Below are 144,179 nucleotides of genomic sequence, written 5' to 3' on the forward strand. Positions count from 1 at the left end.
ATGTCCAGTCTTTGGGGACACAAAGAAACATTGTTATATCCAAAGTGTCTTTGATTTTCTAATATATCTTTTTTATATCTAAAGCCCTGTTTAAACATAATTTCATGATTCTATAGAAAAAGAACTATTAATTTTTGTGTTTATATAAAGTTAGGCTTGCAACACTTGATTAATTTTATGCCTCTAAAATATGAATAACATCCTTTGGCTTGTTAGATATTAGATATATTTTAGTAATAAATCTTTCAAGTCCATTCATAAATGAGAGAAAGAAATGTGAGTAAACATTTGTTCTATTTTGGTTTTTGTTTAAGATAGGATAATTTAATTCAGCCAGCCAAAAAGAAGTTAAATTTGAAATCTAATTCTTGTCAAGAAGTTTTGCATGCAGACATTCAATCTATTGTTTTAGAATTGCTGTGTTAAGAAAGTAGAACATCATTTGGCAAATGTAGTGGTTGGTAGACTGGAGAATAGAAATAAAACTCTTCAGTAAGTAATAGGAATGCCTGTGCTTTCTGAATGTAGCTACCAAATACCTCTAAGGCAACATATAAATCAGAAAACTGGAGCAAAAAGTACTCAGAAGTTTAGTTGTCAGTGATATGAAGATGATGATTTATTGAGAATTGATGAAAAATAAAGGAAATGCTTTCTGCACAAAGCTAAGAAAATAGCAGCTTTTAAGATCCCCAAATCTACCAGGCATTATGGCACACACCTATAATGCTAGCAACTCTGGAGGCTGAGGCAGGAGGATGGATGGTGAGTTCAAAGTCAGCCTCAGCAACTTAGAGAAGCCCCAAGCAACTCAGGGAGACCCTGTCTCTAAAAAAGGACTGGGGTGTGGCTTAGTGTTTAAGTGCCCCAGAGTTCATTTCCCAGTACCCCAAAACAAAAACAAAAACAAAAACACAAAAACCAAATTCCTAACCAATCTTAAAATAGAAAATTTATTTGTTTATTTACTTAACAAATTTTATTGTATTTCAGGTTTACAACATTATGTTATGGAATACAGGGTAGATAGTAAAGTGGTTAATACAGTGAAGCAGATTAACATATTTAATCAACCCACATAGTTACATTTTTTTGTGATAAGAGCAACTAAAATGTACTTATTTAATAAAATTCCCTAATGCAATTTTATTAACTTTAGTCCTAATGTTTTGTGCCTGCTGTTCTGTATCATTTGACTTATAATCTCTCCATCTTCTCTCCCCTTCCAGTGTGGTAGCTACCATTTCATTCTCTATCTCTGTGTATCTAAACTCTTTTTTTTATTCCTCATATAAGCAAGACTGCAATATTTTTCTTTCAGTTTGGCTTATTTCACATAGTATAATATCCTCCAAATCCATCACAGTGTGGTCAATAGCAGAATCTCTTATTTAAGAGGTTGAATTGTACTCATATAACACATTTTCTTTATTCTTGCATCTGTTGATAGCATTTAGTTTGTTTCCATATCTTGGCTATTGTGAACAATGCTACAATGAACATGGGAATGCAGATATCTTTAGGAGGTGGTGATTTCTTCTCCTTCGGGCATATACCCAGAAGAGGGATTGCTGGGTCATATGATAGTTCTATTTTTAATTCTTTAGAGACTCTATATTGTTTTCCCTAATAGCTCTATTAATCTACATTCCCACCAGTAGTGTTCTAGGGTTCCCTTTTCTCCACATCCTTTCCAACATTTATTATCCCTTTGTCTTTTTAAAAATAATTCCTATCCTGATGGATGTAGGGTGATATCTCATTGTGATTTTCATCTACATTTTGCTTATGATAAGTGGAGCTGAACATCTTTTCATATACTTGCTGGTTGTTTCTATGTTGTCTTTGGAGAAATATCTCTTCAGATCCTTTGTTCACTTTTCAATTGGGTTACAAGAAAGAGATTGAAGAAGAAATAATTTTTAAAAAATTCCTATAAAGAAAAGCCCAGGACCAGATGTTTTCACAACTGAATTCTACCAAACACTCAAAGGATAATTATTACCAGTACTTTTTAAAGTCTTCCACAATATAGAGCTAGGGATAACATTTCTATACCTATTGTATAAGACCAGCCTCACCTTGATACCTAAGCTAGACAAAGATGCTATATGAAAAGAAAACTTCAGGACAATGTCTCTGGTGAATATCAATGCAAAAATCTGAATACAATATTAGCACACTGAATTAAACAACATATCAAAAGATTACACATCAAGACCAAGTAAGATTTACCTAGGCATGCAAGGCTGGCTTAATATTTGCAAATCAATCATTGTGATACACCACATTTATAGAAAGAAAGATAAGAACTACATGACATTTTGACACAGAAAGAGCACTTGAAAAAAGTTTAGCATTCTTTCTTTTTAATGTTCTTATTGGTACATTGTCATTATACATGATAGTAGGGTTCATTGTGACACAATCATATTATTTCATTTCTCAGTTCCTGCCTCTTCTCCTTCCCACTGATCCACTTTTTCTACTCTACTAGTCTCTCTACTATTTATATATCTATATATATATATTTAGTTGGTACATGATAATTATTCATAACAGTAAAATTCATTGTGATATATTAATGGATGAATATAGCAAAATTTGGTCAATTTTGTTTCCTAGTATCATGTTTTTCCATCCTCTCTTCTCTCCCTCTCAATCTCCTTCCTCTATTCAACCGGACTCCCCTCTGTTTTTGTGAGATCCTCCCTTTTAAAATTCATTTTTCTCTCTAGCTTTTGCATATAAGGGAAAACATTTGACCCTTGACTTTCTGAATCTGGCCTATTTCACTTAGCATAATGCTCTCCAGTTCCTCCATTTACCAGCAAATGACACAATTGCATTATACTTTATGGCTAAGTAGAATTATGTTGTGTACAAATACCTCATTTTTTTATCCCTTCATTTGCTGATGGACCCCTAAGCTGGTTTCATAACATGGCTATTGTGAATTGTGCTGCTATAAACTGTGTAATACATTTATCATTATTGTATATTGGTTTCCATTCTTTTGGCTAAATATCAGTGGATGGGATAGCTGGGTCATATGGTGGTTCCATTCCTAGTCTTTTGAGGAATCTCCATACTGATTTCCAAAGTGATTGCTTTGATTTGCAGTCCCTCCAACAATAAATAAGCATTTCTTTATCCCCACATCCTCACCAGCATTTATTATTATTTATATTCTTGAAGATTGTCATTCATCTCAGTGTAGTTTTGTTTTGCATTTCTGTGATTGCTAATGATGTTAAAATTTTTTGATATATTTGTTGGTCATTTTCAGCATCCTTTTTTGATAAAAAATCTTAATAGTTTATGTGTAGAAGGAAAGTTTTCAACATATAAAAAAGGTTTAAAAAACCCACTGCTAACATCATGATCAGTGGGAAACAACTAAAAAATTTTCACTAAGATTCAATATAAGCCAGAGGTGCCCACTGTCACCATTTCTATTCAAAATAGTATTGGAAATATAAGAGTCAGATAATGGGGGGAAAGCCATCCAATTTAGATAGGAAGAAGTAACATTTTTTCCATTGCAGATAATATGCTCCTAAATGTAGAAAACTCTATAAAGATTCCACAAAAATTATTAGGCTAATAAATGAATTTAGAAAAGTTTCAGGATACAAAGTCAATATACAAAAATTAGCACTTTTATATGTAAATAATAATATAGCTGAAAAAGAAATTAATAAATAATCCCATTTGTGATAGTATCAAAAGGAAAATGTGGTATAAATTTAACCAAGGCAATAAAAGATTTGTACACTGAAAATTATAAAACTTTGATAAAAGAAATTGAAGAATACACAAATAATGGAAAGATATCCCATATTCATGGATGAGCAGAATTAATATTGTTAAAAATATCTATGTTACTCAAAGCAATATATAGATTTACCATAATCCCTGCAAGAATTCCAATGGCATTCCTCACAGAAATAGAAAATCAGTACCAAAATTCTTTTTTTTAGTTGTAGATGGATAAAATACCTTAATTTTATTCATTTATTTTTATGTGGGGCTGAGGATTGAACCCAGTACCTCAAACATGCTAGGCAAGTGCTCTACCACTGAGCCACAATCCCAGCCCAGTACTAAAATTATTAAGCAACTACAAAAACCCCAAATAATCAAAACAATACTACAATAGAAAAGAAGATTCAGAAACATCATATTCTGATTTTTTTAAAAGATTATATTACAAAGTGCCCAGCATGTGCAAAGTCCTTGGGTTCAATCCTCAACACTGCAAACAAACAAAATAAAACAAAAAAATACTACTGGTATAAAAAAAAACAGACATCAGACAAGTGGAATAGAATAGAAGGCTCAGAAATAAATTTAAACAAATATGGTCAACTAATTTTTGACAAATGTAGCAAAAGGACACAATGGTGAATGGATAGTATCTTTAATAAAGGTTGTTGAGAAAAATGGGATTTCTACTTGCCAATGGATGATTACACTATTATACCATACACAAAAATCTGTTCAAAAGAAACAAAAGATCTATAGGATTTAAAACCATAAAACTTGTAGAAGAGAACACAAGTGAAAAATTCTTTGACATCAGCCTTGACAATGATTTTTTAAAAATACTACATCAAAAGGCTAAAAAACAAAAACAAACAGGATTATATCAAACTATGAAGCTTCTACACAACAAAGGAAAGAATCAACAGAATGTAAAAGAATGTAAAGGAAACATACAGACTAGGAAAAATAATTGCAAACTACATATCTGAGAAATAGTTAAGTTGCCTTATAACTTAGTAGTAAAAAAATGGGAAATTTAATATTTAACAGTTCTGGTAAAAAGTTTGTGAATATTATATGTATATATATCTGCACACATATTTTGTGAATTATATAATTTTTTTAAACTTGAAGAACATGAAAATCATGCTTTTAGAAGTACTGTTTATAGTGAAGAAACTCAGCTACAGTCTAAATAAACCTTTTTATTGTGAATGCTTCTTACAGTTTCTTATAAAAAGTATCATAAAATCAGTATTCTAAATACATACATCTGACATGGACTTTTCTACACCTGTAGAAAGAAAGCACTATTTTTGCTAAATGTAAAGGCTGTTATTTGCAGATCTGTTCTACTGCTCTAAGTCATTGATGGTTACAGGCTTTATATTTAACCTGAAATACAAAGCATTTTCTTCTAGGCTTGAAGTTAAATCATTTCACAAAGTGTATACAGGTAAATTCTGAGTTACCTTTGTCTTGCTACACGTACTTGAAAAACAAGGTTAAGTGTTTGTCCAGGTATGCATTGTGTATGGCATCGGGTATATTCTTTTCTTCTTCTGCCTGTCTGGAGGTGCTTTCTATGCACCTATCCTCAAGCTCGCCATTATGAATTTTAACAACAACAGAATAATTTTTTCCTGCTACTTTGATGAAAGGTCATGCTTAGTGGGCTGACTTGTCTATTACTTATATCCAATTATCTTGGAACACACTGTATACATTACGTAGGGTAAATACAAATAGAACATTTAGGACTTTTGCATTTATGCATAAATGAGATTGGCTAGAAGGACCTCTCCCCTTCTGGGGAACACTGCCATAATCAAACTCAATGAAATGAATTAGGTGGCTTTGCATTGCTGAAAATTTATGTGGGAATCATCTCTTCTCTAAAGGAGGGAAAGAACTCTTTTATAAAATTTCCTGAGTGAAATGATAAGTGCTATAAAGAAAAATAAAGTAAGGTAAGGGGATTGAGTGAGCAGGCCTTCTTTTTTAGATGAGGTGGATAGGAAAGGCCTCTCAAATAAGCAGAAACCATAAGAAAGCAATAGAGCAGGCAAATATTTAAGAGAAGAGCATCCTAGGCAGAGCAAAAAGAAAGCCAAAAGACTTCATTTTTATTATTTCTGTTCATCTTAAATTCCCTCTCACCATTTGACCCAATTATCCCACTCCTTGGTATATACGCAAAGGATTTAAAATCAGCCAATAATGACTCAGCTGCATCAATATTTACAGCAGCTCAATTCACAGTAGCTAAGCTATGGAACAAACCTATATGCCCTTCAACAGTTAAATGGATAAAGAAAATGTGATATATAATAGAATATTACTCAGCCATAAAGAAGAATGAAATTATGGCATTTACTGGTAAATGATGGAACTGGAGACTATCATGCTAATAGAAATAAGCCAATTCCCCCAAACTAAAGGCTGGATGTTCTCTCTGATACGTGGATGCCAACACACAACAAGGGGTGGCAGGACAATAGCATTTCATTGGATTAGACAAAGGGGAATGAAGGGAAGGCAGAGGGATAGGATGAATTGGTCATAACTTTCCTATGTTCATATATGAATATACCACCAGTGAAATTCCATATCATATACAACCATAAGAATGGTATCCTAATTAGTATAAGTCATACTCCATGTATGTATAATGTCAAAATACACTCTACTCTCATGTATATCTAAAAAGAATAATTTTTAAAAAAAATTTTGTTTTTAAGTAAGCTTCTAGGCCATAAGTCACAAAACTATCCCTAATCTACAAGAGAGGTCAGAAAATATATGATGTTAATGAGCACACTGTTTGCTGCCATAAATGGAATCAGGATTCCGTTAGCAAGGAAGGATGAGAGAATAAATATTGGATAATCTGCTAGCAATATCTTTCATAAATCCTTTGGACCTGGCAAATATTTCTGTAGATTCCCATACTATGTGGATTGCTATCAAGCATTAAAAAATGGAAAGGTATCCAATTTATTTCATGAAAGTAGCCAGCAGCCCATATTAAAACCTGATGAAGATGGCTGAAAAGGAAAATTGTAGACCAGGTTAACTTATGTATAAAGCTGCCAAAATGCAAACATGCCAGTTTTTTAGTACTTTTAAAAGAATCATCCATCATGATCACGTAAGGTTCATATTATAAATGCAAGAACACTTTAATATTAGAAAATATTTTAATGTAATATGACATATAACAAGATCCAATAAGAAAAAAATATGATAAAGTAGATAAGGATTTGATAAAAGTCAGCGTTCATTTCTGATTAAAAAACTAGGCTTAGACAACTAAGACTAGAAATAGATTTTTTCCTTTCTCCTCCTTCCCTCCCCCCTTTTTTTCTTTCTTTGTGTCTTTTCTTTTTTGGGGGGAGGGTATCAGGGATTAGACCCAGGGGCACTTAACCACTGAGCCACATCCCCAGTTTTTTTTAATTTTTATTTTGAGACAGGGTCTTGCTGAGTTGCTTAGGGCTTTGCTAAGTTTCTGAGGCTGGCTGGAACTTGTGATCCTTCTGTCTCAGCCTCCCGAGCTGCTCGGATTGCAGGTGTGCACCACTGCAACTGGCTAGAAATATATTTCTTTAATGAAATAAAAATATTTATCTTCCTATTCTGGCCAAGCTTATTCCATTTCAAAGGACAACAGTGTATTTTACATATCTCAAAACTTTTGATTCTGTGACTTCAAAATACACATTTAAAGAGTATCTGAAATAGTCTGACATAAAACCATAATAATGTATTTCTAGGTACTTTTGGAAACTTGTTATAAGATTCTCTTATATATACTACTAGCACATTCCTCCTTTCCTCTGCAGGTCAGATCTTTTTAACTTTCTTTTTAACATATATTAGTCAATGAACCTAGTTTGGTAGGATTCTGAATATACCTATTTTAGATTCATGGAAAAATAACACCCACTCATTCCTGTTTTTTTCCATGTTCGTGTAAAAATGTGGTTACTGGTAATATTTTCTTTGAACTTTTAGAATTGAGTAGTTTTTAAAAATAAAATTATCTATTCCTTTGTGAAATGCATAAGAATTTGCTCTGATAATAAATAGATAAAGCTTTAAATTTTGAAAACACTGATATATGTTTTATACCAATATTTTTAGATCTTATTTTTTTTTGCCATAACCCACATTAAGGAATATTTACACCTTGACCAAGTATGCACACAATGTACACACATTCTATAACATATTTGTATAATTAAATATTTCACAGAACTTACTGAGGATCTATGCAAATTCTGATATTATCAGTTCTATTCTACTTCATTTACAAAAATTGGTATCAATCCACCAAAATGATTTTATAACCCATCACTATAATTTGATAAAACACTGTTTTATTTATTTTTTTCCGTTTTTTTAAAAAAATTTTTTATTGTTGGTTGTTCAAAACATTACATAGTTCTTGATATATCATATTTCACACTTTGATTCAAGTGGGTTATGAACTCCCATTTTTACCCCGTATACAAATTGCAGAATCACATCAGTTACACATCCATTGATTTACATATTGCCATACTAGTGACTGTTGTATTCTGCTGCCTTTCCTATCCTCTACTATCCCCCCTCCCCTCCCCTCCCCTCTTCTCTCTCTACCCCCTCTACTGTCATTCATTTCTCCCCCTTGTATTATTTTCCCCTTTCCCCTCACTTCCTCTTGTATGAAATTTTGTATAACCCTGAGGGTCTCCTTCCATTTCGATGCAATTTCCCTTCTCTCTCCCTTTCCCTCCCACCTCTCATCCCAGTTTAATGTTAATCTTGTTCTCATGCTCTTCGTCCCTACTCTGTTCTTAGTTACACTCCTTATATCAAAGAAGACATTTGGCATTTGTTTTTTAGGGATTGGCTAACTTCACTTAGCATAATCTGCTCTAATGCCATCCATTTCCCTGCAAATTCTATGATTAAAACACTGTTTTAGAACATGTTTTTCAGCATCCTTGTAGTCCAATTTTGTTGTTGACATTAACTTTTCCTGTGGTAAGAGATGCTTTTGGTGCTAGTTTTTCTATAATCTCTAGGAGGATTGTGGGATAGGAATTTCCTAAATGATTTTTTTTCTTTCTGCAGATCTCATGTGTGAATATAAATCTAGTACATCATTAACCTAAGGACCTTACCAATTGGAAATTGCAGTTTTCACCTTCAACCTACCATATCCTTTTTGATTATTCTCTTCCTAAAAAAGTGTAAACATCTTTCAAGTTATTTTTGTTGCAGAGCTAAACAAATGGCTGATAGTGACTTGAATAAAATATCTAGACAATGCCCCCACTGTTCATCTACCCTGCAGAATAATGGACTTAGATTATGTTCTTGCGCATCAAACTATTCTCCAGTTTTGGTGGTAGAAATGTCACAGACATCAAGCATTGCCAGTTCAGAAATCGTAGTTTCAGCAGAGAGAAAAAAAGAAAAAAGTATCAGCAGAGAACCTTCTGGGAAAGATTTGGTAAATATCAAGGATTCTACATCTTATTATAAGTTAACATCCCATTATTTAATCCCTTTCTTAATTCCCTCTCATGAGCCCTTGTCAGGTAATTAATTTCCTTCTTAACCATAAAAGAAACATTTCTGGGCTGGGATTGTAGCTCAGTGGTAGAGCACTTGCCTAGCATATGTGAGGCATTAGGTTCGATTCTCAGCACCTCATATAAATAAATAAAGATAAAGGTCCAACTAAAATATTTTAAAAAGAAACATTTCTTACAGAAGAGGTGAGCAAAGTTGGTTAATTGTATGTTTTATGATATTTCCAACTAATACCCAAATTAATTATTTTTCAGGATCCACAACAATTAGCAATGTCTTTCCAGCCCTTTAAACAAATGGGTTATAAGGATTGATTTTTCAAATTGAATCAAATCTGAATTTTTGAGCATTTTCTTCCACTGATGCAGAATGAGACTTATGTCTATGTTTAAATAAAGTGTGATTATGGTTTATTATTTAAGGAAATTTCTGGTTTTCTAACTGGAATTTCAAATATACTTTACAAAAATCAGTTTGCATTAGTTACAAACAATCTATAGATACCCAGTTGAACTGATTTGTCTATATTTATCCACATAAAGAAGAGGCAGTATAGAAGAGTATAGTTGATACAGTACAATTTTTGAGACAGAAAGCAGTTAAATTTAAGAAAAGTCATGTTCTCACTCCCCCAAATTGAACCTGTTTCACATTTTCCCCATCAACTACTATTTACTACTTGAATTATATAGTTATGGCCATGTAGGTGTCTCTGAGTGAGTTATTACTATGTTATCTTAATTCAGAGAATATTGGATTATTTAAATTAGAGTTTGTTATCAACAAGAATATTGTATCTTAAAGTTATTTTTCAAAATTCCTTTTTGGTTCTAGACCTCCAGAACCTCAAATGTAGAAAGAAAACCATGTCAACAACAGTGGAGTCGGTGCAACATTTCAGAAGGAAAAGTTCCTCACATAAGGATGGAGGATGGATCTTCTATTGAGGTATACAGGAAACAAGCGGAAGCTTCTAGGGACTTGCAGGTTGCTTCTAAGTCAGTGGTTAGTGGCAAAAAAAAAAAGATTTCAAAATCAGCTTTTAAGGAAAATAAGTAAAGTAAGGAGGAAAATTTCCATTTTCAAGTATGTCAAAGTTTTTCAAGGAAAAAAACAAACAAGGGAAACAAAAAAAAGCAAGGGAAAGAATTAAATTACAACAGATGGGGTAGAGAGAGAAGATGGGAGGGGAGGGGAGGGGGGATAGTAGAGGATAGGAAAGGTAGCAGAATACAACAGTTACTAATATGGCATTATGTAAAAATGTGGATGTGTAATCGATGTGATTCTGCAATCTGTATTTGGGGTAAAAATGGGAGTTCATAACCCACTTGAATCGAATGTATGAAATATGATATGTCAAGAGTTTTGTAATGTTTTGAATAACCAATAAAAAAATTAAAAAATTTTAAAAAAGTTTTTCAAGGATTAAACTCAGGGGCACTTAACTACTGAGCCACATCCCCAGCCCTATTTTGTATTTTATTTAGAGATAGGGTCTCACTGAGTTGCTTAGCATCTTGCCATTGCTGAGGCTGGCTTTGAATTCGCAATCCTCCTTCCTCAGCCTTCTGAGCTGCTGGGATCACAGGTGTGTACCACTGTAACCCACTCAAAAGTGTTTACTCAAGAAAGTGCAGGCTAAATTTCTTGCTCATAGAGGATGAAATGGACTTCAGTAAAGAAGAGGGCATTTTTATTAGAAAAAAGGAGAACATTTTGGTGTAATGTTGGCTGTCCCTCAAAGTACAGTGCATATGTGGACTCCTTGAAGATGTAGAAGCCACATGACTTTTGATACTTTAGCTGTTCATCTCCTTGGTGATTGATAGGGAGGCCACAGTTTCCCTTGTAATCTTTCTGTCTTTTCCATATTGGATCAATACCAGTATTATTCTTCAAGGATTTTGATTATTATATAAGAATATGAATTAAATATTAGAGCCATTAAAAATTAAATTCTGTCCCTTTAATACGAGATTGAAGAAACTATAATAAAAATAATTACAAGAAGAATTTTCATTCATGTTAAGTAGTTTTTTAAATTGTGTTAGGAGATACTTGGCAATTTATCTGGAGTGATCAGGAAAACTTCCTAGGAAACTTTGACATGAAAAGTTTAAACATTCTTCCTTTAAATAAAAGTTCTGCACTTTACAAAGTCCACAAATTTAGCTATAAGAACTTTTCAAAAAGCAAAATGTGTTCACTGTGAAAGATCATGAACATGCAGATAAAAAGTGAAGAAAATAAAAATCATCACACAGTTTTAGCCAATCTAATTTATTATCTTCAGCTTTTTTCTATTTATGTACCAGTTATACTCTATTTTTCTTCAAAAAGTCTGTTTTAAATTAAGAAATATTTCAAGTATATGTACATTTTAAAGAAATAATCTGAATTTGTATAGTTGAAATTCAAACTTCTTTCCCCCATAGCATGGACAAACTCACTATAAATATTTTTATCATTTCAAAGAGTATAAAGAATGAAGTTACAATCATCTGCAAGTCTACTACCTATAACCACTCTTAATATTTAGATGACATCTGTCCACACACCAATGTAAGTGCCTTATCATACCCACGTGTTGTAAAGGGATTGTAAGTACATGGTTTTCACACTCTGCTATATCATCAACTTCCTCTGTGTCAATAAAAATAGATTTAAATTATCATTTTAACAGCATCCTCTTAAAATTATTAGAGACAAGAAATCATTTTCTCCTTATTTTAACTAGTATATAACACTATCAGAGCAGTTAGTTGAAGAAAACTATAAGTTATAAAACACTGTGCACTCCTCATTTTTAAAAAATCCAACTTAATCAGTACTAAAATACTGTATTTAGAATGTGGTTCCATATATTTAAAGAGGACAATTAAGGTTGGTTTTGTTTTAAAGGACAAGACAAATTTGGGACATAGTTATGAAGAGATTATTCTGTGGGAAAAAAGGGTAAATGACTATATTAATTGAGATTTAATTCACTTTACATACTATATATGTGGGAGTTATATGTAAATATAATAAAAAATAAAATTATACTTTGTCCTATTTTCTGATTAATCATCTGAGTTTTCTGACTTTGATTCTCACTACTACACTATTATGTGGTATTGGGGAAGAGGGAGGAACTAGGTCTTTTAATGGATACAACAGAAACAGCTCTTTAAGGAGCTTCTATTCTGTCTTGGAATAAAACAAAAGCCAAAACAAGCATGATAGTAATAATAGTTTTTGAAGACTAATATAAACATGCTGAAGGGAGTATAAATAAAGTAACAGTCATCGTTGTGCAGAGTTAGGAAGGAAAGCTCTCTGAGAAGGGATTAAGTCATTGGGCATTTCTTGTAGAAAACTAAGAAAGGAGTGTAAGCAGTGAGGAATAGGAGCAGTTGATTTAGCTGTTAAATGATAAGCAGAAAGAGTCTTGGTCTGGATGGTGGAATTGTGGATGTGTTCATTTTCTTCTCAGTGCTAATTTTTTAAATTTTATTTTTTAACTACATGACAGTGGAATGCATTACAATTCTTATTACACATATAGAGCACAATTTTTCATATCTCTGTTTGTATATAAAGTATGTTCACACCAATGATGTCCACCACATTCCACTATCATTGCTAACCCTCTGCCTCCTCCTTTCCCCTCCCACACCTCTTCCCTATCTAGAGTTTGTCTATTCCTCCCATGCCCCCCTCCCTACCCCACTATAAGTCAGAGTCCTTATATCAGAGAAAACATTTGGCATTTGTTGTTTGGGGATTGGCTAACTTCACTTAGTATTTATTATCTTCTCCATCTCCATCCATTAACCTGCAAATGCCATGATTTTATTCTCTGTTATTGCTGAGTAATATTTTATTGTGTATGTATGCCACATTTTAAAATTCATTCATCTACTGAAGGGCATCTAGGTTGGTTCCACAGTTTATCTATTGTGAATTGTGTGGGGGAAAAGGCACACTTGTACATTGCTGGTGGGACTGCAAATTGGTGCAGCCAATATGGAAAGCAGTATGGAGATTCCTTGGAAAACTGGGAATGGAACCACCATTTGACCCAGCTATTCCTCTCCTCAGTGCTAATTTTTATTCAAATTTCTGTCACATATTGCTTTTTCTAAAACAAAATGAGAAAAAAATAAGAGTAATAACTAATAGAGATAATGAAAAAGAGAAAACATTAATTGTAAACAATAAAGCAATTGTTCAATGGGTGTATATATTGATTTTGTAGTATAACTCCGAGTTTTGGGATAATTTTTTTGGTGACTGAATAAATTGTATTTATATATATATATGCAAATGTGTGTGTATATTACCATTCCATTTCTTTTTTCTTCTGAAGATATTTTATTAATATTTATAAAGATATTTCATTAATATTATAGTTTGAAAGTGACTCATTTTACACTTTTGAGTTTTTCCGTATTTCACCATTTGGAATTTTATAGTTTCCCTCCAAAGGGGATAGTTAATAAAATTCATCAAAACTTATTTTTTGTTAATTAAGATTTTTTATGAATACTGAAGCAAATAAGTAGCGTCATCTCTTTGATTTTATCCTGTAACAGAATCTCTCTTCCCTTGAGCGGATACCTGTCAGTATTATGTGCTCATTTTTAATACCCGATGAATGGCAGAGAAAGACAAAAGAACTCTTATTTTGTCTCCAGGATTTCTATACCTTTGGAAGAATATTGGGACAAGGGAGCTTTGGACTGGTTGTTGAAGCTACAGACAAGGAAACAGAAACTAAGTGGGCAATTAAAACAGTGAATAAAGAAAAGGTAGGGCTTGTTAGCAGAATCCCATTGAGGACACAGTGTGGTGTGGGTTGATGTGGGCAGTGCAATTTTTCACACTAATACAAGCTGTGTCTGAGCCTGAGGGCCAGGGCCTGACAGTGGAGAAGTGTGGGCATTGCTCTTGCTTCCTGGGAAGGGACTGATACTTGAGCTCAAGTAGACAAGTGCTATTTGGAAAAAGCAAATGAAAGGATAACACAATCAATATAACCAAATAGGTAAATTTTTACCAGAATGAGTTGAAGGTAAGGGCTGGTGTTCATTAGGATAGGCACAGGGCTGTGGGCTGGAGACATCTTAGCTATAAGTAAGTCCTGATTGTCCCCTGTGGGGTTTTGTTATACTTTTCACCTATCCTTCCATTTGATTCCTCATTGTTAGCTAAAGAATTTTGTTTATTCATCCTATCTGCTCTTTCAGTTTGAACCACTTTGTCTCACAATTGTCTAATACATTGTCACTTGTATTCATTATATTTCTCATTACATTCACTCTTGGAGTGAACAAACGGGCTTCTCTTTGAAGTGGAGTCTAATATACTTTATACCAGAGCATTTTTATCAACTGTAAAAAATTTCTATGCCTGGAAAAAAATCACAACATTATAGTGTTTTCTCCTTGAATCTGTAATGATAAATATTACTTTTGTAAAATTAAACAGTAAGTTTTGAATATATTCTTTAAAAATAAACTGTAGCAAATTTCTCCCTAATGTTCAATAAGGTAACAGATCAATCTTTTTGGGGGGGCACAGGGGATTGAATTCAGGGGCACTCAACCACTGAGCTACATCCCCAGCCCTATTTTATATTTTATTTAGAGACAGGGTCTCACTGAGTTGCTTAGCACTTTGCCATTGCTGAGGCTGTCTTTGAACCAGCAATCCTCCTGCCTCTGCCTTTGGAGCCACTGGGATTACAGATGTGTGCCACCGCACCTGGCACATTTCAAATCTTAATAAGATTAATAAAGCAATTAAGAGTCTTTCTAGAAATCTTTAGAATTCTTTAAGGTTCTAGGAAGCAACCCACAATGCTACCCAGGGTATCCTTTCCACCTTTATTTTGGTTTCAGGTAGGTTAGGGGTCCAGTTTTAGGGCTATATAGACAAGATACTTACTTGCAACTTTAGGAATTACTCTTTCACATACATATTGATGTTGAGAGTTTATGGGAAACTATGATATTACAATAAGATTATATAGGTTAAAGTTACAATATATAATTGAACAAAATTATTGCATTATGAACAGGTCAAGATATTTGGGTTGAGAGAAAGGAACAGAACTAAGATGGCTATTAGGAGAAATTATGTTAACTTTCCATATCTAGTCTAGACAAGAATTCACTCCTTATAGTCACTATTTTTCTTGATCTTCTAGGTTAATCTTAAAATGTGTTTTCATCCTATATGGGTGGGTTATACATGGTAGGGGAAGTGTCAGTATCCTAGACATCCCAAGATGGTATAGATTGAAAAATGAAGTTGAGTGGAAGCAGGAATAACTTTAGATAAAATTTTAACTGGATGATGTGAGCTTTGTGATAAGTCACTTTCCTTTCAGAATTATTTATGTACCTTTCCAAAGTGGGGTTGGGTGGTAAGTGAAGGAGTAAGTCCTTTATTATCCCTGTCAAGGACATTTTAAAATTTGTCCTTTCAAAGACATTTTTATGTGGAACTAGGACTCATAAAGGAAGATAGTGCTTATCCTCAAATAATGGAAATTATCAGTAGGGTTGATGATTTGGGGTGGGGTGGTGGTGGTGAGGGTAGAGAAAACTTCTCTAGAGTTTCTTAGATGACATTGTACATAGTTACCTACATGCTAAATGAAGTCCTTGTGCTCCCTGGAGTGTTCCTGCCTTTACCTTTGCTACCAGGCATGGTAAATGTTAGCTGTTAGGAGTTAAAGTAGGGATTAGGTTGATCTGAAAGCAAGGTAGTCTCTGCCTCTTTAGGTTAATCAGGGGATCAGGAAGAAACATAATCCAGGGTTGAATGCAGAATCTCACTGCCTATGTATTTTTTCTTTTTTTTTGGGGGGGGGTACTAGGGATTGGTTCTAGAGGTGTTCTACCACTGAACTATACCCCCAGCCCACTTTATTTTTTAAATTTTGAGACAGGGTCTCACTAAGATGCCCAAACTGGTCTCAAACTTGCAATCCTCCTGCCTCAGCCTCCCTAGTAGGTGGGATACCAGGTGGGATTCCAGGAAATGTATGTATTTCCTTTGATATACATAAGTTAAATAAAAACAAAACAGCAACAAAAGAAAAACATTTTGTTATAAAAACATCTCCAATTTGTGTCCCTAGAAAATTTTGTTTTTATTATGTTAACATCAAAAGGTCAATATGATTTTGAGGGAAATATCAAAAAGCATACTAAAAATTAGAATAATTTTGTGAGGGGACAGATGCCATCTTGTAGCTAATTTACAGAAACAGTTTAAGAGATAGATGTAGTTTGAGGCCAAACTAAATATAATTTGAAATTGCATGAAGGAAAGAAGAGCATAATTTAGTCTGATCATGGGATAAACTAAATGATATCATTTAAAAAGGAAATTTCTCAGGTAATATAGATAAAAGCAAAAAGCAATTTTATATCGAGGAATGTGAGAGTGACATTCAAATGTGAAATCTATGTTTTTTCATTGATTAAGGCTGGAAGCTCTGCTGTGAAGTTACTTGAACGGGAGGTGAATATCCTAAAAAGCGTAAATCATAAACACATCATACATTTGGAACAAGTATTTGAGACACCTAAGGTAAAGTTCTATCGGATACTATGTTTTGAAAGTTGTTACTATTGCAAAATGAATATAATTTCATTCTGCAGTAATTCCTTTGGGGCACAGTTGTTCATGTCCTTGGCATGAGTCTGACATTGGAGATTGATGAGAATATTCTGGAGGACTTTTATTATTGATTGTATAATTAGGTGTCTGATGATTGATTGATGTCTTTAGTAATATGTTCTGGGTGGCATGGTGGAAACAAATGTTTAAAATTACAACTTCATACTCAACCAGTTAGTGATTAGAGCTTCCTTAGAGATGGCATTCCTTTAGCTTTGGTTCTTAGTCTCTCCATTAGAATTTCTTGGAATACTGTCATAATTTTGAAAAATTAGCTTTATAATCAGCTTGGCATAGTATATTTGGTATTATGTATAAAACATTTCATCATCTGTATCATTCCAATGTGTTTTTTTCTTTCCTAAATGTTATCATTTTTCTATTTAAATGCCTGTAATTTTCACTTAGAGTTGTTTAGAAGCCTGGCTTATTTTCAATTTTGCCTCTAGATTTTTTAGTGCTTGTGGACTTGGGTGTTTCTCGGCTTGGAAGTACTATGATATAGTGGTTAGTTATGTAGATTCCAAGATCAGATTTCCTGTGCATTTGAATCCTGATTCTACCACTTACTAGCCATAAGACCATGACCAAGGCATTCAATTTCTCTATTCCTCATTTGCTCATCTGTAAAATGGATTTAATAATAGTGTTGATTTCATTTGTACATTGAAGGATTAAATGGGAAAATGGATATGAAGTATCTGTTTCATTAAATGTTAGTTATTGATTTTCATTTTCTTTGACAGTTTTTAAGGGTCCTCTGTTCATTTTTTCCAACATTTTTTCTTTCCATATTTTATTTTGTATAATTTATATTGATGTGTCTTCATGTTCAGTAATCTCTTCTTCTATAATGTTAAGTGTGCTATTAATCTCTTCCAGTGGAAATTTTATTTATGTATGTGTGTGCATGTATGTGTATGTGTGTGTGTATGTATGTGTATATATGTACATTCCATGTGTCTACTTAACATACCTAATCTTTCTTCCTTCTTGAAGTCATAATAACTATTTTAATGTCCTTTTGCTGCTAATTTTACATTGTATCATTTCTAGAACAGTTTCAACTGATTGATATTTTTCTCCCTTTATTATGGGTTATATTTTCAGACTTTGTACACCTATTAATTTTTGGTTGGATACCAGGCATTCTGAATTTTACCTTTTTGGATACTTCACATTTTTATATTCTTTTTTTTTCAAATTCTTATTGCTTTTATTTTCTTTTCTCTTTTTAAATTAATGTGTTACAATTATACACAATAGTGGACTTTATTATGCCCCATTCATACATGCACATAGCATAATTTAATTAATCTCATTCCCCAGTATCTTCCCTTTTCCTCCCCCGATCTGCTTGCTCTACACTTCTAATCTCCCTTCCATTCTTATTATTATTTCAATTAGTACATTATATATATATATATATATATATACACATATACATATATATATGAATACATATATGTAGAGAATACATACATACATAGAATACATATATAGAAAGTATATATATTACATATATACAAAATCCACTGGGGTTTATTCATACATGGACATAGTATAATTGGGTAGATTTTGTTACCCTTTATTTTCCCATGTTCTCCCCTCCTCCCTCTCTCTCTGGATACCCTTCCTCTACTCTGTTGGACTCCCTTTTGTTTTCATGCAATCACCCCTTTTTTCTCTGTCTCTCTACATTTGCATATGAGAAAAAATTTTCTATCATTGACTTTCTAAGTCCTGCTTATTTCATTTAGCATGATGTTCTCCAGTTCCATACATTTACCAGAAAATGACTAAATTTCATAATTTATGAAAAGCTTCGTTGAGTATATATACCACATTTTCTTTATCCATTTGTATGTTGAGGGGAACCTAGAGAAGTTCTATAACTTGGCTATTGTGAACTGCACTGCTATAAGCACTGATGTACATGTATCACTATAGTATGTTGATTTTAGTTCTTTTGGATAAATCACAAGGAATGGGATAGCTGGGTCATATGGTGGTTTCATTTCTAGTCTTTTTGAGGAATCTCCATAGTGATTTCCAAAGTGGTTGTACTAATTTGCCATCCTACCAAATATATATAAGTGTACCTTTCCCCATTATTTTCACCGTGTATTATTATTTGTATTCTTTTTTATTGGTTCTTTTTAGTTATGCATGACAATAGGATTCATTTTGACATAATTATAAAAGCATAGGATGTAATTTGTTCTAATTCAATCCTCAGTACTACCCCTTTCTCTCCCCCTGTTACCTTCCCTCTACTCTACCGATCTTTCTGCTATTTACTTATACGTTTTTTTTATTAGTGTATTTTAGATGTACATGATGAGATTCACTGAGGCATATTTATATATGTACACAGAAAAGTTAGGTCAGATTCATTCCACTGTCTTTCCCTATCCCATCTCACCTCCCTTCCCTTCATTCCCCTTTGTATTCTTTGTATTCTTGATGGCTGCCATTCTAACTGGAGTCAGATGAAACCTCAAGTGTAGTTTTAATTTGCATTTCCCTTATTGATAGGGATGTTGAATATTTTTTCATATATTTATTGGCCATCTATATTTCTTTTTTAGAGAAATGTGTTGATAATATTTGTCCATTTATTGATTGGGTTATTTGGGTTTTTTGAAGTTAAGTTATTTTGAATTCTTTATATATTCTGAATATTAATCCTCAGTTGGAAGAGTAACTAGAAAAAATTTTCTCCCATTCTGTATGCTCTCTTTTCATGCTCTTGTTACCTTTGCTTTGTAGAAGCTTTTTAATTTGATGCCATTCCACTTATTGATTCTTGGTTTTATCTCTTGAGCTTCAGAAGTCTTATTAAGAAATTGGTACCTGTACCAGATATTTTTATATTCTTAAAACTGTTCTTGACCTTTAATCTAGCATATAGTTAAGTCACTTGGAAATAGTTTGATACTTTTGAATCTTGCTTTAATCTTTGTTAGGTGGCACCAGAGCAGCCCTTAGTCCAGGACTCATTTTCCCTACTACCAAGGTTCAAGCCTTCTGAGTATACACACTCTATTCAATGTCCCATGAATTATGATATTTTTCTTTTCTTTTTATTTATACATGACAGCAGAATGCATTACAATTCTTACTACACATATATAGCATGATTTTTCATATCTCTGATTGTATACAAAGTATATTCATACCAATTTTTGTCTTCATACACATACTTTGGATAATAATGACCATCACATTCCTCCATCATTTCTAAACCCATGCTGCCTTTCTTCCCTTCAAACCCCTCTGCTCTATCTAATAGTTAATGGGAACACAAACTGTTCCTGGCCATGTGTAAGCTCAAGTGATTGTTCCCTCAGCTCCTTTTGCATGTTTATTTTCCCAGTTTTGGGAATGAATCATGTGCTGATTAGTACTCTAATCATATGCTGAAGAATTGAGGAGGCAAATCTCTGGAGCTTTCTGTCTGTATAGCTTTATCCTTCTGTTATACTTTTCCTATGAACTCCCAGCTCCACCTCTTTGACCCATGGAGGCTGCTGGCCCCTGCTTGATTTCTCTCTCCCTGCCTGTAGTCTGGAAATTCTCCAGTCAGGAAGCAAGGATAATCATGGGGCTTGCCTCTTGTGTTTCCTTTCTCCAAGAGATTTCTTCTTTATGCTGCCTGGTATCACATTTTTGTTTGTTTTTAGGTCAAATCTGCCTCTCCCTAACTTGTAAACACTCACAAATGTTTAGACTTTCCACTGAAGGCGTTTTAAAGAAATGGTTCCCATTTCTTTACTAGTGATCATCCAGTCTGCATATGCTAGTTTATCATGACTCTAAACATTCTCTAGATCTACCCAATTGTTTCTAATGATTATAAAAAGAATTTGTTTTTATAAATGTTACTGATATAATTTTGATCAAATTGCATTTAAAATTGACATCAGTTAATATTGTAACCCCTACTAATGCAACTTTCCCTCTGTGTACCAGTGATCCTGTCAATGAAGAAAGTATGGCCCAGTTCAAAAGCTTATTTATGTGTCAGACTTTGCAGATAACTTTTGATATTCTAAAGCAGTGTGAAGTTCAGTGAATCAGAATTGTGTCTGTAAGAAGAAAGGATGTTAACCTTCTCTTCCTGCTTTAATGTTTATGGATTGAACACTGAAGTTGTATTAGCAGTGGTTATAAGAGCAGAATCAGACCCCCAAATCTTTTTTAAAAGTTTTTTTAGTTGTAGATGGACAATGCCTTTATTTTATTTATTTTTATGTGGTGCTGAGGATTGAACCCAGTGCCTGATATTTGCCAGGTAAGTGCTCTACCACTGAGCTACAACCCCAGCCCCAGACCCCCAAATCTTAAGAACAACAGAAATCTAGCAGCAGAGGTTAGAATGGAGATGCAGAGAGTAGTCTCTATCCATAGCAATGCATGTGAAAAAGACTTGCATTTTGGTTGATTGTGAATCATTTTGACTCAATAGATGACTTAACTATTGGAATATCTAAAGAGATATTAATATGCCTTAAAAGAAACAGCAGGGCTAGGGATGTGGCTCAAGCAGTAGCGTGCTTGCCTGGCATGTGCAGGGCGCTGGGTTCGATCCTCAGCACCACATAAAAATAAAATAAAGATGTTATGTCCACCAAAAACTAAAAAATAAATATTAACAAATTCTCTCTCCCTCTCTCCCTCTCCCTCTCCCTCTCTCCCTCTCTCTCTCAAAAAGAAAGAAAGAAAGAAACAGCAAATATGCAAGAGGCCTTTCATCTGTATCTTCTTACTGCTCCACCCAATTAGTCATTGAGCCCCACTGTTTCTTCCTCCTAGGTATTTTTCAAATCTTTTTTTCCTCCTCCTTCTTGTTTGTATTCTGTTCCTCATACCTGCCCACTATCAACAGAAGTCAGCACTGGTCTGCTGCCCATTTTCTTATGGCCTATAAACTAAGTTGTCTCCGTTTTCAAATTATTGAAAAAAATGCAAAAGAATAATATCTTATGACTTGTGAAAATTATATGAAACTCAAATTTCCAAGTCCATAAATAGAGTGTTTTTGTATTGTTTATGGCTGCTTTCATACTACAGCAGCAGAGCCAGGTAGTTATGAAAGAGACTGGCTTGCAAAGCCTGTAATATTTACTCCTGGGTTTGGCCTGTATAGAAAATTTTTGCTGAGCCCTGATGTTACACTGCTGCTAGAGTGTTCATTTGGAAATGCAAAATTGATAATATCATACAACATTCCCCCTTCCAAACACTATCTTAAAATATTCAGTGGCTTATTGCATGTGGGAAAAAAAAATCTATACTCTTGAGGATGATATCCAAGACTTTATACCAACTGGCACCAACCTGTTCTTTCTAGCTTCTTCCCCACCACTTCTTTCCTCCTCACCCTATCAAGCTTCTAATGTTATTAATGCTGAGATATTTGTTGTCCTTTTAATAGCTGATGTTGTTTCAAATTTATACCGTGTACTCTGCCTGATCTTCCCCTACATTTTCTACCCACAAATCCCTGTTCAAACACCTAGATCTGGCTTTAATGTCTCTCCTGTGAGCATTCTTTTTTTTTTTTTTTTTGTAGTTGTAGTTGGATGGCATGCCTTTATTTTATTTGGTTTTTGTTTGTTTGGTTTTTGTGGTTCTCAGGACTGAACCCAGTGTCTCACACATGCCAGGCAAGTACTCTGCCACTGAGCTACAGCCCCAGCCCTCCTGTGAGCGTTCTTTAGGCAGAGAAGAACTGCCCCTCCCCCATAACCCTATCACATTTTGGGCCATTAGCACTTACCAATGATTCTGTAATTGTAACTAAATTGGGAACTTGTTGGGAGTAAAGACTATGTCTTATGTTCTTCTAGTATCCAGTTCAGTATCCTGTACATAATAGATAAAATTATTTTTGAATGAATTAATGATGATTAAGATTGTGATCATGTAATACAATATATAACATTTTAAGGATACACAGCTATATAATTTGCTCTCTCTTGCTCTCTCTCTTTTAAATATATAATGTCAGAAAATGTACCTTGTGATGGAGCTTTGTGAGGATGGAGAACTCAAAGCAGTTCTGGATAGGAAAGGGCATTTCTCAGAGAATGAGACAAGGTGGATCATTCAAAGTCTTGCATCAGCTATAGCATACCTTCATACTAAGGGTAAGAAGAGGATCATCCAACTCATTGAGTCCATAATGCAGATATCACTTTTGTTTAAGGGTAATTGTATTCACAGTCATATAAATAACACTTGGTAATATAGAAGACTTGTTTGCTATTTTGTAGTTTTCCCTTTATGTATAGATACATTTTAATTAGAAACAAACAGATTCACAATTACATTTTACATAGACAAAGAAGCAGTTATGAACATTGCTTTTTTTTTTTTTTTTTTTTGATAGTGCTGGGGATTAAACACAGACCTTTGCATGTGCTAAGCAAGCACTCTACCACTGAGCTGCACCTTGAGTCCTATGAACATTTCTGTTTAGTGATTTAAAAAGCAGACAATATATCCAAAGTAGAAAAAACAATATTAAAGGTGAAATTTCCTAAAAATTTATATATTAATAACATTAAAAATGTGTATGTTCTAGGCTTTCTTTTTTGTACTTTCAAATTTATTGTTAGAGTGCTAAGTTCACACCAAAATTGAGCAAAAGGTTCAGCAATATCCCTTAAACTCCCTGCACTCACATATATAAGGCATTTTCCACTATCAAAATCCCATACCAGAGTGTTCCAGTTATTAAAATTGATGAACCCACATTAACACATCACTATCACCCAAAGTACATAGTTTACATTAGGATTCATTGTTGGTGTTGTACATTCTGTGGGTTTTGACAAATGCATAATGATATTTATCTACTATTAAGGCATCATGTAGAGTAGTTTCACAGTACTTTAAAAACGACATTTAACGATTATTGTAATTATTCTTTGACTTTTCTGTTCTTTGATGTTACTGCTGCTGCTTTGCCTCATGCATCTTTTTTTTTTTTTCTTCAAGGTTAGTTTGGCTTACCATATGACTTTAGAACTGTCTCATCTTTCAGATGAGAAAAAACTTTGTTCCCAAAAGGTTCAGTGACATGTTTGGTGGGGCAGAGCTGGTACTAGATCTCAGGTTCCTTTAGCAGATTTTTCCTGAGCGCCTATTGTACTGTTACTGATCTTAGAGTTACACAGATTAAAAGATAAGGCATCTTCCCTCAAGGAACTCAAGCTAGTGAGAGATTGAGCGTAAAAAACATTTGTAATCAAATATGAAAATTTCTCTGGTGGAGAACCCTGTGAAGTTCAAGAAACACAGGAGTGTTAATATATCATTTGATTTTGAATGTCAGAAAAGAATTCAGAGGAAACAATATTCAATCTAGGAATACAAACTTAGACAAAAAAGGGAGGGCATTCCAGACAGAGGGGAAACTGTTTTTGCAAAGGCTTAATATTATGCTCATGCCAATCCTCCCATATTAAGCTATAACTTCAGTATAATTCCAAACCAAATTTTTATAGCATTTTCCTAAAACTTGATTAGATTATTCTAAAACAGGTGAGAATAGATAGTACAACAATGAACAGCAATGAGGGAGCAGGGAGACTTGCCCTGCCAGGGATCAAAATACACCATAAGGATATATTAATTAAAACTGTGTGGTATTTATGTAAGAAAAGACAAGCAGAGGAACAGAACAATACAGATTCCAAAAACAAAACCTGTAAATTGTGTAAGGAAAATATAAATGACTAGATATAATTACCACTGCAGGGCTCATTCAACTCCATTTTTCCAGCAATTAAACCCTTAACTTTTAAATCTAGAGAAATGATTGCTATGGATATGAATTGAATTAATTATTTGCAAAGGAAGAATTTTTACATGATTATTTGCAGGTATACAAAAATACTACTTAAACTCTAACATGTTCAACTAAAGATTTTATGTCTCAAGGATTTTTTTATTTTAACATACCAAGAGTATGAAATGTATGCTGATGTTATAGAAAAATATACTGAAATAAATATAGTTTATATACATATAGCCAAATTAAAGTGTGTTAAAATTCTTATATTGACAGTAGCACATATTTAGAAGTAAAGAATTAATCTCTTCTTTTGAAGTTCTAAGGATATGGGCAACATTACTGTACTTCTAACACCATCTCCCTCCTCCTCGGAAGGTCACCTTGGCCAGGATCATCCTCCACACTTAACCAGGCCACACATCATGAAGAGCAACCAGTTGGGGCAACAAGGGAATGGGTAGAGATGAGGGAGACAAAAAAAAAAAAAAAAAGGCTTCATAGGGTTAGAAATGTAGGGAAGATGGTTTGTAAGATTTATACCCTGCCCCCCACCATTCCATTTTCAGCAGTGGATTGTAATTTGTTAAATACATTTATTCGTCTTATTGATGTACCCTTTATTTTTCTGTTATACATTTCATTTGACTTGTTTGTTTTCTTGATAGATATAGTACATAGAGATCTAAAACTGGAAAACATATTGGTAAAAAGCAGCTTTGTTGATGCTAACAATGAAATGAACTTAAATATAAAGGTAAGATATTAAAAATGATGATAAATATTTCCCTATAAATAGTTTATTAGCAAAGTGGCAGAGTACAACTTTTAGATATATATCAATTGCTTTTAAGCAGCCAGAAAATAAGTTACTTGTGCTAAAAAATAAAAAATTCACAAAAGAGGTTGTAACTGACAAGAATAATTTTACAAGTGGTGTTTTTTAAAGTACATACTCATTTGGATGTTCTAAATCATTAGTTAATAGCAAGCAAACAGATGCTCTGAATTCTAATTAATTTCAGAATTATGCCTGGTAATTTGATGTAAATGTGTTACAGATTTAGAGAAAAACACACCTTGGCTGTGCTTTTGATGCTAAATTAATGCTACAGTCTGTATTTCTCATTGAAAATTTTCCTGGGTGTTAATATTTATGTCTTAAGTGCAATTACTGTGCCAAGTGTTTATTCTTGAAGATTTTATTCCTTAATGTCAAATAAATGATAGGATATATTATTTATTACTCAGCACTTTAATAGTGGCTGCTTTCAAAATACATACATGTTTTTATCTCGGAATAAAATGTTGTCTGTGAGTAACTTGCTGTTGCTGAAGCTAAGTCCTTAGAAAAAGTTCAACGCAGTACTTTTGGTTTACTGAAGTAAATGTTCCTAAATAGTTCCATTGTAAACTCCATGAAGTCAGGAATTGTGTATGTCTTATGCTCTGTTGGAACCTTGATTAGTCCCTGAGACATAGAATGTACTCAACTAATCTTTGGCAAATGAAGAAATTGATGCTCTCCAAGAACTAAATTGGATTGTGAAGGCTTTGGTCTACTTGATGTCTGTACAGGTTTTCTGTAGAGAAAGATGTATCATAATGCTCAAAGTAGGTATTTGTGAAAATGCCTGGAAAAATTGATTCATATTTTAGAAAAATAGTGATATCACATGTTAACTAGGAACATTTTCTTACTCCATAAGGTACTAAAAGCTTTGCATTTAGTGAGTACCAAGAGGCTGTATTTGGTTGTATGATGAATAGATTTGTCTGTTTTTCTGCTTTTGGCTCAAGAGTCTTCTACCATGGGAGACAAGACCAAGGGTACACACTCAATATTTAATAACCAAATGTTTAGTTACTAAGATTTAGAATGGAGCAGAAAGACTGCAGCTGCAAGCAGTAGGCCTCTAGAGTATTCTTAGTTACACTGCATTATTATAAGCTTTTTTCTTGTTAATTTGATTCTCATAGTTTTTAATAGGATAGTAATTGTTTTAATTAGTATACTCTAGAATCAAAAGGAAATCATAGTAAAGAAAAGGTAGTATTTACCAATTATAAATAACTATAAAAAGGGTATTTCAGTGAATGCCCATAAGGGTAATGATTTGATTTATAACAGTGCTTTAAACTGGAACATATCTTGAGTATCAGGAAAATAGATGATACACTAAGGCTAGAATGTATTTTGCAATGAAAAAAGTTAGATCCCTTCTTTCAAGATACAACTCCTATTTTGAACTGGTGAATTTAATCAGAGGCATGAACAAGTTCTCTCAAGATCTGAGAAACCAGATTGTGGTTTCTTCCCCACACACAGAGAGGTGGGTGGGGAGATAAAAGTCTTTTTAGTTAATACAAGTCTTTTTAGTTAATAAAAGTCTTTTTAGTTAATAAAGTTCCCACCCATAGGAATAGCTAAGTAAATGCAATTACGATGTGGTGAAAGTCCTATCTTCAGAATGAGTGAAGTCTGGAATAGGAAAATGGGTGACTATGCCTGCTTTTTTTCTTCTAGGTGACTGATTTTGGCTTGGCAGTAAAGAAACATGGTAGGGCTGAAGCCATGATGCAGGCCACATGTGGAACTCCTATCTATATGGGTAAGTTAGTAGACTTAAAAGAATTTTTTTTTCCTCTGTAAAAAGTAGAACAATTAGTGTAGAGTGCAATTTAAATGATTTGATTTTGCCATCATGACTTAATGGCCCTTGATCAAGCAACATTTTCTTTCGTAGGTTAAATAATTTCAATTGTTCTAGCATTTTTCTCATAATTCTTACTTTCAGTGATTGTTGAAATTTTTGTTGTTTCTCTGGGATCTTCTTAAAGTTATTTTTATCTCTTAGGTAATCATACCTCAAACTTACTGTTTTTGTTAAATCACACTAAAATCACATGTATGTTTTGCTTCTTTGCATTTTTGTTCAATTTTATTGCCATCAATTTTTCATAAAGATTGGTTGATTAAATGTATTTTTTAAACCAACACATTTCCTTTTTCTAAATGTAATTTTAAACAGCTTATTAAGGTTTAATTAAATACCATAAATAGGTACAATTCATTGATTTTTCATATATTCACAGAGTCATACAGCCATCATCACAATTCAGTTTTAAAACAACATATTCACAGAGTATACAGCCATTATCACAATTCTATTTCAAAAGTTCCCTCATGCCCGTTTGTACTCAATCTCATTTTTATCCTACCCTCAAGTAGCCACTGATTATTCTAGACTTCCCTCTTTTTTTCCCCCTCTCTCTAGAAATTTCTTTTCTGGATATGTCATACAAAAAGAATCATATGATAATGTGATCTTTTATACTATGATGACTTTTATGCCTTACCATAATATTTTTGAGCTACATCTATGTTGTAGAATTTGTCTCTAGTTTGTTCCTTTATATTCCTAAATAGTTATATAGCATGGGTATGCCACACTAGCTGATGCACTCGTGGTTGTTTCTAGTGTGAAGTTATTACAAATAATGCTGTTATGAACATTCATGCTGAAGTCTTTGTGAGGACATGTCGTTTCATTTTCCTTGGGTATTTACCTAAGAGTGAAATTGCTGAGTCATATGTTAAGTGTATGTTTAACTTTTTAAGAAATTGACAAACTTGTTTTCCATGGTGGCTGTTACCATTCCACCAGTAGTGTTTTAGGATTTCAATTTTTTCTCATCCTTGCCAACTCTCCAACTCTTCCCCCCACCCCACCCCACCCTGAACCCCCCTCCCACCAGTACTGGGGATAGAGCCCAGGGTCTGCTACATTCCTAGCCTTTAAAACATTTTTTATTTTGAAACAGGGTCTCACTGAGGTTGTTAAGGCTGAACTTGAACTTCCTATCTTCCTGCTTTAGCCTACGGAGAAGCTGGGATTAAAGGCATGTGCCACTGCCCTTCGCTACTTACCAACTTTTGATATTAACTATCTTTTAAATTGTAGCATTGTAGTGGGTATAAAGTGTTATATCATTGTGGTTTTTAATTTGCATTTCCTAATGGTTAATATTGTTGAGTGTCTTATTCATAATATCCTCTCTGTTGAAATGTCTTTAATATATGTGTGTGTGTGTATGTAGTTTCATTAATAGATTATAAAATGTTGAACCACTCTTGCATATTTGTAAGGTTGCTTTAATATATTGCTCTATTCAATTTGCTACCACTTTATGTAGGAACTTTGACTGTTGCTTTCTTCTTTTTGTGCTAGGGTATGCTGGCACCATTTAAAAATTAAAAACAATGTTCACTTTTTATATGCCCATGAACATTTTACATAATAGATGTTATATATTAATAGTTTGAAATTTCCCTTTAAAGGTTTTTGGTCCTGTTATCCTTTGCAAATATTGTTTCTGTTATATTTTTCATTTATACTGCATTATTTCAGTTTTCACTTCTTGAATAATTTTGATAATATTGACTGTTTTCTAGAAATTGTTATTTCATTGGCATAAATGTGCATATTGCATATATATATATATATATATATATATATATATATATAGTGTTAAAGAGAAGTGCTGAGGACAAAAAATTAAACAGGGAGGAGGAGGATGATAGTATCTTTTTTTATCAAGTTAAAATGAGAATTAAATGAGAAAATAGGAGTAAAGAGCTTAAAACAGTGCTTGGCACTTAGAGCTCAATTTTTGCTCCTGTACTAACACAAATTTTTATTTTTTTTTTTTGTTCAAATTTGTTAATAGTTAGAGCAGTTTCTTGGGCTTTTTAAGAACTAGCTCATATCTTACAGTATTTGGATGGCTTTTTCATAAATTTCTACTTTTATCTTTCTGAGTTCATTCTCTTTTTCTTTTGGTCTGCACATGCCTTTAATCCCAGTTTCTCTGGAGGCTAAAGCAGGAAGATAAGAAGTTCAAGGCCAGCCTCAACAACCTCAGTGAGACCCTGTTTCAAAATAAAAAAAAATTTAAAGTCTAGGAATGTAGCATGCATGAGGCCCTGTGCTCCATCCCCAGTACTCGGGGGTGGGGGGTGGAGTTAGCAAGGATGTGAAAAAATTGAAATCCTAAAATCCTAAAAAATGGAAATCCTCAGTTGAATGCTTGTTTATTATCAGTCTTCTTGTTTTCTAATAAGTACATGTAAAGCTATGAATTTTTCTTCTCTTTTGGCATACAGTGTTCTAATTGTGATTCATCTCTTACTACACTATAATTTTAGATTTAGTCTTCTTTAAGCCAACAATTATTTAGAGGTGTGTTTAGAATTTTCCAGGTGACTGGGATGTGTTTAATGTTCATGTAAATGTGAGTTTATTTTCATGACCTTTTGGATCATCTGTCTAGTTTTCTTATTGTATCTTTATGATTGTATCTTGAAGATTTTCAATTTCCCTTGATCTCTGAAAGTTATTAAAATCACCCACCAAGATAGGGTTTTAACTAGTTCTTTTTGTAGTTATAGTAGATTTTTTTAAAAAAATTCACTTTGTAGAAATAAAATTTATATACAGTAAAATACACACATTTTAAATGTAAAGTTGAATGAGTTTTAAAAACTTCATATACTCATGTAATCACCACCTCAATGAAGATTTAGAACATGTCTATCATCCTATAAAGTTCCTCTGTGTCCATTTCAGTCAACCTCCTATCTAGGTCCCAGAAACCACTGATGATTTCTATCACCACAATCAGTTTTGCTTGACTAGACATTTTATGTAAATTTAATTATATAGTATATATTCTTTTGTGCCTATCTTCTTTGGTTCCATATGATTTTGAGATTTTTTTGCATGTTGTTATATCAGTATTCATTTTTATTGCTTTTTTGCCTGCTTGATACTAAAGTTTTTAAATTGTTTTATCTTATTTTGGAAAAGGCTACTTTAGATTCTGTTCATATCTTCCCGTTGGCAAAAGACAGCTGGTCTGTAGTTACATGGGGAAAATATATCTAAGCACCCTGAGTTTTATGCCTGCTTATTAGTTGTCTACACTATAACAAGTGAGAGAACTAGAGAGAAGACAGATGGTTTGTGGAGCTTTGCTGACTTTCTAAATGGCTCCTTGGCACAGTTACTCTGGCTTCTGCCTCCCTGAGGGCTGGGATGACAGTGTAAGTAGAAATGCCCCTGATAATTAAGAACATTCTGAAAAAGTGATGCCTCGGAATTCCTAGCCCCTGCTGTATGATGCATCAATATGGTGAGCCTTCATTGTCTCCAGTCACAGGATTTACCCTTGTGATAGACACGATCATAGAACAACTTGCACTATAATGATGCAATATTTAAAGATTTTAAGTAATATTAAAGAATACAAGTACAGTAGTTGCTTAAAGGAAATTATTACTAAATTTTTAATCATTTGAAGGAAAATTAGTAAGTTTATTAATTATCTATAGTATAGCCTTTTCTCATTCTTCTCTTTCGACTTGTGTTGCTTTTTCATTCCTTTAAAGTAAAAGGCAGAGTAAAAAAGTAGAAAGGAAATTCTGTTTGCTTTCAGTAGTTATTATAAAGGTGTGTGTGTGTGTGTATGTGTGTGTGTTTCAGTGTGTAAGTGTGGGAGATTCAAACTGTTTTCTAAAAAGTTGTTTACATGCCTTTTCTGTGGGATGTGCTCTGTAGCTGTGTGGCTTTAGAGAAGTTGCTTAATATACTTCAACCTTATTTTCTTTAAATATTTTTTTCTATTTACTTTTTAGGTGTTGATGGACACAACACAATGCCTTTATTTTTATGTGGTGCTGAGGATCAAACCTGGGTCCTGCCCGTGCTAGGCGAGCGCTCTACCACTGAGCCAAAATCCCAGCCCCAACCTTATTTTTTTATTGATTAAAAGGAGTCAAATGCCTACATACCCATCTCACAGGATTCTTAACACAGTTTATTAAAAATTTTTATGCAAAAATGCTTTGTAAATTTCAAAGTTCTGTTAAGATAGATAGATAGATAATAGATAGATAGATATAATTTTAGAACTGTTTTTTTCATTAAAGATATCTGATCTATTGCTATAGAAGTGAAATGAACATATTTCTGCAATATCATATGCACCTTTTAAAAAGCCAGTTATTGCAAAAATAAAATCCAGTTTTTTTAAAAATGTACTCCCTTAAAATGGAAAGAATGATGTTATTTTGAGAAAGTTGTTTTAAGGAATCAGTTGTTTTTTGAACATCTTTGTAAAGCAAGGATCACAGAATTGGGGAGTCATGAATACCTGAATATCCTGTGACTGACTGACTGGTTTTTTTGAAGTTTCACAAAACCTCTAACTAGCTTTTTGATCCAGTCTTGTAGGAGCTTTCTCTCTTTGTTTTGGTTTTCTCACTTATAAAATGTGGGAAATAATTTATATTCTGTCATAGGAGTACTGTGATGTTATTATTGTTATTCTTTCACTAAAGTTATTTATAACCATTTCTCTTAGTTTTTCTGTGAATTCAGATTTCTACACATTGGACTTGCTTAAATTACTTCCATTTAAGGCATGTTTTCAATTCTATTTGGGGGAAAGGGATGAGATCTTGTTGTTTTTTACTGTAACTACACAATCTTGCAAAATCATTTCCTAACATTTTCCCAGGAATAAAGAGTAGTACATTTGGTTATACAGTTCCATCATTCCATTAGAAGCTAAATGATAAGCATGAGAATACAGTGACATCAATTGTTAAGGCCTGTACATTATTCATTTAACATCTGCTGTTGTTTTTTTTTTTTTTGTTCCCAGTGGGGGAATTAATTACAACACATCAGCACATTTTTTCATGCTTTGTATTAAGCATTTAAAAGTCATTTATTGTATTATTAATACTATTTTATTTCTGCTTGTTTGGCAGCACCTGAAGTTATCAATGCCCACGACTATAGCCAGCAGTGTGACATTTGGGGCATAGGTGTCATAATGTATTATTTGTAAGTAGCCTGCTTATTGTACAGGGTAAAATAAATGGATAGACTCTGATGGTAGAATGACAATGATTTTAAATTAGAACTGAGCGATATATTTTTTAAAAAGTGATTTAAAAACCAAATGGAGAGTCATTCTAAAAAGTTCTCTTATTAGTTATCAGGTTCATCCCTTAGGTATTTTTTAATATTATAAATTTATAACTTTCAGCTTTGCTTTTCATTGATCTATAATTGCAACAATACACTATATAATCTGAGCAAAGTGAAAAACTGTCCTAAACACTTTCCTGATCCCTTTTTACAAATCAAGAACTTCTTTGTATTTTTTCATAATCTTAGTCCATCAGGTATAGGAAGGTACTGCAGCTTGGCCGTAGAGCTACCCATGTTGGCAGGACATATGTGGGGAGTGGCACTAACTAGGTAGAAATTTGTTCAGGGTCTAGGGAGTGCTCTGCATTTCCTAGTTCTTTTAATGTTACTGGAGACTACAGTGATTCTTCTTCCTCACTCTAGATTCAGTCAAACCCAAAGTCTTGTGATTTTTTTTCCTTTGAAGTATCCTTAACTATTTGATTTCTCTTCACCTTTATCATTTCTCTTTATAATCCCTTTTCTATAACATTACAGTGTCTTGTCTTTCTGTCTGTTCTTCCTGCTCTGGTCACCCTCCACAGTTAATCTTGCTGCTATTAAGGTTGTCTTTCTTTCTCTCTTTTTTAATATTTACTTTTAAGTTTTAGGTGGACACAATATCTTTATTTTATATTTTATGTGGTGCTGAGGATTGAACCCAGTGCCTCATGCAGGCTAGGCGAGCACTCTACCACTGAGCCACAACTCCAGCCCTTAAGGTTGTCTTTCTAAATATAAATTTGATCATACTATTTCTTGATTTAAAAACCTCTGATAATTACTCCTTGCTATAGAAAAGTATCAGAGCAAACTGGCATGGCATAGCTTAGCAAATCTTTCATGACCTGTCTCCAGCATGCCTTTCCTATTTTGGCCTAGGTGTATGTTCCTATGTACCTACCCTATTTTGTGGCCACTCTAGATTACTCAAACACACCCTGCGCTGCTTGCCTTTGGATGTGTGTGCATGTGTGCACCCATGCATACATGTATTCTTTTCTACAAACCTCTCTCCTGAGTGGGCCCAGTTCAAACATTCAAGTCATCTGTTTTGTACTTGTGTAAATATGATAATTGTTTACTTTGATGTGTGAACATAATGTATTTTGAAACTATAATTATATAGATTGTATACCTGTTTTTCTTGCTCTAAATTTCATGAAGAACAGAGATTTTATGTTATTCATCTTTGTATACCTGATATTTAATACAATAACAGGCACGTGTTCATGTGCTCAATATGTTTGCTAAATTGAATTAAGTGAATTGACTAAGAGGTGTTCTGAAAAGTTAGTGACCATTGTTCTGCCTCTTGGTGAGTATGAATGTTTTATGTTGATGCAACATTAGTTTTATGGTCATATTGAAGATTTCACTACTTACTACCTCTTCCAGATGGTTTCTAAATATTGACATCACAGTAGTTACATTTTCACAGCTCTGTGAAATGGAATACACAGGCAGTAGAAATTGGATGATGTTATTGTAGCTGTAACTCAGTTTGGTCAACACACATCATTGCATATACAGCAAAAAGTATAAATGTATTTGCAAAATTTTTGACCATTGTTTTGTGCTGACTAGAATCATAGTGCAAAAATTTTGAGCCCCAGTCTTTAACTAAAATATAACTCTTTTAAATTAAGCTTTTATACTCATAAGACATTCTAAGCAAGTCAAATATAATATGTATAATCAATTATTCTACAATTCACATGGTGTTTGCTTGCTGCTGCCTTTTAAAATTTTTGTTTATTTATTTTTGCTGTACTGGGGATTGAGTCCAGGGCCCCTCATGTACTAGGCAAGTGCTCTACCACTAAGCTACATTTTCAGTGTTTTCTTCTTAGTTTGAATTTGATGTTAAGGCAAGTGAGTATATTACATATCTTTAAAATCTTTCTCTTTCTTAAAGATATCATTTTAATTGTTTTGCTCCAGAGTGTAGCTGCATAACTTCATAATGGCTTCTTCTATTTTTTAAGGTATTCTTCCTTATCTAATCAGTGCATACTCATTAATCTGTCTGATCCCAGTCGTGTTATAGATAATTCCTTCACCAGGAACACAAACACATTACCTTCTCCAGGGGGGTTATTTTCTTGTTTATCAGTTAGTTACCTTGGATTCATTTCTACTTAATTGGACAATGATAATATTCTTTCACAAGGTGCAATTAACAAAAATAAATACTTTCTGTGGTTACTATCATCTGCTGTTTTGATTCCTATGGATACAAAAGAAAAGGATAGGAGGACTTAAAGAGGCATTTTTTTTCATGTCTTGGATTCCCTTTTCTGAATGTGCAAGAAAATTGCCATCATAAAATTTCATATGCTGCTGATTGACCAACCATTAGATACATTTTACGTAAATAAACTTGCAAAGGACTGAAAAAAGTGGACTTTTAAAAATGTAGCCCTTAAGCTATAGTTGCATGCTCATCAGAGCAGCTAAGGAATTGGGGGATTCGCATATCACTGGTTGATAACAGACTCAATGAGCTGGGCTTTTGCTGGCCTGTACTTGTTATAATACATAGTAATCGTCCATAAGGCCATTTTTCTGCCCTTTATTTTTATGACTTTTAAAATCATGTTTGTAAACCAAAAATAGCAAGGCGAATAAGATGAGTGAGAGGCAGGTCAGAAAGTTCTGTATAAATTTTAAGTATTAAAATGAAGGTTCCATAGCAATTTGATAAATACTGACCTCTTAACAAGATACTTCTGGTAAATGAAGAGCTCTAATCATCCAGCCTAGTTTGATAAACCAGTAGGATGAAAGTAACTTTAGTTCCTGGGAAAGTAATCATCATGAAAAACATTTATCAAATTTGACTTATTCAGAAATGTTCATGAGTTAGATTTTTGGAGAACTTGGAAAACATCACTAAAGAAAATCAGTAAAAAATGTAACTATAATTACTGAAGTATAGAATATATAAACAGGCCCAGGTTTACTTTATAATATACTTCTGTGGTTTTACTGATGTTGGTTGTTGTGTATACTCAGCTTTCACTCTTTCAGAACAAGGGTCAAATCATCATTTGATTTTCCTCATCCAAGCCTTCATTTCGTACACAATGATTAATGAGTTGTGGCCATTTTAATGGCTTTTTTGGCTTTGTCTCAGAGCCTATAGAAATTATCAGCATTGTCTTTATTTATTTATTTATTTATTTTTGTTTGTGTAGTATTTCACCATGAATAAAACTCTTATATAGTCATTCTACTCTCTAAACTCTCATTAGATTCTAACAACTCATTGTATATTTTCATAAGTTCAGTTTCCATTATGTATCTTAAGCCATTGCCTTACCCTTGCTCACATCAAACTGTATCTCCCCTATTAGCTGCTCCTGTTACACTGTAATTAGACTCATACACTTCCTGTATTTGAACCCCATTTAAGCTTATGTTTCCTCACCTGGAAGAGCTTTAGATCATTTGCAAATCTGAAGGTTTCAGTGTATATATGTATACTTCCTCTGCCAGATCATTCTTACACCTGGAGAGATCTCTTCTTCATTTCTGTAAACATAAAAAACCACTATTTCAAAGACCTGCAGAAACTTAATTTGCAATGGCTTTATTTTGATTACATTTTAAATATTTAAACAAAATAATTGCCTTTGTTTAGGTTATGTGGAGAAGCACCCTTCTTGGCAAACTCAGAAGAAACCCTTTTTGAGTTAATAAAAAAGGGAGAACTACATTTTGAAAATCCAATCTGGAATTCCATCAGTGATTGTGGTAAGTATAGACTTGTTGTTATTTACTAACGCAAATATAATTATTATAAGAAAGTGGGCCAGTCGTAAAACTGCTTTACATCTCTATTTAGTCATAACATTTACTTTGGAAATAAATGCTAGTTACTTATAGAAATAGTGATATCTTCACTATGATTATTCATAATCAAAACTTCCCCAAGCCAGAAAATACATAGTAAAAATTGAAGAGAAAATTTGCTGATCTCTAGCTGATTTTTACTATAGACCATTAAATGAGGTAGTTTATGCAATAAAACTTCACTTTAGGCTTTTTAAAAATGTATTAGGTATTTTTACTGATAATACTTGGAATCTTTCTCTTATATTATACAGACCTAATCCTAAATAAATTAGAAAATATATGACATTAATTGTAGTTAAGAGAAATAAAATTTTTCAGGACTTTTCCCTTATTTGCAGCCAAAAGTGTTTTGAAACAACTTCTGAAAGTAGATCCAGCTCACAGAATTACCGCTAAGGAACTACTAGATAACCAGTGGTTAACAGTAAGTTGTAATAATACTTTTTTTCTATTTCTGACATGGTGCCCTTGTTCACATCTTTTCATTTGGCTTTGTAGTTTTGCATATACTCAAGTTAAAAAAGGTTGAGTCTTACCAGAAGTGGTGGCACACTATTATAATCCCAGGGTCTTGGGAGGCTGAGGTGGGAGGATATCAAGTTCAAAGCCAGCCTAAGCAACTTAGTGAGGCCCTAAGTAACTCAGTAAGATCCTGTCTCAAAATAAAATACAAAAAAAGGCAAATAAAATACAAAAAAGGGCTTGAGGTCTGGGGTTGGTGCTCAGTAGTAGGGTGCTCAGCAGTAGAGTGCTCACACTTGTTGAGACCCTGGGTTCGATTCTCAGCATCACATAAAAATAAATAAGTAAAATAAAGGTATTGTGTCCAACTACAACTAAAAAAAATGAATATTTTTTTTAAAAAGGGCTTGGGATGTGGCTCTGTGGTTAGTTAAGTGTGTTGGATAAACATATAACGGCAGCAGCACCCCAGAGAAAAACCCCAGCATGGCGTCTTCTCCTCTTTGTTTCTTTCACTGGCGCGAAACGTTCCCACCGGCACCAATGTTCAAATCCTGCTGGTGGGAAGCCTTAGCCCCAATTAGAATTAACTTCTTGGGCTCCGGAACTGACATATGGAAGAGCTTGCCAATAAACGGGCGACTGTTATCTACCTCAGCCCTGCGACCTCTCCTTAGACCTATATAAACACACAGCCTTTTGTAATAAAGTGGAAACCTCTTTGGTAATCTGTGTTGTGTGGTGCGGCATTTTTCCAGTCTTACAAAGTGCCCTAGGGTTCAGTCCCCAATTATTAAATCTTGACACACTTCTGAATTGAGCATTTTCAAATTGTTAAAACTGTTACCATAGTTGTTCATATATATTTATAGGTGCTTAAATGAACTTTGCTCTGTTATTTGTCTTGAAGATATCATGTCCAGTAGAACAGGGTTGAGAAATGTTCATTATTGAAGCTGTGGAATATTGAAGCAGTCTCTGTAGTTCAGTGATATAAAGCAGTGGAACCATGCACCTCTCTTTTAACTCTTGGATATAAGGAATCTTCGGAGATTCAGAAAAGTGAAAGTCTCCAAACAGTGGATGTTATCTAGTTTTGAATCTTAAGTAATTGTTTATTTACATATTGTTTTCCACCATTAGATTAAATACCTTGAGCATAGACCCAGTACCTTTCCTCTGTATCCTTGCTCCCAGAATATCAACCTGGCCATAGCAGGAATTTTGGAAGAAGCTGCTTCTTACCTCTCAGTTTTTCTTTTTCTTTTCTCTCTCTTCTCTTATAATAAGAATCCTGATGGTTAGCTGGAAACTTTTGCTATCTAGTTAAGACTTTATACCCCAGTCTTCTTTGCTAATCATCATGATGGTCAGTAAGATGTGAAAGGAAACGGGTATATTTTCACTTTATATGGCGAGAGGATAGCATTGTTTATGCCCTTCCTGTTTCCTAGTTACTGGAATAATGATGTGGTGGCTGGAGTTTGAGTAGTCATTTCATTTTAAAAATTTATTTTAATTGGTGCAACTCAGTTATACAGAATGGTAGTTTCCGTTATGGCATATTTGCACATACTTAAAATCCATGGTTTTGGCAGTGGAAACAGATGATGGAAGGGAGCAAGGCAGTAAGTTCTGATCTCCTCACAACACAGAAAGGAAAAGCAGAATTGAGAAAACTTTATTACAAGCTTATCTCTAGATTTGAGGAACCATGTAGAATAATAGCAACAATTTTTTTTTTTTTTTTTTGCTTTTCTAATCAGGTTGGCTCTGAAGTGATTATAGTAAATAAGGTTCAGTGGCATCTCTTAAAATGGGCTGATATTGGGATCAGCAGAGGAAACACATTGATTAAAGATATCACTACCTGGATATTTGCCTAGGGCTCTTAAGAGAAAGAAACTCACAAAATATTCCCTTACTTAAAAAAAGTGAGAACTATACCAACAGATGGATAGACATACAAACAGTATGGAAAAGCAAGGGAATATGTCATACCAAACAGCTCTTAATGCTTGAACAACTTGACTCCATCAACACCATAGTGGAGGAATTTAGAAAGTTCATAGTTAAAATGTTCTATGAGTTAAATGATGATGTAAAGAGTGAAATCGGAGACAAAAATACATGAAGTAAAAGATCATTTCAATAAAGAGATAAAGATTCTGAAAAAGAACTAAATGGAAATCCTGGATATGAAAGACTCAATAAACCAAATAAAGGCTGGGGTTGTGGCTCAGTGGTGGAATACTTGCCTAACGTGTGTGAGGCACTGGGTTCTATCCTTAGCACCACATAAAAAATAAAAATAAAGGTATTGTGTCCATCTACAACTAAAAAAATATTTAAAAAAATAAGCCAAATAAAAATGCAATGCAAAGCATCACCAGATCATTTTAAAGATAGATTTTTCAGACTCAAAAACAAAGTGTATAATCTTTTTAATTGTCAATGGACCTTTATTTTTATTTATTTATATGTGACTGAGAATTGAACTGAGTGCCTCACACATGCAAGGCAAGTGCTGTACTACTGTGCTACAATTCCAGCCCTAAAGTGTATAATCTTGAAAATGAAGTTGACCATAAAGAAAAGATATTAAGAGACCATGAACAGAATATTCAAGAAATCTGGGATAATATTAAAAGCCCAAATTTAAGAATTATCAGGGGGAGATTAAGGCTCTGAAATACAAGCTAAAGCAATGCAAATCTTTTTTTTAATGTTTTTTACTTACAGGTAGACAATATCTTTATTTTACTTTTATGTGGTGCTGAGGATCAAACCCTCAGTGCCTTGTGAATGGTAGGCAAGCACTCTACCTCTGGGCCATAACCCCAGCCCGTGCAAAATCTTTTTAATGAAATAATATCAGGAAAACTTCCAAATCTAAGAATGAAATGGAAATTCAAATACAAGAGGCATATAGGACCCCAAATATACAAAATCACAATATGCCAATACCAAGACACATTATAATGAAAATGCCTAACATACAGAGTAAGGATAGGATTTGTAGGGAGGGAGAGCATGGGAGGAAAATTACCTCATAGGGAATAGGGGTGGGAGGGAAAGGGAGGGAGAAGGGGAATAGCAAGGATAGTGGAAGGAGACGGTCATCATTATACAAAATACATGTATGAAAATGTGAATTTGGTGTCAACATACCTTATATACAAACAGAGATATGATAAATTGTGGTATAAAGGTGTATTAAGAATTGTAATGCAAAAAAATAAGAGCTCATATATAATGGCATAATTTGGCATGAGCATACTTTATATACAGAGTTACAAAAAATTGTGCTGTGAATGGATAATTATGAATGCAATGCATTCAACTATTGTCATATATGTAAGAAATAAAATAAAATAAAATAAAATGTACAAGAGAAAGATGGCTGGTCACATTTAGAGGTAAACTAGTACAAATTTCTTTTTTTTTTTTTTAAGAGAGAGAGAGAGAATTTTTTAATATTTATTTTTTAGTTTTCGGTGGACACAACATCTTTGTTTGTATGTGGTGCTGAGGATCGAACCCGGGGCCACACGCATGCCAGGCGAGCGCGCTACCGCTTTAGCCACATCACCAGCCCACTAGTACAAATTTCAACTGATTTCTCAACCCAGACCCTAAAAGACAGGAGGGCTTGGAATAATATAGATGAAGCTCTGAAAGAAAATGGATGCCAACCAAGAAGACTATATCCAGAAAAATTAAGCTTCAGAATTGAAGATGAAATAAAAACATTCCAATATAAACAGAAGCTAACAGAATTCGTAACTAGAAAGCTTGTACTACAAAACATATTTGAAATATTTCACAAAGAAGAAATGAAAAATAAAAATGAAAACCAGCACAGGGAGGAACTACACTAGAATAGTCAATTAAAGGAGAATCAAGTCTGATTTAAACATTAGAAATAAATCAAAATGGCAGAAACTAAAAATCATCTCACAATAATAACTTTTTCTTTTTGTTCTAAACTTTTTAATTGAAAAACATAGATTGGTAGATTGGATTAAAAAACAAGACCCAACAATATGCTATCTATAAGAAACTCAACTCATAGGCAAAACATCCATAGACTGAAGGTGAAAGGATGGGAAAAGACATAACATTCACATGGGACTCAAAACCCAGCAGCAATAGCTATTCTTATATTAGATAAAGAGTGAACTTCAAGCCAAAATTAATCAGAAGAAACAAAAAATGTCACTTCATAATGCTTCAGGGAATCATATAACAAGAAGATATAATGATTATAAATATTTATGCCCCAAATAATGAAACATACATAATTATGCCCCATACATGAAACAAATCCTTCTAAATATTAAGAATCAAATTGACCACAATACAATAATACTGGGTGACTTTAACATGCCTCTCTTACCACTGGATAAATCATCCAAATATAAAATAAGTTTCTACAGAACTAAAGGATACAATTAATAATATGAACTTAATAGACATCTATAGACTATTTCATTCATCAATGACTGAATTCACTTTATTCTGACCAGCACATGGAATATTTTCTATTACAGATCATATTTTAGGTCACAAGTCAAATCTTTGCAAATAGAAAAAACTACATATAATGCCTTGCATTCTATCAGATCATAATGGGATGAAATTAGAAATCAATGATAAGGAGTGAGACTGGAGGGGTGAGAACATGGCGGCGAGAGGGGAGGCAGTGCTTTCAGTACCTCCTCAACAACGGGGTCAGAGAGACGCATGGATACGCTTAGATTCGACCTGCTGAGAAACTCCTAGCAAAATTCCACTAAAGAGAGACCGGCCGGGAATTGGAAGGATTTTTGGAGGTGACAGTCTGCGCTAGACGAGTGAATCTCCGCCACGCAGCGCAGAGGTCCAGACCCGCCAGCCGCTGCCCGCGCGACTCGGCGACTGTCGGCTGCCTGCACGCGGCCCCCGCGTCAGGGCGGATAGCCTCCGAGGCGCAGCGCAGCAGGAGCAGTGCAGGGACTCTAGGAAGAGGTCTCTCGCCAAGCCTTCATGAAATAGCAAACCGGGAGCTGAAACCAACCAGACAGACCATTCCCACCCCTCCCTTCGGACACTCCGGCAAGGAGCCTGGGGCCCGCCATAGCAGAGTGGTGACATCACCAGAGTTCCGCCGACAGAATTCCTTCCCAGCGGAATCCACATTAGCAGGTGTGTGACTCCCACCCCCTCCAGATACAAGCAGCCAGGAAACCACCGGGGGCGTGTCTGTAGGGAAGCAGAGGGGATTCCAGATCCCCACCTCCCCTTAACACCAGCAGCGACACCCAAGATCTTAGCCGCCAGTTTCTGGGGGCGTGCCCACCAAAGGGGTCCGGAAAAATTAAACTGTTGGTTCCCAGATCACCCCACCACAGCACTGGGGCTTAATTGAATGACAGAGAGGGTGTTCATCGTTCGGGATATAGGACACGCGGTGGGGCTGCAAGTGTAATCAGATCCTTGGGGAACCGCCTCTGGTGAACAGGACCTGGCTGGCTGGCTGGGAGGAGGAACAGGGGGAGGGGCCGGATAAGTGAAAGGGCTATGGACTAACAGGATTGAGAGGCTCCCAGGAGCCACCGTACAGGGATTTCTGTCAGCACATAGAGGGCAGAAGCTCGGCTCAGAGGGCACAGCTCCGCCTATTGGAAGAGAAGAAAATGGGATTCAGCCATAGAACAGGGGATGCCAGCATGGCAGAGATCTGATGTCATCGGAGAGCGGCCGAGGTGAAAACTTCATCGGTGCCAGCGGCGACGGAAACAGTTGGTCCACTGGTAGGGAGGGTGAGTCACAGATACCCGAGTCTCTCTCGCTTTGTCGTCGAGCCAGAGGGGAGGAGAGGGGCTGCCGCCCGCACCCGCAAAGTAGGCAGACCTGCGACCAACCAACCTGCAGATCAGGCCCAGCGGTCTGCAGGCGTGGTAGGAGGGGCAGGGCAGAGCCACCGCCCGCGCCGGCAAGGTAAGCAGACCTGCGACAGACCGGTGGATCAGGCCCAGCGGCCTGCCAGCGTGGTACACACTTCATCCCAACTGGAGTAGGGGCAGAGCAGAGCCTTCGCCCGCGCCCAGATCAGGCCCAGCAGCCCGCCTGTGTGGTGGTCAAGTGACCCCAATTGGAGTGGGGGCGGAGCGGAACTGACACCCAGCCCGCAAGGTGGGCAGACCTGCGACCAACCTGCAGATCAGGCCTAGCGGTCCCCGGGCGTGGTAGGAGGGGCAGGGCAGATCCTCCGCCCCCACCTGCAAGGTAGGCAGACCTGCGACAGAACGGGGGATCAGGCCCAGGGGTCCGCGGGCGTGGTAGACACCTCACACCAATTGGAGGAGGGGCAGAGCTGAGCCCCTGCCCGCACCTGCAAGGGAGACTTTTCAACTATACAAGAGCAATATAAATATATAGGGGGGGAAAAACTTTCAAAAACACAACAGTTTCACCAAGAAGAAAGAAACGCAAGCAGTATGAAAAGACAAGGAAAGAAAGGACTACAAGCAATGCAGGTCAGCTCAACTTTAGAAGAGGTAACAGCTGCAGCAGATGGAATGTCAGATAAAGAATTCAGGATATATATGCTTCAGATGATCTGGAGTATCAAGGAAGAAATTAGACAGCAAAATCAGACAATGAAAGATCACTTCGACAAGGAATTACACAAACAAATCCAGGAAGCAAAGGATCAACTATACAGGGAGATAGAGGTTATAAAAAACAAACAAACAGAAATCCTAGAAATGCAGGAAGCAATAAACCAACTTAAAAACTCAATTGAGAGTACTACCAGCAGAGTAGAACACTTAGAAGATAGAACATCAGACAATGAAGACAAAGTATTTGAACTTGAAAAGAACATAGACAGCTCAGCAAGATTGTTAAGAAACCATGAGCAGAACATCCAAGAAATATGGGATAACATTAAGAGACCAAACTTAAGAGTCATTGGGATACAGGAAGGTATAGAACTCCATACCAAAGGAATGAGCAATTTATTCAAGGAAATAATACGAGAAAACTTCCCAGACTTGAAGAATGAGACAGAATCCCAAATTCTAGAAGCCTACAGGACGCCGAATGTGCAAAATTATAAGAGATCCACACCTAGACACATTATAATGAAGATGCCCAACATACAGAATAAGGAGAGAATTTTAAAAGCTACAAGAGAAAGGAAGCAGATTACATTTAGGGGCAAGCCAATCAGGATAACAGCTGATCTTTCAACACAGACTCTGAAAGCTAGAAGATCCTGGAATAACATATTTCAAACACTGAAAGAAAATGGGTTCCAACCAAGAATTGTGTATCCAGCGAAATTAAGCTTCAGGATGGAAGATGAAATTAAAACCTTCCACGACAAACAAAAGTTAAAAGAATATGCAGCTAGAAAACCATCTCTTCAAAACATCCTCGGCAAAACATTACAGGAAGAGGAAATGGAAAATAACAATGAAAACCAACAGTGGGAGGTAGGACAGTAAAGGGGGGGGGATAATCAAAGAGGAAAACAAACCATGTTTAGTAACATAAATAAACAAATATGGCTGGAACAACAACCCATATCTCAATAATAACCCTAAATGTTAATGGCTTAAACTCACCAATTAAGAGACACAGGCTAGTAGAATGGATCTCAAAACAAGACCCAACAATATGCTGCCTACAGGAGACGCATTTGATAGGAAAAGACATACATAGGCTGAAGGTGAAAGGTTGGGAAAAATCATATCACTCATATGGACTTCGGAAACAAGCAGGAGTGTCCATACTCATATCAAATAAAATAGATTTCAAGCCAAAGTTAATCAAAAGGGATAAAGAGGGACACTACATACTGCTTAAGGGAACCATACACCAACAAGACATAACAATCATAAATATATATGCCCCAAACAATGGTGCAGCTATGTTCATCAAACAAACTCTTCTCAAGTTCAAGAGTCTAATAGACCACCATACAATAATCATGGGAGACTTCAACACACCTCTCTCGCCACTGGACAGATCTTCCAAACAAAAGTTGAATAAGGAAACTATAGAACTCAATAACACAATTAACAACCTAGACTTAATTGACATATATAGAATATACCACCCAACATCAAGCAGTTACACTTTTTTCTCAGCAGCACATGGATCCTTCTCAAAAATAGATCATATATTATGTCACAGGGCAACTCTTAGACAATATAAAGGAGTAGAGATAATACCATGCATCCTATCTGATCATAATGGAATGAAACTGAAAATCAACGATAAAAGAAGGAAGGAAAAAGCATACATCACTTGGAGAATGAACAATAGGTTACTGAATGATCAATGGGTTATAGAAGACATCAAGGAGGAAATTAAAAAATTCTTAGAGATTAATGAAAACACAGACACAACATATCGGAATCTGTGGGACACATTGAAAGCAGTTCTAAGAGGAAAATTCATTGCTTGGAGTTCATTCCTTAAAAAAAGAAAAAACCAACAAATAAATGATCTCATGCTTCATCTCAAAATCCTAGAAAAAGAAGAGCAAAACAACAGCAAAAGAAGTAGAAGGCAAGAAATAATTAAAATCAGAGCTGAAATTAATGAAATCGAAACAAAAGAAACAATTGAAAAAATTGACAAAACTAAAAGTTGGTTCTTTGAAAAAATAAACAAAATCGACAGACCCTTAGCCATGCTAGCGAAGAGAAGAAGAGAGAGAACTCAAATTACTAGCATACGGGATGAAAAAGGCAATATCACAACAGACACTTCAGAAATACAGAAGATAATCAAAAATTATTTTGAATCCTTATACTCCAATAAATTAGAAGATAGTGAAGGCATCGATAAATTTCTGAAGTCATATGATCTGCCCAGTTTGAGTCAGGAGGATATAGACAACCTAAACAGACCAATATCAATTGAGGAAATAGAAGAAACCATCAAAAGACTACCAACTAAGAAAAGCCCGGGACCGGATGGGTATACAGCAGAATTTTACAAAACCTTTAAAGAGGAACTAATACCAATACTTTTCAAGCTACTTCAGGAAATAGAAAAAGAGGGAGAACTTCCAAATTCATTCTACGAGGCCAACATCACCCTGATACCTAAACCAGACAAAGACACTTCAAAGAAAGAAAACTTCAGACCAATATCTCTAATGAACCTAGATGCAAAAATCCTCAATAAAATTCTGGCGAATCGGATACAAAAACATATCAAAAAAATTGTGCACCATGATCAAGTAGGATTCATCCCTGGGATGCAAGGCTGGTTCAATATACGGAAATCAATAAATGTTATTCACCACATCAATAGACTTAAAAATAAGAACCATATGATCATCTCGATAGATGCGGAAAAAGCATTCGACAAAGTACAGCATCCCTTTATGTTTAAAACTCTAGAAAAACTAGGGATAACAGGAACATACCTCAATATTGTAAAAGCAATCTATGCTAAGCCTCAGGCTAGCATCATTCTGAATGGAGAAAAATTGAAGGCATTCCCTCTAAAATCTGGAACAAGACAGGGATGCCCTCTCTCACCACTTCTGTTCAACATAGTTCTCGAAACACTGGCCACAGCAATTAGACAGACGAAAGAAATTAAAGGCATAAAAATAGGAAAAGAAGAACTTAAATTATCACTATTTGCAGATGATATGATTCTATACCTAGGAGACCCAAAAGGCTCTACAAAGAAACTATTAGAGCTAATAAATGAATTCAGCAAAGTGGCAGGATATAAAATCAACACGCATAAATCAAAGGCATTCCTGTATATCAGCGACAAATCCTCTGAAATGGAAATGAGGACAACCACTCCATTCACAATATCTTCAAAAAAAATAAAATACTTGGGAATCAACCTAACAAAAGAGGTGAAAGACTTATACAATGAAAACTACAGAACCCTAAAGAGAGAAATAGAAGAAGATCTTAGAAGATGGAAAAATATACCCTGTTCATGGATAGGCAGAACTAACATCATCAAAATGGCGATATTACCAAAAGTTCTCTATAGGTTTAATGCAATGCCAATCAAAATCCCAAAGGCATTTCTTGTAGAAATAGAGAAAGCAATCATGAAATTAATATGGAAAAATAAAAGACCTAGAATAGCAAAAACAATGCTAAGCAGGAAGTGTGAATCAGGCGGTATAGCGATACCAGACTTCAAACTATACTACAGAGCAATAGTAACAAAAACAGCATGGTACTGGTACCAAAACAGGCGGGTGGACCAATGGTACAGAATAGAGGACACAGAAACCAATCCACAAAACTACAACTATCTTATATTCGATAAAGGGGCTAAAAGCATGCAATGGAGGAAGGATAGCATCTTCAACAAATGGTGCTGGGAAAACTGGAAATCCATATGCAACAAAATGAAACTGAATCCCTTTCTCTCACCATGCACAAAAGTTAATTCAAAATGGATCAAGGAGCTTGATATCAAATCAGAGACACGCCGTCTGATAGAAGAAAAAGTTGGCTACGATCTACATACTGTGGGGTCGGGCTCCAAATTCCTCAATAGGACACCCATAGCACAAAAGTTAATAACTAGAATCAACAAATGGGACTTACTCAAACTAAAAAGTTTTTTCTCAGCTAAAGAAACAATAAGAGAGGTAAATAGAGAGCCTACATCCTGGGAACAAATCTTTACTCCTCACACTTCAGACAGAGCCCTAATATCCAGAGTATACAAAGAACTCCAAAAATTAGACAATAAGATAACTAACAACCCAATCAACAAATGGGCCAAAGACCTGAATAGACACTTCTCAGAGGAGGACATACAATCAATCAACAAGTACATGAAAAAATGCTCACCATCTCTAGCAGTCAGAGAAATGCAAATCAAAACCACCCTAAGATATCATCTCACTCCAGTAAGATTGGCAGCCATTATGAAGTCAAACAACAACAAGTGCTGGCGAGGATGTGGGGAAAAGGGTACACTTGTTCATTGCTGGTGGGACTGCAAATTGGTGCAGCCAATTTGGAAAGCAGTATGGAGATTTCTTGGAAAGCTGGGAATGGAGCCACCATTTGACCCAGCTATTCCCCTTCTTGGTCTATTCCCTAAAGACCTAAAAAGAGCATGCTACAGGGACACTGCTACATCGATGTTCATAGCAGCTCAGTTCACAATAGCAAGACTGTGGAACCAACCCAGATGCCCTTCAATAGACGAATGGATTAAAAAAATGTGGCATTTATACACAATGGAGTATTACTCTGCATTAAAAAATGACAAAATCATAGAATTTGCAGGGAAATGGATGGCACTAGAGCAGATTATGCTAAGTGAAGCTAGCCAATCCCTAAAAAACAAATGCCAAATGTCTTCTTTGATATAAGGAGAGTAACTAAGAACAGAGTAGGGACGAAGAGCATGAGAAGAAGATTAACATTAAACAGAGATGAGAGGTGGGAGGGAAAGGGAGAGAAAAAGGAAATTGCATGGAAATGGAAGGAGACCCTCAGGGTTATACAAAAGAACATACAAGAGGAAATGAGGGGAGAGGGAAAAATAATACAAGGGGGAGAAATGAAGGTCAGTAGAGGGGGTAGAGAGAGAAGAGGGGTGGGGAGGGGAGGGGAGGGGGGATAGTAGAGGATAGGAAATGTAGCAGAATACAACAGACACTAGTATGGCAATATGTAAATCAATGGATGTGTAATTGATGTGATTCTGCAATCTGTATATGGGCTAAAAATGGGAGTTCATAACCCACTTGAAGAAAAGTGTGAAAGATGATATATCAAGAACTCTGTAATGTTTTGAACAACCAACAATAAAAAAAAAAAAAAAAGAAATCAATGATAAGATAAAAACCCTGTCTAATACCTGGGGATTAAATAATACACTTTTGAATGATGAGTGGATAGCAAAGAAATCAGGGGAGAAATTAAAAACTACTTAGAGGTAAATAAGAATAGTAATACAACATATCAAAATCTTTGGGACAATATAAAGGCAGATCTAAGAGGAAAGTTCATAGCATTGAGCTGATATGTTAAAAGAAAAGGAAAGAGAAATAATAGAAAGATAACAAATAAATAATCTAACATTACATCTCAATACCCTATAAAAAGAAGAATAAACCAACATCAAAATCAGTAGAAGAGGAGCTGGGGTTGTGGCTCAGTGGTAGAGCACTCATCTAGCATGTGCAAGGCCCTGGGTTCAATCCTCAGCACCACATAAAAGTAAATAAAATAAAGGTATTGTGTTCAACTACTTCTAAAAAATAAATATTTTTAAAAATCAGTAGATGATAGGAAATTATTAAAATCAGAGCCTAAATCAATGAAATTGAGAGTAATAAAAAACAATACAAAAGATCAACAAAACAAAAAGTTGGTTTTTGTGAAAGGATAAATAAGGTGGATAAAACTTTAACCAAACTAACCAAAAGAAAGAGGGAAAAAACTAAAATTAACCAAATTCAAGATGAAAAAGGAAGTATCACTGTAGATACTACTGAAATTCAGAGGATCATCAGAAACTATTTTGAAATTTATACCCCAATAAGCTAGAAAAGCTTGAGAATATTGACAAATTCCTAGAGATATATGACCTACCCAAATTGAACCAGGAGGATACAGAAAACTCAAACAGATCAATATCAAGTAATAAATTTGAAGCCTTCCCCCCCCCCCCAAAAAAAAAAGCCTAGGACTAGATGGATTCTCAGCTTGAAGTACTACCAGAACTTTTTTTTTTCTGGTACCAGAGATTGAACCCAGAGCCACTTAAACACTGAGCCAACTCATTTTATTTATTTATTTATTTTTTTGAGACAGGATCTCACTAAGTTGCTCAGGGCCTTGCTAAGTTGCTGAGGCTTGCTATGAACTTGTGCCTCCTGTCTTGGTCTCCCGAGCCACTAGTAATTTTTATTTTTTTACCTGACAGTAGAATATATTTTGACATATCAAATATACATAGAGTGTATGTTTGATATTTTGACATATCAAACATACATGGAGTGTAACTTCCCATTTTTTTAGTTGTATATGCTGTGGAGTTACACTGGTTGTGTATTCATATATGAACATAGGAAATATCAACATAGCAATAGATGAAAAGAAATACATATGAAATATATTTTTTAGAAGTAAAAATGACAGAATTTGGTGATTGATTAGATGAACAATGAGGATAATATTCATTCATCAATGTCAAGAATTACATCCAGAGTTTGCTCTAACAACTGTTGCACAGTGGGGCCATTTACTGAGGTGTGGAAGACTGCTTGATGGGGAACAAGTGTGGTAAATCAAGAGTTCTACATTAGAAATTGTAAGTTTAAAATACCTACATGGCATTCAAGTAGATATATCAAATAGTTAATTGAATATGTGAGTCTGGAACTGGAGAATTCTGAACCAAAGATGTAAATTTGAGAATCATGAGTATGTAGATGCCATGTTAAGCCATTGGTCTGAAGAGATAAAATACAGATAGAGAGAAGAGGCCCTAGCAACATGCTTTTAAACACTACAACATTTAGAAAAGATCCAGATAAGTTTAGGTTCTGTAAACATACAGTGTATTACTGTTTTAAATTATCTAATTTTCCTTTGACAATTTTTGATCATTTCTTTGAATATCATATTTTTCTTTAAAGGCTAAAAAAATAGTCTTCACTCAAAAATGAATTATATCTGCCCTTTTTTGTGAATATGCTGATATCTCATAGGATTCTGTACAGTAATTATTTTTGGCCTACAGTAATTGTGCAAATGAGTTTGCAACTAGATAGATCATTGCAAAAATGTGCTGAGTAGATTTAGTAGTAAAGGAAAATAAAGTTGTAAAACAGATGGCGTGTCTTAAAAATTTATCTCTTCTCTGCACTGCACAACATTCGGGTTTGGCCATTTAATTATTTGTTTTCTAATTAGTATAACTTTATTTCTGGCTTTGGTCATTTTTCCAGAAGTCTCCATTTTTGATCCTCCGTAACATTTGTCTCTATGAAGTCTTTGCCAAATGGATAGAGAAGTGACAGATATTGTGTACTATATTGGACTATAGTGAGGAGTTCAGTGTATGAAATTTAGAATACTGGCATTTTACAAACTTCTAAAAGACAAAACTATTCTTCTTAACCACTTGAAGTCTTACTTCCTATAATTCATATCCTCTGTTTGAAATAATCAAAAGAAAACATGATCATTTTCTCAGTGCTTTACTGCTTTAGAATCAATCTATTTACACTGTCTTTTGCACTGCCTACCACCTAACAACATGTTTTTCAAAGACCGTAGTAGGCAAAAAATTATCTATGGCTTAATTTGTGTATATTGTGTATTTTGAAACGTTATATATCTGAAAAGTATTATGAGAAAAATAATTATTTCTCTATCTACATTTAAGTGAATGGACTTTAAAGTAAACATATGTTTTCATTCTGATTTCAAAAATTAAATGTTAGATGTAAGGAAAAACAGTAAAAAAAAAAAAAGTGCCTCTCCTGCAAAGGAAGAGTGTGATAATGACTACTGTTGCCAGGATTGTGTCTATTGTCCTATGTGTCTCTTGTATCTGTTTCTTCCTTTTTTCCTCTTTACCATCAATAGTGATTTAGGAGATAATTGTTTCTTATTAGACAGTTGCAATGACATCTTGGTATTTCTTCAGATCCTCTGGTGACAGGTAACACCAAAAATTTATATTTTAAAACTAGTTTCTCAAGAATTTCTTATGCCCGCTTACATTTTACAAACCATTGGTATAAGTTAAGAAAATTATTTTTAATCTATGCCTTATCATAAGATAGTCCCTAGTTTTGAGCTTTATTATTATTCACAGATTAAGTAAATCTTTCAACACTTTTTTTATGCCTACCATATGTTAGGTCCTGTGCTTTGTAGTAAAATATAGTTAAAGATATATAAGACATAAAGAATTTACAATATTGTAAGGAAAACAAGCTATGCATAAGATAAAATGCAAGGAAGAAAATGATAAATGACATAAGAAATTGCTAAATGGCTGGAGGTACAGAGGCAAGCAAGTGTGAAATCAGGAAGTTCAGTATGATTGACAGAAAACATGCTTGAAGGAAAGGAGTGGGAAATGAATCTACAAAAGGAAATAAAATTGTGAGGGGGCTTAAATCTTAGGTTAAAGAGTTTTAGCTTCTTCCTAGAATTAAGAACAATTGTATGCTCTTTGAAATGAAAGAAATTATTTTTATAATGCATCAGTCTCACAGGTGACTTATTTGAAATAGGACAATAGTCATTTAAATGTCTATACTGATTTTAATAAGTATCTTTTGATTTTAATCCATCAGACATTATCAGAGTACAAAGATTAATAGTCCCTCTCCTTGAATAATTAAGTTCCATTCTGCACTTTATAGTCATATTTTGCAAAGACACTTGTAATTGGGTGTCAGGCTGAATTTCACAATAGTCTTTCCTGATGTGTGAACAGGGCCCTTGCTCATTGATTTATAAAGTGTGTTCAGACTCTTATTATTATTATTATATTCTTAATTATATGTATATTTTATATATATATATATATAATATATATATATATGAATATGCTGTTGAGTAGATATTCGGTGAAGCTTTTTATAAAAATTATGTTAGGAAGAAGTTCATGAGCCAAGACACCTGGAGATTTATTTGATACTTAATTACTGATATATACTAAAAATACAACAGATATTTACTGAATTACTTCTTCTTACTGTGGGGGACACAGGATCAGTTTGGACAGTCCCTGTGGTCAGGTTGCCCACAGTTTTAGTAAAAGGTTTAAAACAAAACCACAGGAAGAGGATGATAAATCTACACAAATATATATGTAGCACTACTACTACTAAATTTACAATAAGAGAGCTATTATTCTTTTTAGGGAGTTATAAAAAAGTGCTTGAAAGTGAAGGTAATATGTGATCTGACTATAAAAAAATAGGTAAGCCTAGAAATTAGTTTTGGAGTTAGGATAAGAAGAAGGGGAATTCTAGATGGAAATAACTTCATAAAAGCTATGTAAAGACAAAAAAACATGAAGTATATTCAGAGACTAGTTAGTACTTTTCTCTTTCTAGACCTATAGAAACCATGTAGGGGAGTAGTAGTTAAGCTGGAAAAGCAGGAAAGAGATATTTTGCTCTTGGACATTGACTAAGACTTTATTTTACACTTGGCTCATATGGCAATGGTTTACTACTGCAAGTCACTGAAGTACCATGATCACAGCTGGGCTTGTATGAATTCCTCTTTTGTCCTTCAGACCTTGTAGGGTAGTGTGCGTGGACCTGGATGGTGCTTGTGGGCTATACCTGTGGCTCCAGGATGAGAGAAGAACTCCTGCCTGAAATAGCTTAAAGCTGGAAGGGCCCTGGGAATAAATTTGAGTTGAAAAATCTCCAGGGAGCCAAAAACATGTACACACAGTTAAGGAGTAGAAAACAGGGTCCTTAGTAAGGAGATGAACTAAGAGCCATATAAGGGACTTGGAACAGCAACTTGGGAACAAGTAGCACGTGCCTGAGAATTTTATAGGTCAACACCTTCAATTTGTGGGTTGGTGTGTGGATTGTGGGCCAGAACAGACAGAACTTCAAGAACAGTTTTCTAGCAACAGTGTATCATATAATCTTCATGATGGCAAGCAGAATTTGGAGAATTGAAGTAGTACTGGGAGAACTGAAGTAGGACTGGCTAAGACAAAGAAGATTGAACTAGGGTGATGAGTAGGAACAGAAAAGAGGAGAGAAATAAGACATTAAAAGAAAATCAACACAAATTGAAACTAAGTACAAGTGTTAGGTGAGAGAGAAAAAGGTGACTGGGAAAATGCTATAAGGTAAAATAAAGTTTAGAATTGTTGGTTTTGTAGATTGGGGGAAAAAATGATGTGTTTTTTGGAATAGTCTATTCAAAATTTTATGCTTTAGTTTTTCTGAAAATAATTTTGAAAAATGGGGAGTCTCCCTAGATATTTTTAGTTTATACCTTAAAATTTTTAATAGACTTTAGAATAGGCAACCCCCAAATTTAAAAATCAACAAAATGAACATACTGAAAGAGAAAATAAAGTATTACTAATATGAAACAAGAATATGAAATGCTAAAAAAATAACCATATTCTCTTTTAGCACACTTTCATGTAAAGAGAATATATAGATATCAGATTTTTAAAGTAGGAAAGAATTTAAAAAACATATAATGGGAGGAATGAATTGAAATAATAAATTTACATGGTTGAAACAAGTCCAAATATAGAAATGATTACAAGTAAATGGACAAAAATATCTGTTTAAAGATATATTGTCAAATTGAATATTTAAAAATCTGGCTATTTACAAGAAACATGTTTGAAACATAAAGGCATGGAATGTTGAAAGACAGAATGTAGCTGAATATAGCTGAATTAATATTAAGTACATTTGACAAATCATCATTGAGAAATCTTACTTTATAATAATTATGAAAGTCCAACTGATTATTATCATTCCATACTTAAAGTTTGTCTTCAACCATAAATACAGTTAATATCATTAAATCCTTAACAATATATTCAGATGTACTCAACAATGTATTCAGATGCTTAACAATCCACCTACACATCAGATTAATTTAGAATTTCCCCATAGCTGTGCATACACTTGAACTTGTCATTTTAGTTAAAAAGCAATCCAAACTTCTTACTCAAATTTTGTTTTAACAGTGTGAACTAGGATAAAAAACAATACTTGCCTAATTAAGCAGGAGCCATTTGAACATGTATTCATGTATTTCTTGGCATATTAAATGGGATATTATGTTCAATAAAGTTTAGTTAATACAAAATGGTCAGTTTGGGTCTGATATAGTCATATCTGTGATTAAAAAAAATACAGTTAGACAATTATAATCAAAATGATCACATTATATGTAAATATTCCAAACAATAGCTTTCAAATCAAGTATCTGTATTCTTAGACATACTTCTTAACTACACAGTGGAATTTAGATTTTGTTTTTACCTAGGCATTTTTATAGACTTATCATTAGCACTGGACCCACTAACCTTTGGGCAACTTCTTTCATTTTTTTCAACCCCCTATCAGTTTCAAAGAAAAGGGGTCTTTAGCTTTTCAGGAAATTGCTCTATATAGTGTCCTTGGCACAATCATACTGCATTGTTCTTTCAAGACAATATTTCCACTTTAAACTTTGACATATTATTACTGATATTATTCAAAAGGTGTGAGCCATGGCAGGATTGGGAGTGTGATTCCTTGGACATCGGAAGGTTTGTGTTTATTCATCATTGTAATTTTCCCATGTGACTATCATTTATTTGGGAGTATATAATACTAAAAGACATAGGAATCTTTTCAATCATCTAAGCTATTTATAACACCAAAATTCATTGTCTATATTAGGGAAATACACATTCTTCAATGAGGCCTACCAATGTATTAGAAATGATGAAAGAATGGAAAAATAACCCAGAAACCGATGAAGATGATGAGACAGCTGAGAAGAATAACTCATCTCTTCAAGAAAAGCTGGAAAGTTCCCAGCTCAGGGAAAATATCCAGGATGTCAATAATACTTCAGATGTAAAGAATCAAAAACAGGTAGGAAAAACTAGCAAAACAAGTAATAGAACAATTGTTTCATTTCTCCAAACTATAAAATACTCTTAGAATTCTGGGAACATTTTTGTATTTTTCAATGTCTTTTACATTTTTTTTTGTTTTTTTAGATATACATGGCAGTAGAGTGTATTTTGACATATTATACATACATACTAATTCTAATTAGGATCTCATTCTTGTGGTTGTATATAATGTAGTTTCACTGGTCATGTATCATATATGAACATAGGAAAGTTATGTCTAATTCATTCTACTGTCTTTCGTATTCCCATCCCCCCATCCCTTCCCTTCATTGCCTTTTGTCTAATTCAATGAACTTCTATTCTCTACTGCCTCCCCTATTGTGTTATCATCTGCATAACAGAAAGAAGATTTGGCCTTTGGTTTTGTAGCATTGACTTATTTCACTCACATGATAGTTTCCAGTAATATCCATTTAGTGGAAAATGACATAATTTCATTCTTCTTTATGGCTGAGTAATAGTACATTTTGTATATATACCATATTATCCATTCATCTGCTGAAGAACACCTAGGTTGGTTCCATTGTATAAGGTAACTGTATCTTTGTGAATTGTGCTGCTATAAACATTGATGTGTCTGTGTCACTATAGTATGCTGTTACTGAGGAGTGAGATAACTGGGTCAAATGGTCAAAGTTTTCTGAGAAATCTCTATTCTGCTTTCCATAGTGGTTACAACAATTTGCAGTCCTACCAGCAATGTATGAGTGTACCTTTCCCCCCTCACCCTTGTCAACATTTACTGTTACTTTATTCTTGAAAATTGCCATTCTGACTAGAGTGAGATGAAATCTCAGTGTAGTTTTATTGCATTTCTCTAATTGCTAGAGACGGTGAACATTTTCATATATTTCTTCTTTTGTGAAGTGTCTGTTCAGTTCCTTTGCCCATTTATTGATTGAGTTATTTGTATTTTTGGTGCTAAATTTTTTGAGTTCTTTATATAACCTAGAAATTATTTCTCTGTCTGTGGTACAGTTGGCAAAGATTTGCTTCCATTCTGTAGGTTCTCTCTTACCATTCTTGATTGATTGTTTCCTTTGCTCTGAAGAAGTTTTCAAATTTGATACCATCTCATTTATTGATTATTGATTTTACTTCTTGTGCTTTAGGATCTTGATCTTGTTAAGGATATCAGTTTCTACATTTTCTTCTAGTATGTTTGGGGTTTCTGGTATAACTTCTAGGTCTTTGATCCACTTTGAATTGAGTTTTGTGCATGCTGAGAAGGATTAATTTCATTCCACTACATACGGATTGCCAGTTTTCCATGCACCATTTGTTGAAGAGGCTTTTTCTCCAATGTCTGTTTTTGGCCCCTTTATCAAGTATGAGGTAACTGTATCTTTGTGGGTTTGTCTCTCTTCTATTTTGTTCTATTGGTCTTATTGCCTGCTTTGGTGCCAATACCATGCTTTTTCTGTTACTAAAGCTCTGTAGTATAATTTAAGGTCTGGGATTGTGATTCACCCTGTTTCACCTTTCTTACTATGGGCTGCTTTGGCAATTCTGGGTTTCTTATTTTTCCAGATGAATTTCATGACTGCTTTTTCCATTTCTATGAAGAACATTATTGGAATGTTGATAGGAATTGCATTGAATCTGTATAGTGCTTTTGGTAGTATGGCCATTTTGATAATATTAATTCTGCCTATCCAAGAACATGGGAGGTCTTTCCATCTTCTAAGTTCCTCCTCTAATTCTTTCTTCAGTGTTCTGTAGTTTTCATTGTAGAGGTCCCTCGCCTCTTTTATTAGATTGATTTACAAGTATTTTATTTTTCTTTTTGGAAGCTATTGTGAATGGGATGGTTTTCCTAGTTTCTTTTTCAGCTTGATTATCATTGCAATATAGGAATACAGTTGATTTCTGGATGTTAATTTTATATTCTGTTACATTGCTGAATTTATGAGTTCTAGAAGGTTTGAATGGAGTTTTTTGGGTCTTCTAACTGTAGGATTATGTTGTCAACAAACAGAGATACTTTGAGCTCTTCTTTTCCTATTTTTATCCCTTTAATTTATTTCTTTTGCCAAATTGCTCTGGCTAGAGTTTCAAGGACTATGTGAAATGGAAGTGGTGAAACAGGGCATCTTTGTACTGTTCTGTTTTTATGGAGAATTCTTTTAATTTTTCTCCATTAGAATAATGTTTGCCTTGGGTTTGTCATAAATAACTTTTACAGTGATGAGGAATGTTCCTTCTATCCCTATTTTTCCTAGTGTTTTAAATGAGTGGAAGCTGTATTTGAATGCTTTTTCTGCATCTATTGATATAATCATGTGATTCTTGTTTTTAAAAATATTTATGTGATGAGTTAATTTATTGATTTCCATATATTGAACCAACCTTGTTTTCCTGGAATGAAATCCACTTGATCATGGTGCACTGTCTTTTAAATTTGTTTTTGTATGTGATTTGCCAATATTTTTATTAAGAATTTTTGCATGTATGTTTATCAATTATATTGGTCTGAAGTTTTATTTCTTTGATATGTCCTTGTCTGGTTTTAGTATGAGAGTGATACTAGCTTCATAGAATGTGTTTGGAAGAGTTCCCTCCTTTTCTATTCCATGGAATAATTTGAAGAGAATTGGTATTAATTCTTCTGTAAAGGTCTGGTAGAACTCTGCTGAGAGTTCATACAATCTGGGGCTTTTCTTTTTGGTAGGCTTTTGATGGCTGCTTCAATTTCTTACTTGAAATTGGTTTGTTTAACTTTTTATACCCTCTTGGTTTGACATGAGTAGGTCGTATGTCTCTAGGAATTTGTTAATATCTTCAAGATTTTCTATTTTATTAGAGTATACATTTTCAAAATAATTTCTGATTATTCTCTGTATTTCAGTAGTATCTGTAGTGATATTTCTTTTTTCATCTCAGATTTTAACAATTTAAGCTTTTTCTCTTTTTCTTTTGGTTAGTTTGGTTAATGGTAAATTTATCAATTTTGTTAATTTTTTTCAAAGAACCAACTTTTTGTATCATTAATTTTTAAAATATTTTTAATTGTAGATGTATACAAACCTTTATTTTTTTATTTTTATTTAGTGCTGAGGATTGATTTCAGTGCCTCACACGAGCTAGGCAAGCGCCCTACCACTGAGCTACAACCCCAGCTGCTGTATCATTGATTTAAAAAATTTTTTTAAAATCTTGATTTCATTGATTTTGGCTCTGGTTTTAATTATTTCCTGTGTTCTATTGATTTTGGATTGGTTTATTCCTCTTTGTATAGGATCTTGAGATGTAATGTTAGGTTATTTTTTAGGTATTTTTCTGTTTTTTTAATGAATGAGCTCAATATAATGAACTTTCCTCTTAGAACCACATTCATAGTATCCCAGAGATTTTGATAAGTTATATCTCTATTCTAATTTTGTTCTAAGTATTTTTTTAATTTTATTTTTTAAATTATATTTTTATTTTATTTTTAAAAAATTTTTATTTTATTTTTTATTCACTCCTGATTTCTTCTGCTGTCTTTATTCAATGGTGAATTTTTTGGTCTCCACGTGTTAGAGTAGTTTTTATTTTTTGCCTTATTGTAGATTTTTAATTTCATTCCATTATGATCTGATAGAATGCAGGGTATTGTCCTGCTAAGAATTGCTTTGTGGCCTGTGATGTGATCTAATTTAGAAAATATTCCATGTGTTGCTGAAAAGAAATGGTTTTCATTCATTGATGGATGAAATACTCTAAGTAAGTCTATTAAGTCTAAATTATTAATTGTATTTTTAAGTCCTGTAACTTCCTTATTAAGTTTTTGTTTAGAAGATCTATTTAGTGATGAAAGAGGCATGTTAAAGTCACCCAGTATTATTGTGTTGAGGTCTGATTCTGAATTTTGAGAAGGGTTTGTTTGATGTATATAGGTGCTCCATTGTTTGGAGAATAAATATTTATGATTGCTATTTCCTATTGTTGTATTATTCCCTTAAGCAGTATGAAATGATCTTCTTGGTTTCTTCTGATTAATTTTGGCTTGAAGTCTACTTTATCTGATATGAGGATAGGATAGAAACCTTTGCTTATTTACTAGATCCATGTGAGAGACATGTTTTTTTTCCCCATCCTTTTATCTTCAATCTGTGGATGCCTTTTCTTATGAGGTGAGTCTCTTGAAGACAGCATATTGTTGGGTCTTGTTTTTTAATCCAGTATGCCAGTCTATGTCTGTGTATGTGTGTGTGGGTGGGTGTGTGTGTACACGTACCAGGGATTGAACTCAGGGGCACTCGACCACTGAGCCACATCCCCAGCCCTATTTTGTATTTTATTTAGAGACAGGGTCTCACAGAGTTGCTTAATTTTTCCTAAGGCTGGCTTTGAACTTGCAATCCTCTTGCTTAGCATTCTGAGCTGCTGGGATTACAGGTGTTGCACCAGTGTGCCCAGCAGCCTATGTCTTTTGATTGATGAGTTTAGTTCATTAACATTCAGTGTTATTATTAAGAGATGATTTTTATTTCCTGTCATTTGGATTTATTTTTAGTTTTTACATTGAATTGATTTTCCTTTGCTTGACTATTCTTCTAGGGTAGTTTCTCCCTTATGCTGGTTTTAATTCTTATTCTCCATTTCTTCTTCATGAAATACTTTATTGAATATGTATTGTAGACAGGCTTCCTAGTTATGAATTCTTTTAACTTTTGTTTATCATGAAAGGTTTATTATGTCTTCAGTTATGAAGCTTAATTTTGCTGAAAATAGTATTCTTGGCATCCATTTTCTTTTAGAGCTTGGTATTATTCTAAGACCCTCCTTGTATTTCATTGAAAAGATTATACATTCCTTTAGTTTGTACTTCAGAGCCTTCATCTATCCCTATAAAGATTTCTTGAAAGTACTGTTCATGGTCTCTTAAGATCTTTTCTCCACAAATTTATTTTCAAGATTATATACTTTGTCATCATTGCCTGAAACTCTCTATCTTCCAAACAATCTAATCTATTGGTGATACTTTTCACAGAATTTTTATCCTTTATTTTATTTATTTTTATGTGGTGCTCAGGATCAAACCCTGTGCCTCACATATGCCAGACAAATGCTCTATCACTGAGCCCCAGCCCCAGCCACTCCACTGCATTTTTAATTTGTTTTATTGACTTTTTTTCATTTTGAGGATTTCTTGATTTATTCTTCTGCAATCAGGAAACATTCTTCTTCACGATCTCTATCTTCATATTGAAATGATCTTTTACTTCTTGTACTTTCTTTCTGATTTTACTCTTTACATCATCTTTTACCTTATAACACTTCAGATGAACAGGATGAAAAACAGGTAGGAAGAACCAGCAAAACCAGAAAAAAACAATTGTTTATTTCTCCAAACTCTAAAATACTCTCACAATGCTGGAAACAACTTCAACTACTACTACTACTACTACTACTACTCTACTACTTCTTCCTCCTCCTCCCCCACCACCTCCTCCTTTCCCCTCCACCTCCTCCTTCTTCTTCTCTTCCTTTTCTCCTCCTCCTCTTCTTCCTTCTCTGCACTATCTATTTTGTTGTTAGTTTGTCATGAAGGATCTGCATTATATAGCAAATAAAGCTCTTTCTGCCTTTTGGGCTATAATGATTTAGTGATGTGCTCTACATGTTTAAGATCAGTGATTATATATCAGGGATCTGCAAACCTTTTTCTGTAAGGGAACAAATAAAGATTGTGCATTCCTAACTGAAAATTCAGCCATTTCTGATAAGGGCTACTCAACCTGTAGTAAATGTTTTAGGCTTTATGAACCATATTAGTCCATCATAACTACTCAACTCTGATAGAACAGCATGAAGAATACCATACACAACAAATGAATAAGCATGATCATGTTCTACTAATCTTTTGCTTATTTATTTATTTAATTTATTTGTTTTTAACAAAACAGATAGTTTGACAGATTTGGCCAATGTGTCCAAATTAATAAGTTTTTTACTTTTTACAGGTTATAGAATTTGGAATTAGCTTGTATATAACCTAGAAAATTAATGTATCATCTGTTATTCATGTTTAGTTTTATAATAACCAAACTTCTCTGTGTAGATTAATCACACTAATTTTACTTTATTAGATGTGAATACATTTTTATTCCTTTTGATAAATAGAGCTTTACTATTATTTTGATTAATTTTAGATTGTGGTCTACTAACTGGGTATCCTGACAAAGTTTGCCCAAAATGCCACACTCCGGCCCTTTTTTCTTTGTTTGTTTGTGGAAATATTTTTCTGTGTATGCTTATTTTCTGTTTTCATTGTATAAATCTTTCACCTCTTTTGTTAGGTTGATTGCCAAGTATTTTATTTTTTTTGAGGATATTGTGAATGGGGTGGTTTTCCTCATTTCCAGTTCAGAAGATTTGTCGCTGATATACAGGAATGGCTTTGATTTATGCGTGTTGATTTTATATCCTGCTACTTTGCTGAATTCATTTATTAGCTCTAGTAGTTTCTTTGTAGACCCTTTTGGGTCTTCTAGTTATAGGATCATATCATCCGCAAATAGTGATAACTTAAGTTCTTCTTTTCCGATCTTAATGCCTTTAATTTCTTTTGTCTGTCTAATTGCTCTGGCCAGTATTTTGAGAACTATATTGAATAGAAGTGGTGAGAGAGGGCATCTCTGTCTTGTTCCAGATTTTAGAGGGAATGCCTTCAGTTTTTCTCCGTTTAGAATGATGCTAGCCTGAGGCTTAGCATATATAGCTTTTATAATGTTGAGGTAAGTTCCTGTTATCCCTAGTTTTTCTAGTATTTTGAACATAAAGGGATGCTGTACTTTGTCGAATGCTTTTTCTGCGTCTATGGAGATGATCATATGGTTCTTATCCTTAAGTCTATTGATGTGGTGAATAACGTTTATTGATTTCCGTATATTGAACCAGCCTTGCATCCCAGGGATGAATCCTACTTGATCATGGTACACTATCTTTTTGATATGTTTTTGTATCCGATTTGCCAGAATTTTATTGAGGATTTTTGCATCTAAATTCATTAGGGATATTGGTCTGTAGTTTTTTTCTCTAAGGTGTCTTTATCTGGTTTGGGAATCATGGTGATATTGGCCTCATAGAATGAATTTGGAAGTTCTCCCTCTTTTTCTATCTCCTGAAATAGATTGTAGAGTATTGGTATTAGTTCTTCTTTAAAGTTCTTGTAAAACTCTGCTGTATATCCATCCGGTCCTGGGCTTTTCTTGGTTGGTAGTCTTTTGATGGCTTCTTCTATTTCCTCATTTGATATTGGTCTGTTTAGGTTGTTTATATCATCCTGACTCAATCTGGGTAGTTCATAGGTCTTAAAGAATTTATCGATGCCTTCACTATCTTCTATTTTATTAGAGTATAGGGTTTCAAAATAATTTCTAATTATCTTCTGTATTTCTGAATTGTCTGTTGTGATGCTGCCTTTTTCATCCCATAAGCTAGTAATTTGGGTTCTCTCTCTTCTTCTCTTTGTTAGCGTGGCTAGTGGTCTATCAATCTTATTTATTTTTTCAAAGAACCAACTTTTACTTTTGTCAATTTTTTCGATTGTTTCTTTTGTTTCTATTTCATTGATTTCAGCTCTAATTTTTAATTATTTCTTGCCTTCTACTGTATCTGCTACTGATTTGTTTTTTTTCTAAGGCTTCGAGGTGTAGTGTGAGGTCATTTATTTGTTGGCTTTTCCTTCTTTTAAGGAATGAACTCCATGAAATGAATTTTCCTCTTAGTACTGCTTTCATAGTGTCCCAGAGATTTCGATATGTTGTGTCTGAGTTTTCATTTACCTCTAAGAATTTTTTAATTTCCTCTTTGATGTCTTCTTTAACCCTTTGTTCATTCAGTAGAATATTGTTTAATCTCCATGTGATGTAGGATTTTTCCTTTCTCATTTTGTTATTGATTTCCAATTTCATTCCATTATGATCAGATAAAATGCATGGTAGTGTCTCTACTCCTTTGTAATTGCTAAGATTTGCCCTGTGACATAATATATGGTCTATTTTTGAGAAGGATCCATGTGCTGCTGAGAAGAAAGTGTATTCGCTTGATGTTGGGTGGTATATTCTGTACATATCAATTAAGTCTAAATTATTAATTGTATTATTGAGCTCTATGGTTTCTTTATTCCACTTTTGTTTGGAGGATCTGTCCAGTGGTGAGAGAGGTGTGTTAAAATCTCCCATGATTATTGTGTTGTGGTCTATTTGACTCTTGAACTTGAGAAGAGTTTGTTTGATGAACGTAGCTGCACCATTGTTTGGGGCATATATATTAATGATCGTCAAGTCTTGTTGGTGTATGGTTCCCTTGAGCAGTATGTAGTGTCCTTGTTTATCCCTTTTGATTAACTTTGGCTTGAAGTCTATTTTATTTGATACAAGTATGGACACCCCTGCTTGCTTCCGGGGTCCGTATGAGTGATATGATTTTTCCCAATCTTTCACCTTCAGTCTGTGTATGTCTTTTCCTATCAGATGAGTCTCCTGTAGGCAGCATATTGTTGGATGTTTGTTTTAATCCATTCTACTAGCCTATGTCTTTTGATTGGTGCATTTAAGCCATTAACATTTAGGGTTACTATTGAGATATGGTTTGTATTTCCAGCCATATTTGATTATGTATGTTACTTAACATGATTTGTTTTTCCTCTATGATTAGTTTTTCCTTTACTGTACTACCTACCGATGTTGGTTTTCGTTGTTATTTTTCATTTCCTCTTCCTGTAATGTTTTGCCAAGGATGTTTTGAAGAGCTGGTTTTCTAGCTGCAAATTCTTTTAACTTTTGTTTATCGTGGAAGATTTTTATTTCATCTTCAATCCTGAAGCTTAATTTCGCTGGATACATGATTCTTGGTTGGAACCCTTTTTCTTTCAGTGTTTGGAATATGTGTTCCAGGATCTTCTAGCTTTCAGAGTCTGTGTTGAAAGATCAGCAGTTATCCTGATTGGTTTACCCCTAAATGTAATCTGCTTCCTCTCTCTTGTGGCTTTTAAGATTCTCTCCTTATTCTGTATGTTGGGCATCTTCATTATTATGTGTCTTGGTGTGGATCTCTTATGATTTTGTACATTCGGTGTCCTGTAGGCTTCTAGTATTTGGATTTCTTTTTCGTTCTTTAAGTCTGGGAAGTTTTCTAGTATTATTTCATTGAATAGATTGCTCATTCCCTTGGTTTGGACCTCTATACCCTCTTGTATCCCAATAACTCTTAGGTTTGGTTTCTTTATGTTATCCCATAATTCTTGGATGTTCTGCTCATGATTTCTTAACATTCTCGCTGAGCTGTCTATGTTCTTTTCAAGTTGAAAAACTTTGTCTTCATTGTCTGAAGTTCTATCTTCTAAGTGTTCTACTCTGCTGGTAATACTCTCATTTGAGTTTTTAATTTGGTTTATTGTTTCCTGCATTTCCAGGATTTCTGTTTGTTTTTTATATCCTCTATCTCCCTATAGAGTTGATCTTTTGCTTCTTGGATTTGTTTATGTAATTCATTGTCAAAGTGATTTTTCATTGTCTGAATTTGCTGTATAATGTCTTCCTTGAGACTCCAGATCATCTGAAGCATGTATATCCTGAACTCTTTTTCTGACATTCCATCAGCTGCAGATATTACCTCATCTAATGTTGAATTGACCTGTATTGTTTGTGGTCCTTTCTTTCCTTGTCTTTTCATACTGCTCATGATTCTTTCTAGCTTTGTGAAACTGTTGTGTTAATATTTTTCCCCTTATATATTTGTATTGTTCTTGTATAGCTCCAAAATCCCTCTTTTGCGGAGAAAGACAATGTTAACAGTTCCCAATATCAACAGTACATTATCTAAGCACAAGTTTTCATTATTAATACATTTATAGTTAGATTCTAAGTCTATAGATATTGGTTTTAATTATTACTTAAGAATATATTCATTAGTTTCATAAAAGGCATACCATATCTGGTGGCATATAGAAAACATAATTTCAGACGAAGGATGTTATACTTAGAGGGAAAGGAGTGAGGGTATGAGGTTAAACTAACTTAACACCTTTGGAAAACTCTAACCAATAGACTGGTAATTTATGGAAGAATGTATAGACTCAACCTCCTATCTGTATTTAGATAGTTACCCAATGTATAGATAGCAATAGTTAGGAGACTGAAAGTGGGATAGAGAGAATACGAATGAAAAAAAGAAAAAAAATAACAAGAAAGAAAAGAGAAATAAGAGAAGGAAAAGGAAAGTAAGATAGAAATAAAAAAAAATGAGGGGAAGGTGGGGTATATGCAATTCCTCTATATATATTACTTTGGTAATTCGGTTGTTCATGCACAGTTCTTGGTTTCACATATGTTGAAGTTGTGGAAGAGAGAGAAGAAAAGAGAGAAAGAAAGAGAAAAAAGAAAAAAAAAGACTCTCAGAACACTGTTTTCCTTGCTTCCAGTAGTGGCATTGTCCATTCCTAGCTTGAGCCTCTGTATTCAGGGTGGTGGGTATAGCCAGTGTGAAAGGAAATGAGCTTCCACCTGTATCTTCCCTACTCCAGTCTCTGAGGTAGAAACCAGGTGCCTGTACAGTTGTTGTTTTGCATTGATAGCTACAACCCCCAAAAGCTTGTGGGAAATATTTTGAGTTATCGCAGCTAAGGGTGGGGGAGTTGGAAACTAGGTACCTGGATCAGCCGCAGAACCGTGCTGGTAGCCACACCCCCTTTGATGGGTTTTAAGGGTTGATGGGCTTCCTCCGGACTAGCACAAGGGGCGGGGCCGGGCTTCCTCTTCCGGTCTGGCTTGGCGCGCGCTGGGCGGCTTCCTCCTCCGGTCTCTGTATGCTATTTTATAAGTATATTATTTTGTTAATTGTAGTGAAGTTACATTTATGTGAATAAATTACTTCTGTTCTTTCAAACCTTTATCAGCAATAAATTTTTGTACATTTATTTTATAAAAAATTTTAGAATGAGTGATATCACCAAGATGGCTGACTAGGAGATATCAGCCTTCCCCTAGCCTGATAGATCAACTAGCAACTATCCACAGAAACTAACCCCTTGGTGAGAGCCCCATGTCGAAATAAGATGGAGTCACCTGTGTGTTCTGCAGAACTGAGTAAAAAATCTGCATTGATAGAGTAGAAAAAAATAGTCTTGCTTGAACTATATCTTCCTTCAACCCTTCCCAAGGAAACACAATGCCACACAGAGAGAAATCCCCCAGGTCCACAGCTCCTACAAAGGGAAAAATAGAATAGGAGTAGCAGACACTAGGCTTTGCTAGCAGTCTGAAACACTCCTGAGAAGCTCAGTGTGTTCTTAGCTCAGGGAACCTTTTGGGAAACTGAACAGCTAGAACAAGCAGGGCCAGATATAAACAAAGAGAGAAGGAGGGCCCACAGATACCATCACACTGTTTTTTAGTAAAAGCACAGTACACCTGTCAGCAGTGACACTCAATCAGAGATACCAGTTAATAATATAACCCATCAGCAAAGTCATTCTGGTCTCTCCTAAAGGGAGTGCTATGTGGCTTGACTCCCCAAATGGCCAACCTCTAGGCATAGCCTTACTCAATAATCCAAGGCTACTCAGGAAGGGAAAAGACCCACAGCAAATCCCCAAATCTACAGGCCTCACTTGGGAGTTTACAGAGTGCTTCCAGTGGCCACAAAGATAACCTTCAGACTCTGCCAAGAGTGGAATAAGAGCAAAGCTGAAAATAACAAAAAACCAGGTACCAGTTTTGCCACCCATGGGAGTTTAAACAGCACTTTTTGCAGCTTTAAGGACACTTCAGATCCCACCCAGAGAGGGATATTACCAAGGCTGTGAATTAGAACCACTAACAGGCACTGGTTCTGCCACATCTGGGAGTTTAAACAGTACTCATTGGTACTGCAAAGACCACCTACAGACCCCACCCAGGGAGGAACAAGAACAGTGCAATGCAAAGAAACACACACTGTACACACTGTAGCCCTACTGGATTAGTGGCAATTGCAGGGTCCGCCCAGAAGCTCAGCCTAACTGCAGAATATAGCCGGTGGTCTTGCCTGATAGAACAAAGCCAGCTGCCACACCTGAATTCAGAGCAAAGGCAGAAGCCTAGCCACCTAGAGAACCTGAAATCAAGCTCTGCTGGCCCAAGGACTTTACTAGTTGGTCTAGACAAAGTCATAGGCTAGTATAAACAGTGAAGGTCTATCATTTCTTAAGATAGTTTCCTCTGAATATGCTTAAACATCAATGTAAGGACATAAGAGTTACAAAAGTTCAACAATGGACCCCAGAGAAAGGGATATTTACAAAGTGTCAGAAAAAAAATTTCAGGATAATTTTTTTAAAATTTAGTGTACTCCAAGAACATACAGATAAAATAAATAAATAAATAAATAAATAAATAAATAAATAAATAAATAAATCTTGGAAAATTACATGAACAAAATGAAAAGTTTGACAAAAAAGTAGAAATTTTTTTAAATCCCAAGATTAATAATACTGGGCTGGGGTTGTGGCTCAGCAGTAGCACACTTGCCTAGCATGTGTGAGGCACTGGGTTTGATTCTCAGCACTGCATATAAATGAATAAAATAAAGGTCTATCAACAACTTTAAAAAAATCTTAAAAAAAGATTAATAATACAATGACTAAACTGAAAAATGCAATAGAAAGCTTCAATAACTAGCTTGATTCAATAACTAGCTTCCCAAGTGGAAGGATCAGTGAGCTTGAAGACAGAATATTTGAAATTATCCAAACAGAGGAGAGGAAAAAAAGAATAAAGAAAGCTGATATAAATTACAGGACACCATCAAGAGACCTAACCTATGCACAATAGGAGTTAAAGAATGTACATTAAAGATGATAAAAGGCCAAAATATTGGATACAAATACCCCTAATCTGAAAAAGAAGCCACCCTAGGTAGAGGAAATAGAAATATCATCAATCAAATACAACCCAAAGGGGAGTTCAGCATGGCACACAATAAACTATCAAAAATTGAATACAAAGAAAAATTCTAAGAGCATCAACTGAAAGAGAGAAGAAATGGAGTTGGGCATAATGGCACACTCCTATAATCCCAGTGACTCAAGTGGCTGAGACAGGAGGATCCCAAGTCAGAGGTAAGCTTCAGCAACTTATCAAGGCCCTAACCAACTTAGTGAGACCCTGTCTCAAAATTTTAAAAGATATAAAAGTAAAAAGGGCTGGGGATTTAACTCTGTAGTAAAGGACTCCTGATTTTAATCCCTGATACTGAAAGAGAGAGAGAAGAAATGCATTTTTTATACAATGATGACTAGCATCAGACTTCTCAGCTGAAGGCCAGGAGAAGTTGGATGATATAGTTAAAGTGCTAAATGAAAAACAAAACAAAAAATCCTGCCAACCAAGAATATTGTACCTGGCAAAGCTGCATTTTAGAAATGAAGGAGAGAAAAACCAGGCAAATACACATCAAAGAAAGAAAACTTCAGACCAACATCTCTAATGAACATAGATGCAAAAATTCTCAATAAAATTCTGGCAAATTGAATACAAAAACATATCAAAAAGATTGTGCAACATGATCAAGTGGGATTCATCCCAGAGATGCAAGTTTAGGTCATCATACTGAAATCAATAAATGTAATTCAACACATCAATAAGCTCAAAGATAAGAATCATATGATCATCTCAACAGATGCAGAAAAAGCATTTGACAAAATACAGCACCCTTTCATGTTCAAAACACTAGAAAAACTAGGGTTAACAGGAACATATCTCAACATCATAAAGGCTCTCTACACTAAGCCTCAGGCCAACATCATTCAAAATGGAGAAATTTTAAAGGCATTCCCTCTAAAAACTGGAACAAGACAGGGATGCCCTCTTTCACAACTTCTATTTAACATAGTTCTTGAAATACTGGTCAGAGAAATTAAAAAGGTGAAAGAAATTAAAGGGATATATAGGAAAATAAGAACATAGCACTATTTGGTGATGATATGGATGATATGATTCTATAACTAGAAGACCCAAAAAGCTCCACCAGAAAACTTCTAGAACTAGTAAATGAATTCAGCAAAGTAGCAGGATATAAAATCAACACCCACAAATCAAAGGCATTTCTGTATATCAGTGACAAATCCTCTGAGAAGGAAATGAGGAAAACTACCCCATTTACAATTGCCTAAAAAAAAAAATACTTTGGAATCAACTTAACAAAAGAGGTGAAAGATCTATACAATGAAAACTACAGGACCCTAAAGAAAGAAATCAAAGAAGACCATAGAAGATGGAAAGATCTACCTTGCTCTTGGATGGGCAAAATTAATATTATCAAAATGGCCGTACTAACCAAAGCACTATACAGATTTAATGCAATTCTGATCAAAATCCCAATGGCATTTCTCATAGAAACAGAAAAGGCAATCATGAAATTCATCTGGAAAAATAAGAGACCCAGAATAGCTAAAGCAATCCTTAGCAGGAAGATTGAGCAGGTGGCATCACTATACCAGACCTTAAACTATACTACAGAGCGATAGTAACAAAAACAGCATGGTATTAACACCAAAACAGACTGATAGATCAATGGTACAGAACAGAGGACACAGAGACTAACCCACAAAATTATAATTATCTTATATTAGACAAAGGTACATTGGAGAAAAGATAGCCTCTTCAACAAATGGTGCTGGGAAAACTGGAAATCCATATGCAACAAAATGAAATTAAACCTCTATCTCTTGCCATGCACAAAACTCAAAGTGGATCAAAGATCTAGAAATTAAACCAGAGACACTGCACCTATTAGAAGAAATAGTAGGACCAAATCTCCATCATTTCAGATTAGATCCTGACTTCCTTAATAAGACTACTATAGCACAAGAATTAAGATCAAGAATCAATAGATGGGATGGATTCAAACTAAAAAGTTTCTTCTCAGCAAAAGAAAAATCTATGAGTTAAATAGATAGCCTACATCCTGGGAGCAAATTTTTACCCCTCACACATCAGATAGAGCACTAATCTCTAGGGTATATAAAGAACTCAAAAAGCTAAGCACCAAAAAAACAAATAACCCAATCAATAAATGGGCCAAGGCCCTGAACAGACACTTCTCAGAAGAGGATATACAATCAATCAACAAATATATGAAAAAATGTTCATCATAACTAGCAATTAGAGAAATGCAAATCAAAACTACTCTAAGATATCATCTCACTCCAGTCAGAATGGCAGCTATTACACAGACAAAAACAATAAGTGTTGGTGAGTTTGTGGGGGAAAAAGTTCACTCATACATTGCTGATGGGACTGCAAATTGGTGCAGCCAATATGGAAAGCAGTATGGAGATCCCTTGGAAAACTGGGAATGGAACCACCATTTGACCCAGCTATCCCTCTCCTTGGTCTATACGCAAAGGACTTAAAAACATCCTACTACAGGGACACAGCCTCATTAATGTTTATAGCAGCACAATTCACAATAGCTAAACTGTGGAACCAACCTAGATGCTTTTCAATAGATGAATGGATTAAAAAAATGTGGCATATATACCCAATGGAATTTTACTCAGCAATAAAAGAGAATCAAATCATGGCATTTGCAGGTAAATGGATGGCATTGGGGAAGATAGTGCTAAGTGAAGTTAGCCAATCCCCAAAAAACAAATGCTGAATGTTTCTCTGATATAAGGGGGGTGATTCATAGTGGGGTAGGGAGGGGGAGCATGGGAGGAACAGAGGAACTCTAGATAGGGCAGAGGAGTGGGAGGGGAAGAGAGGGGGCAGGGGATTAGTAAGGATGGTGGAATGTGATGAACATCATTATCCAAAGTACATCTATGAAGACATGAATTGGTGTGAATATACTTTATATACAGAGATATGAAAAAATTGTGTTGTATATGTGTAATAAGAATTGTAATGCATTCTGCTGTTATTTATTTTTTAAAAATCAATTTAAAAAGAAATGAAGGAGAGAAAGAATTTCCCAGTCAAACAAAAGCAGTGGGATTTCATTAACATTAGTCATGTCTTACAAGAAATGCTAAAGAGAGTTTTTCAAATGAGTGAACATTAGTGTGTAACATAAAAATATCTGAAGATATAAAATCAAAGGTAAAAGTAGCTTTCAGACAAAATTTTAAAAACTCAATATCATGATCTTGGGGGATAAATGAGAAATTAAAAGAAAAAACAAAAATTATAAGAACTATAATAACATTAATGGATAGTAAATATTAAAAAAACATAAATGCAAATATCAAAAATGGAGTGGAGCTAGGCAGTGACCCCTGACCCCTCCACAGCATAGAAAGGAGGCAGTGAATGAACAGCTGACTGGAGAGATGAGTGACAAAAGAAATGTTCTAAGATCCACTATTGGAGAGTCTGAGACCTGGAGAGACTTGAAGTTTGGTTACCAGAACAGAAAATAAAGACAGAGTTTCTTAATTCAAAACGTGGTTCATGGTGGGGTGAGGAGTAAGGGGCAACAGAGAGAGAAGCGGGGAGAGGAAAAGCACATAGGCTCACTTCTTTAACAATAGCTGGAAAGAAAAGCGCACCAAAGTAAAACAAAACAGGAACAGCAGGGTCACTAAAGGAGGTCATGCAATTTATCTCAAATTGTAAACAGAAAGCTCTAGATAGGGCAAAGAGGAGGGAAGGGAAGGGAGGGGGCAAGGAGGTAATAAAAAATATGGTGGAATGAGATAGACTTCATTACCCTAAGTATGTGTATGAAGACAAGAATGGTGTGAATATACTTTGTATACAACCAGAGATATGAAAAATTGTGCTCTATATGTGTAATATGAATTATAATGTATTCTGCTGTCATATATTAAAAAATTTAAAAAAGGAAGGAAGGAAGGAGGGAGGGAGGGAGGAAGGAAGGAAGGAAGGAAGGAAGGAAGGAAGGAAAGAAAGAAATCAATCCATGCTGGGCAGGGCAGCCATTTTGTGGAGTATACAGCTAGCCAGCCTCCCTAGAAGAAATTAAATCAACACCACATCTCCCACCTTCAGAGAGCAACAAATAAAACCAGAGGGAGTACCTCTGAGATGGAATGTCTCAATAATGTATCCAGGAGGCACTTGTAGAAGGATCCCTACTAGCTGAAAGTTGCTAAAATATCTTCCCTCTCTCCAGAAACAAGAGGAGTGGGGTGGAGGAGACCTAAGAGCTAAACACACCCAGAAAGTGCTAGCTTAACATAACACTCTCTATAAACCTCCATGGGAGCTTGGGTAGGGATGGGAGCAATGCCCATATTCATGGCTGTGGGAAGTGATAACTCAGACACACGTGGGAAGGCAGTCTCTGTCCAGGGCAGTGAAGGGGAATGGTGTCCATGATTCACAACATTGGGCAGAGGGAGCTTGAACCTAGGCTAATTGTCTGAGTCTTTTTCCCAGTAGCAGGGATGGTGCCCCAGGGACCTGTGACAGGAGCTATGCTTCTGTATCACAGACCATCATGGAGAACCCACAACCACAGGTCTTCCTCTTACAGAAAGACAGTCGGCTCTGTGCCACTTTGAAAAGGACCCTGTGGAAGGGAACAGCGGTGTGGTGATCCTTTGCAATCAGAGCGACAACCTAATGCCCTTCATCCTGTGCTCCTACACTCTATAGAAACAGCTAACCGAAACAACCCAGCACCCTCTGATCATCCACCTTGGGACCCTCGGCTGATAAGTGAGAACAGCTGATGGGAGGTCCATAGCAACTAAGGAGTGGCTCATGTGACCCAGCAAGAGGATGTAAAAAAAAAAAAATCAAACAAAACTGATGAACATCTTCTAAAGTTCCCAAACCTTGATGAAATCCAAACCAAGACTCAATAAGAATTTTCTCTACCTTGGCATGATTCATTATAAATAGCTCCATCCTCAACTTTGATTACATATATATCACTCTTCTTTTTCTCCTTCTCCTTCTCTTTCTCCTTCTCCTTCTTCTGTACCAGGGATTGAACACAGGGGCACTTATCCACTGAGCCACATTCCCAGCCCTTTTAAATTTTTGTTTTGAGACAAAGTCTTGCAAAGTAGCGTAGGGCCTTGCTAAATTGCTGAGGCTGGCTTTGAACTTTCAATCTTCCTTCCTCAGCCACCAGAGCAGCTGGGATTATAGGCATGTACCACAATGCCCAACTCTTCATCTTGATTTGATAGTTGTTATTTTAGTATTTGAGGTTTTATACTCAACCCGTTTGATTGTATTTCTTCTAATGTTTTAACACATGAATTGGAGCCATTCTTTGTTTTCCTAGTTCAGGTTTACACTTGCTTATCTTACCTGCTTTCTCCTCTTACATTACCTGCTACTGCCTCAAATCCTGCCCCTGCCATCCACCTTTTTCTTTTTACCTTGGTGTGTATTAATATTTTGTATATTGTTTTTCTTTTTTTCTCTCTTCTTTTTTCCAATTTTTCTCTCCTTCCCCCTTCAGCCTCTATGTACTATATAGCAATTTTACTATATTTAGTAACTAGTTTTTCAACAAATCTCAGAACTTTACTACAAATTTATACCCAGGTATAGACAAGCTGTGGACAACAGTATCAATAAGTTTTTCATTTTTCCTAAGAAGATTGAATAGTATGTGGCTTTGTTGAAGTTATTTTGTAAATAGGGTTTAGAGTTTTCTCTTAAAGTGGTGCTTATACCCCTGACCAGCAGAGGACACATATTAAGTGAAAATATCAATACCTGGATATTAGCCCAGCCTGGGGCTCTTAGGAGAAAAAAGCTCACAAAATAGTCCCTTGCATAAAAGAAGTAGCAATAATCATCCCAATTGATGGGTAGGACATATAAGCAGTATGAAGAAGCAAGGGATGTTCAATGAAATGAAAAGCTGTACTTTTTCAAAAGGATAAAAATCAGTAAATCTTTAACCAAACCAAGAAAGAGAAAAGACTAAAATTTATAGATGAAATGGAAATATTACAATTGATACTGATACCACAGAAATACAGGGGATTATAAGAGAATATTATGAATATACACCTACAAATTTGAAAACCTAGAATAAATGGATAAATTTCTGGATACATACAAACTACCAAAATTTGAATCATGATAAAAGAAAGCCTGAACAGACCAATAATGAGCAAAAAGATTAAATGTTTGTAATAAAAAAGTCTTCAATTGAAGAAAAGCCCAGGACCTGATGGCTTCATTGCTAAATTCTACCAAACATTTAAAGAATGCTGGTTCTTTCAAACTCTTCCCTGAATACAAGGGAATCCTTTCAAACTCATTTTATGAAATCAGCATAGCTCTGATACAAAACCAGATAGGGACGTAACAACAACAGCTACAACAACAGCAACAAAATAAGGAGGGGTGGGGAGAGAAGGTGAAGGAGAAAGAAGAGGAAAAGGAGGAAGGAAGGAAGGAAGGAGGGAGGGAGGGAGGGAGGGAGGAAGGAAGACGACAGGCCAATATCCCTGATGCACACAGATACAAAATTCTGCAATAAAATTACAGGTAACCATATTCAACAGTACATTAAAAAAATCATTTACCATGATCAAATGGGATTTATCTCTGATGTAAGGGTGGTTCAATACATGCAAGTTAATAAATGTGATATGCCACATTAAAAGAATCAAACACAAAAATCATATGATCAATAGATACAGATACAGAAATAAATACAGAAAAAAGAATTTGATAAAATTCAGCTTATGATAAAAACTCTCACCAATTTAAGTATATATGGAATGTACTTCAACACAATAAAGGCCATTTATGACAACCCACAGCTAATATCATACATAATGGAAATATTTCAGAGCTCTTTTCCTAAGATCACAAGACAAGGATACACTTTTACCACTTTTATTTAACATAGTACTAGAAATTTTAGCCAGAGCAATTAGGCAAGAAAAAGGATGAAAGATATCTAAAATGGAAAGAAGGAAGTCAAAATGTCACTTTTTGCAGATGAGATGACCTTGTTTATAGAAAACCCTAAAAACTCCAATGAAAAACTGTTGGAACTAATAAATGAATATAAAATTAAGTTTCAGGATACAAAATCAACACAAAATAAAAGAGGGAATTTTGAATGTATTCATTGTAAAGAAATGATCATAGTTTAAAATGATAGGTATGCTAATTACCATGAGTTGATCATTAATCAATATATATAAATCAAAACATTACATTGTACCTTATAGATGAGTACAAATACTATGTATTGATAAAAAAAATTAAAAGTCTGAAGTGATAAGAAATAATTGACTACTCTTGAGTGCATACATGATTCAAATAGTAATTAATATTCTTTAAAAAAATTTTTTTAGTTGTAGTTGGACACAATATCTTTATTTTTATGTGATGTTGAGGATCAAACCCAGTGCCTCACACGTATGAGGCAGGCGCTCTACCAATGAGCTACAGCCCCAGCCTGTAATTAATATTCTTAAAAGTGAAATTTGAATTTGAATTTTATCAAAATTTTTCTATGAATCTTGAAATACATTCTTATTAGAAAATATTTCTTTGTTAAAAGTAGATTACATGGACAATTTGGTGTGGAAAATGTAAATAATTTAGATCTACTAAACTAATGAAATATATGATTTTTTCCATTAAAATATTTGAAATTTGACTTTACTGTAAAAGGAAGTATCTCAGCAGTTTCTATTTTCCATTGGATAATAGTTCTCATAAATTCATTTGGAGTTCCTGATTTTGCATTTTTCACAAGCTGGGTAAAATCACCCCTTTTAAATAAGTGGCATAGCTATTGGAAAACTAGCAGAAAGAGTAACTGAAAATTTGTTTAAAATAAAAAATACTTTGAAATAAGCACTTTTCTTCTTCCCCAAGTAACAGTCCCTTAGTTCCCCACATGCCTCAGACCTTGTGGAAAAATACAATCTGATCTCCTCACTGTTCATATTTGGACTACACTTTTTTAAATTAGTTTTTCAAATAGGTGGCACTTGGCATGATCCTTTTTTCATTTCCACCTTTCTTAGATAAAGGTACTCCTTGAAGACAAAAGTGTTTATGCACAAGGACATCAAGATGATATTTTGTGTTGTTAGTAACCCTCCAATTTCCCTAGGATGGAGTTTTAATCAATAGTTCTAACTGACCCAACTTTCACTTCTACAGCAGTATTTGCTCATCTTTAGATGAGACACTTGGCAGAACCTACTTATTACATTAGCATGCCTTTTAACATTAAGTCCTTAGGGATTCCTGATATATGGTACCAGCTGCATTATTCATAAACTCAGAAAACAACTGGAGATATTTATTATTATAGATATTAAATGTTATAGATATTAAATAAATATCTATTATTAAAATGAACCTCTCCATGGCCATGGAGGAAAGATCTAGAATCTCTGTGATAGAATTATCAGAATTCTTGATAGAACTACAGAATTCTTATTTATAATGGAAAGAACTCTTACACTATTATATTCCAATATTGAAGCAATGCAGTTTGGCATGTGTACAATGCAGCTTGTACACTTAAAAGTACAAGCTCTGACTCTACTCCGCTTGGATTAAAATCCTAGATTTGCCACTTACAAGTGAATGATGTTGGGTGAGTCTCTAAGCCTCTATTTTCTCATTTGTGAAGTAGGAATAATAATTTCATCAACTAAGGGCTAAATGAAATCACTCATGTGACATTCTTGGCATGTGGTAAGTTCTCTGTAATGTTAGCTATTATTACTTTCATTATTATATCACTAAAGTATTTGCATAGAATATTACTAAAATTATATTTTATTCCCTGACTGTCTCAGGGCTCCTTTGGGTATAGATGTGGGAATAAACTAATACACAAACTAAGAGGTGTCATTTTCAAAGGTAATAAAGTGATGCTTCTAACCTCATTTGCCCTCCAAATTTTGTGAGGTTCCTAGGTACTGTAGTAGATTGCATTATTTTTCTCAATTCTTTAACCCCTCCCTGAACAGGATTTGTACATCCGCAGTTTTTTCCATTTGTCTTTGCAGTCTCCCCTACTAGAATAGTGGAAGGCTATTCTGTCACCAACAAGTGTTGATTTGCTTGTCTGACTTGCTTTGGATGTGATGTATACAGAGGTCTTGAAAGTGTTTTCTTGATTGGGCTTGCCCTCTTGTATGTCTGTCACCTGCAATGAGAAGAGCCACAGGTCCCTGAACTCTGATTTTTGTAATAGATGTGAACTCAATCCAAAGCCTAAAGTTCAGCATATTAAGGGCAAGCCCTGCAGCTTATTGAGAAAAATAAATATTTGTCATAATGAGAGCCTGATATTTTTGCAGTTGTTAGATAGCTGTGAAAAAAAATTGTTAATATAGTAGACCTAAACTCCTGTCCTTTTTTTGTTGTTGTTGTTGTTTTTGCAGTGTTGGGAGATTTTGGACCCAGGTTCTCACAACATGCTAGGCAAGTCCTCTACCACTGAGGTAGAGGACTTGCAAAGCCCTCTTTGTAAAGCTGGCTTTCGCTGGCTTCTTGGAACTTTTATTTCAGGCCATTGTTACAACTGTATCTGCACTATTTGCACAAACAATATGGTTTGTGCTGAATGCCTGCTTTTCTTCTGGGAGTGTGGGCTTTTGGTATGCATCAGTCAAAGTCTTCCTTCGTGACCTTGCCCTGATTAAAAAAAAAAAAACAAAAACACTGATGCTGAATATCTAATAAGCTTCCTTGGTAAACAACGTTTCATCTGTATCCTCACAACTCATTGTTGGGGAAATTGAGGGCATCCTGAGTGACTCTACTGGGAGACAACACTTGGAATCCTGTGTATGATGTTCCTGGACTTCACCCTAAGTACCTTTTTGCTGGTTGTGCTTTGCATCTTTTCACTGTAATAAATCATAGTCCTGTGAGTTGTCCTTGTGAATCATCAAACCTGGGGCTAATCTGGATACCTCCCAAACACAGTTCAGTAACTGCTGCACTAGCTAATACAGGTGCAAATAACTGATTGTACTAACATGACTCATGACCTGTTGGTGTTCTTATGCTGTTTGTAATGCCACTGCTTGTTTGGATTCATAGGCTCCTATAAATAAGAAATCTTTTGTTGCAAAGGGACCTTGTGTCCCTACTTCTGCTCCCACGTACAAACTTCCTGTGTACTGCTAAGGTTTCACAACCAGCTAATCGAGATTCCCATGGTTAAAGGGCTCTGTTGGTTAATCCTTTAAATCATTTCCCTGTCCTCCCAAGCTGGCTTTTGCTCAGCTTCCCTTAGGGCCTATAGTTGTTTAGCTATTCTGTGTACAACCTTTCTCAATAGAAAACTAACTGTGTTGGGTTATAACAAATAATTCTTTAATTTCAAATGTATTAATTTAGGTCCCTTCATCTCTGACTCTGACTTTATATTATAATTATTATATATTTTATATTTATATAATTATATACTCCACAAAAAATGTTATGAGTTTTGCTTTAAACTGCCAAGTGTATTTTCAAGAAATTAAGAGGAAAAATTGTCTTTTATATTTTCCAGCTATTTATCATTTGTGATGCTCTTCTTTCTTTCCTGGAAATTGGAGTTACCATATGGTATCATTTCCCTTCAGCCTGATGAACTTCCTTTGCTTTCCTTGTTCTGCATGTCTGCTGGCAATGAATTCTCTGTTTTTCTTTATATCTGAAAACATCTAAGTTTTGTCTTAAACCTTGAAATGTATATTCTCTGCTTTTGGAATTCTGGTCTGACAGGTTTTTTAAAGTCTACACTTTAAAGCTAGTCCAGAGCCTTCTGGCTTTCAGTTTTTCTGATGAGGATTTAGTGGTAGGTTGAAGTGTTCTTTTCTTACATGTAATGTGTCATTCTTCTCTGGATGCTTTTAGGATTTTCTTTTATCCTTGATTTTCAGCACTTTGACAATGAACATACTAAACATGTTCTTCTTCACATTTCTCCTGCTTCAGTTTACACAGAGCTTCATGAATCTGTAAATTTGTATCTTTAGCCATGTTTAGGAAGTTTTGTCATTATCTCCCCCTCCCCCTGATTCTAGTCACTCATATGTCAGTTTGATATTGTGCTACAGGTCTCTAAGGCTGTATTCATTTCTTCAAAAACATTTTTCTATCTGTTCTTTACATTGGATACTTTCTATTGATCTATCTTTAGGTTTACTGACTCCCAAGAGTAATTTTTTTTTAAAGAGAGAGAGAGAAAGAGAGAGAATTTTTTTTAATATTTATTTATTTTTTTAGTTTTCGGCGGACACAACATCTTTGTTTGTATATGGTGCTGAGGATTGAACCTGGGCCGTACGCATGCCAGGCGAGCGCGCTACCGCTTGAGCCACATCCCCAGCCCCTCCCAAGAGTAATTTAATGTCAATGAATTAATTACCATAATAGAAACACAAAAATAGAAAATCAGAATAGTTCTGTATTTATTTAAAGAACAAAATATGTGATAAAGAACTGTACATAAAGCTTTATTCTCAAATGATTTCACTGGTTAACTATTTTAAATCTTGAAAGAAATAAGATAAAACTTCCATACAGTCTGGAGAATATTTCCCAACTGATTTATAAGGCAAGAACAAACATTAATACCAAAACATAACAGAAATGTTACAAGAGAAGAAAATTAATAAATATAGATGCAAAAATACTCAACTCAAGGTTAGCAAATTGAATCCAGAAATATATAAAAAAGATAATATATCACATTCAAATATACAGTACATTCCAGAAATGCAATTTTGGATTCACATCCAAAAAGCAATCAGTGTAATTCACTATATTGTTAAGTAAAGGAGAAATGCCATATAATTACTTCAATAATTTTGAATTTTTTTTTTATAAAATTTAAAACTCAAACATAGGAGAGACAATTCAACCTTGGGTGAGGAATACAAGGAAACTTCTTTTACAAAAGGGATTTTACAAAACAAACAAGTCCAAACCCCAAAACTAACACTAGCATCATTCTCAATGGTAAAATAGTAAACATTTTCCTGATAAAAATAGGAGAAAGGCAAGAATGTTCTCTCTTCTTCTCTTGAACATTGTACTAAAGCTCATAACCAATGCAACCAGCAAATAAAATAAACAAAATTACATTAGTTGAAAAGGAAGAATGCAACTATCTTTATTTGTAGATGACATGGTAGTGTACATAGAAAATCCCAAGAAATCTACCAAAATTGAATTGAGGATATTACAGGATTCAAGATCTGTACATTAAAAAACCACATGTAGTGTTCTGCACTAGCAATGAACAACTGGAAAATGAAAAAGTTATTTGAAAGTTTTTGGAGCATTATAATTATACATAATAGTGGGGTTTATTATGCTATATTTGTACATGCACATAACATAATTTGATCAATTTCATTCTCCATTACCTCTCTTTTCCCTTCTCTCTTCCCCTCCCCCCATCTCTTTGCTGTACTGTACTGGTCTCCCTTCTAACATTATTATTGTTTTAATTCATGCATTATCATCATGCATAAAAGTGAGATTCACTGTGGTATTTTCAACCAAGAACATAGTAGATTTCATTCCCCAGTACTTACCCATGCCCTCCTATCCTCTCTCCCTCTTGATCCCCATCTTCTATTCTGTTAGTCTCCCTTCTATTTTTGTGAGAGCATTTTTTATTCTTTTTTTTTTACTAGCAGGAAAACAAAAAATCTACATACTATTTGTAATATCACCACAAAATATAAATCTAACAAAATTGTACGAAATATTTATACCAAAATTTACAAAATATTGTGAATGAGATAAATTTTCTAAAATTTAGAAAGTCAAAGACTCTAAAATGGCCAAATTAAAGACGGGCAAGTCCAAATGTTAGCAAGAATATGGAACAAGTGAAATTTCCCTACATTCCTCGTAGGATGTAGTCCTTAAAATACACGTTGCAGTTACTTATAAAGTTAAGTATTCACTTGGCATTTACCCAGAAATTCAAAATTCACAGAATGACTTGTAAATTCACAAAATTTTGTCAGATATGTTTATAGAAGCTTCATATATAAACAGCCTAAAACTAGGAACAACCCAAATGTCCATTAACAGAATAATAGGTAAAGAAATTAAAAGATATACTTACATGGAGTAAAACTTGGCAAGAAAAAAAATTACCAATAAGTAAATTAATCTCAAAATTTTATAAGGTTTAGCATAATAATCCACAAATATTTTAATAAAATTTTCAATTAAAATATTAATTCAAAATAAGTTAGATACAAAAGATCACATATTATATTCTTTTTTGTTTATATGAAGTTTTAGAAAAGGCAAAACTAATTTGTATTTAGAAAAATTAAAAACAGTCATGACCCCAAGATAAAAGGATTAAGTGGAATATGGCACAGGAAATTTTCTGGGAAATTGTTCTCTTTCTTGACAATGGTGTTGGTTATATAGATCTATATATTTTTCAAAACGCCTCAAACTGTACACTTGAGATTTGTGTGCTATACTGTATATAAATTATACCCTAGCTACAATGAAAAGAAAGATATTTAGATTTTTCTCCAATGAGCAAGTTAGATTTCATTTTCATTAATTCCATATAAGACCCAAGTCTTTATTTGGGTTACCTTATAAAAGAAGTTTATATATTTGGAAATTGATTTCTCTTCCCTTTGTTTTTCTTTCACTTCCTCCTAAAAACCGTAGTATGTGAGATAAGGTGGGTGAACATTCCAAAAAAAAAAAAAAAAAAAACTATAGCAGAAAACTTGCATTGGAATTTTGTCATTTGGACCTTGGGCAGGCCTATAATTTGAATGTGTGACACTAGAAATGGTTGCTATGGTGATAAACCACTTTACTTAAATAGCATGTATTTTACTCAAAATTCAGAGAAATGGTAACAGTTTCTAGTAATCATGCACTGGTATTAACTTGCAGGGGTATGCCTAAAGCTTACAGGTTTTGCATCCATTATCGCCAGATAAATTTATCAGGTTAAGGTTATGCCAGTGAATAAATGAAATATATTTAGCCCAATCTTTGTTACATATCTTCCCTTACACACATGGAACCCCCTATTCAAGATTAATAATAGGAGGTGAAGAAATCAAGCCAAGGGTATTGAATTACAAGGTGAAACTGGAGGGGACCTTATAAGGTCATCTTTTCCATCATTCTGCTTCCAGTAGGACTGACTATTCTTCAACGGTTACAAATGGTTAAGAATTTGTCAAAGATGAAGAACAATTGAAATGCTGCTTGGGGAAGCCCCTAGTGTGACTGACTATAGCACTAGGGGTGACCTCTATCTTCACAGTATCTTCTTCACTTTATAGGTTTTAATTTTATATGTGTATGTATTTATAAATTATTATTCTTTCTTTTTAGACTGAAGAGCTCTATTATAAAGAAACTGTCACCCTTTAATTACATTAGTAGTCTGACTATAAACCTTCTTTGGTTCCTTTACATATATTTTCACCTGGTTTCAGTGTTTTAAGTAAAATTCATCATAATTTTATATGAGGATAGAAGTATTTTCCCTTGATATCTAAGATGCTTTCTGATGATAGCAAGGTTTTCTTGCCCACTGTACAGTGGTGCTTTAGATGCATATCTTCAGAGCACAGTCTACAATGATTTTTAGATCTTCTCATGGACTGACAAATAGATGGCCAATAGTCTCATGATGATCATTTAGGACCTTTTCCCCTACAACTGAATATTGAAATTCTTCTGTCATCTTTCTTGTACAGTCTTATGGGAGCTCCTCTCCTTCTATTTGCCTTTCATGACCTGCAAGATCTCGTAGCCTTGGCAATTTCACTTTTCATTTCTCTGTCCTATTACTTACAAAACTGTAAAATTGCATCAGTGACAGCATAGATCTCCGAGGAATCCCACCAGCTATGAGAGAAGAAAAGGAGAAACCCAAAACTCAGATATTCTAAAACCTAACAAAAGAAATCTCTGAAAAAGTAAGATTTGTTCACAGGCCTAGAAAAAGCCTGGAAGCTGGAATTTATTTTGGCTGTTTATATTCCAAGGACTTGGCTCTTTGTGAAGAAAACTACAGCTTGACCTAAAGGCCCTGTGGTGGCCATTCTGCATCTATGCTCTGTTAGCATCAGAGAAAGGTTTCAGTTGAGGGGTACTCAAAAGGGAAATAGGAAACTCTTTAGAAAAACTATTTAGAAAAATGATTCTGCTTCCTGAGCCATGCCATTCTAAACTTAATGCAACTGCAAATGAACAAAGAAAAATTGTAAGGCATAATTGTGCTCAGACACACACACAGTATTTTACAGGTTAAACCCATATACACAGAAGCTTCTGAGTATTTGCAATAAACATTTGAAATAAAGATAAGCATGTTTGCATTGATGCTACAAGGGATTTGTTTCAATGCAGTTAGTTTTAGGCCAATTTTGAAACTTAAAATATGGTCATCTATATTAGTTCTAACTTGTATTGAACATCAAATTGACAAAGAAGTAATAACAGACTCCTTTTTATACTGAGAGAGTAATTATTAATTCCTATAACTGCTGTAGAAGATAATATGATGACATCTTTTAAAATTATAAATTCATATGCCTTTTTGATCCAGAAATTCCACTTTTAAAATATATAGCCAATCAATAATAGTGACACATGCAAAATGACACAAGTCTAAGACTATGTGTAGCAGCATTATTTGTATTAGTAAAGGACTGGAAACAACCTGAATGTCCATTGTGAAGGGACTGACTAAATAAAGTATAGTACATTGAAAGAAAAGAATTACTGCCTAGCCAGAAAAAAAGAATGAGCAATCTTTTTTTTAAGAATTATCATAGAATGATCTTCAAGACAGTGTGTGTGTGTGTGTGTGTGTGTGTTTTGTGGAAAACAATATTGCTATCCCTGACCATAGAGATTGTTTCTGAGTATTTCTTCCTGGACCCATTAGTCTACTTTAAGGACTGACATACATTAACAAATGAAACAGCGAGGAAGAATGGAAACATTAAGCCAGATATGAATATAAGCAAATTAAAAGGAAATGGGTGAAGCTCTATTATATTTGTATAATATTAGTTGCAGTGGAATATTGAAAAACATTCCCTCAACAATTTGAATAATAACTCAGAATCCAAGTAGAAATATCAAAAGAGAGAAAGAGTTACACTTAGATTTGTCTTTTAATAGGATTTGTATATAAAGTTAATTAAATTTTATGAATTGAAACTCCTAAATAGGTTTTATGTTTTGGACTGTACTAAAGAAAGCCATGTGTCCTCAGCCAGATACCAGAACATTAAGGGTGCCATAATCTCACCGTATTGACGAATATAAGGAGTTTCAACAAGAGGAAACAACCTATGTTAGTGAATATTAAAGACTTTTAAATATATTCCGCTTTTTGAAAGAATACATAGAAGCAACTGAGAAGTCTTCTTGGGGGTAAAAAGGAAGAGAAAATGGCCTTTTTACATTTCAGATTTATACAAATTATTCAAGGTACAAAATGCTTTTTAAGTATTACCTGCTCAAGAATTAGCATACATTGTTATAAAGTCAGACATGAGTGAGGCTCTGAAGAGGCACATATTTAAGAATTGTCTGCAATAAACAGACATCAGGTGGATCTTCTCTTTCTTTAAATATAGATATCAAAAAGTGTAAATGACCTGAAACTTTGCTGCATCTCTGGGAAGATGTTTATTCATTGGAGATATACACACACACACACACACACACACACACACATACATACACACACTACTGTGCATAAAATGTAGTTATAATTTGTGTTATAAAATGTACTTATTATATATGAGTTTGAATGATCAAAGAAACACCAGATTAATTTGCTTTGTGTTATGTATAATTTTTTTCACATTTTTGAAAATTGTTCACCTGACCACGTGTACTCTTTCAGTTAACCAGAAGAGTAAACTTGTGAACCCTTTCTCAGACTGTTGTGTGTAGATGAGAGCATGTTATATCTATACCCCATGCCCCTGGCCCCTGTCTTGTTTTATAGCATCCAGGAACATTCTGCTCTCTTTTATAACTCTTATGCTTAGTTTAATTTAATTAAAAGTGATTAATTAAAATGAACCAAAGGTCAAAGTAGACTCTGCTTCCTTCATGACATCAGAATTTGAGACTGGTTCCTCTTCTACTATTGGAGTGAGGTGATCTGAGAACTTACAGTTGCCTGTGAAAATTCATCTGCTTGTTTTGTGCTTTAAACTCACACAGTACTTTCATGGCTACCTCCTCAGTTCATTCTCATTATCAAAGTAAACATGCAATTATTGTTTTCCATATCCCTTTACCAGTGAAGAATTGAGACTTTAAGGGGTCTACAGACCTGCCCAAGTGGTGTGACTATGATTATAAGTCAGTTCCTGGATTCATGCAGGAGAATGGTGAGAATATGAGAGTGGTTGGTATGCAGCAGTTTTGTACCCCACTGGGCGGGTACATGTCATTTTGCATGACAGAAGTTTTGAAACTGAGCCTGTATGATTTGCTTTACACCAAACACTAAAAAAGTCAGTTGGCTTAAAGGTGATAAAGGGCCAGGTGTGGTGTCACATGTGGAAGGCTGAGGCAGGAGAATTGTAAGTTTCAAACCAATCCCAGCAACTTAGCAAGGCCCTAAGGACTTAAGGAGACCCTGTCTCAAAATAAAATGTAAAAAAAAGGGGGCGGGGTGCGGCTGGGTGTGGTTCAATGGTTAAGTTACCCTGGGTTCAATCCCCAGAACCAAAAAAAGAAAAAAAAGCTAAAGGATCTTTTTGGAGAGATTTAATAATAAGTTTACAGTGTGACTATTTTGTGTCCCAAAAATAGAATGCTTCAACTTGCAAATCTTTAATGACAGTGTCGTTCTTTGAGTTGATGTTTATTTTCATGTCTGAAAATTAATTCAGGTCTCTTCTTTCATTTGTAGTCCAAGAAATTACCTGGAACCAGTAAGAGGGCAGATACAGAAGACTTTGACACGTGCTGTTCTCTTTCCACCTCTAGCAAACTCCTTCCAGCTGATCTCAAGGGAGAACTAGAGAAAACCCCTGTGTCTCCAACCAAATCCACTGCTAAATCCACTGCCCTGCTTCGATCCAAAAAGAAACTCTAAGGCTCCCTCCAGTGCTGAATAGTACAAAAACAAACTGTTCTCTCTAGTGCTAAAGGGAGGGCATAGGAGGGGAAAGGACAGTACTAAACGGAGATTCTTTTTAGCTCGGCTGGGCCCTGCCTTGTGTTTCATCAGGTTAAAACTGAAGCTCGTTATCTCCAAAGCAGTGTAAACTGCACAGGGTGTAGAAGGACAGCCACCAACAGGCTTGATGTCAGGCTGCAGCTGAAATCAACATAAGTTGTACCTGAAGTTTGCTTTGGGAGGGGGTGCAAATGCCCTCAATGGAAGGCTGTGGGCATACTTGCTCAGTTTTACTTAAGATTTTGCATTTAGGCACAATTATTTGCAAGGGAAAAACAAAAGGCCAAATATGGTAATGGAGGTTCCAAATAATTATGTGCACTTTGCACTAGAAGACTTTGTTAGAAAATTACTAATAAACTTGCCATAGGCATTATGGCAGAAATGCTTCAGTCCTTCACGTGTTCTTGTGATTTTAGGTTGCTGTAGATTGTTTAGGACAACTTATTTTAAACATAAAAAAATAGGACATTTTGTAACTGCTTGCCATTAACTTGCTGCTAAATTCTCAATGTATTGATTAAGTCAATAAAAACCAGATGTTACCCATGCACGTTAATTTTTATGTTAACAAGAAGGGAATATATTAAGGTCTTGTAATCCTTAGACCATAGTTGGCCTGTTGCTGCAATGGTAGGTGCATACCTTGGGGATGGGCATGAGGCTGGATACAGGGAAAATACATCATTAATCTTAGTATTGGAGATATCTCCTTTCCACCCAGTTAAATAATTTTGCTATCCAGAGGCTAAACTGGGTGAATGAATGTTTCTTTTGGCTTCCCAATTTAAAAAAAATCAGTTTGTATTTTTCTTTATAAAGTAATAACCTAGCTTAATTTCAGACTCTCATGGCATTGTCATTTAGGACTCCAAAGTGAACCATACTTGGCCAGTTAAGCAAGTACTAGTATATATAAATCCATTCAGTGGCTGAAGGATGTACATGTGCTTTTTGCAATTAATTTAGAAGACACTAGTGTGATTCTGAATGCATCAGAGATAACACTGGCATGAGTTACCCTGGCCAAGGGGTTCTGCCAGTATTTTCTTAATACCTTCAACCTGCTTCCATTGAGGGAATCTGTGAGCCAAACATGTCTAGTGTAAGTAGTCTTAGTCTTATTTTAAAACTGAAGTTGATGTAGCTTCTTCAAGTTCTTTCCTCCTTTTTGATTATTATTTCCAGTTCTCTTGGAATCCTGTACAGCATCTTCTAAGCTTTAAGTATTCTCTTAGGGTTTTGTGAGCCAGCCTTTGAGGAGTGTGTTCTGTCCACTAGATCATAACCATGGCCTCACTAGCTAAATGGAAATTTCCTTTTCCTAGTAGTACTTGGAAGCAGAGGGGAGAGCTATAGTCTGTCACCTCTGAAGGGAAGAGCAGGGACCTAGACCCTGATGGAGAGCTGGTCTCCTTGCAAAACAGCCAACCAAGACTGTGGCTATGACTCTGCAGAGTTCCCAGGCCTGAAAATGGACTATTCCCTGTGTTCAAAATGCTTTTACTTTTACAGTGATATTGTCTTTGGGGATTAGAGGAGTCTGTGGTAAAATTGAGTACTATCCACATCTCTCTGGGCCCTAAATTAATGATTCTGTTCAGTAAGCCTGAGCAAAGCACCAGAACTATCTACTTATTGAAAATTGAAGTTGTTTTATAACATTTTAGTGTCTCTGTACCTTTTCCCATCACACACCAGGCAAGAACCAGCCATCCTTCCTATCATAAGATGCATTCTATTAGCTCTCCTAATAACAGAGATATTCTGTTACATATCTTCATCTTATTTGCATAGAATCTTTCTGATAGAAATTTAACTCACTCTTTGGAGAGAGAAGTTCCCTATTATTTCTGTTATTTATTCATAAGGAACACATTGAGACTGGGCCATATCTGAGCTTTGTTTTCCAACTAATAGTCCTCTTTCTTCATTTGATTTCCATTGCTGTGAAAAACGTTGCTCTTCCCTTTCAGCTTGGCTTCGTTAACCAAAAGGCTATCTCTGAGGCATCAATGACAATCTCTCTGACACCTCCCATGCACCACAGGACAGAGAGCTGGGTTTTGCCCAGAGGGACACACTTTGTCTCCACAGTACAAAGCAGTTGTTTCCAATACTGATCAACTCTCTGACTTGATGGCAGGTAAGTCAAGGCAGGAAGAATGTAAAAAAGATAGGAATGCAGGCCTGGAGCTGGGGATGAGTTCATCTGAGAACAGAAGATGGTATCAGAGAAGAAAGGAAAATGATTGGGGTTGGGGAAAGCAAAATGAGAAGCAAGTACAGTTAACAAAACTGAAGAATGGCATGTGGCTTTGCCAAACCTGGAAGCAGAAGTCAAAGAAGGGAAACACTGCTCATCGAATAGCCAGTCTAAAACAAAATTAGCCCCCTCCCTGGCCTGTATACAATCAAAGCCAAAGACAGGGCGAGGAAACAAAGATCTATGGAAGCTGGGAGGCTGTGGTTTGAAGATTTGGCCACACATAGTCCTTACATTTTGAGTAAGAATGCTATGTAGTATGGGCAGGGGAGGGAGTAGAAGAGAAAAAATAAAAACATTTTGTGCTTATCATGGAAATGCTTTGTTTAAATAATTCCATTTGACTCCAAAATGTAAGTTCCAGGTTAGACAGATCAAAAGCAGTGAGTCTTGAAAATGAATCTTTTAAAATTCCAGCCCTGCTGTTGGAATAGAGAATAAAGGCTTTGTTCAAACATGCATTCCCAGCAGTAAGCAGGGCTTTGAAATTGGCTGAGGAAGTTGTGTCCTATAATGGCTGCACTTGGCTGGAGATCAAGATGCTGTGGTCTCTGAGAAATGACCCTGAGCTGGATATTTTCTATTGACCCCTTCAAAACTACTCTGCCTGCTCTGTCCTCTCTATCCAGAGGCTGATCTTTAGGGACTGCATTATCGGGCTGCCCTGACTCCTGAATTAGTTAGGATTCTGTCCATAGAGAACAAGGCCCAGACATTCCTCCCAGTGCCTTGTGTGCTGGGCCACTTGGCATTTGCTGCATCCTCCTTTTAAAGGCCAAGCTCCTTGGCATCCCTTAGCAGTGTGCTCCTGGTCCCTTTAAGGACAAGACCAGCCACTGTTGCCCTTGAGTACTATATTTTCCTTTGTGGGTTTCCCTCTCTGTCTCTTTATAAATTGTCTCTTCCTTGAACTCTCTTCTTTCCCACAATCCAGATCCTTTCCTCGCCAACTCTGCATTGTTCTTGACCCAGGATGGTTCCTATCATATTAGAGTTAAGCAATGAGCAGAGCCTGAAAACATGAGGCACATGGGTAGTCACTGGGGGCTGGAGCAGGGGTGCAGGGGAACTGTTCCCAGAGTAAAATAAACCTAGCATTAACCAACTGAATCTGAAATACAAAATGGACTCGACCCAAAAGGCTTGCGTTTTGTCTTAAATTCCAACCCTAGCTTTGGGGCCTAAAGAAATAAAAAACCAAGAGGCCCTCCAGCCTGAGAGAGGGGCCACCCTGCTGGTTCCTGGCTGTTGATGAACATCTGCCTAGAGGCTTCCAGGGGACCCAGGACCTGTTGTGCCAAAGACAGAAGCACAGGCGGCCTGAAGGCAGGACGGCTCCCTGGGCTTTGCCTTTGCTTCATCTTTGCAAGCACAAAAATCACTTCATAAAAGCATTTTAAAGTAAAATTTCCACTATTCAAAGGTCTTACATAGTTCAGTTTTACTCTTCAGGATCCTGTATTTTTCTGAGTGAGCTGACTTCGAACTGATTTTTTATTTCTGTTCAGTGAATTGTTATCACTTAATTCTCATTGGTGAGCCAATTTTCTTTGCCTTTGTTCTTCAAAGGAAGGCCATATTCAGCAACCGTCTTGCATTTTAGTGTCTGCCTTCCTTAGTTGCTGGTGTAATCAACCCTGTTCTGGCTGTGTCAATTCTCCACATTTCCCTAAATTATTGGGAGCAGCCCCCAGCAGGAGTCTTGGGGCCTCTCACCTGTGCTGTGAGCGGCAGCACTCAATTGGTGGTAGAACACTGGGAAAGCCAAAGGGGTCGTCACAGGCGTTGCTGCAATCTCAGAAACCTTCTTCTCCCTGCTGACCAGTGCCATCCCATCTGGGAACACATAGCAAAACCTCAGAGGACCTCCTCCCCACAGGAGGCAGTGGTTTCTGGCCTGCTGCATCTGAAGTTAGGGCCACAGATGCAGTGCGGCCCTCTTGCCCCAGTACAGACTTGGCTCACCCCTCTCCTAACTAGATCAGGCAGCATCTTCACACCCTAGCCATGGCAATGATACAGAGGGCCCACCTGTCTCCCTGCACGTGGGGCACTGAAGCATACCTTTCACTCTTTTTCTGCAGGCAAGGTCCTGAAAGCAAGCTATTGTTCAGGGAAGACTTCCCTCATTAGCCCAGAAATCTGTTTCCATCCATAGGAGCAATTGCAAAGTCCCAGCAACAGCATTTCCAGCCTCCCCAAGGGACAAGATGGGTGCATTGGAAGATGGAGAGCAACTGACCCTTGTGTGGAGGTGGCCACTAGTATGTCCTGGTCCTAGATTTGATTTACACTGAATTTACTTGACATCACAGTCCTCTTGTAAGGGGGATTTTAGATTATATTAGTCTGTCTTTTAACTAAAGTCCCTCTCCAGAATGATGATGTAATAATAGCAGCAACATTTCAGAGCACTTACTCTGTGCCAGACACCATGCTAAGCCCTTTATGTGTATTAGTTCTTTTAATCCTTACAATAAACTACGAAGATGGTACTATTTTTATCTCTACACAGGAACAAATTGAGGCACAGAGAGATAAAGAAATTTGTTCAAGGTCACGTAACTAATAAGTAGCAGAACCAGGATCCGAGCCCCACCACCAGGCTCAAGTGCTATTGTAGCGCTACGTGCCTCTCAAGGCCTTGGTGGCTTTGCTTCCCTACTCTTTAGGCCTGAGACTGTGGTAAAGTTTGATCCCAGGGTTTCAGAAGGTCAGTGGCTCATGCACACCTCTGTCTCCCAGAGTAGTAATATAGGCAAGCTTGAGATCTAAGATATCAGAAGAAAGCAGAATTATTTTACATCTTGACAAATTTGAGTAAGATCCAACAACATGAAACAAGGAAGGCTGCATTCTGAAGGACTCTGCATGATAAAAATAAATTTGCAGTGTTTTCACTGGTCACTCATTATCTGGAACAGTCTTCAGCAGCCTTTGAACATGTCTTTGACCAAAGAGCAAAGGCTCTGTTACTTCCTCGGGCGGGCACTCCTTCTGTGTGAATGTAGTAGACTGATGCTTCCCAGGAGCAAAGGTTTGCAATTCCCATCTCAGGTAAATTGGGGTTAAGAATCATTATAATATTTCTATTTCTATATTTCTTCTTCAGGTGGGATGGGTAGCTGTGTGGCTGAGGATGCAGAGCTCAGAGCCAGCTACTGGAACTCTCCTCTGCACCCTTATTTGTGTGCCTCTAACTTTTACCATTACTTACTGCTTTAGGATAACACTAGACACAAGGATGTCTTCCCCTGTCCTCCTGACATCCTTCTAGCTCAGATGTCTCAGACACACTCATCGTGCGAGGCAGGAGGGACTTCTGATCTGGGGGATGAAACCAACAGCTAGGGGTGGTACTGCCTCCCCTGGGCTGCCCATCTCTCAGTCAGCTGTGTGCTTCTTGGTGCTGAGAAAAGAGAGGCAGATCTAAATTGGGGTCCTGGTTGCTGGTTTAGAACTTTTGGAGGAAACACCTTCTAGTGGGAAAGCTCCCAAACATACTGAAATAGGTCATTTTTTGAAGGAGTTATGTTTTTTCCGCAGGAGCAGTTGCCTGGTTCTAGCTGTACTCCCTTTTCCCCAGCAATGCAGAACTTAGTCACAGACCTCAGCTATTCAGTTGAAGTTTCATATCTACTTTCTGCTTCCTGATTTTTTATACTAGTTCACATCCATGAAACACTGCCACGTGCCCCACCCCATATTAAACTTCAGCAAGAATGTCTCACCTGCAGTGCATCCTGATTGCTTGGAGAGTAGCTAAACAATTCTTTCTCCAAAGTGACCAGCCTCTGGCTCTGTGGCAGCAGCATGAAAGATGGAGTGGCACAAATGTTGTTCACCAGGTAAGAATAGACTGAGAGCTTCAGCTATTCATTCAAGAAACACCTCTACTGTCTACCATGTACCAGCCACCATGACAGGCACGTGTGCTAAAGAGCCACATAGTCTTGGAGGTACAGGGGACATGATAGCAGTCTATACAAACATGTAATATGATTATCTTGTGACTAGATCTAAGAACAGAGTTAATAGAGTGCTATAATAGAGAACAGCAGGGTAAGACCCCTCTTGGAGAGCCTTTCTGAGGAAACTTGAAGGCTAAAGTGAAGTCAACCATGGGAAGAGCCAGGGTACGAATGTTTTAGGCAGAGGGAACAGGGAAAGATCTCAGGGGATTCCAGGACTTGGTTCAAAAGCCAGGGTGATGGGGAGGAAGACCAGACCTTGGAGATCTCATTTCTTCTAAATATCATTGACAGGCTCTCAACTGGAGAATGACATATGGTTGTGTGTATAAAGTACTCTGTTTTCTGTGTAAGGAATGACTCAAAGAGGAGCAAAAAGGGGAGCAGGGAGATTAGTTAAGAGGACATCAAGTGAGGTGGTGGCAGAGAAGATGAAGAGAAATACATGAGGTATACTTTAGAAATAGATTTAATGGGATTCAATGAGGATTAGATGTGAAGGGTGAAGAAAAGTAGGAGAGAAGCAGGAATGACCTTTGGCTTCAGTAATCAGATTGATGGTAAGTGCATGTGCTTGGGAAGATGGAGTTGGCAGTTGACAGTGGGATGGAGACTTCTATCTGGTCCTATTAAATTTGAGTTGCCTAGCAGATCTTTAAGTGGAGATGGTTGCCTGAAACAGATTTAAAGGTAGAATGGATCAAGGAGGATATAGCCAAACCTCCTTATAACTTGATTAACCAAATCTGAATTGTGACAGGTAACAAGGCCACAGCAGCCAAATCATCATTCCATAGCCTCCCATCAGCAAGAAGTCAGAAGACAGTGGACCAAGTACTTATCCCAAATGAAATTTGCGGGATAATAACTTTTTGAATGGTTCTGTCAGCACCCACCCACCTCCATGACATGCTTCCTGGGATGGGGGCTCCCTGCCTTCCAACACAGATGAATCCTACTCTACAAACAACACATATGCTAGAAGAGTCTTCACATTATCTGACATCTGCTCCTCTCCGGACTCTCTGGAACCTTATAAAGTCAGCTCCTGCTGCCATGCAATGGCCCCTCAGGGTTGAGGGTGATCTCTAAATCCCCGAGCATCTTCTACAGTCCAAATATCCCCACTTCTCTTGGGCTCCAGTCTAATTTTTCTGTCTCTCCAAGTGTGACCTGGACCCCAGAACTCTGGATGCCACACCTCTGTCATGTGTCGTGTGTTCCTGTTAACAAGAATTCATGGCTATCTGGCTTTAGTTCCCCGTGACAGGCTTTAATGACAACATATCTCTGAAGCACATTTATTTTCTTACTTATGTCCTTGTGGCAGACTTCCTGTGACCACTAAAGAATCCTTTTGCTGCATAATGCCCTCAGGAGTAACAGAGTATGTTGATGTGCCTGGGTTGGATCTGAGTCACAGAGCCCTGAGTTTACCAGAGAAGACAGAATTATTTTCCATAAGTCTCTGTCTTGCTAATTTTGCACTGAGATATATGGAAAAGTAAAAAGGTACAGATCAAATTACAGACCTGCTTGCCAGGGAATGCATTAGCGGCCCAGCTACCTCTGGAGGGGCAGTAAGACACAGAGGAGAGGCCTGGCAACCTCAGACAGTACCTGTCCCAAGCCCTCTAGCAGACACGTGTGAGTTGTCATCCGTGCCTGAGTGCTGTGGGCATCCTGCCTTCCCATCCTCAGGCATGGCGAGTGGGGTGGGAATTAACCTCCATGACTGGCTCCAATGGCCCTGAGTGTTCCTCCTCTGTTACTAAAAGGAATCTGGGTCATTTTCAGAGAAAATTCTGAGCTACACCCAAACATCTCTGAGAATTCCCAGGAGTGCTCTTGCATGTCCTTGGTCACCTGTATCTCTTTTCCTAGAGCAGAAGTTCAAGTGTGACCCTCAACACCAAAGTGTTGCTTCTGATATCCTGGCCTTCACTGTTCCTTCCAAGGCCTCTGCTTTACTGGCTACTGGGCAGATTCTGGTGAGCCAGTGGCTGGGGTAGCTGCTGCCAGCAACATGCCACATGTCCAATGTGGTGAGGGTCAGTCTTGAATCCCAGGGATCCATCCTGACCTGGCATGATGCAGTTGCCTAAGCTCTTGGGTCCTTCTTCCCTCACCGCAGGGTGTCCCTTAAGTAGACTGGCCTTGTGGAGCAGAGTGAGTGGGTGGTGAGTGAGTGCTGGGGAGCATGCAACGTAAGATATAGGGTGGGAGCTAGGTAGGAGTATTTGGGAAGGGGTGTCCTGTGGGATGTGAGTGGGAGGGAGGGGCCCTCAGAAATTGCTCAGGCTTCTTTGGCCCCACTCCTGGGTCTCTGGAGCTTTCCAGGAATCCTGACATGCAATGTGTCTGCTTTCTATCTGGACTCCAAAGTAAAGACACCAGCAGGCTATTTCCAACTGTCAAAGGACAGAATGCAAAGAGCATATCTGCCTGTGATGAAGCGGCTCAGGCCCACTCATACCTAAAGTTTTGAGTGACAAAATCTTTCAAAACACAGAGCCCATCATGGAGATACTAAGAGGCATCTTTGGAGGTGCAAAGTTTAAGGAGTAGCCCAGCCCTCCCTACCCTGCAGCAGGCCCAGGGAAGGAAGGTTGTGGTGGTTCAGTGCTCGCTAGACCAGAGCCAGGCAGGGTGTCAGAAGAGAGTGGAAACGAAATGGACCCCTACACGGGGTCAGGGAAGGCACAGCTCTTATGGCTTAGTCACACACAGCTCTGGCAGCTGGTCCCCCGACAGCTTAGCCCACCTTCAGTCTCTAGGGTGAGCAGCAGAAGCCCTAACCCTTAGCTGCTGTAAAGGGGGAAAGAGGCCGGCAGGAGACTCTCCGCTGGCCTAGATTTCTTGAGTACCCTTAAGAAATCATGTGGAGGTCCCCATCACAGCCTTTGGAAGTGAAGAGATTTAAAATGAGGTACATTTAAATTGGCCAGTTTATGGGGAACTTGTTTGGGACTAAGGTGAATACTGGGGATTTGCAGTGGCACCCACCTGCACAATGGAGACAGCAGTATCAACATCAAGACTGTAGGGCATCTACTGGTCATTCTTGGTCAACAGGACACCATCTCCAGTTTTTGCTTTGGCTGTGACATGGTTGAGGAAAGTGGTAGTGTTTACAAGGTGCAAAGGGGCACAGTCTGGTCACTGGTTTTGATTAATGGACAAACAGAAGCAGGAAATGGGACAGCAAGGAGGAAAGAATAGGTGCTAGGAAAACACCTTCAGATTCTGCTTTTGAAGCCCAGTGGCTATGGCAGCCACCCCTCCTCCCCAGGACTCAGGATTCCAAGCCTCCACAAAGACCCCTGTTTCCAGGAGCCCCCTTGCCCCATGTGGCCAGTGTGCTGTGTTGGCTGGGTCAGAACTACAGCTCTGACAAGCTCACTGACCTGGGGAACAGTCCATGGCCAGCTCAGGAAGAAAGAAGGGAAGGAGGGTGGGAAGGGGGGGAGGAAGAGAAGGAAGGGAACATGTTGTTTTTTTGGAGCCCAAGGATTAGGTTGTGCTCTTCAAACTGAGTTTCCCAACCCTCCAGACTAGGACCCCTGAACCCCAAGATTCACTGATCTGCTTCTACTTTCTAGAGAAAAGGGATTTGCAAGTAAATGAGTTGTACACAACTTGCTGCTGGCAGCACATATGAACTGCTTACATACGATTCAAGAATATAAGCTTAAACACATTATAAAACAGTTCTCTGCGAGCCTGAAAATTGGCCGGTAGTTCTATTACTTTCCCCTGGATGGTATTGTTAGTCTCTCAAGTAACACAAATTCAAGGGCTACATCACCAATGATGAGTTTCTTTCTGTGGGAGTGGTGGGAACCAACAGGAACGCCCACTTCAAATGCTCATGGTTGGGAGGTAAGACCCTGGTTACCCTGTTGCTGCAAATAAATGTTACTACGCATTTTCAGGGTAAATCGACAAGCAACTACATGGAGAACAACAAAGCTAAATTCATGGGAGTCTGTAGTTAAAAGCAGAATAGCAGCTAATTAAAACCACCACCACTTAGGACAGTGGCTCTTTAAACCCTGCAAATGTGCTTTTGTGGGGAGCTCTGCAGCACGAATACAGCCACAAGTCTTAGCGGGCTTGGCATTGCAATCTTTCATAGTCTCTGGAAACACATTTAAGTTTAGCCCAATTCTGGGATGGAGAAAATGTTACATGTTAAAAGTTCCCCTTAAAAAGGGAACATGCTTGCTTGCAAAATAGCCCAAGATGGGTGCCTAGGCTAGAAGATGAGATGCCTGGCAGGACTGAATCCTGGTATGGCTATTGAAGGAGAGGAGAGTGAGGGAAGGGTGAGGTGGGGAGGATGTGTCCACTTCTCTGGAGAGAAAGTGAGAGAATTCCAGATAATCAAACCCTCCACTTGCAATGTGTGAAGATCCCTGTTAGGGGCTAAATATTTGTGTCCCACTTATGTCAAAGCCAACCCCCAGCCAGGCATAGTGGCGCATGCCTATAATCCCAGTATGTTGGAGGCTGAGGGGGGAGGTTCGAGAGTTCAAGGCCAGCCTCAGCAACTTAGCGAGTCCCTGTCCCAAAATAAAATACAAAAAAAAAAAAAAAGGGATGGGGATGTGGCTCAGTAGCTAAGTGTCCCTGGATTCAATCCCCAGTACAGAAAATAAATAAATAAAAAATAACCAACCCCCAGTGTGACTGTATCTGGAGGTAGAGCCTTTATGGAAGTAATTAAGGTAAAATGGGTCACTAAGGTAGGGCTGTGATGGAAAAGGATTAGTGTCCTCACAAAAAGAGACAATACAGAGCTTACTTGTGTGCTTGTGGGCTCTCCATCCACCTGCGTGAGGACCAGCAGAAAGGTGAATGTATACAAACCAGAAAGAGGGTCCTTACCAGAAACTGAACTTGATCCTGGATTTCCAGCCCCTTGAGAAAACAAGTGTCTGTTGTTCGAATGACCTTGTTTGTCCTTTTAATTTTAGGACAAGGTGTAACTAAGTTGCCCAGGCTGGCCTTGAACTTGTGATCTTCCTGCCTCAGCTTCCTGAGTAGCTGGGGTTACAGGTGTGTGCCACCACATCCGGCTTCTGCTTCTGCTTCCATCTCCACATGGCCTCCCCCTGTGTCTTTTTTTTTTTTTCAATTGTAGTTGGACACAGTATCTTTATTTTATTTATTTATTTTCATGTGGTGCTGAGGATCGAACCCAGGGCCTCATATGTGCTAGGCAAGCACTCTACAACCCCAGCCCTCCCTGTGTCTTGTGTGTCTTCTCCTCATCTCTTCTTATAAGGACACCAGTCATGAGATGTAGGGACCACTCACTGTGTCACTGAACCCAAGAACCAACCCCCCTGGCCATTTCTTGTGGCTGGAAAGTGTCCTGAATAAAGCGCTTAAGCTGGCGTCGAATGCCTACAGGCATCATACAGAGGCTCTGGAGATTTCTCTCCATCTCCTGTTCACATGAGCTATTTCATCTTCTTTATCCTCAAGTTTAGTGGTTGATTTTTTTTTTTACCCTAAATTCAGGATGTTACATTTGTTCCTATGAGATCCCATCCTGGACGTCTAGACCCAGTAAAAAATCTCACCTCAATAATGGAGAATTTTTGGCCAAGGGATGTGTTCTGTGACTCCCTTGAGGCTCTGCTTGGGGGAAACACCAGAGAGTCCTATAAAACCACAGCTTTTGAGAACTGAAAATCAAATCAATCTTTATTCTGGTGACTCTGCCCCAGTTACCCAAACTAGCTGCAACCCCAGAGCTGGCCTTCTGGAGGTCACGTGGCCCCTCCAGCTCAGCAGCTCATCACCGTTTCCCTCCCTCCCTTCCTTCCTTCCTTCCTCCCTTCCTTTTTTCCTTTCTTTCTCCTTTTTTCCTCTTTGCAGTACTTGGGATTGAACCCGGGGCCTCCTAGGCAAGCACTTTATTACTGAGCTACACCCCCAGTTTCTATCTATCTATCTATCTATTTATTTATTTTTAGGCAGGTTCTCACTCAATTGCCCAGGCTGGCGTTGACCTTGTAATCCTCCTGCCTCAGCCTCAGCTGGGGATACAGACTTGTACAGCCACACCCAGCAGGAGGGATTGCTCCTTCCATCATTGGCCACAGCTGTAGTTGGAGTACCAGAGAGGGTTCTGCTTACAGCTGATCCACCTGAGCCAGAAATGCAGCAAGAACACACCTACTTCCCTTTGGCTCCCTTTCCCAGAGCTCATTGTAGGACACATGAGCACACAAAACAGGCCTACTTACCAGCCTTCCTCAGCTGACCACTTGGGTTAAAGGCCCAGCATCTCAGGCCTCTGCAACTGGGGAGGCCCTGAGAGCAAGGAGCCCTTAGCTATCTGGAGGGTGGCTGTGGCTACCCAGACCTTGGTCCTGGGGCCTTACTGGGCTCAGCCTCTCAAGAGCTCTCAAGCCCTGCAAATTCTGAATGTTAAGAAACTGGAGGTATTATAGATACTGCAAGCTAACCTGGAGAATCACCATCAATCAATCAATCAATCAATCAATATCCTGGAGGCTGGAGGTCAATGAGAAGGGAGTGCAGCCACTGAGCTCGAAACCCAGGCCCCCTGCACCCTATGATGGCTGGAGGAGAGGAGGATAAGAGACCAAAAGCAATGTGCTCCTGTCTTCTTTCCCAGGGCCTTCCTTTTCATCTACAAATAATCTTTCTTTTCACACAGTGTCACCAAGCAGGCCTCCCTGGGCTTTCTCACCCTTCAGAGGCTCCTTGCTGCCCCATTTAGGTCTAAAGATCCCATCAGCCCCTCCCCTGCCCCTGGAACTAATTAGCACACCTAACCCAGATTTTTTTTCTGATTACAAATAAATAAATTCACACACACACATGTTCATACACACAGATTAAAAACTCAAACACCACAGAAAAGGTCCTTGCTTAGCATCTGGGTGGCCATCTTAAGTGATAGCCACCATTTTAAGGAAAAAGTCTCACTTTCCCACCAAGGGCCTTTCTGAGAAAGACTCACTACTCCCTCACACCAACCCAACCCCTAACAGCTTGCATTAAGACCCGCCCAGCTCTGATTCCTGAGCCTGCCCCATGAAAGTCCCTGAACCCAGCTCGACAAACTCTCCTGTGTATCTCTGCCTGGTCTCTGTCTTTCATTTATCCCTTACCCTTCTCTCATTCCTCGCTTTCCCTTCAAAAAGTGTAACACAGAAAGTTTAAAGAAATCATCTGAGCTGTGCACATTTGTAATCCCAGCGGCTTGGGAGGCGAAGACAGGAGAATTGCAAGTTCAAAGCCAGCTTTAGCAATTTAGTGAGGCCCTAAGCAACTTAGCAAAATAAAAAATAAAAAGGGTTGGGGATGTAGCTTAGTGGGTAAATACCCCTAAGCTCAATCCTTGGCACCAAAATAAAAGAAAGAAAAGAAATTATCTGAGAATTCACTACAGAGAAATAATAACTGTTAATATTTTTGGTGACTTCAAAATATTCGTCTCTTGCCTTTTCTTTGTCAATGCAATGTGTGATGAGCTCATGTGAGACAATGCAAGAAAGTTTAGAGGTGAAATGATTGGGTTATAAGAAGTTTAATCAGTGCATTAATCCCCTGATAGGAATTAATTGGTAGGTAAGGGTAGGTACATAGGGTGTGGCTAGAGAAGGTGGGTCCCTGGGTGTGTGCCCTAGGGGTTTATATTTTGTCCTTGAGCAGAACACTCTCTCTCCCTCTCCCTTCCCCCTCTCTTTTTGCTCGCTGTTGTGTCTTGAGCTCCTTTCCTCCACCACACCTTTCCGCCATGATGCTCTGCCTCATCTCCAACCCTGAAGAATGGAATTGGCCTTCTATGGACTGAAATCTCTGAAACCGTAAGCCCCCACATAAACTTCTCCTCCTCTAATTGTTCTTGTCAGGTCTTTTGGTCACAGCAGGGAAAAAGCTGACTGAAACAATATGATATTATTTAAATATTATATTATAAATATACTTTAGTAACCTACAGTTTTCTCAAAACAGTAGGTTTCTCATATGCATCAGTTTGGGTTCATATCCCTGTCATTCTGGGCCCAGTAGTCCCGACACAGGCTGTTTGGGGGTTTTGCTGTGATAAACAGCTCTGTGATGGATCTTCTGCAGATTGCTCATTTAGGTGATTGCTTTCCACCAATCCTGGATGTGGCATTGAAGGTGAAAGTGCACCAGTCTTTCATGTCTCCATCTGACTGCTCCATATCTTGGGCTGGCTGGGGCCCTGCTTGGTGGTGTGGGAATCCCTCTGATTCTAAGATGAGTGGGAAGCCACTTGTAAACAGGGAAATGAAACCAACCAGAGGCGGGGCTCCTTGAGGACAGAGCCAGGCTCCCATCCAAAGGAAGCAGGAACCCAACCAGTTGGCAGGGCTTCAGAACTGAAGGGGTTAATAAAAGATGGATTGAGAAATCTATAAACACCCGGAAATGACTGACATGTGCTAATTTCTTCTTTAGTATTCACAATGGCGTTCTGTTAATTAAGAAGAGCGGGAGCCCAGGGGAGGCAGGAGGCCAGCGTCTGGCACCAACAGGCCAGTCGCCTGCCAATTCTGGGTCTTCTGTGGGTGAGGGGGTGGCTGGGGCACAGTGTGACCTTGAGGGCACAGGCCAGGGACAGCCTGGCCCTCAGGGAGCCTCCTCAGGTAAGAGACAGCATTTGCAGGGGAGAGCAGCAGTTTTAGCTGTTCTCATTTTGAACCTTGGTGGTTGCTGGTCTTCAAGGAGGCTGGAACTTGTGTGGCCTGGGTGGGGACTTGGGGTCTCCTATTTCCCAGAGTCTTCTCCACAGGTGGGGAGTGGGGGGTGGACAGCATTCCACACCCCCCACCCAGAGCCTGGACAGCAGCAAGAAAACCCCCATAGCTGATGGAGGAAACAAGGCTGAGCAGACACAGATAGAGCAGGTCCAATTTTCTGAGTGCATGGGTAGAAAGGATCCTGCCTTCTGCCTCTTGGCTGTAGGGGAGGGATTACAAGAGGGAGACCACTCCAATCACCTCCCTCTACACCCGCTATCTCATTACCCTTCTTTCCCACCTCCCCAAAGCACTGAGCTAGAGGACTGGCCTAGGGTACTCTGGATAGGTAGAGTACACCTGGAGACTGCCTGGGTGTGAGTGTGTTCCCTGTGTTCCTGTATGATAACGAGTATGTGTTCATAGCCTCTCTATTTGTGTGGTGTGTATATCATTGTGCATGTGTGCATTTGAATGTATATGGATGTAAGTGTATGTCTGTTCTGATCCCAGTTATCCCCCTTTCAAGCTGAGTCTTTGGGCAACCTCATATCTCTATAGTTCATATTCTTCATCTGTAAAATGGGAATAATGATAGTACCCCATGAAGTCAATGCTGCCCACTAATCTGTGAAGATTACGTAAATGTGTATGACATGCTTAGAACGTTCCCTGGTGTGTATAAGTGAAATGGAGGTGCTTGCTATTATTATTTGGCTGGTGCAGCATCTTTAGCCCAGAATGTCCTTCCCTCCTCTACTAGTCCCTCTGCTTGGTGAAATCCTATTTGTCCTTCAAGACCCAGCTGAAGGGTTGGGCAGCATCAGGCCCACTTCACTGTACAAGGAGATCTACTTTAGAATCCCAGGCTCAAGGGCAGAACCTCAGTGCAGAGAGGAGACTATGACCCCCACAATGTACCTCAATGCCTCACAGTTAAGATACAAATGTGTAAGTAAACACACCAACTTGGGCTAGTACATATCTGTACAATGATGACACAGACACAGAACGTTCACCCAGATGCCCACACACAATTTGTAGGACACAAATATTTTGTATTCTCAGCATTCACAGGCATAGGACTCACACTCATAATCTTTACAGATTTAAACCTTCTATATGAACAGCCTATTACAGAGGCATAATTTATATACACATACTTTGTACACAAGTAAGGGACACAGACAGGACACACATAGAGTTCTTCATTCACACAAATACAAGAGTTATATTTTGTACAAATAAATATTATATACACAATGCAGGCATACCCAGAATGTTCACATGTGTACACATGACATGTTCTTTATGTGCAAGGCATGCAGGATAATGAAAACATGCACACACATGAGCACAAAGTGTACAGTCCCAAACGCAAGGCCTCAGACTCTCCCAAGTCTTGCAAATAGGCCTAGAACTGTCATCCCTGGGGAAAACTCACCCTGAGCCAGTCCCCTCCCTTTAACTTTCAATGCTGAAGGCTGCATTGGACCCACAGATGGGGAATTAATTGGTGTCATTAACATGTGGCAATGATAATGACTTCCCATCGATCCCTGTGGCAGATGTATGGCTGCCCCGAGGTGGAGCTACGAGTTCAGGATTGGGGTCCAGGCCTCCCCCGCAGATCCCTGACATTTGGTGGCCACACCAGGAGCCCTGTTCCTCCACAAAAACTGTGTCAAGGCCCTTCCTTGCAGGCTTCCTCAAAGAGCACAAAAGGAAATTTCAGGAAGATAAACAGCTTGCCCTCAGTCGCCTATCTGCTGGGGGCTGGGGCCACCCGACCGTGTAGAATGCAGCACCTCCCACTTGACCCCCATCCTCTTCTCTGCTCCTCTTCCCTTTCCCTGCTGTGGGAGAAGACCCTTCATCCCTCCCTGTTCCCCAAGCCCTCACTTTCTCCCTGAGGCTGACTCCTTCCCATTCTCTGTCCTCTGTGGCTGGGACCTTCTGTGTGGTTGAGACCATGAGGTGGAGGGGTTTGGCTCGGGAGAGGGGAGAGCCTGGACAGCAGCAAGAAAACCAAGGCAGAGAGATGGTCTTAGGAGGACACTTGGACAGAGCAGCAAGCCCCTGCTCCTCCTTCATGAGGTTGCCTCCTGCTAGAAGCCTCCCTGATGGCCCCTCTGTGGGACCCACTGGAGTCCTTCTCTGTAGTGTCTGCACTGTTTACTCTATCCGGTTCTTTTCACAGGGGATCACAGTTGTCTCTCCCCTTCTCTGCCGAGAGCTCTTTGTGGGTAGATTTTGTCTAATGATTCTTTGTAGTTATTTTGGACTGAACCTAACAAAGAGTAGTTGCCAGATGGATGTTGAAAAACTAGGGATAGACCAAGACAGAAAGATGGACAAAAAGACGAAGACTAAAATTGGTGGGACAAATGGGCAGGGGTGTTGGAGAACAGGAGCCCCAAGAACAATGAGGTGGAAGAGGGCAGGTGGACCTTGCAGGTTTGCCTTGGCACAGTGATGGGCCCGACTGGGCCAGAGGCTAGGGTCCCCTTCCTACCTTGGAGCCAGCCTCCCTCCATCCATGAGGCCCTCTCAGGGGAGGAGCTATGGAAGGCTCTGCGGCTGGGAGCTGTGCAGGTGGGGCGGGAGGTCGGCTAGGGTGATGCTTTGGATCACTTTCATGGAATTCAAAGAATATGATTCAAACAGAGGATCCAGACCTGGGCATAGAGGTGGGCTCATTCCCAGCAGTCCCCTGGAAGCCCAGCCTGGGTCAGGCCTCTGGGGATACCCCCATGCTGCCTGGCTGCACTGAATTTGTTACTGTCACCACATTTCCAGGGCTTCTAATGAGCTGCTAATGAGCTGTCAGCTAATTATGAGAACTAAATGGGGCGCCTGTGCTGGGCTGGGCTGAGTTTTTGCTGAAATTTTCCGGGGTGTCAGGGAGAAGAAGGGTTTCCGTTAGCCTCCTGCCCTACACGACTGATTTGGCCTCCACCCTCATGTGGGTAGCAAATGTATTTGCCCTTGGAGAGAGGAAGGGAGAGCCCCAGTGGCTCCAAAATAAGGTAAGCTCCAGCCCAGAAGCTGGGAGGAGTGGCACCTGAGGGCAGTTCTTGGCAGGAAAGTAAGGCCTCACAAAGGCAGCTCAGGGACCCAAGGTCTGACTCTCTGTGTGACCTTACACAAGTCCCTCTGTCTAGAGTCTGTCTTCCTGTCTGTAAAATGGGTCTGGAGGAAAAGGGCCAAATCAGGTGGTCCCAGCAAGCCCTTCCTTCCATCTCAGTGCAACCATGACTCTGTCAATCCTCTCTTTACAGTTTGGCTCAGATTCCCCCAGTTCTGCAAGGGTAGGGGCTTGCCAGGGGTCACATGAAGTACCTAGTAAACCCAAGTAGAGAAATCTTCAGTCAACAGAAAAGAAAGAGTACAAATGTTGACAAAGACAAGTGCGAGAATGTTCATCACAGCCAGAAGCCTCCCTGATGGCCCCTGATGGGACCCTCTGAGGTCCCTCTCTGGAGTGTCTGCAGTGTTTACTCCAAAAAACTTATTTATAATAGTGCCGAGCTGAAAACGGCTTCCACATCCCTCAGTAGAAGAATGGATAAAGAAATAATGACATTTGTGCAAGGAAGAGTATATAGCAGTTGAAAACAGACTAGTTCTCTAGGCCATCTTCATTTTATGGGATTCCAATAGTCACAGTTACCATGGTTTAGTTAAATATAGTACCAGCCTCTCAAAAAGGTGTTTAAATTTCAGTCCATGGTTCATTTTTAAACACAAGTAAAGGTAAGAAGCACAAACTTCCTTGCTAGCTCTTCAGTCCACAGGTTGCTACATAAATGGCAGATGTACAACACGAACTGTGACCAATCATGTCACTTCTTTGAAAGCCTGTTGGTGACTAGACACTGGGCATCTACTGTTCAGCTCACACACAGACAGCAAAGTGTGTTGTTGTGTTGCCTCCTTGTCTCCAAGTTAGAAACCCATGTGACAGCTTACAAACATCTTTAATCAAAAGAATGACTTAGTTAACAGAGCTGAAAGTGTAACAGAGAATTGAAAAAAACAATAATTCTGGAAGTGAAATTTGCATCAAAGGCAAATGGAGTTATGGAGGAAATAGCTGGCTGTGGGAATGTTGACACGGCTGCTATTTGTAGACATGCAGCAAAGGAACCTAAAGACATAAATGAGGTTGTGATAAAAAGGATGAGAAAGTTCCAGAGAAAGTGACCCTATCCGAAGACTTTATACTGAAGGCACTTTCAGAGATACTTCACAACACTGAAAATACAAAGATAAAAGCTGATCCAAACAGCAAACAGTAGAACAATTTTCGAAGGCATAGAAAAGAATGTTTGCCACGTTGCAAGTCACATGACAAGTGTTGTTCAAACAGTTCTTGGTAAATTATTCCACCATGAAATAAAACTTACACTCTTAATATTTCTGATGTCTTAAATTGCAATGCACTAAATGGGTATTAGTTTTACAATTTTTAAATTTCATTATGCATTTATAACCAACAGTAAGAAAGCTTTTCTTGTTTTGACAAAAGCTTTTAAATTTTTATGATTAAAATCATAATTTTCCCCACTGATTATTATGCTCCCTCTCCATGATTTCAACCTGCAGTTTGTTCACAGTCCTGACTCACTCCATGCAGAGCAAAAACAGCAGGGATGAATCTCACAGACGTGTGTGGAAGGAAAGCCAGACACCAAAATATACAGGCTGTGTAAGTTCAAAAGCAGACAAAAGGACTCTGTTGGGTAGAAGCCAGGATGGTGTTACCTGGGGGAAGGAGGGGGGTTAATGGGGAGGGGTCTTGAGGAAGTGCTGATGTAGTGTAGATCTTGATTTGGTGGTAGTTTCTGGCATGTATGAATATGGCTTTAAAAAAAAAAAATCCCTGAGCTATGCGCTTAAGGTATGTGTAATTGTGTACTTTACTGTTCTCAGTCTCTCTTTCTCTCTCTGTATGGATCAAACCCAGGGCCTAGCCAGTGAACTATACCCCCAGCCCAATACTATTTTTTTTATTAGTTCTAATCAGGTATAGATGACAGTAGAAAGCTCTTCTGTTCATTGTACACAAATGGAGCAGAATTTTCACTTCTCTGGTTGTGCATGAAGAAGAGTCACATCATTCATGCAAATCATACATGTACCTAGAGTAATCATGTCCATCTCATTCCACCATCTTTCCTACCCCTTTGCCCCCTTCCGCCCTTTGCCCCATCCAAAGTTCCTCCACTTGTCCATGCCCCCTCATATGGATTAGCATCCACTTATCAGAGAAAACATTCAGCCTCTGGCTTTTTGAGATTGGCTTATTTTGCTTAGCATGATATTCTCCAACTCCATCCGTTTACCTGCAAATGCCATAATTTTATTTTCTTTTAATGCTGAGTAATATTCTATTGTGTATATGTATCACAGTTACTTTATCCATTCATGAATTGAAGGGCACCTAGTTTGCTTCCACAGTTCAGCAATTGTGTATTGTGCTACTATAAACATTGAAGTGGTTGTGTCACTGTAGTATGCTGTTTTTAAGTCTTTAGGGTACAGACCAAGGAGTGGGATAGCTGAGTAAAAAGCTAGTTCCATTCCAAGTTTTCTAAGGAATCTCCATACTGCTTTCCAGATTGGTTGTAGTCCCAATTTGCAGTCCCCCCTCCCCACAAGATTCCTGACCCCTTTCCAATTTGCAGTCCCACCAACAATGTATGAGTGTGCCTTTCCCCCCACATCCTCACCAACACTTCCAATAACTATTTTTTAAGTTGAGAAATTCTGTGAATGCCTTGGGGGATTATGCAGCTCCATGTTCTATTAGATACTAGGCATGGTTAAGTATGACTGGCCTTTTCCTCCTTCTTCAAACTCCTCCCTCCTGGAACCTGTGCCATCTAGCCCTTCTGGTTTTCCTCCTTCCTCTCTGGCCACTCGGTTCTTCTCCTGTACCTGGCTACAAAATGTTGCTCTCCACCTTCTCTCACCTAGCTCATCACTAGCTGGGCTTGGGCGACCTAAGTATACTCACTCCCTCCACCGTGGTGCCCAAGCTCACCCAGAGCCTCCTGCTGTCCCAACAACAGTTTGATTATGTCATCCTGTCCTTACTCTATTCCAAGAAGGAAGGAAGGAAGGAAGGAAGGAAGGAAGGGAGGGAGGGAGGGAGGGGAGGGGAGGGGAGGGGAGGGGAGGGAAGGGAAAGGAGTGGAGAGGAAGGGAGGGAGGGAGGAGGAGGAGGAGGGAAGAGCTGGCTGCTGGGGAAAAGGCAGCTTCAAGGAAAGGCTATGAGGGCAGAAGCATTTCAGGGAGGATTAAAGCCTGATCCCAGTTTTAGAGAAGCAACACCCCATTAATGCCTTCCTGACCACCTGACTCGTCTCCCTGATGGAGTCTGGAACTCTACACTATTAGCCACAAATGGCATTTTGAGATGGCTTTTTTCTTTCTTTTTTTTTTTTTGGCGAACCCCAAAGACATTGCTAAGATTTACATTTTCAAATATATGCTGACCTTTTTTTCCTCTTTCTTTTAGTTCATTTGTCATCAGTGTATAATTGAATCAATATATTTCCCGATCAGCCCCAAGATTGAATAAGGTCACGGGGAGCCGTGTGTGGGCATTAGACATCATTATTTCACTCCGAATGAGCGGCCATGGCATGGAGCATTCCAGGCGCCAAATGAAATTCTATTAGATTCTATTACACTTTTACAATTATAGAGACGTTCCAATATTACAAGGGGAAATGAAGTCATAATAAAAAAGCCCAGAGGTGTATTACAGAGAAATGGGCACACTATTTTTCTAGTTAAAAACTTGATGGAAGGAACTCCACTGGCTTTTGGTTGCTGAGATGTGACCTTGTTCTCAAAGCCCCTCAGCCTCTCTGCCTGGCCATCTCTGCCCAAGCTTCTGCTGGCCAAGAACAGTCAGAGTCAAATCTCTCAGAACTGGCCGATTCATTCTGCTCAAACTGAGTCCTGCTCCTGGGCCCCAAGGAGACAGACCTGTTCTGAAAAGATGTCACAGCTGGGGCAAGAGAAGCAGTCCCCATACCAAACCATCCTGGGGAACATCCCAGAGTGTGCAAGAGTCAGTGAGGTGGCCTGAGCAGGCACATGAGAGGGAGTCATGTGGCAGCTGCCCCTGCTGACCCTTCATATAGGCCAAGGTATCTAACATGATATGAGGCACATTAGCACTTTGGGTCGTCCATTCCTTGCCTTTAAATATTCCCTACACCCTCTGTGCTATAGTGAGCCAGGGGTCCTGCCACCTGCCCTGACCTCTTCTAGAGGAAGGAGTTCTACCCAGCCCAGGAGGAAGGATGAGACGAGGCTTCCTGCAGGAGCAAAGAAAACTAGGCCTTGAAGGATTGGGAGAGTTTGGAGATGGGGATGGCGATAGGAGAAAAAAGCCCTGAAACTGGGTGGGAGGAGAGATTCCTGTGATGAAAGGCCTGGAGGTAGGGAGATGCCTGGTCCCCTGAGAGTTAAGGATGAGTGAGGTGGGGAAGGCAGGAAGAAGAGCAGATTGTGGAGAGAGCATGGCTGGAGAGGGGGCCTAGAACAGGGTCTGACCTCAGCCTCTAGCCACAGCGTGGGGTAAGTGTCTTGAGGCATCGGAGGGCAGGGAAGGGTCTGGCCAGGCCTGAGTGGGAGGCTGCCCAGGAGGGGCCTGCTGTGAGGTGAAGTGAAGACGGAACAAGCGCCGCAGCGAGGCAGGACAAGGAGCCCATGGAGGGAAGCTCAAGAGTGTTCCTGGGGCCTGGTGGGGCTCAGACACCAGGTTCAGGCCCAGGGCCATCCTGGGAAGAAGACTGTGACAGAGCCTCTGGGGACAGGTGTGAAGCCCTCCACTTCCCTTGAGCCCTGCCCAGGTAGTGCTGTCTGGTGGATAGATGAATAGATTTTCAGGTGCTCCCGGAGCCCTGTGGTGGATAGAATAATGTGTGGCTTTCTCTTCCCTCTCCCTCAGGGAGGTATATATTTTCCCACCCACAGATACTGTGCTCAGTCATATGTAGTAAATAGAATTCTACAGATGCCCCCTCCCCACAAGATTCCTGACCCCTAGTTATTCAGAGAAACACTAATCTAGGAACTGCTGTGGAGGGATTTTTGCAGCTGTAATTAAAATCCCCCATCAGCCAACTATAAGGTACAGAGATCCTTGGTTGAGCCCATCAGGTGAGCACTTTAAAAGCAGAGCATTTTCTCTGGTTGGTAGCAGAAAGGGAAGGCAGAAAGATTCAGAGCATAAGGATGTGTTGCACTATTGCTAGCTTAAAGATTTAGGGGCCTGAGGAGCAGGCCCAGACCCCACAAAGTCCTGCACAGCTGACTCAGATCCTGAAGAGGAGTTATCTGGCCAACCTGCAGACCTGGGAGCAAGAAAACAGATGTTGTGGCTGTGAGCCATGGGGTTCTGGGGTGGTTTGTCATGCAGTGATATTCCAGCAGTGGTTGAATATTTTAGACACTGTCACCTGAATAGCAGCCAGGAACAGGCTGAGCCAGAGGAGGAGCTGTGTGGAGATCCTGCAGCAGGCCCTGCAGGAGTAAGCCCTAGAGGTCAGGTCTGTGCTGTGGTGAGCCTGGCCTAGCGCACTCAGATGCCAGCTCACAGTCCTCATAATCACCCTGGTCACCTACATGCCCTTCCTAGCAGTGTCACATCTCTGTGGCCTTTCCCTTGCTGCTAGGAACATCCTTGCCCTTGCCCAGTCAAACTTGCCAGGACAGAGCCCTCAGAGTAGAGGACTCTCTTCTCTCTGCAGCCCAGGTAGCTCCAGTTGACCCCCCGGCCTTCAGATTTTCCAGCAAAGTATCTAGTACCTGTCCCCAAACTCAAGGAACTCAGGCCACACCCCTTCAAGAATCCCTCTGCTTGTCGGGAAACACTTTCCCATTGCTGGGGAAAAGAGGGGAGAAAAACCAGAACTACCTCCAGGGAAATCCTTGTTCTCAAACCTGTCATGTCTCCAGGTTCTGTGCTTTGCAGTGGGAGGTAAGCAGCTAGGTGGGGACCCAGGGTCAATGCAGGTCTCCCCTGGGCAAAACTAGCCTGGATCATCCAGTACCTGTCTTAGGATTCATACATCTGGACCCCTACTTTCTCAGCTTTGAGCCTCAGCCCCTCCCAATCTCCCCCATGTCCTTCTAAAATTTACTTTGAGATAACCTCAACTTTGTAGAGAAGTGATAAGTTAAGTACACATCATTGTTTTTTCCCTGAGCCATTTGAAGAAAAGATGACTACACGATGCTACATCCCATCCCCTACTTCAGTGTGCATTTCTTCCATGTTCTTTTTTCTATACAGCCAACAAAATCAGCAAATTAACTCTGATATATAACTGCCCTTTGGTCTTCAGACCCCACAGTTGTTCCAACAATGTCTTTTACAGCAAAAGGATCCGATTGCTTTGATCATGTTTCTCATTCGTCATATTTCCTTGTTCTTCAATATGGGACATTTCCTTGATCTGTCTTCTTTAGGGAGGTCGGGATACTGGGGATTGAACCCAAGGGCTCTGTACCACTGAGCTACAACCTCAGCCTTTGAAATTTTTTTTTTAAATTTTGACACAGGGCCTTATTAAGTTGCTGAGGCTGGCTTCGAACTTGGCAATCCTCCTGGCTCAGCCTCCCAAGTCACCAGGGTCACAAGCATGTGCCGCCGTGCCCAACTCCTTGGTGTTACTTGATCTGGCACTTTTATGACAGGCTAGTTATTTGGTAGAAGATCCTTGAAACTTGGGTTTGTCTAATGTCTCTCAAGCTCCAATTCAGGCTGCATGTGGACAGGTATGTGACTGCAGGCTCTTCTCACCAAACCTTACCAGGTGATTCAGCTGTTTGCTTTGCAGTGTGGAGGATTGAACTCAGGGCTTTGACCTTGCTAGGCAAGTGCTCTACCTCTGAGTGAGAGTCCCAGCACCCTAGTGCACGGTTATAGTCTTATAACTAAGGTGCTCTCTGCTAGCTTCTCCACTGTAAACTTACTCTTTTTCCTTTGTAATTAATAACTATGTGGGAAGATCTTTGAATTCATATAATCATTAAATCTTCAATTTATTCATTCATCTCAGTAGGAATTCGTGGTATCCTGTTTTTTTTTTTTCCCCAATAAGTAGTAAACTGCCACTATCCTTTTTTATTTTGATATACAAATTGCACAAGATTTGGCCAGTGGGAGCCCTTCAAGTTGGCATCTGTATCTATTGATATGTCCCCATTGTTCTTGCATAAATACGTATTTTGGGGACAATAAGGTATCCTGGACTCATATATTTTCCTGCCCCAGACATGAAATCAGCCATTTCTCCAAGAAGCCCTGGATCACTTTAGTGGACAACCATATTTAGAAATCAAGATGTCCCTGTAAGGGGTGCTTTTGTGATTGGGGGTTGTGGGGGGTCACTGTTCCCAGGCCTTCTCTGTGGATTGTACTAAGGAATATGTGATCCAGAGATCACACTAATGTATATGTTTTTCCTCTATCACCTATCTACCTAATCTATAGCTACAGACACTTCTAGGCTTCATGATGGTATTCCATCCCTATAAGTCCATCTAAGTTGAAAATACTTTTAACACACCTCAGGTGCCCTGTTAAGTCTCGATTGTTCACCCTCCTGATCTCTGGGTCTGCTCCTGATCAGAGTAGCAACCTGCTGCCACACCAGACTGTCTCCAGAATATTGTACCATGTACCATCAGCCTGGAGAAAGGTCAAAATTCAAACTATGGTTTCTTTTTCACCATCATACAGCCAAAAAAACAGTCTTTATAATGAAAGTTCACATTGGCACTTCAAATTCTATTCTAAGGTCCCTTCTCATTTTTTCCCTTTCTATTATGGTTTGGATCTGAAATGTCCTCCAAAGGCTCATGTGTTGAAGGCCTGGTCCCCAGTGCAGCAATGTTCAGAGGAAGGGGCTTTAAGGAAGTGATTAGAGCACGGGGGTTTAACCTCATCAGTGGATTAATCCATTGATGGATTCATAGTTGAAAGGATATTTGAAGGTGATGGATTCAGTTGAAGGAAATGAGTCCTTGAATGCCTATCCTTTGGGGCTATGTCTTGCCAGAGGCCATTTGCTCTCTCTCTCTGCCTTTATCTGCCAGGAATATCTGCATCACTACAGGCCCAGTATCAATGGAACCACGAATGGAAAGCTGTGAAACTGTGAGCCAAAAATGAATCTTGCCTCATCTAAGTTGATTTTCTCAGGTATTTTGTCACAGCGACAGAAAGCTAACATGCTTCCCTTTTGATAATTACCATCCCCCATAATGAGAAGCATGGATCCCAGCAACTTCAGTATATTTACATATTTGATCAGCCTGCATGTGTAATCAGTCTCCTCTGCTGCTGCACTGCCCTCCCTGATGGGTGCCTTCCTCACCCCGTCTGCTCTGGCATGCTACAGTGGATACCCCCGTCCAACTCAGACTCACACCCTCTGTGGCCTCCCCTTTTGTGCAAACATTTACCTTACTTGGCCTCACTTAATGGTTTTTGGATGAAAAGGAAGTCAAGAAAGAGGAAGAAAAAGAAGAGTGAAAAAAAAAACCATCCCTTTTGCCTGCCTGTAAGGGGAGACTACTCTTTCTTACAGGTCCCATGATATCTGCCTTTTGCAGATCCTAGGATATCAGACCAGTGAGTGGTTCTACTTGTGCTCAGCCTTCTTCCCTGTGCCTTCTCTGTCTCCTCATCTGTGATACTGAGATGATAACAGCATCTACCCCACATGTCATTAAGAGGATGCAATGCCCTAGGTGCAGGTCATACCAGTCTCTGAGGGAGGTCCCTCCCAGGACCTTGTCACAGACCCCTCCCCCTCACTATTCCAGTCTATTCCAGGCTGTGGCTCACAAAAATGTAGGCCTGGAAAATCTAGAAATCTATCTTCTTACCTGTAGGCATTCTTTGGCAGCAACTATAAGATGCCCCTGGCCAACGCCCTGAGCACCCATTTCCTATTCCACTGGCCTAAGCAGTTGGACCTTGTTGGAGGGCAGAGCAGACCTGGACTGAGCCATCAGCTACCTGGTACCCCACCCACCCACCGATGTGCTAGAGGCAGGACTGATCTACAGGCTCAAAGGGGTCTCAGCTTCTTCACTGATGGGCAGGGAGGGCTCGTTCTCAGGACTCAGAAATGCCCTCCCCTAGGCTGTGAATCCCCTAGGCCCCAACCCTGAGGTCTTTTAGTGTGGGTCTTCCCTGTTGTCTCAGGAGAAGGTTGTGCACTGCATGGATCTGTGACCACTTGCAGGCAGCCCATGATTTATAGAGTGTAGAAAGGTCCTAGTGGAGCTGTGTCATAATGGAGGACATGTAGACAGAGTCTGGAGAACCAAGAGAAGGCTTCTTTGAGTCAGAGGTAGTCCAAGAGGCTGAGTCACACCAGGAGCTTGGGTCAGGAGGTGGGTGGCATCAGTTTGGTCACACAAGCTGGGCTCTGGGAAAACTGACTTCAGAGTGGCCAACAACCAGGTGTAGCCCAGTGCCTACCATTTTCTGGCTTCAGGTTCCATGTACCTGAAGACATTTCCTAGTGTGGGTATGAGCTCCTCTGTTCCAATGGCCCCACATAGGGCTCTGGTTTTCAGGAGCAGTGTGCGAGGCTGAAGTGTAACTAGGGGGTTGGGGGTTGGGGGGCATCCACCTGAAAGTTGCACTTTGCCCTAATTCCTGCAGGCTTCTTCTTCTTGCCCCAGACTTCTCTAAGTGGGGGAGACAGGAGGCTGCCGGGTAGGAGGTCCCTGGGGTATTTGGGGCCAGCCCCCACCCCTACTGCAGTCCTGAGTCTAGGTTCTGGCTGTGCAGGGGCTGGAGCTCAAGGCTAATTGTGAATTAGGAGCCCAATTATGCCCGGCACAATTGGCTCCGCGCTGCCTCCTCTTCCCGACAGACATGTATATTAATAGTTGGCACTTATTGAACCAAATATGAATATTCATCTTCATTTATATTTCAAGGCCTTTCCTCCTGGAGGCCCGCGGGGCTGCGACCAGCTCCAGCCCCATCACGGCGCTGACAGCTCACACTCCTGGGCCCTGACTCCTGGCTTGCGGGCCGCCGGGCGGGCTCCCAGCTGTCCACAAACACTCATTAGGGGGGCTGGGCCCAGCGAGCTGCGGAGAATGTGTAATCGCGCAGCGCGCTGCTAATTAGGGAGCTGATGGGGCATTGAGGGCGAGAGGACGAATTCTTTAAACAGAGGACGGGAAACTTGAAGAGCTGTAATTACTTGGAGCAGAGTTCATTTCAGAACTTGGGAGCCAATGAGTCTGATGACAGCCCTGCTTGGAGGAGGAGGAGGGCAGGGAGGGGGACTGAGTAGCTGGGCATGGGCACCCAGCATTCTGGGGGCCAGTACCTCCACTTTTATTTTGTTTAATGCAATCCAGCTGTGTGAACCCCCACTTGGGATAGCTTCCTCTTCCTCAGGGGATAACTTGGGGTCAGGATCCTGCCCCGCGCTCTCAGCTCTATTGAGGGCCTTGGACTCTATTGACAGTCACCACCACCTGGAAGACTGGGGCACCATCCAGCTGATGGCCTCTCCTGGAGCCAGCAGAGATGAGGCACCTCAGGCTCCCCCAGACACTTCCTCTGATCCAACGAAAATATGACCTGCAGAGGGAAAGTTCAGGGCTCTCACCAATGGGGAGCTCTAATTTCCCAGATCTGTCACCTAAACCTGTCGATCATTTAGAGGAAGTGTTGACTCCTGAATACTCTCCCTCTCTGAATTTGCCTCTTCAACTCTGACATCCACTCTACCACAAGGTCGCCCTTAAATCTGCCTAAAATCCCATCTCTCTCAGGAAAACCTCTGTCCTTCCTCCCCATTGCAGGGTCTCTCACCCTTCAGTGATTTTAGAACAGCTTGGGGCTTTGGCTTCCAAATCTTCTCTCGCCATCCCCCTGTTTGGGGTGGGTAGAGAGGACAGGGTCAGAGGACAGCCAGATCATTCCTCCAGGTCTCAACCAACAGGGCACCAGCAATGAATCTCACAGAGAATCTGGGCAGCATTTTCCTCACTTCTGCCTCTACTGTGCTTTACAATCCTGTAGCCACTGACCCCATGTGGCTATTTAAATGAATTAAATAAAATTACGCATTTGGTTTCTCACTCATACCAGCCACATGTCCATGCATGATAGTCATGTGCACAGTGTTAACCTCTGAGGTTATCCGCTGACCCATACTGAACACAGGTGGCCTGCCCAGTATGGGGGAGAACTCAGGAGTTCAAAACTTTGAGAAATCTTCTCCCAGCATCCTCAGGGCTTGGTGCACTAACTACCTGGCAGGGGCAGCAAGGGAAAAAGGGAAAGGGTTCTGTGGGAAAGTTGGGAAGAGCCCCACCCTTACACCTGCCTCCCATTCAAGCCTCAGAAGCTGCAATTAGTGGTGTGTGTGTCAGGGGGAGGCAGTGCCCTTGAGCCTGCCATTCCCCTCCTCCCAGAGCCCTGCAGCTCTCAGCAGCTTTGCTCCTTTTCCTGTGAGATCAGAAACAAGCATTCAGGCTGTGCCTGGCTGGTTCCCCTCTCAGCATGAAGTCTGTGCCCAGCCCTGCCAGGCTGGGCTTCCAATTATGGAGGAGGCTTCAGCTGCAGAGGGGCCGGCACCCAGCCAGCAGCCCACCTGGCCCCCTCCCCAGTAATCAGGGCCTAATTGATGCTGGGCTTGCTCATGGTGCTCCCCTTGATTCCATCAGCCCCAGTTGCCATTCCTCAGGAAGGGGCCAGCCCTTTGTCCCAGCAAGTTTGAAACCATTTGGACAGAAGGTGGCCACTCCATGTTCATGGCACTCTGGACTTCATGCCGGCAGGGTAATGGCTGGGAGAGAATGCAGAGCTACCTCCCCAGTGGCTCTGTGTTCTGCACCTGACCTGGGTGTGGCTGAGCACCTTGTGGGTGTCTGAGGGGCTGTCCCTGTGTGAGGTTTCCTAGATGCAAGTTTTGGAATGTTGGTCTTGCTGAGAAATTAGGCTTCCAGCTCTGGGTATAAACATGTGAGTTCAGACCCAGGCACAGGTGCCCCCCTTTTTATTTCTGGGAGGCAAGGATGGGAGGAATAAGGAAGGAGTTGAAGCCTGAGGGTGTGAGATGGGGGCAGGGGTGGAGGATTCCTGGAGACAGCTCAGCCTAGGCCTGGCAGGGTTTTTATACTACCTTGTCCTTGGAGCTTGTCCTCGCAGAGGAAGCACTGTGAAGGGAAGAGGGGATATGGTGCATACAGTTTGCAAATGGTTTCCTCTCAGTTCATCTCCATGTTGGCATGTGAACAGGGTAGGACTGTCATTGCCATTCTGCAGAAGGAGAAACTGGTCTTCTGAGTGCCACACAGTTAGAGGTGGAGACGAGATCTGACGCTTGTCTTCTTGCTCCCCAGCCCAGGACTCCACCACCAGGCCTAGGTACTTGGCTGCCAATAGAAATGCCAGAGCTTCCCTTTGCTCCAGAAAGGCCACTGCTACAATGTTCATTTTTGGTTCTAGATGGCCTGGATTTGGGGCTGTGGCTCATGTTTTATTTGGAGCTTTAAGAAAATTGGCACAAATCAGAGTTTGAATTAACTTGATACAACCTTGAAAACTACTCCAGAAGGATTCCATCCAGGCAGCAAAGGTAAAGAGGTACCCGAGGCCCCCCAGGCCTCCTCCAAGGAAGGCACCTCTATCTGAGACAGCTGAAAAGCAATAGGGAAGGAGAATTTTGGATGCACATTAACAAATGGAAAGGATTTCATTTTGGTTGTCAATTTCTCTGTGGGAACTTAATGATGAAAGAAGGATGTGAGGTTCAGATTTGGGGGACCACTTCTATCAGTGGTTAGGCTTTTGTGGCATATATTTCTCTGTGGGATTTCCGGTGGGTCTGTCAGGTGATAGCCAGGACTGTAGGGCTCATTGATATGCAGGAATAGTAGGGCAAATATTTGTCCTAAGTATAAAATGTCCAGGGGTCATTTAGTGTCCTATTCTAACCTATTTCAGATATTTCATGGTTGTAGCCACTCAAGTAGGTCCTAGGAAGGGGCCTTACCTAGCTGGGAACAGAGCTGTATGGTAGACTGCTGCTTGTTCAGAGGAAGGCTAGAGCAGAAGGAGTGCACATCGGCACTGACCATTGTCCTCCCGGCTCCTTCCCAAGGGATCCTTGCCAACCTGCTTGGTCAGAACTGAAGACATGGACTGGGCCATGGGCACAGCTTTAGTGGGCATCAGTTTGGGTTCATGGAATCTTGGTGACGTAAGCAGGGCACATACCACCTGAGTCTTTTCTGCTCTTCCCTTCTGATTCCAGGTTGCTGGAAGAAGAAGTGGACCCAGAAGCCCTGGGCTTCTTTCTTCCCTCCAGGTCCACCTGGGGGTGCTGAGGCCACATTTACATTTGGGGGAGTCTGGTGAGGACCTGGAGCCAAAGCCCCCTGTTCCATATGCTCCAGTCCATCCACAAAGAGCCTCCAGAGGGGGCATCCGGCATTCACACATTCATGCATTCGAGTTCCGATTTCCATTCTGCTATTGCTCCCTTAGGACCCCCAGAAGGCTGATATGCAGGGCGGGATGCAGGCATTCCCGGGTCCCTGGCAGAAAAAATCTCTAATATAACCAAAACCTCACCCTGAACCTAGAATGGTTATTAACATATTAATTAATATTTAAAAACTCATTAGGCCTTGATGATGGCTTCCTTAATCTGCTTTTATATTAATTGCAGCCACCCAGGAGCAATAACCATACTTATGTGGCAAAATGGAGTCATTCTACTTAATTACTGAGGAGGTTTTATAGGCAGTCTTCAAAGCCCACAAACAATCAGAGAGTTGATGAGATGTCTTTGTAGATTTTGTTTTAAATTGGATGCTGTGGTGGTTAGAAGTTTTTTCCTTATACTGAGATGAAATCTTCCCATCAACACCCCTACTTTCCTCCCCTTTAAGCTGGCCTAGAGCACCTGGTCTCTCCTCATGCAGGGCCCAAGGAGGGTCTTTCCTCAGGGTGAGTGAGCTCTAACACCCGTCCTGGGTCTTGACCCTATCACTCCTGGATAGCAGCTGAGGTCTCCAGCCTGGCAACCCTCTTCTCACTTGGCAGCTTCCACCTCTGAGTGCAGGGCTGAAACCCTGGATCTCTGCCCTTGGCAACCTCAGTGTTCTGGGTAGACTGGGCCTTCAACCTTAATGGTTACCTGGGGAGTGATCCGGCCAGGCTTCTGGCTATAGCATCCTCCCTGTTACTTGCAGGCCTGTTTCTGAACCATATTTCCCCCATACAATGCCTGCTCTAGAAGGGCTCACACAGCCCCTACCCAGAAGCTCTGAGGTCCCTCGACAGCAGTACAGACATCTCACTTTCAGCCTGTTGGGGCAGTTGCTAATGGGGATAGTGACAACGGCCTCTCAGGCCCTGAATATATCCCTTCTGCCTGTTAAAACAGGTCACAGTCACTGAGTACCTCCAGGATTTAGTATTTCTGTCATCTTCCAGGGGCTGCAGGCACAGAGTGGTCGGGAGCCCTGGGGGTATTGGCTTCACCTGCCACCTTCAGTTCCAAGTTGATGGAGGTACTCGTGGTGGCTCAAGGTTCAGGTGAGCCAGGACTGTGTGCTGAGGCTGGGACCCAGTGGACCTAGTGTGACATCTCCTCAGGAGACCAAAAGAGAATGCCTGTCATTATCTGAAGAAGGATCACACTCCTGGGCCATCCCTGCTGGGGCCTGGCCCAGAGGAAGCCTGCAGGGCAGGGACAGAGTCAAATGGTGTTGAGAGATGGAATCAGCTTCCTGTGCTTCAGAAATTATGGTGAAGTGACAGGCAGGGAAATTGGTGACTCCCTCCTGCAGTGCTGATAACACCAAGCTCATCCATCACCCTTGTAAGATCGGCCACAACCATTCAGAACGCCAGCTGTTGTAAGCGGTCCCTCGCAGCCCTCAGGGCAGGGCAGGCAGAGGCTGCTGCCAGCCACCAGGAACCCAGCATGGTCCAAAGGTGTGGCCCTGGACAGGTATAGGCCAAGGTTTCAGGGTAGAGGACATTAAAAGTAACAGCAGGGGTGGAGTAAGGTTTGCAGTTTGGTCTGAGGTCAGTTAGGATAGATTCTAGGATAAGGCTGGATCAGGTTAGAGGGCAAATGAGGCTTCCCTCTGAATCTAGGAGAGAGACCAGGAGTAGGGAATAGAATTGGTGTTTGATTGGGGGGGGGGGGTGGAAGGTATTTTGTCCTGGGTGAGGGTAGAGTTGGAGGTTATGTGTATGTCAATTATTATTAGTTATTATTATCCTGTCTGGGGACCTAGCTAAAAGACAAGACAGGCATGTTACCCCCAGATCAGCTGGGGGAGCACCAAAGGTTCCCTTGCAATCTTCCCAGCCCAGTGTTCAGTGGAGGCCCTAAGTGACTTGCTTAAAGTCACATACCTTGTGGAATTCCAACCAAAGCAAAAGGGACAATACTGTCCCTTTCTTCTGTTTCTTAGGTACCCCCTTCACTTACCCCCTTTACTTAGCCAGAGGCACCCACTGTTTGAAGGGTGCTCAGAGTTGCTGAGCAGGAATGCAGAGGGGTACATTCTGTATGCAGACTCCCAAACAGGACAACTGTGTCCCAGTGACACAGACACATAACAAGTCAGGCTTAGTTGAGAGAGAAAAGGTTTTCTAAGTTCCAGAAGCCCCTTTCACACAACAAGTCAGGTCTGGTTGGCCTCAACTTTAGTGTTTAACTCCAAGCCATAGCATAGGGAAGGTGGAAGACATAACGGGAAGCAAGCTCCCTGAACAGGAAGAGGAAATGAAGCAGGGAGGGAGGCAGAGGTGAGCTGTAGGGGTTCTGGCTGATGGAGGAGGTTGCCCAGATACATTTGGGCCCTCCAGGGAGGGGTGTTGTCTTCTCTCCTCTCAGGGCCCAGACAGGAACAAGGCCAGCTTCTCTGTGAAACCCCCAGCTCCACAGAGGCTGGGGGCAACATGGCAGGGGAAAGGTCTACACAGATGAGCTTAAGGGCTGTCTCACAGGGTCTCCTCAAACTGGGGCACAGATGGGAGAAAGCACTTGATATTCCCAGGCTTGAAGAGCAATGGAATCAAAGAAATCTGGAGATGGGTCAGGTACTTGAGGCCACAGAACATTAGTTTTGTTTATTAAGTTCTAATTATGATACTCACCTCACCTCTTCTTGGCACAGGGCTGAGCTTCTAGGGCCACATGACCAGCTCTGGCCAAAGCATCATGAGCAGAAATAACCTGTGTCACTTCTAGGGTGGAGCATTTCAAACTGCCGACAGGAAGCCCTTGTAGTGCTTCCTCCCCTCTGCCATGGTCACTAGTAGTGCCCCAGACAGGGGCTGCTGCATCTGCCCCAGGGACTGGAGTAAAGATATGATGATATGGAAGAGAGTCCATAGCTGACTTAAGCTGACATGGAACAAAAGCAAGAATTAAACCCTTGCTGCTTGTCACTGAGATGTGTGCGCGCGTGTGTGTGTGTGTGTGTGTGTGTGTGGTGGTAGTGGTGGGGTGTCATCACAGTTCATCATAGCTTATATGGTCTGATGCAGACTTCATGACTAGAGCTTGGACAGGGTTCCCAACCTGGCACTTCAGTGAGCACCAGGAGCAGTCCAGCTTCACTGTGATCCCTGAAACCCAATGGGTGACAGCCTTTCCTTGGCCACCATGAGAGGCATGAGTTGCAGGTGGCTGCCATCTTAGAAAGAAGAAGGTAGAATGAAGCTCTTTTGAAAGGAGGAGAGAAACAGACCTCGAGGAGAGCTAGCATTCTGAAAGACTAAGTATGCACAAGAGGCTGTGTTAATCTGAGAGAGACAGTTTTCAAGTGGAAAAGGCTGAGATATCTTTAATTGGTCAAAGTAGTTCCTGTACTCCTTCCCCAGTCAGCTGTGGAAACACAGCTCAAGAACAAGATGAGATGAATTATAAAAAATAAAGGTCTATGTTTTTTGTTTTTTTTTAACTTCTGAGTGTGTAAAATGTTGCAGTTTTGTGCCTGACAAACTCATTAGGGTCTAACTCCAGAGTCCAGGCCTGAGTGCCCCTTACCATCCCCAGATAGTTCATGTTCCCCCAAACACTGTCCCCCATGGAAGATGGGATTTCCAGGTACCATGTGCCTGGTCCAGAGTCATGGCAGCAAAAAAGATGAGAGCTGGACGGGGGTGAGCGGGGGTGAGCGAGATAAAAGGCGGCCCTTTCATGTCACTGGTAAGTCTTTTGTTCTAAAAATAAAGGGACTAGTGGCAGGATAAGACAATCCCTTAGAGTCACAGAGCAAGCAAGAGCCACATGGAGCCTGAGGGTGGACACAGGGCCTTTCTTCACAGACATCCTGCCCTTCTTTCTCTTGCACTCCTTCTCAGAATACTGCCACACTGTTATGCTCGAATTCGGGACCCCCAAAAGACCACCAGAGACCCAAGATCGATGTAAGCAGCAAAGAGGTGTTTATTGCGAGCTAGCTCAGTCCTCCGCGCACACACAGCAACTGGTGACGCTGAGAGGCCCCGAGCCCAGGGTTTGCAGCAGTTTTATACATTCTTTGGAGAAGGCAGGGACTTCACATACATCATAGCATCTCTTAGCAAATCATCACACACCGCGGGAAAATCAAATAACAACTCTAAAACATGATTAGCACATTCACTGGCAGGAACAAGTTGGATAGGGGTGATTGGTCACTACAAGAGGGGGATTCATTTGAACTGATTGGTTTAAATCATGAGGATGTCGCAAGGGGAGCACGTGCCAAACTGCAGGGCTTCTAGTTTAGATACTGGTCACCACACCTAGGTGGGGGCCATCTGGAATTTCAGATATGTGGTTATCTTGGCCTATCTTAGGTGATCACCATCTGCGGCTTTTCTGGGAACTGTTTCCACAGAGCTTTTCTGTAGTATTTTCCTGACTTTAGGACCACGGTAGGTCAGAGGTTAAGTTTCAGAGCAAAATGAGGTCCCAAGCAGAATGAGATTGCTTAGGTCTTTCAACACCACGAGCCACCAAGGCCCATGCCAGAAGCCTGGGTCACCTTGACTCTTCCTCCACTTATACAGCCCACATTCTGTTCCCAGCCCTCTGGCTGTGGCCAGATGTTGGAACCTCCAGGACCATCCTTACCCACCCTGCCTATGCCCTAGGAAGCTGATGCTATCTATGGACTGCCCTCATGTTGTCATTTCTCCAGCTATGTACCTCAGAAGGGTCACCAGGGGCTCACTCATGTGTCATAGGGTCAGCTGAAGGGTGACACCTTCTGTGTGACACTACTTGGATCCTCTCAGAGTTCCAGTAGCTGCTCCCTCTGATCTCCTTTCTGGCTTTAGAGTAATGGTTCCTCACTGTTCCTAGCTCTAGGGTGTGACACCAATCTTTACCTTCCTTCTTAAGCTTGGTCACATCAGAGCAAAGAGTCCATTGATGAAACTCCTCTCCTGATACTCACTTTGAGGATACCACCTGTTTTCTTCTAGGATGTGACAGATAGCACCTCCCTTGAAGGATTCCTGCAAGAAATGGAGATAATGAATCAAATGGAGATAAAGAACAAACACCAGAATAGAGTTGCCACTTGGAAGTCAGAAGCTGTAATTAACTGTTAACTCCTAAATACACCTCAAAGCATCATTTTTCTCCATCCTCACTGCCACTTTTCTGAAAGATGTCTCCATTGTTTTTCTGCTGCCAATCCTCATTGTCCTCTTGGTCTCCCTTCCTCCAGTCTCACCCCTCTCTTCCTCTGCGGAAAGATCCTTCTGTGTGCTCAAGCTTAGTCCTCACCCCCTTCGGCACCTTGCTGGAGCCCAAGCTCTTCAGCCCATCCTGCAAGGCCCTAGCTCTAGGCTCCTCCTCTAGGGGAGGCCGATTCTCCTGTCAGCAACACTGAGCTGATTTGGGGAATCATCAGGTCCAACCTAAGGGTCTGTGCAGGCAGGGGAGAGGCAGCTCTAGAGCCATGGATTGGGGCTTTAAAACATAAATATGATTTCCTGTGGAGGAGAGGAGAGTGGAAGGGCATTCAAGGCTAGGGGCAGAGCTTGAGTTGGTAGTTAGATTGACCTTGGGGGAAATAGGGAGGGGTGTGAGGTGACTGGAGCCCAGGGAGGGAGGAGGGATTCAGTGACAGATGAGGCCGGGCTGAGGGGCTGGAGCCTAGTCCTTGGGTGCTAAGAGACCTCCAGAAGGTTGATGGCAGGTCAAGGCATAGTCAGAACTGTGTTCTGGAATAATCAGTCTGGAGAGGGTAGGATAGTGGGAGGGGGAACAGATACAGAGAAACTAGTTAGTAAGGCCCACCCTCCACCCCTGGGGAGGGCAGGGGGCCGGGAGCTATAATGGAGAAGGTACCTCTGGGTGCCCAGTCCCCACCCTTGTGTCCTTCTTTCCCCTTTTGCCTGAGGCCTGACCCAGGGCTTAGCCACCCTCTGAGCTCTGGTCCTATGCATTCTTCCCCTTCCCTTCCTAGATCAGAGAGTGAGAAACCATGTCTCCATGACTTTCATGTTCTTCACTGCCCCCAACAAGACCCCCAGTTCAGTCCACTCTGAGAAGCTTCCTGCAGACAGTTGTAGAGCCCTGACAGGCAAGGCACCGGGCCGCCATGATGACTGAGGCACTCTAGGCCTCGCTTTCCTCCTGAAGGTAGTAGAGCTTGCTCACCCACACTCCTCCTGCATGGAGGTCATAAGCTGTCCAACATAACGTCACCCAGCCAAGACAACAGGGCTTTTTGTCCAAGAGGACATTCCTGAGTGACCCTTCCAGCTGGGCTCTACACAGATCTCTGGGCTTCAGGCCAGTCATGAAGGATCCACACGGGCATCATCCTGTATGGCGGGACTCAGCCTAGAATGACCCAGGGCCAGTCACCTACGTCTGATCCTGGTGCCACCACTTCCTGGTGTAATGATGAGCAGGATGCTCAGCTTCTCTGGATCTTGGTTTCCCCATCTGTAAAATGGGGATAACAATGTCTGGCTCACCTGTTATGCAGCTGTGAATGAGTCAGTACCTATAACGTTGTGGCACACAGAGATCCCTACGTAAGTGTTAGCTCTTGTAACTGTCCTCTTTTTCTGCTCAGTGGATATATGGGGGCCCAACCATTTGTGAGTAATGATCGTCCAGAAGAGAAGTGCATTTTGTGGGAATCTGGCATTCCTGGGTGGGGAGTAGGAAAGAGGTGAAAGCAAAGAGAAAGAAGAAGAAAGAGAAAGAATCAGGAAAACTCATTTCATACCTCTCTTGATTGGACAGAAAGCCCCTCAGCAGCAGCCCTGGCACAGTGATTTGGCTTCCACTTGCTCACTTCCAGGGCTGGGGAACTCATCCCCACTTCAGATGGCTTGATTTGTGTTAGACCCTCTGAAGCCAAGTTCTTCTTGTGTGGCCTACATCACAGGCCTTAATAGAACACCTGGACCTTCCCCCAGAAGCCCAGGTCTCTGCACACTTTACTTCAACTGTTTTGGGGGATATTCAGCAGTGCCTTGTATGATTTTATGCTCATAAGGACAGTGAACTGAGCCAGAGCCCTGGCCATGCTTTCACTGCCACAGTCACCACTATTGTCACCTTGGAAATCATTATTTCACACTCTACCCCACTATCAGTAAAGGGCAAATAAAACGCTCCTATCTCTGTCATCTGGCCTTCCCTTGCAAAGTGAGGGGGACACTCCCCTCTCCGTGTGATGCCCAGGTAGGAGTCCCACAGCTAGGGGCTTGGGTTTCAAGGTGTGCACTAACTAGGGCCTCAGTCTTTGGTGGTTTCCTCCCTGTGGGGCCCAGCACACACTGTACTGGCTCCCCCTCAGTTTCAGGGCCATAGCCCCTGTGTTCCCTGCGGCTCTGACCTTGCTAGGTTGGCCCTCCAGGTGAGCTCTCATGTAAGTTGAGTCAGTAGTCTCTGCCAGGGACCCAGAGCTCCACAGGAAAAGATTGTGATCTAAGTTCAAGTCCTTTCCCAAGTAAATTTCTTAGCTTTTGTGTCCATCACTGAATTCACATGCTTACTTGGGGGTGGGCCCCAATATTCTCACAGGAAATTTCAGGGACAGCTCTTGTTCCTGCCCCCTACCCCATTACACTTTCCTAGGCACCCACTTTGCTCTCTTGATCTCCCAATACTTGTCTTCCTTCTGTTTTCTGTACTGGTGCAGGGAAAGTCAGGTCTTAATAATAATCTTAATAGGCACTTTTGGTATGCCTCCTATTATATCCATTAGGAGAGGGGTAGCTCCTAGCTATGTGTTTTAGTCAGCGTTTTTGCTGCTATGACCAAAAGACCTGACAAGACCAATTTAAAGGGAGGAAAAGTTCATTTCCGGCTTGTGGTTTCAGAGGTCTCAGTCCCTGAACAACTGGCTTCATTATTCTGTGCCCAAAGGTGAGGCAGGACATCACAGTGGAAGGGTGTCTGGCAGAAAAAAGCAGCTCAAAACAGGACAACCAGAAAGCTGAGAGAGACTAAGCTCAATTTATCAGGGACAAAATATGTGCCCTAAAGGCGTGATGCCCTCAGCAACTCACCCCCTCCAGCCACACCCTACCTGCCTACAGTTGCCACTCAGTTAATTCCTATCAGGGGACTAATGCACTGATTAGGTTACAACTCTTATAACCCAATCATTTTACCTCTGAACACAGAGCTTTTGGGGGACACCTCACATCTAAACCATAATACCATGTGACCTCAGGCAAATAACTTCTTTATGTCTTGTTTTCCTTGTCTGTTAAATGAGGAACTAGTACTTCCTCATAGACTTGTATGTGGATTAAATGAGTATGTGGACATAAAGTGTTTTGAATAGTGTTTGGGATGGAGCAAATGTTTGAAAAGCTCTCATTATCACAACTTAACAATTTCCGCCATATTGATCATTCCATTTTCCAAGCAAGTCTCTGAAAGGTAGTGTGACTCAAAACAGAAGTCACAGTTGAATAAAGGAAGAGCAGGGGTCTGACTTTAGGATCCACTTTCCTAATTCCTAACTGCTAAACTGATTCCCCACACTGTCTTCTCTGGAAATGATCTCCCAGAATCTGGTCTTCTCTGGACAAGATATCTCCAATTCTTCCAGCTGTTGTCTTTGGCTCATTTCTAGGTAGGAGTAGGACACTGAAGGGTGCCGGGTTTCTGTTCTCGCGACTAAAAGGCTCCAGGGTCACTCTAGTTAAACTGGGCTAACTGGGCTGCACGAAATAACCACACAAGAGACACAAATACCTTTTTCTTTGGGGTTGCTGTGACGGCTCCTAGGACCTTAAGGGTCCACAGAAAGAGAGAGAGAGAGAGAGCACGCGCTGACCCCTTTTATTGAGGAGAAGCTATTCAAATGAGGCAAGGGGTCAGGTTTCAAGGGGCTGAGAATCTTCATGAAGTCCACTGTCAGCAGATTGACTGACACCTGGGTAGGCCACACCCAAGGACACAGTAAGAGAAGGGGACACACACAAAGGCACTTCCATGGAAGATTCTATCCTAAACAGGGCAAGGGATTATATTGCAAACGAACAGGTGAGTGTAGCTTCACCCATGGGGCTGTAGCAAGACACCCCCATGCACGAGACACTGACTACATTTCTGTGACTGAGCGCCTCAGCACTCAGCCGGGGAGTGTAACTCAGTCACGAGTAAGGTTGGCCTCCCACAGAAGGGATATTGCTCAACTTCATCTCTTCTCCTACAAGCAGGTTATGCCATAATCACCAAATCCTGAAGGAAGCCAATGTGGTGCGGGTGGTGACTCTGAACATACAGGGAGTGCAGGGAGCTGATCTGGAAGCCCAGGACAGAGGAAAAAAAGGCTTCAGAAAGACATTGGGAGTGGTGTGGACCCTCTTAGATTGTCCAGAAGATGCCTGGGATAGGTGGGAGCAGCAGAATGACCCAAAAATTAGAAACTGACATAGACAGACTCCCTGCCCTGTGAGGCTCCTGTCCTCTGGTGAAGTGTCAAGAGATTAGGGGCCCAAGCCTTGGGAACTCCAAAAAGACCAAAGATGCTGATAGGGTGCCTAGCTCTATCTCTTAGGCTGCATGCTGATGCCTACAAGCCTAGGAAACACACCATTCAAAATTTGACCCAGAGCAAGACCCAACACTGGAGCCTCCATTTCCCTGACTATAAAACTGAAAAATAGGGCTGGGGTTGTGGCTCTGTGACAGAACACTTGCCTTGCACATGTGAGGCACTGGGTTCAATCCTCAGCACCACATAAAAATAAACTAAGATATTGTGCCCATGTATAACTAAGAAATATTTTCTAAAAAAAAAACTGAAAAACTGAGCCTGCTCACCAGTAGGGCTCTTTTAAAGGTGTTACCACTCAGAAGGGGCCAGAACAATGTTGGGGGCAACCTTGACTAGAGAGATTGGGATCCTGGGCATTGGAGAGCCAGGTTCCAGCCCTGCTTTCCCTTCTGACCTGCTTTGCAGTTGAAGCAAATTACTTGGTCTCTCTTGGAGTCAGTTTTCCCAAGTGGAGAAAAAGGGAAGAGGATACATAATCACAGCTCAGGAGGCTTCCCAGCCCTAGTATCCACTAAGCTCTTCTCTGTTTGGGTTCTGAAGAAAGGCTGTGTCAGCAAGTGAAGACCGGTAGCTGACCTCTCCAGAGATGTCTTCTCCGGAGTTCTTTCATGTCAACTATAGTTACTCTGCATCATGTCAAGGGAGACACATCACTGAACAAGTACAAGATCCCGACTCTGGTAGAGGCCACTTAGGACAAGCATGGATTTGGGAACCTTGAATTGTACTGTACATAGAAGGATGGTACTTGGCTCTTCAAAGGAAACCAAGTTGGAATCCCTTTTGTAAATTAAGGGAAGTCCCTTCATTTTCTCTCCTGAAAAAGAGACCCCAACTTTTATAAATTGTGTTTGCTTCAAATGGAAGCGATCAGAGACCAGCCTGTTTCCAGGCTGTTGGAGGCGCTCGTTTGCATAGGGATATGCTATTTATAAACGTATTTCTATTCATTAGAGTAGGTTTCCCCAAGGCCCTAGGCTGCTCAGAGTGCTGGCTGCGCGAGTGTGCGTCCAGCGCAGAGGGCTCCCAGCCCTGTGTCCTCCTCCAGTTCGCACAACCTCTCCAGATGCAACAAGAAGGTGGGGGGCGGGGTCCGGAGCCAGGCGGGGACAGGAAGAGTAGCAATGAGGGCTAACTAGAGGCCTAGGTGGGTGAGGCGGGGCGGAAAGGTCCGGCTCTAGGGCTGCGCTCTGGCCTTGCGCGGTGCAGGTGGCCAGGAAAGCATCGATTCTCTCTCCCGGACTTTGGTGGCTGTGCAACACCTTCCCTCCCACGCCTTTCCCCAGCCCTTTCAGTCTGGCAGGTCCGGGAAGCTGTGCCCTAGTGAGCCCGAGAGGCTCCCGCCCGTCACCTGCTGCCGCGTCTGCAGCGAGCCGGGCCATCGTCCTCCGCGCGCCGCCCTCCACCCTCTAAGCGCACGTCTTTCTAATGGGATTAGGCTTCACACGGGTCAGGGAACAATTTATTATTCTGCTGGCTAGAGCCAAGTTTCTCTTTGAAAAATGGTTACTCCCGGAGTCGGCAATTACTTCAAAATAAATTTACCAAAGACAAAATTGTGCCTCTTGGGTCAGTAAACGACTTGCCTGTTTGGGGCTGAGGAGACAAGGTGTTTATTAAGGACCGCCTTCGTTTCCTGTACAGGTTTTTCAGTTTGAATAATTGTCCAATTAAATATAATTTGGAAGACGGTGCTAACCCAGTGGCTGGATTGCAGGAGGAAGAATCACTTGGAGGCGTGCATTAATAAATCCCTCGGAGCCCATCGCTCCCCAAACCCCTCCTTTGGTTTAATTTGGAGAAATTTTTTTGTCTTCCCACAGCCTATAGCCTCCCGTTTAGAAATGAGCTTCTTTCCCCCAAAGAATTCCTCGCCTTGCTTCCATCTGTCTGTCTGCTTCTCTCCAGCAAGCAGATGCATGGGGTTTCTCGGTGGGACCAGTACACTGATGCTGAGGCTAAAGGGCCATTCTTCTATGGGCTGCACACGTGGGGGTTCATTCTTTCATTCATTCGTTCAATCAACAAACACCTACTGAGAACTTATTCCCAGCCAGTCCTGGTAAGGAGAAAAATCAGGCAGACCTGTCCCTCAAGGTTGACCTAGTCCAGCAAGAGAGGGGGTCATATTAAAAAGGTCAGTGACTGCCAGACCTATAAAGGAAAGTGTGAGTCACCCCTTTCTTGTTGCAGATGGGGAAAGGGTGGTCAGGAGATGGACAGAGAGTCACTCAGCGGACCAAGCAGGGTTGTTTCTGCAGTAACTCTTGGACCTCCCTGCCCTGCCTAGGGATATCGTAAGGGAAGAGGGTGGCAGCCCTGGGGTCCCCACAAGATGCTCCATTCTCTGTGGAGGGCAGCTGCGGGATCAGAGCATTTATGTGATACCATCCTGGTGGGCTGGGTCTGATGGTGTCAGACACTGTCACAATGGTTCTGTCCCTAGAAGGAGGGGACTGACAGGATCAGACATTGTCCAGGGCATAGAAGCCATCTGTTCCAAGGGCAAAGAGGGGACAGTCAATATACAGTCCAAGCTTCAGGCCTAGGGAAGGATCTGGACCCTTTTTCTGGGAGCCTGAAGTTCAGAGTCGGGGCATGCTGTGTGGTATCCTTTGTAGTCTGGTGCCTAAGTCCCAGAAGGGGGGTGTAGGCCCTGGATGGGCCTGGTATTGTTCTCCTATAATCATTCATGCATCGGACAATTATTTACTGAGCACCTCTATTCAGTGAACACTGTTCTAAGTACTGGTGACATCATGACCAAAGGAGCACAAATCCCTAATGACACAGAGTTGAGATTTTAGTGAGGGGAGACAGATAACCGACACAAACAGTAAAATATACCATATTTCAATCATGGTAAAGACTGCTCAGAAAGTAAAGCAGGGAAGGTTTAGGGAGTACAGGGGGAGGGGATGCGGTTTTAAACAGGGTGGCTGGAAAAGGTTTCATTGAAAAGTTGGCATTGAGTGGACTCGCAGGAGGTGAGGGATGAGCCTGAAGGATGTCAAGAGGAAAAGCTTCCCAAGTCTGGGAACAGAAATGCTGAAGTCCCTGGAGTAGGAGTGCATGTGATATATTCAACTAGGAGGTCAGGGCTGGCTGGAGTGAGGAAAGTGGTGAGGGTTGGGGGAGGGGAGGCTCAGAGGAAGAGATGGTAGGAGACACAGGAAGTGAGAGAACAGGCAGAGGGCAAGGGCCTTGTCTTTTGGCTTCTCTGCTAGGCCCAGCACTGTAGGCCACCTCATGGTTCCACGGCTCCCCTGTTCCTACAGGCCCACAGTGACCTCCCCTGGCTCCTGCGGGGAAAGTGCTGGTTCTCAGGCAGCCTTGCAGAATCCTGCAGGAAGGAGACACAGAGCAGGTGGCGAGGAGGGTGCAGGGCCCCAGTAGCCTGGGTCCCTCTGGCTACCACCCCCACTCTTCCTCAGCCCCATGGGGAAGGAAAGAGCGGCGCTTGTCCGCCCATCTTCACAGCCATGGAGGTGATCCAGGCTGAAAGAAAATCAATAAGATGTGTCCATTTATGTGGCACAAAGGAAGAAAGGTCTGCAGACAGAAATAGGCCGGGATTCACACGCGGGCGACTTAATAAGACTTTCCCCAGTTTGAAGAGGACGGTAATTTAGATTTGCCTTTGAACGTCTCCTTTTTTGTGCCTCAATAACTCTCAGGATCAGCCTGCTTAGGAAGCAAGGGAAAGGAGATTGGCCGCCTTCTTAGAAGACAAGCCCGTTTGGGAAGGCTGCTTGCTCAGAGAAGTTCAAACACCGGCCTTGAGAAAAGATGAAAGTGCCGCGTCAGCACATCCTGGGCCCATTGATCACGATGGAGGCCCAGGCCTGGTGCATTTGGGCTGGAGCAGGACAATGAGAACAAGGCCAGGCTGCCAGGAGGCCTCCTCTGAACCACAGTGGTGCGGGAGATGCTCATTACCGGCATCAGGGCTTAGCGGCCAGGTGGGGGCAGGAGGCAGCTAGGCCTGCAGAGCATGGGTCCCACAGCCTACAGGCCCCACAGCCCACCATCCAGCCTTGGACCCGGAGGTGGGTTGGCTCCAGCCTCAGGCTGTGGCTCCACTCAGGCTGCCTCTCCAACCCAAGCTCCGTCCATGAGTTGGTCCAGTTCACTCCTAACGCCAGGGATTTCTGCCAAGCAAGTCTGGAATGCCTGCAGGAAAAGGAGTAGTTTCTCAAAGGCTCTGTTGAGGAAGACACAGCCAGCCATCTCTAGGGAGGTGGGGCTTTGCCTGCTAGCAGGGCTGGGCCACCCGCTGTGTGCTGCCTGAGTAGGCTCTTGCCAGGACTGTCTATTCTGGCAGGAAGAATCAGGGTCCTGGGGTTTGGGGAAGCTAAAACTGCAGGAGACTGTGGGCAAATTCTCTGTCCCTTTTCACAGATCAGCGCAAGGATCACCTTTCCCATCTGTTCCTGAAAAACAAATACTGTCTTCTCGACACCCCCACCACATCCCAGCCTTATCACACTGTGCTATCTTGAATCTGCCTGACTACAGGTTCCTCTTGGGTGGCCATTCTGCCCACAGGATATGGTACCTGGTACAGAACAAGTGCTTTAGTGTCTTTGTGTGCCCTCCTTCCATAGGGAGCAGGGCAAAAGGGTAGCCGGCTGGGGCCCTGTGTTTAAAGCAGTTCCTAATCCACCATGGTCATACATGGTTAAGTGAGCAGCAGGCCCAGCATGTGATACAGGCTTGAGCTCCAGCTCAGGACTTTTCTGCCTCTGTACCTGGTCCCCTTTAGGATCCCCCAGGGCAGTGGGAGGACTTGGAGTCAGGGGACTTCATCCCAAGTTTCCTCCTCTGAAGACCTATGTGTTTCTATGTCCAGTATAGGAGCTACATGTAACTATGGAGCACTCAAAACATAGCTGGTTGGAATTGAGATGTGATGAAAGTGTAAAATACACACTAGATTTCTAAGATTCATTCCCCCCCCAAAAAATAAAATCTCACTAAATTTTTTTTTGTGTCCAGGTTTGGTCCCCAGCATGGCAAAAATAAAATAAAAATAATATATGGATTACATGTTGAAAATATAGTGCCTTAGGTTTTATAAAACCAATAAAAATAATATTGGGTTAAATAAATTATTAACATCAATTTAATTTTTTTATGTGACTACTGGAAACTTTAAAATCACATGGGCAAGCTGTACTTGGTCACACACACCTATAATCCCGGCTGCTCCAGAGGCTGAGGCAGAAGGATGGTAAGTTTAAAGCTAGCCTGGACAACTTAGAAGGACCCTGTCTCAAAATAAAACATAAAAAGGACTGGGACGTAGCTCAGTGATAAAATACTCCTGGGTTCAATACCAAAAGCAAAAAATAAAATTACATGTATAGCTCAGATTATATTTTTATTGGACAATTCTTGTCTACATTCTGAGCATAAAGTTCTAGGCATTCATGATGTGAGATAGTGGGTGTGAAAGTACGTTGAACAGAACCATTTTCACAGGGATGACACTAGCAGTAGGAGAAACCAGACCTGCCTCAGAAAGGGTTAATGCCAAAAGCTATGCCTTTTGGAAATCTCCTTCAAGTTTTTCTAGTATCAGGAACCAATGGCCATTGTCCTGGATGAGGTAATGCTTGCAAGGAGTCTCTCTCATTGGTGGTTAAAGGTGTCACCAATTATCAGAGGAGGGATCATCTAGGCACTTCCTTCTTTTTCTCTCTGAAGTTCATGTGTTGTCCAATTGTTAACAGAACAGGTAGCCGGGACCATTTGATCTCCATAAAGGGCCTGAGGTCTCCTGTTAGGGATCAGGAAGGGGTACTAGAGTTGTCTGAGCTAAGGCTCTTCTGGCCTCTCTGTACTTGAACTTGCTCTTCCCTCTGGAAGGCTCTTTGTTTTACGCTTCTTGACTTCCTTCTAAAGTTCTGAGGCCCAGCTCACTGGCACCTCCTCAGGGATTGCCTGCCTATGGAGCTCTCTGCTCCCTCTGTCAAGGCTCTGGCCTTTATACTGAGCTGACCCAGCTCTCCTGCTGTCCCTCCCATTTGGATGGCAGCACTCAAGAGCAGGGACTGGGACCTGGGCTCATATTCTGGGCACAGAGCAAGTCCACACTGAAGGAGCCTGGGAGTGAATGGACAGAATCTGGTTCTGGAACAGCCAAGGAGGCAGACAAAGGAGAGGGAAAGCTAGAGCTTGGGGGTGATATGGAAAAGCAATTATTGTTGGCAAGGGAGTAGGGGGAAGACTGAGGCACCAGGAAGCTTCCATGGCCTCTGAACTGACAGGCTCTGAGGTGTGAGGTCCTCCTCACAGAGGTAACCCAGACAGGCTGAGGCAGCCTGACCAAGGGATAAGGCCTTGTCCCTGCACCAGTAGGTCCTGCCATGTGGCTTCTCAGGCATTTGGAGAGCAGGCTCCAGGTGCCCAAGGGGGCCCAGAGAACCCTATAGTATTTAAGTATCTTAATAAAGGAACAGACTAGAAACTGGGAGGGAAGGGCACCCTATCTGGAGATGGATGGCTTCTGGTGGCCTTGGAAACTGGGATCTGAAACAGCAGGGTCCCTCAAGAGATGAAAACCCTAGGTGACACTAGTGAGGCTGGAGAGACTCCCGGGGTGGCTGGGTTAGGGGGTATGCTGGGGCAGAGTAGTTCAGCAAAGAGCAGGGCAGGCCTGGGGGTGGATGGAGGCTCCCTGAGCACAGAAAGAGAGGCTGTGAGACTCAAGGGAAGTGTCAGACTCCTGCAGCATCCCCCCAGGTCCCCCCTCACATGAGCAGGTATGTTGACAAGGCAGCTGGGCTCCATGCTCTGCCACTCACTTACCCTGGAACACCTGTCAGCATCTTCCATTCCTACAAGTCCTATGAGTGGAGAACACCATGTGGTCTTTGGGCAAGCCACCCTGGGGACAGAAGCCTGGCTTCCAGTATAGCTTGCTCACTGATGGCCTGAGATGACCACTGCTTCCTCTAAGCCTTGGAGTCCTTATCTGCACAATCCTTTGGGGTCAGTGACCACTGCCTGTCCACCCTGGAAAGCCTGGACTGTAGACTAGCCTTTGCCCCTTTGTGGAGAGGGGGTCTGGCATCTCAGCCAGCGGGGGCAGATCCCAAGAGCTCCTCAGGGTGGGCAGATGAAAGGCGCTCATCCGCGCCTCCCTCCCCCGCCTCCGGGCCAGTCACTTCACCTCTTCTCCTCTCCTCTGCAGAACTGTAAGAATTATTATTTTTAAATCCTCATTGGAATGCTAATTTTGATTTTGAGTGTCTGTCATGGGCTCTTTGAAGTTTTTCAGACAAAATAAGTATCTCCTTAACAGAGGGGATTAGCGCCTACTTGTTTAGAATCCTCTGACTGAGAGTGACAACCAATTTCAGAATCTGTGGGGTTTAGGGAGGCTGCAGGAAGAGGGACTGCCTCCCTCCCTGGTGGTCAGCTTTCCATAAATGGCTTAATGGGGTTAGAGTTTAACCCCTCAAACAGGGATCAGAGCCCCCAGCTTGAAAGCCAGTGAGCAGCGAGGCAGATCTTTCTATTTAAATCCAGCAGGACTTGGTTAGAACTCTTTTATTCTCTTAAGTTTAAAGAAAACAAACCCATTTCCCTTGCAGAATTTAGAACCCACTCCAGCCAGTGGCCCCCATTCTCCTCCCCAAAACGCAGGCCTTCACTCCACAGGTAAATTCATGGCCCAGACTCAGCCCCGGCTGGGATGCTCCTGGCTTTATGATTCTGTTCAATTCGGGAGTGCTAATGGGGCTATTTGTAAAGAAAGAAATATAATGAGTTATCACAAAGCCCAGCAAGGACTCGACAAACCGGGCACTTCCCATCCATCAAGCATCCTACCGTAGTCGAAGACCAGCAGCGCCAGAAATCTTGCGAGGCCCCTGGGAATGCAGCCTTGCCTTGTCCTGGACATGCTCACACGGCAGCCACTGCAGACACCTCCTGCCCTCTTGCTCTGTCCCCCAAATCATGGTCCTTAAGGGCCCAGTGACCTGAGGCAATGGTGTGAGGTGCATGGAAGTTAAAAGGGGAGTTACTTAAGCATTTATTTGTTGAAGCAAAATGATTATGTAGGCAGTCTTTTTAAAAATATTTTTTAGTTGTAGATGGACACAATACCTTTATTTTATTTATTTATTTTTATGTGGTGCTGAGGATCAAACCCAGTGCCTCACACATGCTAGGCAAGTGCTCTACCACTGAGCTACAACCCCGGCCCCTGTAGGCAATTTTTAAAAAGAGCAATACTATCACGTGAAGGCCCATAGAAGTCCCAAGTGCAATGTGACATTTCCCCAGGACACCCATTGCCAGCTCCTGCTGGGGTGCTGAGGTTGGGAATTGACCAGTCATTAACCCTAAGGTCATGGATGATGCTGGATAGTCAGATCCATTCAGTATGTCACATGAAGGCAAACTTCATCCAGTCTGGACCTGGGGGTAGGACTCTGGGACCCTCTATAGAGAGCAAGTGACATGCCAAGTCTATTCTGAGACAACAAATCATGAACTTGAATTGTAGACCCACAGGCAGGCAAGCCCCTCCTGTTCTCCTTTAGATGTGCAAAGGGAGGCCTAGAAAGGAGGAGTGAATTGCCAGAGGACAGTTTGTCACACTATATATGACATTCTAGGACATAGTGTGGTTGAGGCTGGGAGGGGGCAGCCAGGGGCATTAGGAAGTTCAAAATTGAGACAGTTTGTCCAAGAGGCCTGGATGCCAGACCTCTAGGCCTGGACTGGGCCCCACTCCTCCCTGTTCTAACTCAAGCCTGGGAATCTGGAGGATAGAGGCTTGGGCCAGTTTGGGAAGTGGGGCTGGCCCATGCAGAAGTCTCCCTGGGCTGAAGTCTTCTGAGTCTTTTCATTTTCCCCACAAGCTTCTGCTGGACCCTGGGTATCTGCCCCATTAGGTCCCTTAAGAGGTAGCTTGTTAGAGGTACAGGTTACAAGATGCCCCAAAGTCAGAAGATAGGACAGTAGAGGTCTATCCTCTGAAAGGGATGTTTGATCCAAACATGGTGTGATGTATGTGATCCTGATTGGTCCTCAGCATGGCCATGTCCCACCCACTCTGGTCCTGCCTCTTTCCCTCCAGTTTTTGGAGGCAAACTGGGTATCCCTCAAGCCCAGCAAAAGTCAGTCTGGAGCCTCAGAACAGACACAGGGCCACAGTCACATCCCTCTCATGCTTAATAAATATCTAGCACAGCTGGTGTTACTATGCACCAAGTGTGATTTTGAACACTATACATTGGTTGACTCACTAATCCTCTTCACAATACTATGAGACACTATTGCTATTATCCCCATTTGGTAAATTAGGAAACTAAGGCATAGAAAGGCTAAATAACTTGATTAAGTTCCCCCTGTTAATGCATGACAGAGTAAGAGTTAAAACTCAGCCACTCTAACTCCCAGCTGGGTTCTCTAGTGGCCACTGATGTCCAGAGTCCAGCAAAGGCTTGAGACCCAAATTGGCACCACTCTACCTGCCTCCACCCCATAAGGGTAGACCAAGGGGCAGAGGGGCAGATTCCTGGACAGAGGGATTCTCCTGGGAGGAGTCAGTCTGGGATAGCCTGTTGAGCCTTGAGAACAGATGCTGAGGTTATCTCTGCACTGTGAGGGATGAGGGAGAGGGCAGTGGGCACAGGGCATTGACTGGAGTTTGGGAGAGACCCCAAAGAGCCTGGAGCTGACCCAATAAACACCTGTGCATGCAAAGCACCACGTCCAGGAGTTCGCTCACAGCATTTTACAAAAGTCTCCTGGCAGCCCTCAGGGTAGGAACTGCTGTCTTCATCGACTGATAATAAAATGGAAATTCAGCAAGGTTAAATAACTTGTCCAAGGTCACATGGATAGTAAGGAGCACAGCTGGGTTTCAAACAGGTCTGTCTAGTTTCAAAGCTGGGTCCAAGCCACTAGGTGCCAGAAGGGGGCTGGGGGTTGTAGGAAGTGTGGGAGGGACACTGAAAACTCAGGTGACAAGTCTGGGGGAGCACTAATGGCCCAGAAAGTCACATAGAGAGCCAGCCAGAAAGTCTAAGGAGAGTAACGACCCATCTTATGGGAGGGTGGAGGCCTGTATAGAGGCAGGGGACTTCAGGGATTGACCTTAACTTCCGTGTCTTTACTCCAAGCTTCCTCTGGGACAATGAGAAGCTGAACCCTGCTGCTAACTGGAGGGAAACTGCACCCCACAGACCAGGGTAGAGGCTGAAGACCACATTCATATCATGGGGTGTTCTAACCCCCAAGGGTTCCATCACTGCTTCCGTGCCCCCTCTCCCAGGTCCTTTGTGTCCCACGCTGTAGTCTCATGGGGTCAGCACTCCTGGCATCCTGGGTTGCCATCCTGTGGCCGTCCTGGGAGTGGAAGGGTTACGGCTTCTGCTGCAGAGTGGAGGCTGCTGTTCCCCAGCGTTAAGCAGCTTTAGTGTCTCCTACCCCAGCCCTGATTTAAAATTCATAAATGCTAATCCTTCATAATTTACGGTTTAAAAGCAGCCCCACTCACAGGCCCCGTGGCTACAGCTCTGTCAGAGTAATTATGCCGCCAAGCTGAAATTGGACTACTAACTGAGATATTAAACAGGGGGGGAAATCCGCGTGCTGGCAGCCGACCCAATTATTCCAAATAAGCAAACAGATTAGTGAGTAATTTTCCAGTTAAATTTGGTGATTGGTGCCAGAATTGTATGTTAAATATTCAGAAGTAAATAGATTAAAGATGAAATGTGCCCCCCTCCCTTTTTCTGGGCTTAATTTACTGTGTATATTAAAACTTTTTCATGAGGACAAAAAAAAAAAGTAAAAAATGATAATTAAAAAATCCAAATAAGCCCCTCTGGGCTTCCCGGTGCAGCTTGGCAGAGACCAGAGCCTGGCCCGTCAGCCACCTCGACTGCCTAACCCTTCTGGGCACGGCTAGCCACCTCGAGGCCCAAACTCCACCCTTCCCCACCAGAAAGGGGAGGAGAATGGGGGATTCTGGGCATCTGGGTGGGCTGGGGACCTCCTGGCCCCTGAATGCTAGGGTTGTATTTTCTTACAAGTCCGTTAGTGCTAAACTCTGACGGAGCTGGGAAACTCCAGGTGGGGTGGAGGAGGGAGAGGTGGCTGGTGAGGACTCAAGACCCTAGGGGTGCTGGGATCCTCCTCCAGGCAGACTGCAGGCGGTCTGCTTCTTAGGTCCCAGTGCCCACAGCTGGGTGCCCTTGCACCTATGCCACCCCATGCTACCCCCATGCCACCACCACTGAGCCTTCCTGGCCTGGCTGTAGCCACCCATCTGCTGTCCTCGAGTGTTAGCTGCACATCCTCCACTACAGCTCTGGCCCCCAGCACACACACCTGGCTGGCCCTTCCTGCTGCTTACTACTTTCCTTCCCACCCCCTCCTTAGATAGATGCTCTGCAGCAGCTCAGCCGCAGCTGTGCATCTGACAGGGAGAGGCCTGTGAGTCATTACCCCAATAAGCAAATGTAGAAACGGAAGCCCAGAGAGGCCCATGAATTGTCCAAAACCACCCAGCACTTCAGGGACAGAAATGAATCTAGAATTGGGCTGCTTGGCTGCTCTCTCTGCTGCCCCCTAGAGGGTACAGGCTTCTGGCACAGGCTCAGCGTTGGCAGATGTGCAGAACTGAGCAGGAACAGGTGCAGCCCAGGGAAGGAAGGAAGCCCTCTGCCTGGTCAGAAGAGAGGACAGATAGTGGAAATGGGGTCCAGCACAGGAAGAAAATACCATGAGATGAGGGCTCTGCAGGTGGTACCGGGCAGGTAAAGCTGACAGGTTCTTGGAAGAGAGGACAGTGTTGGGGCTAGGGCCTCTAGTCTGGTTCCAGGCCTGGCCCCAATATTAGGCACAACTTCCTCCAGTGTAACCCCTTCCTCCCTTAGTCTCAGGGATCCCTTTTTGTAGCTTTCAAATCCCAAAGTACTGAGAGGGTAGATGGGGGAAGCCTGAGAAATGAGGGGCTGCATCCCCTCTCCAGCAACCCCCTCCCTTTCCTGTCTGTCAGAGGTATTTCTGTGGCCCAAATGGTGCTGCAAAGATCCTCCGTCATACAGGGCACATCTGAGAAATGAGCTCCAATCACTTGCTCCCAACATGGATATATTGAGACTGTATACGCAGGCCTGGCTCAGACCAAATAAACACAGGACAGGCAGACCTTGGGGCCCACAGTCCAGGCAGAGGAAGATGGTGTGGGGAGAGAGAAAAGGCATGTTCTGCCCTGTCCTTGGAATCTTCCCTCACTTGGCTTTCTCTGACTACTGGTCTGCTGGTTCTCAAACGGCATATGAGAACTCCCTGAGAATATTTTATAAAACTTAACCTCCTACACATGGAATCCCCTAAGGGTTATTAACCCATGTATGTACCCCATGAAAGTTTCTGCCCCTAGACCAATGTTTTGCAATTTTTAAAAAGTGTCTAACACTTTCTTCAAACAAAAGCTTTTGTACAAGGCCATTATACAAAGCAGGTAACAGCACAAAAGTCTTAATTTGCTATTCCTGGTCCCTGACATCCAGAATCACCTCCAGGGGAGCCTCTATAATTTCACCAGAGAGCAGACGATGGGAAGTTGATCCTGTAGTATCGGCTTCCTGGATTTGCTACTCTTGAGGACTCCTTTGTCAGTGGCTATAACCTGCTGAATATGCTGTTAAACTCAGGGGTGGGCAGTGAGTAGAGGCAGAGCCATGTCCATCCAGGTGCTGCTGGGGACAGCTACTACAACCTGGAGGACTGGTTCAGCTGGCAGTCAGCTGTTGTCCCATTCTCTTTCCCAGAAAGTTTACAGTTGACTTCTCTGAGAGTTCCCAAGGAGCCACCAGTTAGGGTTTAGAGAGTGAGTGGGCCCTGGTTTAGGGTCCCTCTTGGTTACCACCTCTGCAGATAGACTTTCCCTGGTTTCTTTCCTTCAGGTCCATGAAAACAAAGTCCTTCCTCCTCCAGCCTTCAGAGAAGATGAAAGGAAAGGCCTGGATCATTGTCTTCGTATCTGTGGCTCTGGTCAGGGTGCAGGGGACCCAAGGTGTGCAGACATCTCAGTTTTTAAAATTGGTTCTTGCTCTAGGGGAAGAAAAGTTACAAAAATAGAACAAAACAACAAACACTTATTGAGCACTTAATATATATGGGGAAATGACAGGATACTCATCAACCCGCCCATTTTTGAATGGTGCCAGGTGTGTCTCATGACTTCTTTTGACTGCGAGAAGTTCCCACTTTCTTCCACATCTGCCTGGGCCAGCTGAGTCCTGGCATCTCCACTTCTCTCCTAGTAAACAGAAGGGCTTGTTGCCATAGTAACCAGCTCACTCCATTTCCACCTTCTCATTGATCTGCTCTGGATTTGGTAGGAACATAATTTGGCATGGAAAGCTAAGATTATCCCTTAACTAACTTCCAGCAGTTTTTTTTTTAAACTGCTTCCTACTTAAGACTTTCCAAAGGGATCAAGATTTGTTTTCTATGAGTACTAAAACAAAATACAACAACCAAATGCATCAGAACCCAGGGGTCCAACAGAGTCAGCAAGTGGCTACTAGACCAGCTGCAATGAACGGGGGGTTTTGATGAATTTCTTTGCCCCGAAACTCCAGCCCCTTACTTCACAATCGAACTGAGGGTGGAGGCCTCTGCAGTTGGATGGGAGAGACTTGCAGTTATAGGGCAGGCTCTCTGTGCCAGGACACTTGCTAACCCTCTGGGAGGCAGTTCCCCCACAATGGGCAACTCTTGCCACGTGGGTAGTTTTGGTTGTTAGAGAACCCACCCTGCTGGCACACACAGAAAGCTAAACACACACACACATATGCATGGGAATACATAGATGAATACAGAGACACCTACATGAGCAACACATATGCATACTTACACACATGCATGCATACACATATGCAGTCACACCATGCACCAGGCAATTCCGTGTGCCTCTAGGCCCTTCCAAACACATGGCCCATGTGATCTGAGCTTTAAGCAATGGCGTGCATTGAACCAATTCTCCAGGGGAAAATGGCTGATTTGTGGTGTTCATCAATTTCCTTGACGTAATACCCTCACCGTGGCAGATTTTAAGCTATTAAAAGTTTGATAACTAACTTGCAAAATTTCTGAATATTTTCCAGTTGGCTCTTGCTGCCTCCAATGGACCACTATCTTCAGGACCCTGTGTTTTCCTGTTCCAGCACTAGTTGCTGAAGGGGTGACCTGGCTGTAGTGGTCTGAGTAGATGGGAAAGCAAGGAAGGGTCTTGGCTTGAAGTAGGCTAAACCTGGTTGTGGAGAAGAATCACTGACTTCCCAGTAGGTGGCATGAGGATTCTACAAGCCCGGAAAAGTTTGAAGGGGCCCAGTTAAGCTCAGAGGGGAAGGAGCTACAGACAGGTGGATGGGGCGCTGAACCTGCAAATAACATTATCACAGCCACCCCCTGAAGCCTGAGTTCCCTGTTGCTGTGTCACTGGAGTGACATAGGGTCAGAGACCAGTCAGCTGTGGCAATGAGAAGGGTTTGTACTTGCCACTTCTTACTTTCTCTGCAGAAGGTTACAGCTGGCTTTTTGCCCCTACAGAGTAATAAGGAACTAGGAAACCCAGTTCTCAATGGTAAAGGCCAGAATGCCTAGCTTTGGCTTCATGTGACATCAGGGACCATTCAATTTGTGTCACGGGCTTGGCTGAGAGCCAGGCCCCTTCTCTGTTTTCTGCCCTTAGTTGGCCTGATGGAAGAGGGTGGGCATCCTCAGACCATAGCACCATTACCTCCTATCCTGATTTCCCACAGGGCCATCATCCCCAGAAGTGACCTTCCACACAATCTCAGGGAATTAAACCTGCCTTAAAGGCAAGTTCTCAGCTGGGAGCCCACAAAAGTTTAGATATGTATGGGATGATGCGAATAGGACCATGTGCACAGAAGTAATTTTTTTCAAGTAATTTTTTATTGAACACTTATTTTAACCAACAAGGAAGAATAATACAATGATCATGAACCCTGCTTCTTGGATTTACCAGTTATATGACTTGGAGTAAGTTCTTAGTGTCTCTGAGCCTCAATTTCTCCATCTGTAAAATGAGTTTATTAAAATGCACCTTCAGTTATGATGAAAACTAAATGAGCTGGTATGTATGCAAAGCACTGGAAACAGATCTGGCACAAAGTTAATATGATACAATACCAGCTATTGTTATTACAGTACCACTGTATGAGGAGGGCACTGGTTCCAGACACTCCCAGCCCACATGAACACCAAACTCCACAGATTCTTATATACAATGGTGTAGTATTTGCATATAACCTAAGCACATCCTCCCACATGCTTTAAATCATCTCTACATTACTTATAATACCTGATACAATGTAAATGTTATGTAAATAGTTGTTCTACTGTGTTGTGTAGAGAATAATAAGAAGGAAAAAAATCTGTACTTGTTCAGTACAGATGCATTTTTTTTCCCTCAAATATTTCTATCCATGGTTGGTTGACTCTGCAGATTCAGACTCTGTAGATACAGAGGGCCGGCTGTATTATTACCATGATTCAATAGTCCCTTCCATGTCAGACATTCTAGTAGGCAAATTTGGAGATTTATTTAATTTAATCCTTGCAACAGTACCGTGAAGTTGATGCTATTACTAGTCCTGTTCTATAGACAAAGAGTCTGAAGTTCAGAGAGGTTAAATGACTTGCCCATAGTCCCACATGTGTTAAGTAGCAGAGCCAAAGCTCCAAGTCACCTTAGTAACCTGAGCCACAGGTAGGGCACAACAGTGTCTTTAAATAAGCAATTCCCCCAGACACTGAGTCCACAGAAACCCCCTGAAATCTGTAAGAAACAGCAATGTCCTGTCTATCTCTTACTTACTGCATGGTGGCCACACACCAAAGAGGCCAGAACAAATGGTGGGACAACCACTAAGCACCCATCTTGCTTTGAAACTGTGTGCCTCATCTGTCATCCCTGTAAAAACTAAAAAGATTCTTTGTGACCTGGTGACCCAGGCATGGGGATGTTCGGGATGGCAGCCTGTTCCTGTGGGCAGGAGCTCCTTGTTACTGAGCCTGAGACCTCCCTGGCTGTCTCTGACTTATTTCTAAATGTTT

General features: G+C 40.0%; 1 protein-coding gene across 2 annotated transcripts; it reads left to right on the top strand.

Annotated features, from left to right (window-relative positions):
• Nucleotides 1–9,049: 9,049 nt before the first annotated feature.
• Nucleotides 9,050–86,898, top strand: Stk33 (serine/threonine kinase 33). Of its 2 annotated transcripts, XM_027942409.1 has the most exons (13): nucleotides 9,050–9,271; nucleotides 10,189–10,302; nucleotides 14,037–14,150; nucleotides 16,840–16,944; nucleotides 23,051–23,189; nucleotides 25,507–25,595; nucleotides 27,366–27,450; nucleotides 32,676–32,751; nucleotides 36,527–36,639; nucleotides 37,080–37,165; nucleotides 55,622–55,819; nucleotides 85,120–85,131; nucleotides 86,713–86,898. In XM_027942409.1, exons 1-13 carry the CDS (start codon nucleotides 9,050–9,052, stop codon nucleotides 86,896–86,898), a joined length of 1,539 nt encoding a protein of 512 aa, XP_027798210.1. The 2 variants fall into 2 exon arrangements, with proteins under 2 accessions (XP_027798210.1, XP_027798211.1); XM_027942410.1 differs by lacking the exons at nucleotides 55,622–55,819; nucleotides 85,120–85,131 and adding an exon at nucleotides 60,265–60,272 and having other exon boundaries at nucleotides 37,080–37,169.
• Nucleotides 86,899–144,179: the final 57,281 nt, after the last annotated feature.

This window comes from Marmota flaviventris, chromosome 9 (genome assembly GCF_047511675.1).
Source record: "Marmota flaviventris isolate mMarFla1 chromosome 9, mMarFla1.hap1, whole genome shotgun sequence".
Lineage (NCBI taxonomy): Eukaryota > Metazoa > Chordata > Mammalia > Rodentia > Sciuridae > Marmota > Marmota flaviventris.

Excerpts from the sequence above, each read along its gene's own strand:
- Stk33 (XM_027942409.1), top strand. The coding sequence starts at position 9,050 with ATGGCTGATAGTGACTTGAATAAAATATCTAGACAATGCCCCCACTGT. Across the intron at positions 14,151-16,839 it reads AAACAGTGAATAAAGAAAAG|GCTGGAAGCTCTGCTGTGAA; the intron begins GTAGGGCTTGTT and ends TCATTGATTAAG. Across the intron at positions 27,451-32,675 it reads TGGAACTCCTATCTATATGG|CACCTGAAGTTATCAATGCC; the intron begins GTAAGTTAGTAG and ends CTTGTTTGGCAG.